The sequence below is a fragment of the Canis lupus genome, assembly GCF_048164855.1.
Source record: "Canis lupus baileyi chromosome 27 unlocalized genomic scaffold, mCanLup2.hap1 SUPER_27_unloc_3, whole genome shotgun sequence".
NCBI classification, from domain to species: Eukaryota; Metazoa; Chordata; class Mammalia; order Carnivora; family Canidae; genus Canis; species Canis lupus.
In genome coordinates, this window is record NW_027326444.1 from 1 (window position 1) to 138123 (window position 138123).

At 51.3% G+C, this 138123-nt stretch overlaps 9 protein-coding genes across 17 annotated transcripts in view; 4 read left to right on the top strand and 5 right to left on the bottom strand.

Moving 5' to 3' along the window:
- Window positions 1–89: 89 nt before the first annotated feature.
- SMARCB1 (SWI/SNF related BAF chromatin remodeling complex subunit B1) lies at window positions 90–32098 on the bottom strand. 2 transcript variants are annotated; one of them, XM_072819144.1, is made up of 7 exons: window positions 31829–32084; window positions 27357–27495; window positions 25620–25749; window positions 21384–21521; window positions 19303–19430; window positions 9306–9472; window positions 90–4508 (listed from the first exon to the last, which is right to left on the bottom strand). In XM_072819144.1, exons 1-7 carry the CDS (start codon window positions 31919–31921, stop codon window positions 4314–4316), a joined length of 990 nt encoding a protein of 329 aa, XP_072675245.1. In that variant the 5' UTR covers window positions 31922–32084; the 3' UTR covers window positions 90–4313. The 2 variants fall into 2 exon arrangements, with proteins under 2 accessions (XP_072675245.1, XP_072675244.1); XM_072819143.1 differs by having other exon boundaries at window positions 93–4508; window positions 27384–27495; window positions 31829–32098.
- A 1341-nt stretch (window positions 32099–33439) lies between these two features.
- On the bottom strand, window positions 33440–43547 carry MMP11 (matrix metallopeptidase 11). 3 transcript variants are annotated; one of them, XM_072819141.1, is made up of 8 exons: window positions 43421–43547; window positions 38175–38404; window positions 37158–37301; window positions 36945–37078; window positions 36564–36805; window positions 36261–36477; window positions 35241–35498; window positions 33440–34287 (listed from the first exon to the last, which is right to left on the bottom strand). In XM_072819141.1, exons 1-8 carry the CDS (start codon window positions 43529–43531, stop codon window positions 34154–34156), a joined length of 1470 nt encoding a protein of 489 aa, XP_072675242.1. In that variant the 5' UTR covers window positions 43532–43547; the 3' UTR covers window positions 33440–34153. The 3 variants fall into 3 exon arrangements, with proteins under 3 accessions (XP_072675242.1, XP_072675241.1, XP_072675243.1); XM_072819140.1 differs by having other exon boundaries at window positions 37158–37352; XM_072819142.1 differs by lacking the exon at window positions 43421–43547 and adding an exon at window positions 38941–43341 and having other exon boundaries at window positions 37158–37352.
- Window positions 43548–45760: 2213 nt separating this feature from the next.
- On the top strand, window positions 45761–47642 carry CHCHD10 (coiled-coil-helix-coiled-coil-helix domain containing 10). The gene is made up of 4 exons (XM_072819150.1): window positions 45761–45916; window positions 46128–46347; window positions 47185–47332; window positions 47433–47642. The coding sequence occupies exons 1-4, from the start codon at window positions 45876–45878 to the stop codon at window positions 47450–47452; spliced, it is 429 nt and encodes a 142-aa protein (XP_072675251.1). The 5' UTR covers window positions 45761–45875; the 3' UTR covers window positions 47453–47642.
- On the bottom strand, window positions 47613–50601 carry C27H22orf15 (chromosome 27 C22orf15 homolog). Of its 4 annotated transcripts, XM_072819147.1 has the most exons (7): window positions 50563–50600; window positions 49924–49950; window positions 49208–49294; window positions 48986–49120; window positions 48696–48770; window positions 48455–48615; window positions 47613–48119 (listed from the first exon to the last, which is right to left on the bottom strand). In XM_072819147.1, the coding sequence occupies exons 2-6, from the start codon at window positions 49946–49948 to the stop codon at window positions 48476–48478; spliced, it is 462 nt and encodes a 153-aa protein (XP_072675248.1). In that variant the 5' UTR covers window positions 49949–49950; window positions 50563–50600; the 3' UTR covers window positions 47613–48119; window positions 48455–48475. The 4 variants fall into 4 exon arrangements, with proteins under 4 accessions (XP_072675248.1, XP_072675247.1, XP_072675249.1 ...); XM_072819146.1 differs by having other exon boundaries at window positions 48986–49294; window positions 50563–50601; XM_072819148.1 differs by lacking the exon at window positions 49208–49294 and having other exon boundaries at window positions 50563–50586.
- An 85-nt stretch (window positions 50602–50686) lies between these two features.
- Window positions 50687–55155, top strand: VPREB3 (V-set pre-B cell surrogate light chain 3). The gene is made up of 2 exons (XM_072819151.1): window positions 50687–54024; window positions 54710–55155. Exons 1-2 carry the CDS (start codon window positions 53976–53978, stop codon window positions 55024–55026), a joined length of 366 nt encoding a protein of 121 aa, XP_072675252.1. The 5' UTR covers window positions 50687–53975; the 3' UTR covers window positions 55027–55155.
- A 1247-nt stretch (window positions 55156–56402) lies between these two features.
- ZNF70 (zinc finger protein 70) lies at window positions 56403–65101 on the top strand. 2 transcript variants are annotated; one of them, XM_072819153.1, is made up of 2 exons: window positions 56403–56459; window positions 60083–65101. In XM_072819153.1, exon 2 carries the CDS (start codon window positions 60162–60164, stop codon window positions 61509–61511), a length of 1350 nt encoding a protein of 449 aa, XP_072675254.1. In that variant the 5' UTR covers window positions 56403–56459; window positions 60083–60161; the 3' UTR covers window positions 61512–65101. The 2 variants fall into 2 exon arrangements, with proteins under 2 accessions (XP_072675254.1, XP_072675253.1); XM_072819152.1 differs by lacking the exon at window positions 56403–56459 and adding an exon at window positions 56517–56889.
- Window positions 65102–96198: 31097 nt separating this feature from the next.
- LOC140629633 (immunoglobulin lambda-like polypeptide 5) lies at window positions 96199–109062 on the bottom strand. Its single transcript, XM_072819138.1, has 3 exons — window positions 108848–109062; window positions 97953–98071; window positions 96199–96627 (listed from the first exon to the last, which is right to left on the bottom strand). Exons 1-3 carry the CDS (start codon window positions 109045–109047, stop codon window positions 96308–96310), a joined length of 639 nt encoding a protein of 212 aa, XP_072675239.1. The 5' UTR covers window positions 109048–109062; the 3' UTR covers window positions 96199–96307.
- Window positions 109063–131814: 22752 nt separating this feature from the next.
- On the bottom strand, window positions 131815–137891 carry LOC140629634 (immunoglobulin iota chain-like). 2 transcript variants are annotated; one of them, XM_072819139.1, is made up of 4 exons: window positions 137703–137891; window positions 137073–137163; window positions 133027–133386; window positions 131815–132935 (listed from the first exon to the last, which is right to left on the bottom strand). In XM_072819139.1, the coding sequence occupies exons 3-4, from the start codon at window positions 133070–133072 to the stop codon at window positions 132529–132531; spliced, it is 453 nt and encodes a 150-aa protein (XP_072675240.1). In that variant the 5' UTR covers window positions 133073–133386; window positions 137073–137163; window positions 137703–137891; the 3' UTR covers window positions 131815–132528. The 2 variants fall into 2 exon arrangements, 1 of the variants encoding a protein (XP_072675240.1); XR_012027458.1 differs by lacking the exon at window positions 133027–133386 and having other exon boundaries at window positions 132798–132935; window positions 137703–137885.
- A 138-nt stretch (window positions 137892–138029) lies between these two features.
- The window catches only part of LOC140629631 (melanoma antigen preferentially expressed in tumors-like), a 9397-nt gene continuing 9303 nt past the window's right edge, over window positions 138030–138123 (top strand). Inside the window, exon 1 of the mRNA XM_072819133.1 lies at window positions 138030–138102. The gene's annotated coding sequence lies outside the window, so the exon portion shown is untranslated. The remainder of the gene's footprint in view (window positions 138103–138123) is intronic.

The following is a 138123-nucleotide window of genomic DNA, read 5'->3' on the forward strand; positions in this document are numbered from 1 at the left end:
CAGCCTGGGGCATGATCCTGGAGACCCTGGATCGAGTCCCACATCGGGCTCCCTGCATGGAGCCTGCTTCTCCCTCTGCCTGTGTCTCTGCCTCTCTCTCCCTCTGTGTCTCTCTCATGAGTGGATAAATAAAACCTTTAAAAAAAGAAAAAAAAAAAAAAAAACAGGGGACCTGAGTAGCCATTTTTCCAAAGGTGATAGACAGGTGCCCAATGGCACCCAAGATGCTCAATGTCATTAGTCATCAGGGAGAAGCAAATCAAAACCACAAGATCCCACTCCTCCCTCCTCTAGGATGGCTAGAATCAAGAAGTCAGATAACAAATGCTGGCAAGAATGCAGAGGGACCAGAAGCCTGGCTCTGCTGGCAGGAAGTAAAATAGTGTGGCTCCTTTGGAAAGCAGTCGGGCAGTCCCTCCAAATGCTAAACATAGCTACCACCTGACCCAGCAACTCCACTCCTAGGTATCTACCCGCAGCATTGAAAACAGGTGTTCAAACAGAAACTTGTACACGAATGCTCACAGCACTACTGTTAACAGCCAAAAAGTGACAACGCAACTGTCCATCACCTGCTGGCTGGGTAAAATAAAATATGGTCCAACTGTATGATGGAATATTCCTCAGCCACAAAAAGGAATGAAACTCGGATACAGGCTCCCACGGGGAGACATGACACTAAGGAGCCAGCCACAAAAGACCATGTGCTCTATGATTTCTATTTATACTGAGTACCCAGAACAGGCAACTCGATGGAAAGCAGATCAGTAGTTGCCCAGGGCTGAGAGCCGTGGGGGCAGGGCGATGGCTGGTAAAGGGGGAGAAGCTTCCTTTGGGATGATGAAAATGCTCTCAAACTGTGAGGGCTGTGCCTCTGCAGATCCTATAAAGCACCGAACAGCTGGCGCTAGGTCAGAGGGCCGTACCAGATGCACATCACACCTCAAAGAAGCTGTTATAAAAAAGGACAAGCAGGCAAGCAAGCCCTGCTCTAGTCAGGTGGACAGAGTTCCAGGAGTAACCTCTGTGGCTCACAGTCAGCAAGTCCAAAATGACCCCGGTGTCTCCCCACACTGATCTGTGCCAGGGACACTACCTTTCTGTCCCCCATCAGGCCCAGGGGCCAGGTTCCCTGACCCTTTGCCTGTCTCCAGCTTCCTCCCAGCCTGCCTGGCCACCTCACCCCATGCTGCAGCCTCTGATAACCTTTGGCAGCCGCACACAAGTCCCCTCTCCTAGACAGGGTACTGTTTTTTCTCTGTCCCCAGCCACAGGCACAGAGCTGGCCTAGAGGAGGTGCCAGTAACTCTACTGATGTAACTCTCCTCAAGGTAGCAAGCAGCTCGCAGGGTGAATGTCTGACACCCTCACATGCTATGCTCAGCCCAGCCCTTCCTGTGGTGGAACCCTGTCCCCCTCCTACAACTCACTGTCTTTGCTCCATCCTGCTGGCCCCTGGACATCTCTATGTCGTCCAGCTCTCCTCTAGGAGCTTAAGGCCTTTAATCTATTTGCCACATGCCAGGGCCCCTCCTCACGCTTGTCCACATCAGTCTTGCCAGTCCCACAGCTGAAGGGAAGCAGCCTCTTCTCTGCCCTGCCTCTCCTGACTTGTTTGTGGGCGTTTTGCGTCTGCTCACACATATCCTGTGACTAGCAGCTCGCCTTGCTCCACTGTGGACACAACTCAATGCCACCATCGCCGAGGATGGCACTGGTTTGGTCCTCGGTCCAAGATGCTAGCTTGGTCTTTGGGGAGACAGACAGGACCAGTTTGTGGGAATTCACAATTTACATATAATTATATCACATGCATTTACAACACGGGCTGATGGAGGCCCAGGATTTAAAGCCCCTTTTAAGGAGTCATGTGACTTAGCAGTTGCCAAGCTGTTGTGCAGCAGAGACCAGGTGGGGGCTCCTGGTCCCGCCCTCCACGGACCAGTGGCCCTTGGCCCTGGGCACGTGCAGCTCACTCAACTTCCCCCGGGGAGTGGCCCAGAGAGAAGGGCTGACACTGGTCTCCCTGGGGAGAGTCAAGAGCGGTCTGAGCTCCTGGGATGGCGTGGTGCGGTGGCGATAATGTGGGGCAGGGTCAAGCTGCAATCCCCTCCCTTGCTTGCCTTAGAAGGCCACAGTTCTGTTCCCTGGACGATGAAGCGTGTAACAAGCCAGCCTCTGACCCTAAGCTCCCCTCCCTGTCTTGCAAGTTCTCTCTAGTGCATCTGGTTGCTCAGACCACACACAGTACACACAACAGGCCACGCTTAGTGTAAGGAGCTGATGAGGCCTGGTCAGCTGGGAAAACACAGGTAGCCATCCTGATGCAAAAAGGAGACGCTGGAGCTGCCTCCCCGATCCCAGGCTGGCTGTGTCCCTCCTGCCTGGTGGGCCTGGGCTGCTGGGGAGGGGATGCGTGCTTATCCCCATCCCCAGTAAGTGGCCCTGCCTGCCATCCTGAGGATGTGACACCTGAGCGCTCAGCACTCCAGACTGCAGTGAACAGAGCTCTGTGACACCCCCGTCCTCCCGACTGGAATGCCTGAGTGGCTTCTGAGACAGGGATGGGGGTGGGGGATCATCTGGAAGTCAGGACATGCTACCACCAGGCACTCCTGACAGGGGCCTGCTCTGGAGCTGTCTGGCACACTGCTGACACCCTGAAGCTTGACAAAGGCTTTAGGATGGCTCAGATCACCCCCGGATCAGAGCAGGAGGGATGCTGCCCCATGTGCCTACATCCTCCGGGTCCTGCTGCTTTGAGCTGCATAACCCTCCCCCACCCCCACCCCCACCCCCAGCATATGCCAATCAGAACATGGATTCTGACTCAATTGGCATCTAGGGGATGAGGTATCTGGGGTCGATGTCACTCTCATGACCTGTACCACATCACCACCTCCCAGGACAGGACCTCAGGGCATACTCCAGGAAGCAAGATCACCCAGACTGGTCTTCGGGCCCACTGGCCTTGCCTCAAGCTTAGCATGCCTGGACACACACAGCCAACCTCAAGCAGGATTTCACGAGAGCCAGACACCACCACACGGTGGCTCACTGATGCCTCCTCCCAAGGCCTGGACTCTGGGAAGCAGGACCACCTGGTCGGTAGGGCAGCTGAGGGGTTACATGAGGTGACACATGTGCTGTCTTAGCCGGATGTCGGGAGCACAGGCGGTGCTTGGACCCCCACAGAGCTCAGTGGTTTCCCAGGGCCATGATCTCAAGCCCTGAAAGTGTATGGTCATTCCTTCTCTCTTGCTCAGATTTACAGGAAGCAGTAAGAAAGCAGTCTCCTGGGATTTCTGGGAAAATCAGCTGAGACACAAACATACTCACGAGCTCCATCATCTGTCCTATCTTTCCAAAAAGACCTTCGTACTTGCTCCGTATGTGCCATTTTAAGCTGTGGTCCCTGAGTAATGATCGCCAAATGTAGACGATGACAGTTTGATGAGCAGCATAAATCCTAACATCCTGTTTTGATGCAGGGATACTCAGCACCACCCCCAGACTACACTTTCCCAAGTGGAAGAGGAGCTCAGGGAACAGGGCTGGTTATGGGGGAACAGTCCTGAGGCGGGCAAGCTCTACTATTAGTTAACACTTGCCAACTCCCACCTCCCACCAGGCCCACACTGCGCACTCTAGGGGCTACCATCAATGGGAAAGGCACATCTGCTTCTCCAGAAGCCCCCGTCCCATGGTCCACCCCCACCCCGGCACACAGGATCCTGGACTGGAATGTTCTGCTTCTACTTCCACCTTCACAGGCAGCCTGGATGTGGCTCTTTATCTTCCATGGCTGCCAATACAGGGTCCAGCCAACATGGGTGCTCAACTAGTCTCTGACTTACTGATTGCAAAACAGAATCATAAAAGAAAGTGCTGGAGATCCCTTGATTCTCACGAGCTGGAGTGGGCTGTTTGGAGCAGCCCTTGTTTGAGACAGAAGGCAAGTCCGTCAGATGACAAATCCTGGGGTGGGTGACCCATCCCTGACAGAGGCAAGAGTGCAGAGGCAGTGGGGCAGGAATACCGTGGAGGGGCTGCTGGCAGCAGCATGTGGCCCTGGCGGCAGGGGGAGGGGGCTGTGGGGTGCGGAGAAGGCAGATACATCACCCCTCCCCCCGCACCATGATGAGGATGGGGAGCCCTGCTACGGAGATACACGAGGCGGGAGGAGTGAGCCCACAAAGGGCCGCTGAGCTGGCCGAGGCTCCAAAGAGACCAAAGGCATCACCACGCACAGGGAGCTGTCTTTTCCCCAAAATGGGATTAGAGAAGAACGAGGGAGGGGCTCAGCTGGTCTCCTACCTGAAGGCGTAGGTCTTCTGATGCCAGCTCAGCTGGCCCCGGATGCTGTATGCAATGGTGGTGACGAACTCCCCACCCAGCCCCAGCTCTGAGCACAGCTTCAGGGCAAATTTCTCGGGTGAGTTCTCCTTCTCTGACATGTCCCACTCAAACTGGTCCACCAGCGAAATGTTCCCCACGTGGATGTTCAGCTGGGGCAAGAACCGAAGAACACAAGTGAGAAGGGACAGAACCATGCCAACCTCGGAGGCCTCCAGGAGGCGAGACAGTCCAGCGGGGGAGCCGCCAGGCCAGCCTGGACCCTGCCCACCACTCACTAGCTGAGACCGGGGCTACCTTTCGTCCTTCTGGCCACAGGTCCCCATCCAGAACAACAGATGACACCAACGCCTGCTGGGATTGCCACAACAGGCTCTGGCTTAAGACCTGGCACAGTCACCTATCTTCCTAGTAGGTGTGATTGCCCCACGTGAATAGCCCACAAGGGTGCAGGTGAAGCCTGGGTGGGCAGCAGAGGCCCACGGCCGGCCCGCCTACCACACTTCCAGCAGACATTCTGCTGACGTGCAACCTGCAGCCAGTCCAGGCCTTGCCTGTGCAGCACCCAGACCACAATGGAACATAGCCTGCGCCCCAGGAGCTCCCCATGACACCTGCATTCAGAACCACCATCTTTACTCCTCATCCAGCAGATGAGCAGGACTGCTCTGCAACTGGGCGTCAATGAGTCACACAGGAAGGACACTCCAGGGTCTGTCTGGCTGTGTTCACCGGGCACTGTGTCCACGAGGCTCCGCCAATGGCTACAAGGCTGGGACCACCCCTCACTGCTCCCCAAGTGAACAGGCCACAGTGCACCGGCCCTTTCACCTACTATTGCTGTGTGCTCAGGTTTTGAAGACAATGCTCAAGGTGGCCACTGCTCAGGGCCCACTCCATGCAGGGTGGGTCCTTCCCGCTGCCTTCAGGAAAGCGTGGGATCTCACTCCCTGTCCCCGTTCATGAAGCTCTGAACCTCTGGACCCTACACACCACTTTTCACTCGCTGTAAATGAGGCCCCTGTCCTTTCCCATTTCCGTGTTCTGCTCACACTGGGTGACCAATGACAGTTTGCAGAACGGAAGAGCTGCCCCTTCTTGCAGGAAACCAAGGCTCATGAGCCCTGAGGGCATGCTGGGACCAAGGAGACGTCAAGCAGCAGGCAGCCCACAGAAAAACATCAAGCGGGACCCAACAGGACCGACAAGTATAGTTGTTCACAGCCAGCCCCAGCAAGCCCTGCCCCGGGTACAAGAGCAGCAGTCCTCTCCGCCACCAGGCGGCGCCATGTGGCCTGGGCTGTCTGTCCCCTCCATTAATTGGGTCAAGAATGCTTGCATCTATTAAAAATTACAGAGTGTGGGCCTATCAAGAGAGGCACAGGGAACACAACGTGAGTCTCTCCGACAAAAAGCCATCTTCGTGGGTTGACATTCCAGTTGGGGGAGAGACACCCAAGCATGTCAAATATGTGAATGGGAGGTACATGGCCTATGTGGCCAGGGCCTAAAGGGAAAATGAGGGGACAGCTGGAAAGCACACAGGAGGCCATGTTAGCCAGGAGGCCCAAGATTGCCTCCTCAGGGAGACAGCATTTTAGGAAGAACAAAATGGGCAGACAGCAGGACATGCAGCTCCTTAGAGAGAAGGGTCCTGGGCAGAGTTAGGCCTGAGGCTGTCCTAAGGGCTCCAATTTCCACAAAGGGATCTGGGAGGTCTGTGGAGTGTTCTGAGCAGAGAAGAGACACTGGCTGCCACTGAGACCTCTGCTGGAGGGAGCCAAGAAACAGTGGGGATTCGGGGGGCGCTGAGGAGCTGGACTCTGAGTGGGCCCAGAGATGGGGCAGGGCCAGGACCCCTGAGGGGGTGTACTGCACTGGGGCCAGACTCCACCCCCTCCTCAACCACCACCCCTTATCACCACATACACCTGCACAGGCAGGGCCCGGTCAGCTATGAAGAGCCTGATCGCTTGACTTGTGAGAAGCACTGAACCCCCCAAACCCCTGAAACGAAACACAGCCAACCAGTGCTAAGTGCCCTGGTAAAGGCAGCCAGGTCTGGGCTATGGTCCCAGAGTCCCCCCAAAAAAATCTGTTTTAAGTGGTTGTTCCATTCTAAGGCACCACTTTGTGAAGACACTCCTCAGGTGCCACCACAGCAAAGATCCCTGTCCTCCACTATGTCCCAGGAGCCAGAGAACAAAGAATATCCTCAAGGAAGGACCCAGCTCTCCTTGAGTTCCCTTGACCCAAACCTTGGTGTGACCTTCAGTTTCCAGTGCCTACAAGGTGGGCACTGTCCCCGCGGCCATAAGCCCATGAGGGCTCTGACCTGATAAACACAGCAGCAGAGCTTCTCTGGGCCGTGTCCAGCCTTAGTGGCATGAAGCCCTCGTGTTAGAGCCGGGCAGGAAACGCACCTCGAGGGTGGGAATGACAGGCGGGATTGTAGAGCCTGAAAGGGCCTCACAAAGGTTGCCAACAAAGCCTCTGGTCAAGAGAGATGGTGCAAATCCTGGCAGATTTTCAACTGCCTGCTAACTTTCTATACAGCTTCCCACAAGCCCTATCAGGACTTAAAACAAAAACAAAACCAAAAAAAAAATTCTGAAAAAAGTATCAGGAAGCCAGCTGGTTAGACTCAGCAGGACCCTGGTCGTGGCCAAGCCCACCCATTTGGAAGCATGTTGTTGGGGGCAGCTGATCCGTGAGGCCGCAGTTACAGGACAAAGACAAGGCACAGAACCGAGTCCTCGGGGCAATCCTTCAGAGGTGAGAGGCTACACGTGAGAATGCAGGTGAGGGTCCCACTGCCCCTTTTCTTTCCTATGAAGTTCCCCTTCTTTCTCAGTCATACCCTTTGTCTGCTGGTTGGCAAGAATATGAAACTAAAATGGGTTAAGAAAAACAGATTCTCTCAAAAGAAATAACCACTGGGGCACCTGGCTGGCTCAGTCAGGAGAGCATGCAACTTTTTTTTAAGATTTTATTTATTTATTTATGGGAGACACAGAGAGAGAGACACAGGCAGAGGGAGAAGCAGGCTCCATGCAGGGGACCCGAATTGGAACTCGGTCCTGGAACTCCGGGATCACACCCTGAGCCAAAGGCAGAGGTTCAACCACTGAGCCACCCAGGCATCCCATAGAGAGCATGTAACTCTTGATCTTGGGTCACAAGTTCAAGATCCACGTTAAAAGAAATAATAATAAGGGCAGCCTGGGTGGGTGGCTCAGCGGTTTAGCGCTGCCTTCAGCCCAGGGCATGATCCTGGAGATCCGGGATCGAGTCCCATGTCGGGCTCCCTGCATGGAGCCTGCTTCTCCCTCTGCCTGTGTCTCTGCCTCTCTCTCTCTCTCTCTGTTTCTCATGAATAAATACATAAAATCGTAAAAAAAAAAAAAAATTTATAAAAATAAATAAATAAAATCTTTAAAAAATAATAATAATAAAATAAAAAATTTAACAAGTAAGGACACTGAATGAGTAAACAAAAACTTCCTCACAAAGAATAACCCTGGATCTGATGGCTTCCCTGGTGAATTCTACCGAACACTGAAAGAACTAGCACCAATCCTTTTCAAATTCTGCCAAAAAACTGAAGAGGAGAGAACGCTTCATAACTTGTTGCCCATATAACAAAGCCATATACTACCAGAAAGGAAAAACTACAGGCCAATCAATATTCCTTATAAACATCGATGTAAAAATCTTTAACAAAATACTAGAGGGATCCCTGGGTGGCGCAGCGGTTTGGCGCCTGCCTTTGGCCCAGGGCGCGATCCTGGAGACCCGGGATCGTGTCCCACGTCGGGCTCCCGGTGCATGAAGCCTGCTTCTCCCTCTGCCTGTGTCTCTGCCTCTCTGTCTCTCTCTGTGACTATCATAAATAAATAAACATTTAAAAAAAAAACAAAAAACAAAATACTAGAAAACTGGGGACGCCTGGGTGGCTCAGTGGTTGAGCCTTTGGCTCAGGTCGTGATCCCAGGGTCCTGGAATCGAATCCTGAAAACTATAAAGCTATTAAAAGAAAACAGAAAAATGTTTCATGACATTTTATTTAGCAGAGATTTCTTAAGTATGAGACCAACGGCACAGGGAACAAATGAAAAGACAACTTAGACTTCATCAAAGTAAAACATTTTATGCATCGAAGGACACTATCAAGAGTAAAAAGGCAATCTACGGAACGGGACAAAATATTTGCAAATCACATATCTGATAAGGTATTGATATCCACAATATATAAAGAACTTGTAAAACTCAACAACAAAAGAACAAAAAAACCTGATTAAAAAAAGGCAAAGAACTTGAACACACATTTCTCAAGATCTACAACTGACCAGAAGGCACATGACAGATATTCAGTGTCACTAATTAATGGAAATGCAAATCAAAGCCACAATGAGGTAACACATCACACTAAGCAGGCTCTGTAGCAGGCAGGCCTGGGCCCAAATCTCAGCACTATCACTTATCAGCTGGGCAGTCTGGGGCAGGTGATGTGACCTCTCCATGTGGCAACCTCTTTATCTGTAAGACAATGGCTAAGGCAGCAGCTTCGCCCAGAGTTGGGGCGGGTTACTAGACAGTGTGAAGTGTGGTTGGCCCAGCAAGCCCACAGGAAGAACGTGGCACTGCTGTTCAGCTCCCTGTGGGCTTCCCTGCTCTGCCTGGCAGCTGGCTTCATTCCTCTGTAGCACCTGTGCTCCCCTCAACACCTGAATACATCCAGAATACATCTCTTACTCAGAAAAATCAACCTACAACCCTCCCTGGGGTGAACAGCCACATACTGCCTTTAAGACAGCCTTCCAGAAGTCTAACCCCACAGCACAAACCCCAAAGCCAGGCTTTGGCCAAGGCCTCAGTATACCCTCAGCATGCTATGACCTGTCTGTCCAGGACTGGAAGGCCCTGGAGGAGGGTGAAGAGCTGCCTACCTTAATAATGACACGTTGGTCTGACTGGTCCTCCAGGATGCTGTCCGTGGGGTAGGACTCTATCTGCTGTCTGATGGCAGAGGCGATGGCTGGGACAAATGTCAGCGGGTTCAAATCCAGATCATCACAGAGGATTTCTGAAAACATCTCAGGAGTCATCAGCTTCTCTGAAATCAGGAGAAAGGGCAACAATTACCAGCTGATTGCAGGACCTAACTTTATCACGTTTGGCCCTGGCCGCCCCATCCCCTTCCTTCTGTACTAGACCTTCCCGACAATGTTGAGGATAAAGTTATGACAATTGAGGTGACCCTCCCAGACATGGGGATGGGAGGAAGCACAGGGCAAGCACCGCCTCCTTCTGGCCCTCATTCCACACATAATCCTTTGATACCTTGATCTGGGACTTCTAGAGTCGGGAACTGAGAGGAAAGAAATAGTTGTTCAAGCCACCCAGTCTGATACTTTGTTACAGAAGCCTGAGCAAAATAAGTCACTTTGTGGTCAGTGACCCACAGGCACACAGTCATCCACCACTTGCTCCCCAATAGAGAAATCCCTCCGACACATTAGGCTGCTTCTGGCTTTTTATGGTTCCCTCAGTTTCTTACTCTCTGGGTAGTACATGCACATAACAAGGTGACAGATAAGCAGGTATACATGGACCCTGGATCCTAGAAATGCAGCCATACCAGGTATAAACTTGTAGAAGCCATCTACAACTGGCCAGATTACAGCAAGGTCCCATGTGGTCAGATGTCTTCTCTCTGTTCTGCCCTGTTGCTATAATCCAAACTTTAATGACCATGCACCACTTCTGGGGTGAGCCACCAACAAGAAAGTCAAGGATGCATCCCCTTATTGGTACATGGCATAATTCCATCATCAAGAACCACATCTGCTCAACAACTGACCCTACTATTCCTCCACCAACCCAGAAGGGGTAGAGCCCAGCCATTCTAACAATACCATCAGAACAGACCCAGAACACTCAGTCAGCCTATGATCAGTAACTTATAGCAAGCAAGCGTAGTTAATTTTGGAGATTGTAGCATGAAGCCAAAGTACCCTATAAATACAATGTGCACATTTTCTTACATTAAACTTTAGTTTGAGGTAACTGTAAATTAATATGCAATCTTGATTACTGTAGCTATATACTGAGATGAGAATCGGGAGATTGATTCCTCCTACTTTATTCTTTTAAAGATTTTTTAGGGGGATCCCTGGATGGCTCAGCAATTTAGTACCTGCCTTCAGTCCAGGGCGTGGTTGTGGAGTCCCAGGATCAAGTCCCACATCAGGCTCCCTGCATGGAGCCTGCCTCTCTCTCTGCCTCTCTGTGTGTGTCTCTCATGAATAAATAAAATCTTTTTTTAAAAAATGGTTAAAGGTTTTTAAACATTTTATTTATTCATGAGAGACACACACACACAGAGAGGCAGAGGATAGGTGGAAGGAGAAGCAGGCTCCATGCAAGGAGCCCGACGTGGGACTTGATCCCGGGACTCCAGGATCATGCCCTGAGCTGAAGGTAGGTGCTTAATTGCTGAGCCACCCAGGCATCCCTATTCTTCCTTTCCAAAACTGCTTTAGCTATTCTAGTTCCTTTACCTTCCATATAAATTCTAGATAATTTTGTCTACATATACAAAAAGTCTTGCTGAAATTCTCATAGGAATTGCATTCAACTTACACAACAATTTAAAGAACTGACATCTTGGGTAGTCTAATCCATGAACATGGTATGTCTGTCCATTTATTTAGATCTTTAATTACTTTTATTGGTGATTTGTAGTTTTTGCTTTTGGCATACAAACCCTGTACACATTTTACACCAAAGTGGTTTTTTCTCTCTCTCGATTTTTTTAAAGGTTTATTTATTTTTAGAGAGGCAGAGAGCATGTAGGTAGTTATGTGGGGCAGAGGGAGGGGGAGACAGAATCTCAAGCAGACTGTGTGCTGAATGTGGAGCCCATTCCCACAACCGAAATCATGACCCAAGCCAAAACCAGGAGTTGGTTGCTGAACCAAGTGAACTGCCCAGGTAATCCCAAAGTATTCCTTTTTAAATTGAGTGAATGTAAATGGTAATGTATTGTTGTTCATCAATAGTACACAGAAATACAATTGATTTTTGCATGTTTATCTTATAATCCTGTGACCCTGCTAAACTCAATCATTAGTATTAGCAGGGTTTTTTGTAGATCTCTTGGGATTTTCTATGTAGGCAATCATGTCATCTACAAATAGGGACAATTACTTATTTTTTTTTTAAGATTTTATTTATTTATTCATGAGACACACACAGAGAGAGGCAGAGACACAGAGAGAGAAGCAGGCTCCATGCAGGGAGCCTGATGTGGGACTCCAGGATCACGCCCTGGGCCAAAGGGAGGTGCTCAACCACTGAGCCACCCAGGTGTCCCTTTACTTACTTTTTAAAGACTTGAAAGAGAGAGGAAGAGAGTGTGAGCAAGCAAGGGGAGGGGCACAGGTAGATAATCTCCAGTGAGTATGGACCCCAATGCAGGGCTCAATCCCAATCATGACCCAAGCCATGAAAGTTCGCCACTCAACTGACTGAGCCACTCCAGTACCCCCAAACAGGGACAGTTTAATTTTTCTTTCTGATCTGTATGTTTTTTTATTTAATTTTCTGGCCCTACTTGCACTGGCTAAGAAAGAACAAGAGTGATGAGAGCAGACATCTTTGCTTTGTTCCTGATCACAGCCAGAAAGTATTCAGTCTCTCACCACTAAATATGTTAGCAAAACAAAACAAAACAAAAACAAACAAACAAAAATATGTTAGCTATAGGATATTTTGTAATGTTCTTTATTGAAGTAGTTCCCCTTTATTTCCATTTTTCTTAACGTTTTTAATCAAGAATGAGTGTTTTGTTGTTTTTTTCTGCATCAATTGATATCACCTGGTTTTTCTTCTTTAGTCTGTTAATATGGTGGATTATGTTGATTGATTTTCAAATATTTCACTAGATTTGCAACCCAGGAATAGCAAACACTACTTGGGTCATGGTATATAATTCTTTTTATCTACATTTTGTTTCCTAGTGTCTTATTAAGGATTTGTGTGTCTAGGTGCCTGGGTGGCTCAGTCAGTTAAGTGATCTTAGCTCAGTTCCTGATCTTGAGGTTGTGAATTCAAGCCCTGCATTGGGCTTCATGCTGAGCAGGAAACCTATTTTTTAAAAAAGATTAACACATCCATAATATTGGCCTATCATTTACTTTTTCTGTACTGTCTTTAGTTTTGATATAAAGATAATACTAGCTTTGTAAAATGCATTGGGGTAAAAAAAGTAAAATGCATTGAGAAGTGTTCCTTCGTCTATTTTCTGGGACGAGATGGCAGAGAATTGATGTTAGTTCTTTAAATATTTGGTAAAATTCTTCAGTCACCATCTGTTCCTGGAAATTTCCTTTTGGGGAGTTTTTAAACTATGAGTCATATTTTTTAACAGTTATAGGACAAATCAAATTATCTGATACTGAGTGAATTGTGGTAGCTCACATTTTACAAGGATTTGCTCCATTTTGTCTAAATTGTCCAATTTATGTGTGTAGAGTTTTTGTGGTGCTCCTTTTGATATCTGTAGCATCTGTAGTGATAGCCCATTTCATTCCTGATTTTGATAATTTGTTTTCATCTTTTGTCGTCAGTTTTGTGAGGTTTGTCAATTTTACTGAGCTTTTCAAAATATCATATATATATTTCATTAATTTTCTCCATTGTTTTCCATTTCAATTCCATTGATTCCTGCTCTACTATGCCCTACCTCCTGCTTGCTTTGGTTTTATTTAGCTTTTCTTTTTCTCAATTCTTGAGGTGGGAGATTATAGATCTGAGACTTCTCTACTTTTCTTCTGTAAATATTGATACTACAAATTACCCTGTCAGTACTACTTTAACCATATACTACAAATTTTGGTATCTGATATTTTCACTCAGGTCCATGTATTTATTATTTCCCTTTAGATTTCCTTTTTTGAACCAGGAATTAATTAGAAACGTGTTGTTTAGTTTATAAGTATTTGAGTCCATTCTGGTTGAAGAACACATAATGTACAATTTCAATTCTTTTAAACTTGTTTAAATTTCTTTTTAGTTTGTTTTATAACCCATGACATGGTTTATGGGCTGTATGTCCCTTATGAAGTTAAAGAGAATATGTATTTTGTTGTAATAGACAGTGTTCTATACATGACGATTAGATTCTGTTGGCTTATGGTGTTGATGGGTTTCTTTCACCTTGTTCATTTTCTGTCTAGTTGTTCTATCAGTTGAGACAGAGAGATGTCAAAGACTCCAATATAACTGTGAATTTGTCTGTTTCTCCTTTCAGCTCTATCAGTTTTTGCTTCACATGTTTTCCAGCTCTGTTGTTTGGTGGATACATATTTAGGATTGCTAGGTCTTTTTGGTAGACTGACCTTTTTATCATTGTAGTACCTGTAATCTGTGGCTTATCTGTGGCTTTGCTTTCTCCAGTCTGTTACCTGTAGCCAACTTTGATCTGGAAGCAAATGATCTTCCTTCTGATGTATCATCAGAAGATTAACAGTAGGCTAATCCTACATCACAGTGCCTATGACATTCACTTCACTTGATCTCATGAAGTAGGCATTTTATCATCTCACAAGAAAAAGCGTGAATATGATACACTAAGATATTTTGAGACCACGTTCATACAACTTTTATTACAGTATTGTTATAATTGTCCTATTATTGTTAACCTCTTATTGTACCTAGTTCATAAACTAAACTTTACCATAAGTAGGCATGTATAAGAAAAAACATAGTATATATAGAATTTGGCACTATCTGCAGTTTCATGCATTCACTGGGGGTCTTGGAATATATTCCTTGTGGAGAAGGGGGAACTACTGTATTTAACTCTCTACCTGTGGTAATTTGCTTTGCTCTTAAATCAGCTTTATCTGATACTAATGCTACCATTTCTTTTTTTTTTTTTTTTTAAGATTTTATTTATTTATTCATGAAAGACACACACACAGAGAGAGGCAGAGACACAGGCAGAGGGAGAAGCAGGCTCCATGCAGGGAGCCCGACACGGGACTCGATCCCGTGTCTCCAGGATCACGCCCTAGGCTGAAGGCAGCGCTAAACCGCCAAGCCACCGGGGCTGCCCTAATGCTGCTTTCCTCTGATTAATGCCTGCATGATTTATCTTTTTCTATGACTTTATGTCCAACCCACCTATATCATTATATTTGAAGTAAGTTTCTTGTAGATAATGTATCATTGGATCATGCACTCTGCCAGGGGTATCTGGCTGGCTCAGGTGGTGGAGCATGCATTTCTTAATCTCCAGGTCATGAGTTGAAGCCCCATGTTGGGTGTAGAGGTTACTTTTAAAAATAAAGTGTTAGGGACGCCTGGGTGGCTCAGTGGTTGAGCGTCTGCCTTCGGCTCAGGGTGTGATCCCGGAGTTCTGAGATCGAGTCCCCCATCAGGTTCCCTGTGGGGAGCCTGCTTTCCCTCTGCCTATGTCTCTGCCTCTCTCTCTGTATCTCTCATGAATAAATAAATGAAATCTTAAAAAAAATAAATAAAGCATTAAAAAATGTACTCTGTGAATCTCTGTTTTTTTAAACGGGTAATTACTGACATATTAAGGCTTACATCTGCTACGTTTTTTTTGTTTTCTTTTCTTACCTTCCTGTGGGTTAAACATTTTTTAGGATTCCATTTTGAGTATATCTTTTCGCATAGAAATTTTAAGCCCTTCTACACGTAACATCATATATACATAATTTAATCAGTCTACCAGTTTCATTTTTACTAACTCAAGTGAAGTATAGAAATTTTACCTCATCATGTTTCTTTACACTCCCTCATTTATAATACAAGTATCTTTTTTTTTTTAATAATACAAGTGTCTTAAGATATTTCCTCTACATACATTTAGAACCACATTGGACAGCATTATCATGTTTGCCTCAACTGTCGAACATAATTTAGAAAACTCAAGAGGATAATGCAAGCTTATTTTATTTACCCATATCTTCAGTTATATTTTCTTCCTTCCTGATGTTCCTTTTTTCTTTTATCATCTCCCTCCTTCTTTTTTTTAAAGACTTTTTATTTGAGAGAGAGTGAACAAGTAAGCAAGAACACAAGCAGGAGAGGGGCAGAGGGAGATGAGACTGGATGGGGATATGGGGCTCAATCCCAGGACCCTGGGATCATGATCTGAGCCAAAGACAGAGGCTTAACGGACTGAGCCACCCAGGTGCCCTATCATCTCCCTTCTTTTAAGTTAGGTCTATAGGTGATAGTATTCCTCCATCTGAGGATTTCCCCTTCATTCCTTTTTTTTTTGTTTTTTTAAGATTTCATTTATTTATTCATGAGAGACACACAGAGAGAATCAGAGACACAGACAGAGGGAGAAGCAGGCTCCAAGCAGGGAGCCTGATGTGGGACTCGATCCCAGGACCCCGGGACCATGACCTGAACCAAAGAAAGACGCTCAACTGCTGAGCCACCCAGGCGTCCCTCCCCTTCATTACTGAAGGATATCTTTACTGGGTGTCCAATTCAAGACTGGTAGTCCTTTTCTTTCAGTGCTTGAAACACCATGTGCCATTTCCTCTAGCCTCCATAGTTTCGGATGAGAAATCTTTTGTCATTCCAGGTTTTCCCCTCTAAGTCAGCTGTTATTTTCCTCAGCTCTCAAGATCTTTTCTTTGTGTTTAGTTTTCAGAAGTTTAAATATGATGAGTCTCAGCATGGATTTCTTTGGGTTTATATTGCTGGGATCCACTTAGCTTCTTGAATTTATCATTTGAGGTTAAGTATCCAAAGTGAACATGTAGACACAAATCTCTAGAAACCGGGACACCTGGGTGGCGCAGCAGTTGAGTATCTGCCTGCGGGGAGCCTGTTTCTCCCTCTGCCTATGTCTCTGCCTCTCTTTGTGTGTCTCTCATGAATAAATAAATAAAATCTTAAAAAAATAAAATAAAATAAAATGTCTAAAAAACAAAAACAAATCTCTAGAAACTGCTTCTGGTAGCCATGCCTTACAGGGTCCCAATCACCCCTGGCCTGTGTGCAGGAGCAAATACCACACCTTTTCCTGAGGCAGCTTGTGGCCCTGCCTTGGGATTCCCTGATCCCTTGGTGGGGCCAACTACGTGTTCTTGTTCAGCAGCTCATCCTTTTTGGAAGATTTTAACATATCCCAAGGAGGCTGGCTATTGAGACAGATGATGGCATATTTCACCAGCAACTCACGTAAGCTCTCTTGCATGTCCTAAGAAAAGATAACCTTGAACACATTGTTAACAGATACCTACCAAAAGCCTGTTGGGAGACAAATCCTGGTTATGAAGAATGTCCCGGTTCTGAAGGACATGTAGTTCATTCATGCTGCTCAACATTTTTCAGTTCCTTTGTGATAGAGTCTCACACTTACCTTTAAGGTTACTTGAAATTTCAAAGTAAATTACGTATGACCACACACACACACACACAAAAAAAAAACAGTGGTTTTGAACATGCGATTTTAACTACCATGCATGGCTTACTAATCGCCAGTTAAGAACTATAGCTCTTAGACATGCTAAATATAAATACCACTAGGCTGAGGAAGAGTTCACAGAACAAAATTATTTTGTACCAAATACACCAAAAAGTTTGTACCAAATTACACTTAATGGGGGATATGGTGTGTTACAAGAGGACTCCTTTGAGGAATAACCTGGAAACTCATGGGAGAATTCCTGGGTCTTCCTGGACAGATCCACATCTCCAATGCATTATACAGTGTCCTCTTCCTGAGGTCCGGGCGGAGGGGAGGGGTTATAGGTTCTTTTGGATTCAAGTACTATGTGTGATTCTGTCCCTTCTGAGCCACAAGCAGCTGTTCACCTTGACCACACTGGTAACTGTAGAACGATCATCCTGTCTGTCTCTGCCTGGTTCTAAAGGGCTGAGCGTTATGGCCTCCCCTCGCAACGTACACCTACTGAACTGTGTGTATGAACCAGAGAACGGGCTTCATTTTGTTCTTCTCCTTTCATTTTCCATTTCGTCCAATTTTTCCTAACGACATCTTTTGCATTTGCTTTATTCTTTTGCACCAAATGTTCTCGTATAAGATGCCTTATCCCTTCTGGAATAGGGTGGGAGTATAAATAAATAGTCTGAGCCTTCTATATGTTATTGAAAGAAAAATAACATGATAATACACGACAGGGTCAATTTGAATGGCTAAGTTCCTATGCCATGGCCTATGGCCAGGTTCTATGCTAAATGTTGTAAGAAAAGCAGCAATAAAAAAAAAAAAAAAGAAAAGCAGCAATAAAAAACAAGCTCGTTGACCTCAAGGGGTTGAAATGGGGAGAGAGATGAATTAGCAACTAAAACATAGGCCAGCTGAGATAAGAAGGGAACGGTGTTAACAGGGGATGTGTAGCATTGGCCATGGTCTGGCACTCATCAGCTGTCCTGTCCTCATGTTGGAGTATCACCAATGCACCACACCTGCTCTGTCTACACTCATTACAATATCCCAGAACCCCTCACCACGTCTCCCCTTGGCAACATCTTCTCTCGCCAGCTAATCTGTGGGCCCTGGAGGACATGCACCCAGCTCTCAGGCCTTGTTCCCAGAGCCAGGCAGAGGCCCTTGGACTCATACCTGGCATATCAAGTGCCAGGAGATGACCAAAGGAAACAGCCTAATCCCTCTAGAAAGCTCAAGGCAACCACATATCAACAACTACACACGTTCCTCCTTGAGGAAATCCCCTCTGGGAGAAAAAAGTTGTAAACGATTATATTCTCTGCCATGGGAATGTCTAATAGCAGAAGGAGTTTTAGCAAAAGAAGGCACTACAACTCAACAGAAAATTGTGTGCCAATTATGAAGACCAAAGAAACCAGGAGGATACTTATAAGTGAAGAAAAATAAAATTATACTTGCACTATAATTACAACTCTGTTAAATATCTTTGCACGTGCCAAATGACTGGCAGGGAAACTATTATTAGGAACGCTGAGATTCTGGAGATTCTCAACTTCATTTAAAAATTATACTCACTGGGGCTTTTTTCATTGCTGTTCTTTGGTTTTGGTCTGAATATAAATAATCTGTTTTAAAAAGTCTGATTCAGGAAAACAATAAAGAAAAAATAAACACATATGCAATCCTCCTTCCTGAATGGGATAAGGACAAAACACTCTGAAAAATGTCTCCTGGGCAGCCCAGGTGGCCCAGCGGTTTAGTGCCACCTTCAGCCCAGTGTGTGATCCTAGAGACCCGGGATTGAGTCCCACATTGGGCTCCCTGCACGGAGCCTGCTTCTCCCTCTGCCTGTGTCTCTTCCCCTCTCTCTCTGTGTCTCTCACGAATAGACAAAATCTTTAGAAAAAAAATAAAAAAAGAAAATGTCTCCTACGCTTTCTCTTGCTCATGAAGAGTATGCTCTCTTGAGCATGAAGTCATGCTCAGGGTCTGGGAACCAGGAAGAGCAGGCATCTGACCCAGGACTTACAGAGTGAGAATGGGAAAAGGAAGAACAGACAAAGGGAGGGTAGACCTCACTGGGATGAGAGAGGTATGACACGTGCACACACGGCATCATGACAGATTAGAGGGTTGGACAGAGCTAATGCGAGGTGGGTAGAGGGCCATGCGTTGATCTGATCTGAGTAGCAGCAAAGTCATCGTGAGCTCATTGGATAGAGAGGCTGCATCCTGACTGGCCCCTGACCTGCCCAAGCTCGCTAGGAGAGGAAGGAATCTGAGGCTCACATGCCCAACCCACAGGAAATGGGGGCAGAAGCAGGATCTGAACCCAGAGTCCACACCCTAACAATCTATGCCACAAAGCTCTGAATGTCGTGTTCAGAGTCCAGGATCCCAACAGGCAGGAGGCAAGAAAAAGGACTGTTCACACTTCAGCTGGGCCTGGGCTGCGCAGACCCCAATCTCCCACATACCATTCATGTTCCATGTAAAGGCATCTCGCAGCTTCTGGCCATCGATCTCCATGTCCAGCCGGATGGGGACCAGCACCTCAGGCTGGGATGCATTTTCATGGATCACAGCTGGGTCGTGGTCATCAAAGCTGGAAGTGAAGTGGCAGCAAAGTCAGCAAGGGGTGCCATGGGTCTCCACGCTCAGGGCCTCCCTCCCTCTTTGCACTACTGTCACTGCTAACTCGGCCAGAGGGAGAAACCCACTTCTTATGGTGACTTGTTAACTAAGGGCTGAGCCAGCGGGGAGACCAGGCAAGCAGGGGTCCTGCAGCCACAGGAGCAGAGTTCCAGGCTTCAAGGACACTCAGGGAAGGAGAGGGAGCTACGGCCTTGGGCAGTGGGGTATGACCTAGACGTACCCCAGAGGAAGCGAGATTTAGGCCCCAAAGCAGGTAGAACTTTCACAGAAAACTGTAGGTAAGGAAGGGTATTTTCTTTTCTTTTTTTTCTTTTTTGGAAGAGTATTTTCAGAAGAGGAAATACTTAACCAAATCCAAGGGGCAGGAGTGGTGAGGAGCTGTTGGGGAGCAAGAGCCAGAGCACTGAGGGTGGGATGCAGGTTGGGAGGAGGGAAGGAGCACTGTCGGGGACACAGAGAAGCTACACGTGTCCAAGTACCCATGCTTCTCCATCTCAGGCTATGGAATCCAGCCTCTACCCCGAGGGAGCTCCAGGAGAACCCAGAGCAAGGCAGTTATGCAGTCATATCTGTATTTCAGGAAGACACAGAGGAAAGAGGCTGGGGTGGTGAGGGGGGCAGGGGTATGCAGGAGGGCACTGGGAACCTAAGGGTGTCTGCGGAATACGGAGGGCTGAGAATTGCTCGGCGGGGGTGGGGGTGGGAGTGGGGGGTGGGGTGGCAGAGATGACAAACATGAGGAAAACACACTGTATGCCAGACAGCAGTGCTCTGGGAAACATGACAGGGAAAGCGACAGGAGACAGAGACAGGAGTGGCCATTCTAAAGAGGGGTAGGCAGCTCTGAGAGGTGACATTCAAACACTGATGGGAAGGAAAGGGAGAAAGGGAAGGAAGAGGGAGAAGGGGTCAGCGGTGCAGGTGTTGGCAAGGAATGAGCTCTCGGCCGAGGGAACTACAGAAGCTTCTGGGTGGCTCTGAAGGCAGTGAGGAGGCTCATGTGCCTGACGCAGGGTGAGGGCGGTAAGAGAGGAAACCAGACGGGGGCGGCCACTATGAGGACTCCAGGCCTGGGCGAGGGAGCCCACATCTGAGGGGGAGCTGGCCAAAGGCGGTCCAATTCCGGACACTTGGAAGGCTAAGAAGGCAGGAGTGTGCAGGAGAAGAGTTCTGGGGTTTTGGCCTGAGGGCAGGAAGGAGGGAGGACTGTGTCCTAGACTCAAAAAGTTGGCAAGCAGTGTGTGACAGATACCTGAGGATAGTGTGTAGAGGTGAGGGCAGGCTGCAGAGATAAAAGTGGGGGTGAACTTGAAAATGCCCCCCAAAAGAAATTTAGTCCTAATCCCTGGAACCTGTGACCATTATATGGTGGTAGCGGTGGTGGGGGGGACTCTGCAAATATAATTAAGGATCTTAAGAGGAGAAGGTTATGCAAGTAGCCCTAAATCACATCATAAGCGTCCTTTTGGGAGAAGACCGGGCAATATTACACATAGAGGAAGCGGCCCTGTGACCCACTGAGGCACAAACTGGTGATGCAGCCACAAGCCAGGGAATGCTGGCAGCCACCAGAGGCCAGAAGAGGCAGGAAGAGCCTTCCCCCCCAGCCTCCAGAGGGAGCAGGGTCCGGCTGACACCTTGATTTTGCTGCACTGAACTCCTGTCCCCAGAACTGTGAGAACCTGGAGGCGTTGGGGAAACAGGCAAGAGCAGCGAGGCTGAAGCAGGCAGAGCAAGGCAGAGCAAGCTGGAGCAAGCCAGAGCAAAAGCCAGAGACTGGCTGTCCCCAAAGCCGACAGGGAACAGTCTCGAGAAGGCAGCATAGTGTTTGGGGGAACATAAAGTCAAGGCAGGGAAGAGGGTAAAATTAAGGCGGCATCAGCAGAGAGTGAGGCACGCTCACCACAGAGGGAAGGTTCTCTTCTTGTCCCGGCCCATGCGGTTCCTGTTGATGGTCGTGGAGCAGGGCACAGCATCCAGATGGTGGGAGCTATTGGGCAGGGTGGGCACCCACTGGCTGTTCCTCTTGGCTTTCTGTTCCCTGGGGAGATGCGAGAAATGTCCCTGCTCAGTCTTGGAGCCCAATACTGGCCATCAGATTCCAAGTCACGGTCTGTGGAAACCCACTGCACCCCTGGCAGGCTCCAGTGGTCCGTGGTGACCCCCCAGCACCCCAGATTCTGCACGTGTACTCCTCAGGCTCCCATGGCATCCATTCAGAGGCACCTGGCTTACAGGAAGGGTGCAGAGAGGCCGCAGTCACAGGAGTGCATGAGTCCCAGTATAACACGGAATGTGCTAGGCATGACTCCATGGAAGCCCTACCCTTTCTGTGAGGAATGCGAGTGAGGAGACTTCCCAGGGGAGCAAACCCTGGAGTGGAACCTTAAGTCCTGGGTTGGGGCTCACTGGGGGCGGGAGTAGGGGAAGAGCTGGAATGGGAAGGGCATTTCAGGAAGTGCACAGGTGGCAAGAGTGAGGAGGCAGGGCTGGGGCTGGAGAGGCAGGACATGGAGAGGGTTCCCACTGTGGCGGCTGGCATGTTCCTCAAGAACTGACTGCACTCGGCCGGTGGCTGGGGGATTTGAAGAAGGCAGAGAAAGATCAGATCACTCTTTTAGATACACAGGCCAGCTTGAGATGGACAAGGCAATACTTCTGGCTTCCAGGTTTCCAGAGCAGTACGGCTGATGAGAAACTGTATCAGTAAAAACTTTCTGGAAAGTGAGGCTCAGAGTAATTCAATTAACTCACATACCATAAAGGGTTCACTCTTCTCTGCAAATGAGAGGTTGCTTTCACTACTAGGAAAACACCAAAAGGCTATTTTAAACCAAGGATCCAGGGCCGGGTTTGAAAGACAAATGTTCAGGTTCCCACGACGCTCTGTGCATTACTTTATCATCTTCAGGGCCGCCTACCCTAGTTAAGTCTGAGCAACGTGAGGGCAACCACTGTGTGTCATTCACTTTTATATCCCCAACACCCGCACCTTCAATAACTGAGTGCTGCCGTTGAGAGAACATACCAGCAACTGCTCAATTTCCCTCCCCTCAGTGTCCTCAGAGGAGGGGTGGGGAGACATGGCTGGCAGCCCTTTCCAGGGGGTGGTGGGCAGGAGCAGTGGCCATGACCTGCCAGGCCCCAGGCCCTTTGACTCTTCTAAAGCTGGGGCCACTTGCACCTCCAATGCTGCAGTTCCAGAACACTCCTTAACTAAGGGTGTGGGCAGGGAGAGATGTACAGTACCAAACTCGGCTGGGACCCTACCAAGTCTCTCCCATCCTATCTTACTCTGGTCTAATGACCAGCCTTACCATATATACCAGAGGCCTGGGAAAAGGAGGAACGTGGAACTAATTTGGGCAGGGCTTAGAGCTGAAACAGCAAGACAAGTCCATCTGGGCCAGTGGTTTCAAATCCTGGCTACACAGACTCACTTAAGAGTACAAAGTTTCTGGCAGGAAGTCTCTGAGCCCCACTCACATCTAGGTACTTCCATCTCTGAGGAGGACCCAGGAATGCAGGTTCTTGACAATTCCCCTGGGCAACGCTGATGCAGCTGCACATGTATTTGGGAATCGCAGGCCGAGACCATCACCTCTTTCCTCCTTGAGCTGGCACTCTGGCTCTCCCTTGCCTGAAAAGTCCTTATCTCAGTTAGCAATCTCGTTCATTCCCAGGCCCGGGCTGCTCTGCCAAGCCCTTCCGTCAAGTAGCTATCTCCAGGAGCTCACAAGTGATGTCACAGACACAGCGAGTAAGCCATACACCGAGGCCGAGAAATCTGGGTCATGTAATTCAACCTTTCTTCTGCTACAAGTAGGTCTGCCCAAAAAGGGACATCCAGCCTCTGCCCAACCTCTCCAGCGATGAGGAGAAGTGCCAGGCCTCCCGTGGAGCTGACTGGGCAGTGGGAAGGCACTTCCTGAGCACAGCGCCCGATGAAGGCAGCTTCTCTCAAACCTCTACTCCCATCCCTCCCTGCAGTTGTTTTTTTTTTTTTTTTTTTTTTTTTTAATAGGCTACGCTCAGCTCCGTGGAGTTCAAGGTAGGGCTTGAACTCACGACCTGGAGATCAAGATCTGAGCTGAGATCAGGAGTCTGCTGCCTAAGCGACTGAGCCACCCAGACATCCCCCTTCCCAGCAGTTTTGACCTCTGGGCTATCTAGAGTCCTCTATTCCCTCAGCTGTTCCTCATATGACATGATCATCAAGAAGTGTTTACTGCCCCATAAGAGGCTCCTGGCTGACATGTGCTGACTTGAAAGCCCCAGCCATATGTACATAATTTCCTTCTGCCACTTCCCTAGGGAAGTCTAGCCATCCTTATGTTCTTACCACATCCCTCAGGGGAAAAGGAATCTGCAGAGCACACATCTGCAACACTGGCCAAGTGGGATGTGTGTCACCTTTAGGTGGGGGTGGGGGGAGGATTATAAAAATAACGCAATAGTAAAGTTGAAAGAAAATCTGGAAAGAAATGATTTTTCCATAACCACATCACTCAAAACAATAACCGCTCCTTCCCCCCTCCTCGGTGCTCCTGGGGGTTGTGTGCTTCTAAATGCATGTGTCCTTGAGGGTGGAGAGGCTAACATAGGTATCCTGCATGTGTCACTCATGGGAACCATGTTTCAGGTTGCCACAGAGTCTACTTAACTATGACCTAAACAGTTAACCTATATCCCAGTCTATCTGATTCTAGGGCATACACAGTCTGTCCTGACCCATATCCTAGTCTGTAATACCCTGGTCTACTCAGCTGGCTGCACATTCTCTCTCAGCCTCTCCCTAAGGCTGGATGCTCAAGTGGCTCCATATTGTCCGTTACTACAACGCTACCAGGTGCCTCTCGGTGCATATAATGGTTTCTGTTGGTGGTGCTGTTCTTTTAAATTATTTGTCTGGGACCCATTCCCAGGGATGAAATTAATGGGCCAGAGAACAAAAATGGGCCAGAGAATGAAAACAGGTTTGGTGTCGTCACCATGGCCTTAGACAAAGCCTCTACACGGTGCCTGAGTGTGCCAGCGCTATTGTACCTTCCTCGATTCTTTATGTTGCTAGTCATTTATTTATTTTACTTTGAATTCAAAACATTTACACAGGACAAACGTCATTTCCTCTATTTGTTTATTCCTTGTGCTTCCAGGGTGGCCCACTCTTTACCTATTTAGCTACTGGGGTATCCAGGTTTCTCTTATAAATCTGAATGAATAAAAACGAAATAAAACTACCTATGAAAATGAAAGATAAAAAAAAAAAACAGACAAAAAATTAAAAAATAAACATGAATGAACAGACTCTATTATGTAACCACCTTCCAACTACTTACCTAAGTAATACTGTAAATACTCTTTCAAAGATTCTAAGCTTATACGTTAAAACCTATTGTTCTATGGGCACCTGGGTGTTTTGAGCATCCAACTCTTGGTTTTGGCTTGGGTCAAGATCTCAGGGTCATGGGGTCAAGTCCTCACACTCCCTGCTTGAGATTCTCTCTCTTCCTCGCCCTCAACCCCTCTGCCTCTGCTTGCACACTCATGCACTCTGTCTCTCTAAAAAACAAAATAAATCTTAAAACCTACTACTCATTTCTTTTGCGAATTTATCCGGGCCACTCATTTTTCCAACAGATCAGTCCCACTTTCAAAGCATTCCTAATGACTTTCCAGAATCCAAGACTTGGCTTATGTTTCTTAGAAATGCCAAAGATACAAAAGATACTTGGAAACCTGGCTAAGACGATTTGTAAGCACAGTGGGTGAAGTGTTTAAAAGCATTTTGGTTCAGGAGTACTTGGGTGGTGCGGTCAGTTGAGCTTCTGACTCTTGGTTTCAGCTCAAGTCCTGACAGTCAGTTGTGAGATTGAACCCAGCATCGGCTCCACGCTCAGCAGGGAGTCTGCTTAAAAAAGACTCTCTCCTCTTTCCCTCTGCCCGCCTAAGCCATAGGTGTGTGTGTGTGCGCGCAGTCACATGCACATATGCACTTTCTCTCAAATAAATAAATCTTTAAAAGTACTTAAAAAAAAAAAAGTACTTCAGTTCAGTTTAACTGCAATCAGTTCTAGAATATGAGAAAAATATCTGTGGGTGTCATCCCGAGAGAATACCCTAGCCAGGGGTGCATCACCTGAGGTAGGTGGGGGGCTCTGTGCTGATGGACACCGCCTTGTACTTCTCGTCATTGCCGTCCAGAATCTCTTCCACCTCCGAAGCTTTTAACAGCGTCACGCTGGTGGCCAGGGTTGTGTATCCATGATCTGTAACCAGAGACCCCACTGCAGTCACCCTGCTGGCGGGGCAGCGAGGAGCAGCAGCCAGTAGATGCAGCACATTGAGGTCCTCACATGCACGAGGAGGGAAAAGCAGGTGTCAACCTTACTACTGCTAAATGCTGGCCTCTTCCAAAAGGGCAGTCTGGACTGAGTGCTTTAATGGTCCTACTGAGTAAATGCCCCCATAGGATTTACTCGCACTAATTTGTGCCACGGCACAGAGGAAGTACACAGGGCAGCAGCAGCTCCAGCGCAACACAGCCAATGGGTCCTCTTGGGGCGGGGGCGTGGGGGGGGGTGGAAGGGGGGAAGGGAAGCTCCAGATTATTATCACCAGTGGGAAGAGGTCTGACACCACTGCAATCCACGACACGAAGCAAAGTGGAGAGATGGAATGAGAGATGAAAGATACTTTTCTTTTAAAACAAGAGCCCAGAGAGTTAGAAAGAGCTGCTTCACACCAAACGTCAATTCCCGGCCCCGTGCCAGTCAACGCGTGCTGTCTGGGAGGCAGGACAGATTCTAGGCAACTCGACCCACAGCTCTTCTAGGGAACCTTGGTCAAGAGCTGCTACCTGTCTGCGCGTCCAGACTGGCTTCTCCTGGAGAAACAAATCAGTTATGGGGAGGGCGTCTCCAAAGCACAAGGCAGACGAGTCACTGAGACTTCGCTTGAGGCTTGCAGAGGTGAAAGCAAAGCTAGGAACTCACTGCGTTAGTGACTGGTGCGCCACTGGGGTGGGGGGGGGGGGCGGGGGGGGCAGAGGGAGGACAAAAAGGAGACTTTCTCAAGCGAGTGAGTGGCAATGTTATAGCAGCAGATAAAAAAAAAAAAGAAGCTCCGGCTCCTGCATTAAAAGAACCACTACTTTGCCCGCAGTGGACGAGACCACAGCAGTACCTACGGACACAGCCAAACAGGACAGACTGATGTGCGCGCACGGATGCACGCGCACTCACACGCACACGCACACACACAGCCTCAGGCAGGGTCTTCACTCAGGCCCGGGCAGTTCTCCAGGAAGGCGCCACCGCCACCTGCCAAACGTTGCGCTGCATCCCGACGGGGACGTGCAGCGAGGCGCTCCCGACGGAGCGCTCGGTGTCTGAAGGCCTCTCCCGGCCCCGCACGGAGCTGCCCCGGCCGGGCACACCCAGCTTTCGGCCAGGCGGCTCCCGCGGGCCCCAGGCGCACGGAGGCGCACCAAGCAGGCACATGCACAGGAGCACGAGCACGCCCACGCCGGCCGCCCGAATGAGGAGCTACGGATGGATGTGCTTGGGAAGCGAAGCGGTGAGAGCCCCAGAGGGGAGTGGGAGCTGGGGCCACCAGCCGCCACTCGGGCTGCATGGAGGGTGACTATGGCGACACGCCCACGGCAGATGGCACAGCATCACGGCATTCCTAAAACGTTTTGAGACCAGCATGTCTTCACAGCACCCGCTCCCGCCCCCGCCGCCCTCGCGCCCCCACCGGCCCTGCCCTCTGAGGCCGGGGCTGCGGTGAAGACGCTCTGGAGTGAAAACGTTTTATCTTCATGACAGAAGCGAGTGGTTTTGAAACAGGTTTACAAACCCTCGTGAAGACGCACCCTTAGTGTTAGGTTTTGTTTTTTTACCATGTGACGATGCAACTATTTTCTTCCTCTCTTCCACAGTGGCTAGTCGCCTCCAGAGCGAGGGGTATCTCTTGTACAGAGAACCTCGGAACATACGGAGGTAGTTTCCCACCTATGAGGTAAAGCGAGAAGGCTCATTATGAGGGTCGCGGCTGGACGCAGGCCGAGAGGGTCCTGGTGCGGGGCCCATCGAGTGACAGACCGAGGGCAAGCTGGCCTCCGGGCACCAGGCTTGCTGCAGCCACGAAAACACGTTCTGCTGACATGGAGGGTTCAGCAGCGGCGCACAGCTGGCCCCCATCCGGCCCCCATCCGCCCCTCCGGGCAGGGCCCGGCACAGCTGCACCCTGACACCAGGGCCGAGTTCCGAGAGGCCTGACCAGATGCTTCTGAGGCAGGCAGGCCCCCAGAGCTCACTGGAAAGCTCGCGCTGATTTTGATTTTAGACTAAGCATCCCGGGCACTTTGCAGAAATGTAAGGCCTCTTTGACTTTCTTTTATCTTAAGAACAAGACTTTGATATTTTTATGATGTAATAAACACCAAAAAGGTCTTTTTAATTTTAGTCAGATGCAGGATAATTTCCCCCATGGCCCCTGATGCTTTGTTTAGTAACAAAACTCAAACCAGGAACACCAAAGGAATTTTCCAAAGAGTTTAAAAAGCACTTACTGGCAATCACCAGATTGCTACATAAATCATGACCGCCCCAAACAACTGCTTCAGTTTGTCTGTACTGGATACTGGAAGTATGATTTCCTTCATGAAAAGACATCTAGTCTCCAAATTTTCATAAAGAAACTCGATTATTTCACCGACAGTGCAAAAATGACCAGATGAGGGGATCCCTGGGTGGCTCAGCGGTTTGGCGCCTGCCTTTGGCCCAGGGCGCAATCCTGGAGTCCCGGGATCGGGTCCCGCGTCCGGCTCCCTGCGTGGAGCCTGCTTCTCCCTCTGCCTGTGTCTCTGCCTCTCTCTCTATGTCTATCAAGAATAAATAAATAAAATCTTAAAAAAAAAAAAAAAAAAAAAGACCAGCTGAGTCCCATGGGAACTGCAGCCAAACGCCTGGCTCTACCTGTGGCCGAGATACAAGCATAGCCCTCTTCAGGGTCTCCTTACTCATCTGTCAAACGTGCAGCAACTCTGGACTCTGCCTCACGGAGGACCATTTCTATTATTTTTCCCGTTTACCTAGGCAGCAATGATGTATCTGTTAAACTAAAGTGTATTTCTCCCTTTTTCATGAGTCAAAGATTTTTATGATCGACAACCAGGGCTGCTGAACAGCCTGAGCAGCGAGTCATCAGGCTCCATACAGAAGGCACAGACTCCCCTCTGCATTATTTGGCTTGAGTATCATTACCATCCAAGGCCAAATGGATAGTTTCTACTAGGTTTTTGGAAAGAAATTGATAACAATACCCGCCACTATTACCTCGCAGGTCTTATAAAGCTCTGGGACACATTGATACTTCCCAAGACCCCTCTGGAACTTGGGAAAGCAAGACTTGTCTTCCTGGCTTTCTCATGAACCAGCCTTCACCCTCTCTGGACCCAAGTGTCCCAAATGTAAAATAAAGGTTGGGATGCCTGGGTGGCATCTGACTCCTGGTTTTGACTCAGTTCATCATCTCAGACTTGTGAGATTGAGCCCTGCATTGGGCTCCACGCTGAGCAGGAAGTCTGCTTGAAATTCTCTCTTCTTCTCCCTCTGCCCCTCCTGCTCCACTCGTGCTCTCTCTCTCCCACTAAAACAAATACATCGGGATTCCTGGGTGGCGCAGCGGTTTAGCGCCTGCCTTTGGCCCAGGGCGCGATCCTGGAGACCTGGGATCGAATCCCACGTCGGGCTCCCGGTGCATGGAGCCTGCGTCTCCCTCTGCCTGTGTCTCTGCCTCTCTGTGTGTGTGTGTGTGTGACTATCATAAATAAATAAAAATTAAAAAAAAACATTTAAAACAAATACATCTTTAAATAATAAAATAGATGTGAAGGTGTGAACCTGGGGATTTCTTAGGATCCTCTCAGCCCTGTGACTCTGGCTTGGTGAACACAACTGCCTGCAGATGGCACGAGAACAGTGACACACACACACTTGCTGCAACTGCAGATGCCCTTCCCAAAGCTGCTCCACAGATGTAGCATGGTGGCCCTGGGTGTGCTGCTATGGCCAACCCATCTCTCTGAACATGGTGTCTGTTTTCCCAAAGAAAGGGGCCTGGTGGCCATCCATCCAATGCTGTCACAGGAGCTACTGGTTATCAACAGTCAGCCTCCTGATCTTGAATCCTTCCCAGACCTCCAGATGTCTGACAGTTGTTCAGCCTGGCCCACGAGAGAAAATGTGTCTCTCCCCTCTCGGTCTCTACACACTGGGTCTCAGGACAATTCTCACTCAACAGGGCCGGAAGAGAAGACCACAATTACCCTTCTAGAACCTAAGATCTTAGAGATCATAGAGTCTAAGCATGTCTCACACACATGAGAAAAGTGACCTGGAGACAGAGCAGGGCTGGAACTGGGTCTCCTCCTTCTCATCTCTCCATATGCTCCCTCTCAATACTTTCCATCTAACAAACGGAAGCTTCCTTTTCAAAAGCAGCATCCACTCAGAGTCAAGGCCAAACATTGCTTTTCCAGGATTGCTTTTCCTGTCCATTAGATCAGGAAAAGGCTTCTTTAAACAATGTGCCCAGTATCATATGGAAACTCCTCAAATGCCCCATATCTTGCATTTAGGCTCTTTCTACTGGTCCGTGAGGACCATTCTGAGCTGTGGCACATGGAAAGGCAAGGACTCCGCTTCCCCAGTTACGTCGGAAGAGCAGCACTTATGTAATAGTATGAAAAATTAATTTATAAATCCTGCCCTTTTTGTTTTATGAAAGTTGATTTAAAAATGGACACTTAGGGATCCCTGGGTGGCGCAGCAGTTTGGCGCCTGTCTTTGGCCCAGGGCGCGATCCTGGAGACCCGGGATCGAATCCCACGTCGGGCTCCCGGTGCATGGAGCCTGCTTCTCCCTCTGCCTATGTCTCTGCCTGTCTCTCTCTCTCTCTCTCTCTCTCTGTGTGTGTGTGTGTGTGTGTGTGTGACTATCATAAATAAATAAAATTAAAAAAAAAAAAAAAAAATGGACACTTAAGTCCTGATGCGACTGGCAACACTGGTCTCCTAACTCCAGGAGTCACAGGGTGTCCTAAGAGCCTCAGCATGACCATCATGAGGCTTCATTCATTTATTCTATGTTTAATTGTGAAGGAAAAAAACCCCATATTTTAAAAACGGGAATGAGGGCAGCCCGGTGGCTCAGCGGTTTAGCACTGCCTTCTGCCCGGGGTGTGATCCTGGAGACCTGGGATCGAGCCCCACATCAGGCTCCCTGCATGGCGCCTGATTCTTCTCCCTCTGCCTGTGTCTCTGCCTCTCTTTCTCGGTCTCTCATGAATGAATAAAATCTTTAAAAAGAAAAATAAAAACCGGAATGAAATGCTGGCATGTGATAATGAACGCTGCTACAGGGAAAAACAACCCTGGGCGTCTTGTAGCTCTCCAGGATTGGCACTTCTCTCATTACACAGGAAAGACTCTACCGCCAGGTATCTGCACATCTGAACCGCATGTCCTCGACTAGAAAAGAAAAAAAAAAAAGGAACACACACTAGCTGGGGGATTACTCTTGACTCAAAGAGGGCTAGTTTGAGGCAATCTGGAAGAAAGCTTAGTTTTCAGTACAAACTCCCACGGAAGGAACAATTGCAGCGTTTTCCCAAAGTCAGCTGTCCAGCTGGTTCAACAAAATGCTGTCACTTCTGGTTCAGAATGGGAGATATTTACAATCTCTCCCTCAAAATTCGGCGTAACTTCAAGATAGTCAAAGTCGACTGCTTCTTGACCTGCTGATCTCTCTAGCTCAGGGACTGCAGCTTTATCCACGCAAAAGCAAGCATCCTCCTCCCTATTCCCTCACCGGTAAATAAAAGCAACCAACACAACGAGGGATGAGACATCAGTAAGCCCCGTTTCCGGCCTGCGACTTCAGGACCCCCGATGGACCAGTGGAGGAGGGATGCGTGAGAAGCTCCCGACATCTCTCCCCCGGAGCCCCAGGGGCTAACCGAAACACCCAGTTCCTCGGCGGCGGGCTGGGGTCTTCCCAACTCAGGGCGGACCCGGGGGCTCCTCCCGGGGCCCTACGGCCAGGCAGCAGCGAGCGCCCCCCACCACCCAGAAGAGGAGTAAGTAAACTCCACCCGCCGCGGGGCACGGGGCGGGGCCAAACAGACCACGCCCCGCCCCGCCCTCCCGGCCCCGCCCCCGGGCAGCTCCGTGCGCGCGCGCGCGCCCGCCGCGATGAATGGAGACGCGCGTTCCCGGCGCGCAGACCCGCCCCAAGGCTCCCGCCGGGCCGGAGCCGGAGGGCGAGGACGCGCCGCGGGTACCTCAGAGCCGATCATGTAGAACTCGCCGTCGTCCTCCAGCTGGAATTTGACGGGCTTCTGCCCGAAGGTCTTGCTCAACGCCATCATCATCATTGCGGCGGCGGGGGCGGGCGGCCGGGGCCGGGCTGCGAGGGTCGGGGGCACGGAGGAGGAGCCGGGGCGCGCCGAGCCGAGGAGAGCCGAGGCCGGGAGGCGACGGGCGGGCCGACCTGGTGCTCGTGCCACCGCCGGGCTCCTCAGCCGCCGCCGCCAACGACAACCAGGCCGCCTTCAGTGCGCAGGCGCGGAGCGTTGACGCTGACGCGCGCGCCGCCGCCGCCCAAACAAAAGGCCGGGGCGCGCCCCGTCGGGCCCCTTAAAGGAGCCGCGGACCCGTTTCTCTTCCAGGCTGCTCCCCTGGGGGAGGCACTGGCCAGAGCTGCTCACCGACAGAGATAGCACTCGGGGCGCCCTGACTCCGGCGGTGTTCTTCCCCAGCCTCACAACTAGGTAGAACTCAGCCCAGTGGAGGAGTGAAATGAGGCCTGAGGCCAGTAGGAGGCCAGAGCAGTTCGTGCCTCAGTTTCCCCACCCGGAAAACGCAGTGTAGTTGAGTAGGTAAGAGGGATCCTGGGAGCAGATACCCCATTTCCGGGCGCACAGCTGTTCCTGCGGTGGAGATGGGCACAATGACCACACTGGGTGGGGGAGTGGCCTTGGCCAAGGTTCCCCAGGCTTGGCAGGATCCCAAGGCCCCGGGTGGTATTTGGTTTGAGGCATCAGTGAGCTGGAAGGGAGGCCGGCCGCTCCGTTCCTTCCCTAACTCTGCACCTCGAGCCCTCAACAGGCGCAGCCGTGGGGGAGAAGGGGGCACGAACCTAGCCGGCCCTGCCCCGCGGAGCTCGCAGCTGGGAGCCGAGCATCAAAGCATCCGTGTGTCCGGCTGCACAATACAGCAGATCGAAGATGGTCCCCTGCTATCAATCTCACACGGTTCAGTCTAAGATGGTAGCTGTGATAGGTGCTACCATGAAGAAGATCCGCGGGGACTGGGCGGCAGGGCGAGGTGACAGGTGGGGTCGGCCGTGGTAACCATCTGTGTCCTGACAGCAGTGAGAAATAAAGTATTCCGATCAGGGGCTGGGGTGTGGCATGATCTGATAAAGTGACCACCACTTGGTGGAGGATCCCCTGAGGGGCCCGCAGGGAAGCCTTGGAATCAATCACAAAGCCCTCCAGGTGTCGGGCTGGCTGGACAGGATGGAGGCCTGGAGCCAGAGGAGTCCTAGGCATTGCGTCCAGCCCCAACCCGCAGAAGTGTGGATGGGTGGGTGGAGTAGGCTATGACCCTGGCTCCCAGGATGGAGCAGGTCCTGAGCCAGTTCCTACGTCTGTCCCCGTCCCCCTCCTCACCCCATAGTTTCAGAAAGAACCAGGCAGGGCGCCCTGGTGGCTCCGTGGTTGAGCATCTGCCTTCCAGGTCGTGATCCTGGAGACCCGGGTCGAGTCCCACATCGGGCTCCCTGCAGGAAGCCTGCTTCTCCCTCTGACTCTCTCTCTGTGCATCTCTCATGAATAAATAAAATCTTTTAAAAAAATAAAAAAAAAAGAACCAGGCAGAGGAAAGACAAGTAGAAAATAACCATATTTAATGATAGTACTCAGTAGAAAAAAAAGGCTTTGTACACACTGTATACACATTTACAGGACTTTGGAGGGTCCCAGTGCTGGGATGAGGGCTGGGAAGGATCTAGCCCAAGTCAGGATTGAGGTATGTTGGGGCTTCCAGGGCCCGGGGTCTCCAGCAGGAAACACTCCCCTCCCCAGCTGAATCTGGACCCTTTGGCCTGGATCCTGGGGAATACATCTCTAGGATCAGCCAGTTCCAAGCACCTACCCGGAGCTGACCTCTCAGGAAAAGGTAGAAGGCCACGGGGCCCCTGGCCCCCCGTGCCAGCACCCTGTAGGAACCTCACAGCAGGGATCGAATGAGGGCTTCAGCTCCCCCAGCCCTGCTGAGGGGCCAACCTGAGGGACAGGGCTGGAGACAGGGCAGCAGGGTTTGCCTGTGACCTGCACAGGTTGGGTGAGGCTGGCCTGAGACCGCCTCACCCTCAAGTAACACCAGAGTCTCCTAGCCCAGTTTGAGACCATTGCTGGCAGGTGACCACGACCTGCATGGCCCTCCCTGCAGTTGTCAAGGGGACAGCACCCCCTCCCCAACCCCCTGAGGAAACACAGGCTCTATCCTGTGCCTAGTACCCATAGCCACACAGATGCCCACTGGTCTCTATCCAGTGAGTGGTCTGGCAGGGGTCAGGTGCCCTGAGGGCATCGACATTGTGGTTAGCGGAAAGTGTTGGCAGGCTCGGTACAGCCGAAGAAGTCAGGGCCCACGAGGCGGGGGAAGCCCTCCAAGGCCTTCACCTTCACGGGGTCGAACTTCCAATAGAGGCGACCTCGCAGAAAGTAGGCATAGCCTGAGGAGAGAGGAAGGTCAAGCTGGGGTGAGTAGACAATGGGCCCTGCACCTGCCAGTCAGGCTGTGCCCAGGGACAAGCACAGGGGGAGGTCAGATTGCTAGGGCTTGACTACTGTTGTACTCGAAACTTGTAGGCCCCGGCGTGGCCATTGACTTTCCATCCTTCTGAATCCTACCTGTGCACTGTGGTCTGATCTGGGCTATTATCCAGCTTAACAGATGCCTGGAGTCTCAGAAACTCAATCCCCACCCCCCAGGAAAGCAAGTAGTCTTCCCCTTCCCCCATCAGTCTACTGCTGTACCTGCCAGCCAGACTACAGACAGACATCCCAAGGCAAGGTGGACGCACAGGTGACCAAGAGCCCCAGAGCCACCACAGCATTGCTCTGCTAGCAGGTCCCAATGTGGGAGAGCCCAGAAGCAAGGTTGAGGGTACAGGGGAGAAAGTACGGGACTGTAAATCAATCCCACTCTACTCCTTTGAGATTGTGGGAGGCCAGCCAGGTGGTTCGGTGGGGAGGAGCAGGGACTGCCTGGGTGGGAGGCCTGGCTCCCCACTGTGCACCTGATTGGCCCAGTTAGGGACTTCATCACCTGAACTGCTGTTAGCCCCTCTGGAAACTGGCTTCATGGCACGGGTGATGTCAAAGGGCTGTTCTGAGAACTGCATGAGACACTTAAGGAGCTTAGCGCTGTGCCTAGAACATCATCGGTCCTCGGTGTGTGGCAGTTACTATTTTACCAGCGATGATGGAGGGACCTGGGCAGGTCTCTGGCCCTCAGTCTTCCCATCTGTAGCACGGGGGCATAGCACTGCCCCGGCACAAGGGGGAGGGTGGATGGGGAAAGCACTGGACAGAGGACCTGCGACGAGGAGCTAATGCCCAACCACCACCAAATGAGAGATGTGGTTCTTGTACTGCTGGTACCAGCCACTCCACCCCGACGCACCATCAGCATCCCGGAAGGCGGCATCAATCTCAGAGGGCACCCCTCGCCAGTCAGTGGCCCGGCGGGGCACGGGGCTGTCTACACGGCGGGTGCTAAGGTGGAAGCGCCAGTAGTCTCTGCCTCCGAAGAAGTAGATCTTGTTCTTCTCGGGGCCCCAGGCCAAGGCGGCCTGGATGGGGGACCCTAGCAGGCCCAGCTCAGAGAGAGGTGCAGGGCCCAGGACTGGCTTCTCTCCATTGTACACCCAATACTGAGCACCTGCAGGAGAGGGGAGGCTGCAACGGGTGTGCCCAACTGTGGCACCCGGCCACCACCACAGACTTCTCAGCCTCAGTTTCCTTGTCCGTAAAACACTCGGGCCAGTAATCCTGCTCGGCACCCTTATCCCCAGAGGGAAGTTTTAGACCAGTGGGGATAAGCTGCAGAGACGCATGCTCTGGGAGGTACCATACGAGAGGTTTTTCTAAACAGGAAGGAGGCCTCCTGACCTCCCATTCCTTCCCCAGCACTTAGCTACCTGTGACAAGTGCTTCTGATCAGTCCCTGGGCCGCACCCAAGCTTGGGCCTCTGTTGATGAGGTCCCTGCCACCTAGAATGTTCCAGGCTCTTGTCTCTCCTAGTTGAAAGTTATAGCACAGGCTCTGGGGTTGCCAGAACTGGACCAAATTCCTGCTCTGCCTTTTCTAAACCCTCAGGCGAGTCACTTCACCACATCTTTAGAGACCTCCTCTCTAAAGCAGGCATACTGATCCCAAGTACACCCCCTAGGATGGCTTCGAGGGTTGAATGCACCGATGCATGGCCCACTGTGTAACACCCTCAATGCTATTCCCATCTTGAGAGCCACCTCCTCTGGGAGCCTCCCAGGTGCACCCAGAGAAGTAAGCCACACTCCCTTGGCCCTCCAGCTTCAGGGCACCCTCCCACTGCCCATTAGGTCTGTCTGACTGTCCCTATCCTTGGCCATGATGTTCCTGGCTCCTGGACGTCTCCTGAGCATGAAACCCAGTACCCCTCACCCTGAAAGAACCAGATGTGGCCCTGGGCATCTTCGAAGGCTGCATCCACGGGGCTGGGCAGTCCCTGCCAGTGACGAGAAGCTAGTGCAGGATAGCCAGGCTGCAGCCGGCCCCCACGCAGCCGCCACACGAAGCCCGCCTTGAAGAAGAAGAGCTCGCCACGGATGGTGGAGACTGCATCAAAGGTGATCTCACAGGCATCTGGTGGGGCTTCCGGCTGGCGTAGGAGAGAAGGGCTGAGAAAGAGCCCACATTGGAGCCACAGAAACCAGAGGGTGAAGGGAGCTGGGAGCAGGGTCTCACCTCCAGTGGGGCAATCTCGTTAGTGTCCACACCTGCCTGGGGGCCCACGGCTGGGGGCCTGGAGGTAGGGGCTGTCCGGGGTTGGCCATAGAGGTGCTGGATGCCTCTGCGGTCATCTGGGCTGAGGCTCAGTGGGTAGCGGAAGGTGTAGAAAGGGGACATGAGTGCCTTAGCAGCTGTCGTGTGCTGCAGCCCCAGCGTATGGCCAAACTCGTGGGCGGCCACCTGCAGGAGGTCTGTACCTGAAAAAGGGAGATAGCCCGGAAATTCCCAAGCTTCCTGCCGCAAGACACCCAAGCTCCAGAGCCCAGCTCAAGGACCTGTCCCCATTCGCTGTGATCTTCAGTGGTCCCATCTGGAAAATGGGTCCCCTGCCCATACCCTGGTTGTTCCCGATTGTCCAAGTCTCGTCATAGTCGAAGTGGACATCTCCTTCTCGATGGGTCTTGGGGAAAAAGGCATGAGCCAGGATGCCCCCAGGCCCGTCGAATGGCAGGTTGTCCCCATGCCAGTACCTGTGGGTAGGTGGGGCAGAGTCAGTGGCCACTGACAGGTGGGGCTAGTTCCTGGTGGGGTCTTAGGCCACTGGTTCACCTGGTGAAGTCGATCATGATGTCAGCACGACCCTCATGCACCTCGGTGAAGGTGAGTGGTGTCACCTCGCTCCACACCTGTAGGGCCTCTGCCACCGTCTGCCGCACCTGCTCCCGTACCAGCTGCCATGGGAACCGGAGGATCCTGGGGGGAGGAGGAGGGGCCTGGGCCTTGCTTGGGACAGCCCTCTGATGACTGTTGGGCCAGGAAATGCCCCTCAGTGTTCAGAGGGGATGCATGAATGTGGGACACAAGCCCGGTGTGCTCTGGGCTTCAGCTTCCACATGGGAACATCTTTGTGTGGGTTTGTATGTCCTTTGGTACCCACAGGTGTCTGCATTTGGTGGAAAGAATGCAGAATCAGGGGCCCCAAGACCCACCTTCTAGACCTGATTGTGCTACTTACTGTGGGGAGACCCTGGTCCCTTGACCCCATCTCGGTTTCGATTCCCCACCCAGGGCATTTCTGAGGTCCGATCTGTGTGACACATCATCCTTCACATGCCTTCTGTCCCGGGGCCAACTTCCCACCCGCAGGACAAGCCTCAGCTTCTGCATCACTCCCAATGTTACCTGTCCTGCTCGCTCACCACTGTTCCCACCCACGCGGATCCTGAGCTCTGGTGGTAGGTCTGAACAATGATCCTTCATTTACCAGAGTCCCAGGGCCCGGCACTTATTAGGTCCCCAATAGAGGTTGCCTGGGCAACCAAAGGCCATGCCCTATATGTCAATGGAGCCACCCAGTGTGTGCTGAGATTTTTCACATGTTAACAGAGCTACTGCCCCTCTGCTGTGGGCAGGCATAGCTGTGAGAGGGTGTTGTCTGTGTGTGCATCTAAGTTGGGGTTTAGGGAGTTGGTCCACAGATGGTTCGGGGGTCAGCGGACACACAAGTCTGTTAACCACAAAGATCTAGCTCCAAGACATGTCTCAAGAAGCAGAAGAGGGTGGCAGTTCACACACAAACACACAGGTAGAGGTCTAGAGCCTGCTCCCACAGCCGCTGGCCCCTACCTGTAGGTGAGGTCCGTTTTATCCCAGCGCCCGCCTGACAGCACGAAGCGCTTTTGTCGGTTGCGGGCACTCAGCCCATCAGGCGGGTCAGGCACACCGCAGCGGGGAGGCCTGGGGCTGCTGGCAGGCTGGGGAGTGTCCTGGGCAGTAGGGGCAGGTACCAGGCTGCTGGGACCAGCTTCATGCCAAGGCTGTGGCCCCCTCCTCACAGGGTGGCGGCGGTGTGCATCCTGGGCAGGAGAAAGGATCCAAAGGCTTCATCAGGCCCTGGGTCCTCATGGCCCATCAGCATATCCATGCTCAACCCCAGCCTACCTTGTGGATGGTCAGACTGAGGGTGAGGTGTGCAAGCCATCACACGGCAGGGCCCTTTGGCACGGACTGGCTCAGATTTCCTGAGGCCTTGTTCTGAGGCATCCTGCTGCCTTCCTGCCCCCTCCTGGAGTGTTTGGGCTGCCTATGCAGCCACTTGGGTCAGAAAGGTCTGGGTCAGGGGTGTAGCGTCTGACTACTCTCCGCACGCACCCAGGAATAGATCCTACAAAGCTTTCTAGGAAAGTTCAGGCAAGGTCCTGCTGCTCCCCTACTGGCCCTGAGCCCAGCCAACACCTTTTCTGCTTTCTTTCTTCCTGTCCCCCCTCCACCCATCCCCACCAACTCTGCCCTCTCCAATTAACCTCAGTGGGCTCTTACCCAGGATACCCACCACCACCGCTCCCCAGTGTAGAAGAGCTGTAGCCCCGCAGTGTAGCCTTGATTTGCTTACCTGACAAATGGGGATAATACCTCCCCAGTGTTGATCCATGCTTGGGCAGGGGGGAACAATTACCAGGTGCCCAGCCCCCACCTAGCCCTGCCCTGCTGGAACCCCAGCACTACAGATGGAGATCCTGACCTGGAGTCTCCACCCACTGCACAATCCAGGGCCGAGGTCGCAGTTCTCAAGCCTGAAACAAGCAGAAGCTTGGAGAGGTTGGGAAACCCTTTGAGGTCACTCAGCAAGGGCATGGCAGGGCCAGATGAGGACTCTGGTGTCCCAGGCAGGAGGCGAAGGCTAGGCTTGGGATACTAAGCAAAGCTGGAAAGGCACGGAGCCATGCCGTCTGTTAGAGACTAAGCACCCATCTGGTCTGGGACTGACTGGTTTGGGCGGCTGGGGCCTCCCCACAGCCATATTTGGGGTGGGAGCCAGGCCACCCAGGCTCCACCCTCACCCTTAGCCTCTGGCAGCTCTCCCAGGCCCTAGGCATCCCAGGGCTCTGATCGTCGTGCTAGCAGCCCCAGTCTCCCAATTCTGGAGCTACCAATTACTCAACCTCTCAGAGACACCCAGACTCAACCCCAAGGACACCCCACTTGGGGTCTTCTGAACATGTAGGGGCACAGCTACCTGGGGTACGAGAAAAAGCCTGGACCAACCTTTTACTTTCAGAGCTTGTTTACTGAATGGTTAGTTTGTTACTTGGCAAAGCCCAGCCTCCCTGCGTCGTAGGTTCCGGTGGATACTGGACTTACAGCCAGTTAAGTCCTTACCACTTGCCGTTCACCTGTATCTAGACTAGGGCCCCACCAACAGCTCCACAGACATGCTCTTAGCTTCTGATGGGATCTCTCTCTAACTCCACTCTCATCATCCCCCACTTCTCAGATGAGAAGACAGAGCCTAGAGAAGTTAAGCAACTTGCCCAGGTAACAGCTGGCAGGTGGTAGGCTTTCTGTGCTCACAACCCACTCCCTACCTGCTACCTCTGTTGTGCTCTTCAGGCTGGAGCCACCCTTCCCCTGACAGCTCTCACCAAGAGAAGGAACGGGAAATGATTACTTCCCAGGCACTCTCTCAGCTCATTGAACACCCACTCTCCCACACACTCCCCCAGTAAAGTGGGGGGTGATACATATGCGAGGTCTCACATTGAGGATGTGAACCCCAGGTCTGTGTGCCTAGCCATGAGAGCCTGCCTCTCTCCTCCCCACACTGCCCCTTTGACTTCCTGGATACACATTCCATCCCTCAGCCTTGGAAAGGGCAGGACAGGGTTGTCCCCGTGAGCCCCCAACAGCTCTATTCACACCTCTGGACAGAATTCTCTCATCTCCTCTGCCCTCCAGTGAGGCCTGGAGCAGCGGCCAACGATGGAGGGAGGGTACTGGACACACATTCCTTCCTCTCCTGCCCTCGCCAGAACTAGGTCCATGCCCAGAACCCTGGATCATGGCACTCTCAGCCCAACAGAAAGAGCCACAGTCTGAGATTCGGAGACTCAGCCCAGTCCTATGCCATGGTCACCTGGATGGAGTGACTCTGGGCAAGTCCCCTCCCTCTTTTAGCTTTGACTTCTCTGTCCAGTGGGGATGGCACCACAGCAGAGGGCTTTAAATAACCTCCTTCTCTAATGCCCACTGCGGCGTCTGCCCTGGCCCCGCTTCTTGCCCCCGTGGGCCCTCCCCTCCCACACCTAGAAACCTGCTCTTGCCACATGTGCTACAGCTCCCACCACCCATCTGGGCTCCAGCTCCCCCAGAGTTCCCGGACTAAATCCGAAACAGGAATTACAGCTAGCAGAAGGGAGCTTGCAGGCCCAGAGAAGAGTGACTGAGACAGAGTCTTCCCCACAGCCAGAGGCTCATGCTCATTGTCCATGTCACATTCACTGGTCTTGCAGTGGGTAAGTGGAAGGCACTAGAATCAAGGTCTCCTGTCAGATATTTGTATTTTGGAACCAATCACTTAATGGCTTTTAGCCTCAGTCTTCCCATTACTGGGATGGGACACATGCCCCCTGCCCTTGAGACCTCCCACACTTAACCTCTTTGAGTCTTTTCTGGCCTGAGGTCAGGAACCCTAAGTGCAAGGCCTGGCACAGAGCCCCTTGCAGATTCCTAAGATGGGTGTGCTTCGTCTTCCCAAGGCTGCTGGGATTCAGTGAGGTGAGATGGTGAGCATAGGCCATACCTGGCCTCATCCACAGCCCTGGGAGGGTTGGGAAGCAGGCATCACCACATTTCTCAGAGAAAGAAACAGAGCCCAGAGAGGTCGAGGACTTTGCCCAGGGTCACACAGCAAGTCAAAGAAGAGCTGGGCCTAGACCTGGGGCTCGTGCCTCCCCCACCTCTTCAATTCTTGGCCTGTCTCCAAAACCCACATTCCTGAGAAGTGTTTCTTTTTCCGATGACTTCCCTCCTCCTCCTCCTCAGTCAGGAGCCTCCCTAGGTCTGCCCTGTGGTGGGCACTGAGCTCACTTACCCCTCCTTCCTCTTGGGGGCACCAAACCACAGCCCCAAACATACTTGAGGAACTTCTCAGCTGACTCCATCTCGAGCTAGAGGCTTGGGGTCAGCACTTGGGTCAATTTCCAATCTAGAAAATGGGAGGCACCCTGTAGAGGGGGTATAAAGGACCCCAAACCAGAAAACTGCTGGGTAACTCCAGGCGAGTTTCACCCCTCTCTGAGCCTCAGTTTGCTATAGGTCCAACGGGGATAATTAATAACAGCTCTGCCTTCCACAGTCAGCTGGAGGTGATCCTGTTAGGAGGGTCCTTTGTTAGGCTGTGAGCAAGAATGAGGAGCATCACATCATTCTCGGTAGCAGCACGCCACTCTGAGGCTCCGAGAGGCCAAGCAACCTGCCTATTATGCACCAGGCAACAGGCAGGTCCATCTACTGCCCCGCACTGCCCCCAATCTTCTTGGGGGGGCCCCTCTTCCCCTGCCGGCTCCAGGAGGGAATGCAGCATCCGTCGCACCACTGGGCTGCAGGGTTTTTTCATCAACCCTGAAAGCTGTGAACTGGGGTGGATAAATATTTACAGAGCTTTCCTGGCCCTGCTGATGGCAGCCTGGGGACAAACACGGGGAAGGCGACCCCAAATGCTCCCTGCATATCTACAGAGTGACAGCCAACAGCCCAGCTCAGACCCGGCCCCAAGTGACCCTGCACGAGCATCAAAGTGGCAGCCACAGGTGACAGTGTGTGTCCAGCGTGACTGCCTGTGCCCTCTCCTCCCATTACCTCACTTAATCCTCAGTGCCCAGCAGTGGGCACCGTTATCTCCTACCCACTGAGACAGAGGGGGTGACCCAGAAGGACTCACCTAGGGCACATGGTTCAAACCCACATCTCTCCAATTCCTGAACCCGGAGGTCAACTGGCTACCCAGGGTGATTCTGGACTCTGCCCCAAGTTCAAGGCACTGGGAGGAGTTGGTAAGAGGCAGAGCCTCCAGACTGAGATGCCCCCTTCCCTAACCCACCCATGCGATCTTCTTCTGCTCCCATAACCAGGATGAGGCAAGGCTGGGCAGGGCAGAGCCGGTGGGACTGGGCAAAGGGGGCCCAGCTGGTCAGCCCTTCCTCCCTCGTCTCCTGCCTGTCACACATCCTAATGCTCCCATCCCTGCCTGAGCTGTCTGGATGCCGCAGCTGGGGTCCGAGGGGCCTGTGGGCTCCGCGTGGCCACCCTTGTGAGGGGCCCCTTGAGGCCCCCGGTGGGCACACACAGGCGGTCACACAACACCCGGTGACTGCCCTTCCGCTAGTCACTCTGCTGCCCTCTCGCAGACTGCCTTCTCTCCTGATCACACATTCTTCTCTCTTCCCTTTCCCTCCCCACCCCCTTCCTTTCTGAGGGTCTCAGCTGGCCACTCCGGGCTCTTCTTACTTTCTCTGTCTCACACACACACACACACACACACACACACACACACAGCTCTCTCACTCATGCTGTCCTGGCTTCACACCTCCCAAACTTGCCACTTGGAGGTGCCCAGGTGGTGCCACCTCTTCCGGCTTGCACCCCATTTGCCCCAGAGCAGTGCTGCCCTCCAGCTCTTCCTTAATCCTCCAGCCACGGGCACCCTGGAGGTGTGCTCACCGAGGCCACACACCTGGAGGCTGACACCAGCCCGCGGCTTTGTCTCCGCGATGAATAGGAGGCCCTGTAACCACTCCCTCTGCTACCTGGCCCAGCATCTGCGGAGCAGGTCCCCACGCTGGGAGGGGGCGTGCGTCTAGCGCCGAGTCCCGCCTCACCAGCCTGAGCGATCCCCGCGCAGGCTCCACTTGCACACCTCCAGGGACGGGAAGCTCACTATCTTTCACGTCCACAGGGACTCAGAAAGCGTTTCGGGTAACGGGCCACTGCGGGCCACCCCGGGCGCCCCCGTGGGTCCAGCCTGGCCACCGGGCCCAGCCCGCGTGCCCGGCACCCCCTCGGCGAGGAGCGGCTGGCCGGCGGCGGGCACTCACCGGGGGCCGCGGGGCCCAGGCCAGCAGCGGCGGTGGCGGGAGCAGCAGCAGCAGCAGCGGGAGGAGGAGGGCGCGCAGGGCCGCGCCGCGGAGCCGGGGGGCCCGAGCCATCCGCCCCGGGGCTGCTGGGCCTGCTGGGCCGCGCCGGGCCGCCGCCCCTTATAGCCTCCGCCCCGCCCCCGGCCCGCCCCGGCCCCGCCCCTCTCGCCTTTTGTTCTAAACTCTCCCCGCGGCTGCCGCGGCCTGGGTGGGGGAGGTGGACGGGGAGGGGCTGGCCCGGCTGGGGCAGGGGGCCGAGACCCAGTCCTTCCCAGGGTCAGGCCTAGCCTGAGATCTCAGAGGCGACCCAGTCCAGCTGGTGCTACTCCGGGCCTCAGTTTCCCCGCTGTGCTGTGGGCTTCACTCTTCCTGGGCCCTATCCCCACCTAGACTCCCCGGTGGCCTGACCTTTGACCTACTGCTAGCCTTTGACAGGTGGTTGTTCCCCCAGGCAAGTTCTCCCACCATTTAGAGCCTTAGCTGATCCACCTGGAAGATGGCACAATAGCCCTTGTGAGACCAGGGATGTGTGCCAGGGGAAACTGAGGCAGAAGGAGGCGGCTGGCCAGCCCCCCAGCTTAGAACAGAACTCTAGACAATTTATAAACCGAAAAACTGAGGGCCCAAGAGGAAAGGACCAGGTCAGGCTTTCCCATCCCAGCAGGCAAGTGGGGGGGTTGGGAGGGAGGGTGCTATTAGTAGGTTGAGGCAGGTGGGGGGCCAGTGTCTGAGTGGCACTCTGGAGGCCCAACACACTAACATGCTCCATGGCCCTAGGGGCCAGCCTCCTGAGACTTGACAGAGAGGAGGTGAAAGTCAAAGGAGATGGTGGTGTCCTATTCTGTAAGGGATCCTCCACTTTCATGACCTGGGGCCCCACTTCTTCACTAAGGCAATCTGCTCCATCGTGGGCAACTCTGCAGAGCCCAACCTGGGACAGTGGCTCCCATCCTGGCAGGCAGAGTCCTGAGAGGCTGCAAGGTGAGGCTGTGGGTACCCAGCCTGGGCCTAAGAAGGGAAGGAGGTGAAGAGGACAATCAGGCCCACTCATCCCCTCCCTCCAGGTTCCAGCCCAGGGAGGCCTCATAGCCTCTCCAAGGAAGGTCCACAGAGACTCCTAGAGGCTCAGAAGAGGAGAGACAAGACAGCAGCGATCTTTATTACCTAAAGTGTTAGCAATCTGTTCCTTTAAAGTTACTCACTTTTGCTTGGGGTGATTTCCTCCTGCCTACGATCCCGATCCCGGTGCCACCAGGCCTCCTATGGGCACATGGGACAGTGATAGGGGAGGGTAAAGAAATCAGAGCTCCTCCTTAGGCAATAATATGATCACTCAAAAAAAATAATAAATAAACTTCAAGTTCCTGAAGGGCTGGGAAGCGTCCTAAATCCGCGCCTCCGCCCTTCCCTTGGCCTGGAACCAAGGTGGTAAAATCGCGAGGCCACAGATTCAAACCCGCACAAACGCCTCCGGGCGCCCGGATCAGAGCCTTTGGGATGGGCATTTTTTGCCCTCGATGTCCGCCGCTGCGTCCGTGCTGCAAAGCAGGGTGTCAGGCGGGGCGCGGGGCCGCATGGGGGGCTCCATCCCACCGCAGGAGGGTGATGCGCGAGACTGCCCAGGGTTGCCGCGCATTCGGGCCGGAATGGAGTCGGAGAAAGGCTTCGGACGCCCCCTGGCGGAGGTTCTGGGTTCAGGTGGCCCAGGGCTTTCCTCGGGCTTGTTTCTTCTCCGCTCTATCCCTCCCCGGGTCCCCCCCTCGCCCCCCACCCCCGAGGCCGCAGGAGGGGGTCCGGAGCCTGGCCTGGCCCCTCGTGCCCCTCCCGTGCTGGCTTCGTCCGATCCCCTCCCTATTTCTCCCCTGGCTCTGGGACAGCAACAAACTCCGCTCCCCGCCTTCGGTGGTGGGTTGTTTGCTTTTTTTGAAGGTTTTTAAATTCACTTATTCATGAGAGACACAGAGACGCAGAGACAGGCAGAGGGAGAAGCAGGCTCCTTGCTGGGAGCCCGATGCGGGACTCCATCCCACGACTCTGGGATCAAGACCTGAGCCCAAGGCAGACGCTCAACCGCTGAGCCACCCAGGCGCCCCTCCGTGGTGGTTTTGGAAGGGACTCGGGCCGTCGCCCCGTGTCGCCCCCGAGTCAGCCCTGGGCATTTGCAGCACTGGCCGGTCCCCGGGAGCACACCGCCGGCCGGGCGCAGGCAGGGCGCGCAGGCCGGGCGACCCAGGGCGCTCGAGGAGGAGCAGGCGCCCGCGCTCGGCCCCGCCCCGGGGCGTGTCTCCCAGGCCCCGCCCCTCGCGCCCGCGGGTCAGCCGAGCCGGTGCGTCCCCGGGACGGAGCCGCTGGGGCTGTCGCCGTCTCCGGCTGTCGCCGTCTCCGCCTGCGCTAGGCAGATCTCGCCGCCGCCACCATGCCCCGGGGGAGCCGCAGCGCGGCCGCCCGGCCTGCCAGGTGCGCGCGGGACCGAGGGGTGGCGGAGCGCGGGGACTCCCGCCCGGGCGCCGCGGCGTGACCTTGGCGGCGGCTGCGCCATCTTGGGGGGAGGGGCGGGGCCGCAGCCGCGCCGGGGTCGGTGGTCGCGCGTCCTCGGGGGAGGGGGACGGGGACGGGCTGGGTGGCCGGGGCCGGGGCCGGCGGGGACTAACCCTACCCTCGCCCGCAGCCGCGCCGCCGCGCCCTCTGCGGCCCCGCCCGCGCCCCCGCCGCCCTCGGCCGCCGCCGCCGCCGCCGCCCCGTCGGGCCAGCCCGGCCTGATGGCGCAGATGGCGTCCACGGCCGCGGGGGTGGCGGTGGGCTCGGCCGTGGGGCACGTCGTGGGCAGCGCCCTGACCGGAGCCTTCAGCGGGGGCAGCTCGGAGCCCGCCCAGCCCGCCGCTCAGCAGGTGAGCTCGGGAGAAACCGAGGCCGACTTCTGCCCAGGGCCGCGTGGGCGGCGCTGCCTGGGCCTCGACTTCTCCCAGGAAGGGTCGTCCTCCTCCCCCTGCTTTTGGCCGCCTGTCACTCACGGCAGGCTCCCCCTGCCCCTTACCTGAGGCCACGGGCCCTGGACAACCAGGGATCAAACGGCCCTTTAAGAATGGGGAAACCAAAGCCCCGAGCGGTGCGAGACTGGCCCAAGGGAACCCAGTCCTAGTGGAGGTGAGAGCTGTTGAAGTTCGGAGTCCCTGCCTCCCTATTCCCGGGTTATGCCCTGTAGTCCGGACATCCAAGGGCAAGGGATAGCCAGCAGCTCTGGGCCTTTTTCTGCTCACCTGTCCCCTACTGGGCACCCGACAGGCCCTGAGCCAAATGTGGCTTAGTGGCAGGGTCAGGGGTCAAAAGGATCGTTAATGGCTGAGCCTGGAATTGGCTACAATTTGCGGAGGTGGGGCTTATATTCCAAGAGTACAAGCACAACACTTGGCTTTTCTAGAGCCTTCTCTCACCTCTCAGGCCCTCCTACCTGCTCAGGGAGCCCGTATTGAAGCAGTTGAGAAATGCTGTCCATACTGGCACTAGCATCAGCTCAGGGGGTTTGACAGGGCTGTGGGCTCCTTCTGTTACACAGATGGAGCAGCCGAGGCTAGACGGGGCAGGCTGGCCCTGAGTCACTCAGCCTGCCAGGGATCCCGGGGGCACCTGGGCTGGGGGTGTGGGGAGGGGCAGGCAGCCCCCAGCTGGAACCCACTTCTGGGTGCCAACCTGGAGCTGACCTTGCTGCCTCTTGTGCCATACGCTAGGCCCCCACCCGCACTGGGCCCCAGCCCCTGCAGATGGGGCCCTGCGCCTACGAGATCAGGCAGTTCCTGGACTGCTCCACCACTCAGAGTGACCTGTCCCTGTGTGAGGGCTTCAGCGAGGCCCTGAAGCAGTGCAAGTACAACCACGGTGAGCAAGCAGCCCCTGACCCAGGCAGGAGCGGGAGGGGCAGTCCCTCTTCCTGCACCTGCAGGCTGACCACCAGCCTGTGCCACCCCTCTCTTTGCAGGTCTGAGCTCCCTGCCCTGAAGAGACAGGTACGGACTGGTGCAGATCCCTGAGCCAACCCTGCACCCACCTTCACCCCTTCACCGACAGCCGGACCATGACCTCAGATTGTACCCATGTAGCTGGGATTGGGAATGAGGAGGGGGGTTTCTCACCTCACAGATGACCGGAGACGCAAATGTGCAATTAAAAGAGTTTATTTTAGACCATAGCCTACTGTGTGCCCTCTCACTAGCCTGTCTGCTGGGGTGGGGTCAAAGGAGCATGGATGGATGTCCCTACCTGAAGCTGGCATCCAGGGTGGGGAAGGGGGAGGAGCCCTGTTGTAATCTGATGACCTTGGACAGTCCAAATAGGAGTGAGGTATTAGCAGAGACCCCAAGGGCATGACTCTGGGGACTGGAAGCCCTGGAGGAACCTGTTGTCTCCCACGCTCAGAGATACTTGCCCCCTTCACCCTCCTTGTCCCTTCTGCCTCTGGATCCCTTTGTCTGCACCCAAAGGGGCCCCTTTGGTCTGTGACCTTGTCCCTCCAGCTGATGTAACTTCTCAGTAAGTCTAGATTTTGCAAGAAGAATGCCCCTGGGCTGCTCTTTGGGCCTGATCACACACGGCAGAGGTCACAGCCAACCCCCTTGGATCAGAGTCCAGCTCAGCCGCTTGGCCGTGATGTGCCAGGTCACGGGACCTGCCGGAACAGAGGACAGATTTCACTATCACATGCTCTGTGCTGCCACCTTCGTTGAGTTCATCAACTGTGCATTGAGCACCTACTGCATGCCAGGCTCTACTCAATATCTCCAGGGCACCGAGGACGCTCCTGCCCTTGGGTACTTAGAGTCCAGTGGAGTGGTGGGATGTCTCTTGGTGCAGTGTGTTCCACCTTGTGGGTATTAGTGTGTGTGTGTTTGCGGGGGTAGGGGGGATCTCGGTGTTTGGGGTCTATGTCTCAGCACACATAAGCCTGTCCCATGGGACTTTGGGGTGTGATCATCCCCCCAGGTGCCTATGTCTCCTCCTTACCTGGCTGGCTCCTGGCCCCCACTAGCGTGTCCTGGATGGCAGGGAGCCCATCCTGCGTGATCTTGAAAGGGGGCCTTGCTCCTGATGGCCACGCCGTGTGCTTGTGCGCCTCCTCCGACCATCACTCGTGGGGTGTAGGCCTGACAGGCAGTGAAGCTCCTCTGGAAGGCCCAGGAAGCCTTACCTATGGGTGCTAGGGAGAAGGTGCACCTTCCCCCTGGGGCTCAACTGTGACACTCACCTGCTAGCTCTGGATACTGGTCATCCAGGTTCTCCAGTAGGGACTCATAGCGGGTGGGGGTCCCACCTTCCCCCTCTGTGGAGGGAGTAAGACCCAATTCCTGACTGGCCTGGTGGTCCCCACCTCCACCTTTCACTCTGGGCCTGGCTGAGGTCAATAAGGCATTTGATGGGAAGGGTCAGGGCTAGGTCCTTGCCAAAGTGGGGGGCTGGCCAGGGCCTTGAGTGGTCTCTGGACTGCTGCCCCCGCATCCCATCAGAACTCCAGGGGGAATCTTGGGCCCCACTTACTGATGATCTTCACAAGGACATAGGTCCCACGCTCCTGCAGCCGGGGGCTGCCCATGGAAGGGGCCTGGGAAGCCCCCTCCAGTCTCTCATCCAGGCTTACCAGATGCCCATCCTCAGCCAGGAGGGCAATGGTTGCTGGGAAGATAGGGAGGCAAGGCCAGGCTGGCACCTCTGCCTGGAGGCCCTTGGCCCCTCCTCCAGCACCCTTCCCTGCCGCCTCACCATCTGGAGGCACCTGCCCTCTCTGCCTCAAGTGGGTTGTGAGGGTCACCAGGCTGCACCAGGTGTTCACCAGCTCCCAGCAGCCAGCTGTAGGGGCGGGGCAGAGGTGAGTGAATGGGCCCCTCTGCTTCCCCCAATCTGGGACCATCTGTCTCCCTTTCATCTCTTTTTTAACTAAAGCAGGGAATAGGGCTCCAGGATTAAGATTGTACCCTTTTCCATCCATCTCTTGAGATGTTGGTGACCAGGGCACACAGCTCCTGCCTCCTACACTGGATGCCCCCCCTCCTGCTCCAGGGCTGCCTCTGCACAGGACCTCCCTCCAGCACCAGACCCCCCACCTCCCACCAGAAATCCAGGAATCTGCAACTGTGGCTAGAGCTTTAGGTGCCTGATGTGCCTGCCCTGAAGCTTGAGGACCACCGACCGAATTAGAGATTGCATAATTTAAAAACACACCCCAGGGTGATGTGGATGCTCTCCTAGAGGAACCCATAGGAATTTCCCAGGATGCAGCCATCGGGGTTGCCTCTCAAGGGACTCCAAGCATTCACTCTGCCTCCTCATTGAGCTGTTTCCCTAAATTGCCCCATCCTCTTACCCAAGTGGATCCCCTTTCCCCATATTGCCTCCCCAATCCCCCCCAGAGCAGAGGGAAGCAAACCTCTGAATGTGCCATCCCCTACCCACCTGTAGGGACAGGGGACCCCACTTACCTCCAAACATCACTTTGATAAACATGGCTGCAGGGGAGAGGAGACAGATGTGGGGGCTTTGATCCCCTAACCCTCGACTTCCTGAGTAAGGAAGGATCTGGGGCTGAGATCTATTCTGGGAGGGAGGCCTGCCAGGAAATGTGTATGTGTGTGGGGATCGGTGGGTGGATCCAGGCTTGGGTCCTTGCTTGGCCACTCTTGGGGCTGGACACCAGTGTAGAGGGGTCCCTGCAGCTAGTCTAGGACCCTTGGCCTCCTCTTCCCCCCACCTGCTCAGTCCAAGCAGCCAGAGGAGACTGAGGCCCTCACAGCTTCCAAGCTGGTCTCCATGGCAGTGGCAGCTGCCAAGTCATCTAGGCAGGAAATGCCTTCCCCCACAGTATCCCAGTAACAAGATCTGGGGCGGGAGTATGGGCACTCCCTAAGGCAGGGCTACAGTGGGGCCTCAAGCCTTGTGGTCCAGGGTTGGCCCAAGACCACACCTTCCCCCCTCCCCCAAGTAGAGACCAAGCTCCCAGGCTGAAAGAGGGGGAGATTCCTGGATGGGGGTCCCTGGCCCTGGCAAAAACCCCACTAGGAGCTGGTAGGGCTGTGGCCAGGGCAGAAGCGAGGGATCCTCACCAACCTGTGGTTCCCTACCTTCTCCAGGCCTGCTTCCTTGTGCTGGCTGTTTTTCTCTCCCCCCCTGCCCTCCCCCTCACCTCCGGCCTCCCCTCTCTTTCCTTCTCTGTTTCGCTCCTTGTTTGGTCAAGTTTATTGAGGTATGATGCACATACAGTAAGATTCACCCTTCTCCAAGTTTTGACAAACCTCATAAAGCCACCACCACAGTCGGGAGGCAGATCACTTCCCTCACCCACCAAAATTCCTTTAGGCTCCCTTTATAGTTGGTGCCAGCCCCTAGCAACTGCTGCTCTGTGTTCAGCCCCTGCCTTTTCCAGAATTGTATAAAGGGAATCACACAGCATGGAGCCTTTGGAGTCTGGTTTCTTTCACTTCGCATGAGACTCACTCAATAGCTCGTTCCTTCTTACTGCTCAGGAGGGTCCTGTTGCCTGCATGTGCCAGTTTGTTGATCCACTCACTTGCTGTTGTTTGGATTGTCTCCAGCTTTTTGCAATTATAAATAAAGCCAGAAGAGACATTGGCAGACAGGATATTGTGTTCCTCTCCTCTCCATCCATGCCCATCCTTTCTTTGACTTTCTCTCCCTTTCTCTCCATCTTCTTTCCTTCCTCCCCCTAGTGGCCCCTCTGTCTCTATCTCTGTCTCCTGCCCCCCTCTCCATGAGCCCCTACCAGACCCCTTCAGCCAGGGTGCCAGGTAGGTGTCTGGAGCAGGCTCCCAACCTTCGCCAGCTCCTTTTCCCCCAAGATTTTAGAAATGCACCCTCTCCCATGATGATTAGGCTATTTGTCCTGCCCTCTGGGCCGCTGAGTCAGGCTTGTAGCTCACCCAGCATTAGTCTGCCTCTGGATAAGCAGCTCAGTGCTTCCACCGGTACAAAGGGGGGAGTAAGAACACCGCTCAGCAAAGTTCTTGTGAGGATTAAACATGGTAACACTTTTTAAATTTATTTTTAAGTAGACTCCACACCCAGTGTGGGGTTTGAACCCTGAGATTAAGAGTTGCATGCTGTACAGACTGAGCCAGCCAGGCGCCCCTTAAACATGATAACGCTTTAAAATGCTACCTCCGTGCTCAGTATGTAGCAAGTGCTCAGAATCAATACTGTGCAAAAACAAGTAGTGTTTCCCAGATTTATTTAAACACTGGACACTTTCTTCCTGGCACACTGCTGTCACTGGGCACCTGGGTCTGCAGAACACAGCTCAGGTGGGGTTGCAACCAAATTCCAGAAGGGTTCACGCCGAGCCCTGGAATGTCAGCTCCAACAACCATCACTGTTGTCCCAAGGCAATGTCAGTGCTGACATGAAGTAGTCTTTGATCTTGAGTGTCTGGGACATGCCCTAAGGAGGTGCTAGAAATGGGACTCATTGGAGAAGGGCTTTGTAACCTCCCCCGAGGGAGCTTTCAAGGCTTTGAGTTAATGAGAGCACACTGTTTTAATTACTTTTATTATTATTTAGGTATGCTAAGACCAGCGGACCAGGAGATTGCCACCCAGAGGCAGTTTGTTCCCCTCAGACCTCTAGAGGAGGGGGCAGGCCACACCACAGAGGGCTGCATGGGGAAGCACCTGGTAGATTAGAAGGCAGAGGGCGAGAGGGAGCCACGTGGTTTCTGAGGGAAAGAAGAGGTAGAGTAAGCAGGCTCTAGTTTGAATCATTTTAGGGCTCTGGGGCCTCCGGGCTGTCCCTGTTCATCAGGTACCTGGCGCTGGGTAAGGCAGGAGGACAGGGGCCCAGAGTATGAGAGCCATAGAGGAAGTGGTTGGGGGTGTGGGCTCTGGATTGGTTTACATTTGCTAAGTGTCTGCTCAGGGGGGTTATTTACCATTTCTAGGAATTGGCTAGCCCTGGGAGAGTCAGTCCCTCCAAGGTCAGCAAGGCCCCAGATATCAAAGCATCAGAAAACAGAAAATGTGAGGCATGATTAATATATGCACAGTGCCTGGCACTGAGCAAATAAATCCCATCTGCTTCTTCACATCCCTTGGGCTGGCACTATGATCATCTTCATTTTCCAGACAAGGGACCAAACTTGGCTGAAGTCATGTAGTTAAGGAGGATCTGAGGGGCTTCTGGGTGGCTCAGTCAGTTAAGCATCTGCCTTTAGCTCAGGTCGTGATCCTGGGGTCCTGGGGTGGAGCCTCACATCAATCTCTCTGCTCTGCAGGGAGCCTGCTTCTCTCTCTCCCTTTGCAGCTTCCCCTGCTTGTGCTCCCTCTCAAATAAATGAATAAAATCCTTAAAAGAAAAGAAGAGGAGGATCTGAGATTCAAGTTTGAACCTTAATTTGGAAAGTCAGCTCCCTTCTGGCGAATTTAAAGGGATTGACCAATGTCAAGTGCCAGCGAGGATGTCTCTGGAACTCTCCTATCGGTTTGTGGCAGGGCAAATGGGTACAATCATGTTGGGAACACTGGTAGTATCTACTAAAGCTAAATGTACATGTTCCCTACTGCCCAGTGACTCCAGCCCCAGGTGTCTGCTGGAAGAAATAACACCGGTACACCAAAGACATTGTCAGGGTATTTACAGCAGTTTTCTTTTTAATGGCTAAAGACTGGAAAGCTCTCAAATGTCTAATAGGAGAATGGATAAACTATGAATACGCTGTAGCTTATCCACACACAATTATGAGAATGAATTAGGCATTGCTGCACACTATGGATAACTCATGAAGAAGCTGGAACAAAAGGAACACACTATCATTCCATTTAGAGTTGGTGCTCTAGAGCAAGCAAAACCGATCTAAGTGCTTTAAGTCAGAATGATGGTTACTCTTGGGGTTGGAAAGGCTGTTTACTGTTGGGGAAGGCACAGGAGGGAGCCTTCTGGGGAGATGGAAACATTCTAAATCGGTCCCGCCTGGGTGGCTCAGCAGTTGAGCGGCTGTCTTTGGCTCAGGGCGTGATCCTGGGGTTCTAGGATCGAGTTCTGCATCGGGTTCCTGGTGAGGAGCCTGCTTCTTCTCCCTCTGCCTATGTCTCTGCCTCTCCCTCATGAATAAATCTTTTTTTTTTTTTTTTTTTTTAAAGAAACATTCTAAATCTTCATCTGGGTAGAGATTGCGGGGGTGGAGATATTTAAAATCATCAAGCCATACACTTAAAATCTGTGCACTTCACCCTACATGAGTCACACCTCAATAAAAAAAGTATCTACCTGCCTTAACTACATGTGTATAAATGTGTGGATTTCTGGGCTCCTGTTCTCAGAAGATCCTGTGGGGACCAGGACCCCGACATTTGGGAAGATAGGACCCAGCTAATGGGCCCTAGCCACTGTGCCCCCATGCCCCCACCCCTAGCAATGGGCTGATTTGCATGCCTTGTCATGGTCCAGGGGCTTCCCCTGCCTGTGCTCTGAAGCACCTGGAGTGCTCCCAACAGAACGACTCCTGTCTGCCTCTCTGCCTCTGGCCATGGCCTGCTGGCATCTGGCCCTCCTTCTGACTGGGGCCCTCCTGTCAGGTGAGCTTCCCCTAGGCCTGGCTCACCTGAGTGGGGTGGGGGATGGCACTGGCACCAGAGGGCCCCTGCAAGGAAGGAAATCGATGTGGGCAGTGGGAGGGTTTTAGAAGGGGCATTAAGGTGGAGGGGACATGGGGCTCCGTGTGGGCCTCAGTTTTCCCATTTGCAAAGGACCAGATTGTTAGGATCATTTCAGATTCTGATTCTTTGGGGTCTCAGAAGAGACTGGAAGTGGTCGGTCACCTTTTTTAGTTTTTCACGTGGGAAGCTACCCCAAGGGCCTCAGGGACAACTTATCCTTGAGAAGATTCCCAGCAGCCAGTTGTCTGAAGTTGAGCTGATGGGTGGGATAGCCCAGGAGGCCTCCCTGGTGGTGGTAGTCAGAATATGGAAGAGCCAGTGTTACTGAGGGGTAAGAGTCTGCAGGACAAGGAATGGGGGCAGGCAGAGAAGGGCCCAGAGGCCACCAGTCCCACACTCTGAACTCTAGGTGCTCAACTGAACACATTCTTGGTAATGTAGCACAAATGAGGACTTGGGGGTTGCCAACTTTGTGCCCCATCTAATCTCAATTCCATGGCACCGGGCTATGAGCCTTTTGGGAGTCAGAGTCTCCTTTGAGTCTGACCAAGCCTTCACGGGGTAGGGACAGGAAGAAAGGAGCCCATGGGTCTTTCTCTCTCAGTCTTTCAGCCAGGCTTGGCCCAGCCAGATGCACTGCTGTTCTTCCCAGGCCAAGTGGCCCAACTCTCCTGCATGCTCAGCCCTCGCCATGCCACCATCGGGGAGTACGGTGTGTCTTGGTATCAGCAACGGGCAGGCAGTGCCCCCCGCTACCTCCTCTACTACCGCTCAGAGAAGGACTACCATCGGTCCCCTGACATCCCTGACCGCTTCTCGGCAGCCACAGATGCTGCCCACAATGCCTGCATCCTGACCATCAGCCCTGTGCAGCCTGAGGACGACGCAGATTATTACTGTTCTGTGGGCTACACATCCTAAGGGTGGAGTGTGGGACAAGTGCTTCATATCTGCTTCTCATTTCTGCACCCTGATCTTGGGTTCCCCCCTCTCTCTGAATCTTGATTTTCCTCCTCTGTAAAATGGGTTAATAATATTAAACATGTGAACAATAACCATTCTGAGGGCCATGAAATTCCTGCTGCAAAAGTGACTGGGAGTGTGGGGGTAGGGATTCTGGGGATTGTTATAGAAGAGGAAGCATCTGAGACCCCTGGGGCGGGCCTGGCCTCTCCACTGGCCCCCAGGGGCTCAGACTGGTAGCCTGGGCTTCCTGTGACCTGAGGAGCTGGAGGAAGAGAAAAAGGAACCAGTTCTTGCTGCTCCTAGCTCTGCATGGCTGGTTGTGGTTCAACGCTCAAGGGGTGACTGGACTGGGTCCTCATGGAGCCCAGGGTGCTAGCTTGGGGGGCGAGGGGAGCTCCTGCCTACTTCTTGATGGGGCAGGGAGGCAGGAGTGAGTATGTGGAGGAGGGTGGAGGCACTCAGAGGCACCTGAGGGCCTGGGGAGGGTGCTGAATGCAGGTGGGCAGCATCTCTCCCGTTAGGAATGTGTGTCCTACTGGTTTCCAGTGTCAGGGCTGTGCCCCTCTCCCGCACCGGCTGTCCCACAGGCAGGGAAGGCTGAGCAACTGGATCGAGTGGGGAGACTGGGTGGAGGGGCAAGTCTTATCAGAAGCAGAGCTGAGCGACTGGGGGTTGGGGGGGATGTTCAAGAACACACTCCTCTTCCTTCCTGGGTCCCCAAGAGACACCTCATGTCTGGCGGTCATCCCTCACGCGCACTGGAGTTGGGGGGTCTCCAGGGTGCAGCCTACACTCCCAGCCGTCTCCTGGGCCCTCCCTGGGCCCCTTCTCATCTCCGACTCTGCAGGCAGGACCAGGGCTACCCAGGAGGGGGATCACACAGGCCCCTGGGCCTGCGCGGGGTGACGGGCTCCACAGCTCGGGGAACCCCTTCCCTTCCCCCGAAGACCCCAGCCGCCGCGGGGGCCTCGGGCTCGGCCCTGCCCCAGGAGGTCGCAGCGGGAGCTGGGCGGCCCGCCCCGCGCGGCCTCAGTCGCCTCTTATGCACCCCCGCCGACGGCCGACGAGCCGTTTCCGCCACGCCCAGGGACGCCCAGGGGACCGCCCGGGGAGCGGCTCCCGCCGCGCGGCACCAGCCGCTCCGCGCGGACTCCCGGCGCCGCAGGACCACCGAGACGCGGGGACCTCCGCGCGGCCTAGAGCGGTCCCGGAAGTGCCCGCGGGCGGGGGGCGGGGCTCCGGGCGTTCGGGCCGCCGCGGGCTCCGCGTCAGCAGCCGCCGCGGAGCGAGGCCGGGTCGGCCGCGGGTTGGAGCGGCTCAGGTGCGGCCCCGCCCCGCCCGCCCGCGGCCCCGCCCCGGCCCAGGTGAGCGGCCCCGCCCCGGCCCAGGTGAGTGGCTCGGCGTCAGCCCTCGTGACCACCTGTCCCCCGGTGGCCCCGGGTGTGGGCGGCCCCATCGGTGGGAGGCGTGGAGGGCGCCCGCTGCGGCGCTCGGGCGGCGCGTGCGTGTCCGCGGCCCCTCGCGGGCCTCCAGCCAGGAAACCCTGAGCGGACCGAGGGTGTCCTGGGTGCCCAGGCCCGGGGGCTCCCCGAAGCACAAGGTGACCTGTGCAGGAGGAGCCGGGGAAGGCCCCGAGAGAGATGGGAAGATGGGGCTCCAGACCTTTGGATCTTCGGTCCTAAAACACTTAAAACATTGTTGAGGACAGATACAGGATTGCCAACTTCCCAGAGTGGAGACTTCAGCATGTAGGTGGCCCATAGTGGGAATGGAAAACCCCTAAGGAGGGAACTTTGGAGAAACACCACGACTTAACAGGTGGGTGGAGGAAGAGTTGCGATCACGGATACCCAGAGAAGGGGATCAGAGAGCATGAAAACTGTGGGGAAAAGTTTCAGAAACGAAGGGAATAAAGCAGGGAGTGGGAGGGAGGTGGGGGGGGTTCAAAACCTCGAGGTGTTCAGACAGGCAGGGTGGGTTTAACGCAGGGGTGGGCCTGTCGTGTCACACCTTCCAGGTTTTCAAGAGAAAGCCTGAAACCTACTGAGCTTCCAGTGTTGGCAGCTAAGTCAAACAAAAAGAAAAAGTTCCAACTCTTTTCAAGCCAAACAAAACGTGTCTGTGGCAGGATCCCCAGGCTGCCAATTTGTGACTTCTGAAATGAAGGGTTTTGAGAAGGGAGCTATTGGTGAGCACGGCCAAAAGGGGTGGGCAAGTGAGGTCTGAGAAGAGAGGGATTGGCCATAAGGAGGTCACTGGATGCCAGAGCTGAAGATGCTGAAGTCCCAGCTGAAATTGGAAACTTTAAATTTTGTCTCCGGGCAGTACACAGTCCTGTGATTTTTCTCTGGCAACATTTAACGTCTTAGAGGGAATTGACAGAGAACGTTGGTACTTGGCAGCTGGTTGCTGCAGGGCAAGGAGGTAAGGAATGCGATGCTGGCCAGAGTCTATAGTTTGAGCCACGGTAAGAGTCTAAGCTAGACAGGGAAGGGTGTGGACTGGCAGAGGAGAACGTGGGCGAAATTGGTGGGTTGTTAGACCTGATGAGATCAATCTAGAGAACCCGAATGACTGGAGGTTGTGCTTGCTGCACAGGAGAGAAACAGGAGTTAAGTGGTCTAAGAATTTTTGAGAATACTTCAGTTCTGTACTTCTTTTCACACGTGGCCTTTTTTTACTACCTGATAATTCATTTAAAAAATCATTTCCAAATCGGAATGAGTTCCATCAGGACTATGCTGATTAATTTAGTGTGTTTTTTGAGCCTAACTGTCTATGCTTCAGTGTGCTGCCAATAGTACCTTTGTATAGAGTGGTGAGGATTAAATGCGAATGTGTTTATAGAAGGTCTAGTAGTGCCTAGGACATAGTAGATGCTCAATGAACACGAGCTGTTATTATTATCATGGCACCTGGGGTTTCCTTTCAGCTTGCACAGCAATTACTGAATGGGAGGTTCCTGGGGGGCTTCCTCAGAGACCACCACAGTGGGATGGGAGGTGTTCTAGGATCCGTCCTTGTCCCCATGAAAACAACCCCTGTCAACTGGATTCAGCTCTGTTTTTGTCTTTTATTTTTTAAAAGATGATTTATTTGAATAAAGAGTTCTGGGGGACCCCTGGGTGGCTCAGTGGTTGAGCGTCTGCCTGCGGCCTAGGGCATGATCCTGGAGTCCTGGGATCAAGTCCCATGTTGGGCTCCCTGCATGGAGCCTGCTTCTCCATCTGCCTGTGTGTCTGCCTCTTTCTGTATGTCTTTCATGAATAAATAAATAAAAATTTAAAAACTGATAAAAAGAGTTCTGTGCCCCCCTCCCCCCAAAAAAAAGTGTGACCATCCATTCTAACACAAAAACAAATAGCTTTTCCTCCATTCAGTCAAGTATATTTTTTACTGTTTTTTTTCTAAAGATTTTTATTCATGAGAGGCATAGAGAGAGAGGCAGAGACACAGGCAGAGGGAGAAGCAGGCTCCCTCTGGGCAGCCTGATGCGAGACTCTATCTCAGGACCCAAGGATCACGAGCAAAGCCAAAGGCACATGCTCAACCATTGAGCCACCCAGGTGCCCCTCAGTCATGTATTCATGCAACAAATGTATGTGGAGATTGTCCTGTTGTGCTGGGGGCTGGGGGTGGGGTATTCCAAAGTGAAGGAGCACAGTACTTACCCTCAGGGGCCTCTCAGGCAGTGGTGGCAAGAGTTCTGCCAGCTGATGTTTGCCATCTGGGGTGGTAAGTGCTGTGATGGACGTGTGCACCGAGCTCTGCAGGTCACTGAGGGGGTGTGCCTGAGATCATCAGTCTTAGGGTACAGAAAAGGGGACATTAGGACTGAGTCTGTGGAGATGAGCCAGTGGTAGTCTGAGAAGGGAGCAGGACCTGTTAGGAGGAAGCAGCAGATAGGGGTATATGGAAGGAGAGGCTGAAGATGGGGCTGGAGGGGCCAATGTGAAGGAAGGGCTTTGTGAAGGATTTGGGCTGGCACAAGATACTGAGACATAGAATCAGGCCTGTTTTTAGGGTATTTGATACTGGTGTCAATGTAGACAACTGACCAGAAGGAGCAGTAGTAGAAGCTGGGAAGTTGGTGGTCGGTCATTTGGGAGGTGAATATTGAATTAATCCTGGTGAGTTACACTGAAGCCTGAGCTGGAGACTGACAGGGAGGAAGAGACCTCTTTTTTTTTTTTTTTTTTAATTAAAGATTTTATTTAGGGACAGCTGGGTGGGTCAGTTAGTTAAGCGTCTGCCTTTGGCTCGTCATGATTCCGGAGTCCTGAGATCGAGCCCCACGTTGGGCTCCCTGCTCAGCAGGGAGTCTGCTTCTCCTTCTCCCTCTGCCCCCCTACCCCCGCTCATGCTTCCTCTCTCTCTCTCTAAATAAATAAGATCTTTTAAAGAAGATTTTGAGAGAGGGTGAGCAAGATTTGAGAGAGAGTGAGTAAGAGAGAGAAAAAGAGCAGGAAGAGGGGGAGAGGGAGAAGCAGACTCCCCACTGAGCAGGGAGCCTGGTGGGGGACTTGATTCCAGGACTCTGGGATCATGACCTGAGCTGAAGGCAGACACTTAACTGACTGAGCCACCCTAGCCCTAAGCAGGGTTGTGGCTTGGGCACCTGGCTGGAGGCGGTCCAGCTAACTGATATAGGAGGGAAGTTTGCATTCTTTCTTTCTCAAAAATGCCCATTCCCAGCATCCTCCACCCTCCATGCGAGAATCTTGCCCCTTTTCCGCAGTGGCTCCACTTTCTGCTCTAGTCCACCTTTCTGAACACCTTCAGCCTTTAGATTCTAGACACCACGGTGTGGCACTTGATTCTACCTGTCTGTCTTTTTTGTAGTTGTTTCCGATATATCAAACTTATCTTTAACTCAGTGGGGATCATCTCAAGGGCAAGCGTGGATCTTATACGTTTTTTGTTATGTCCAACATAGATTCTGGCACAGGAAGGAGGCCTGCACTAGGTGCTTGATTTTCAGACTTGACAGTGTCTCTTGTTTTTTTTTCAGATTGCAAGAACAGTAAATGTGTCCGTAAGAAGACCATCTTTCAAGAAATACAGTCTTTGGGGGTGATTATAGATTCACAATGGAGGTTCCTCCAGCAGCTAAGTTTGGTGAGACCTTTGTATTTGAGGATGGGTTAGAGATGCAGCAAGAACTTTTCCCGGAGGAGGACCTGGGAGACCCTTTTCTTCAGGAAAGAGGTTTAGAGCAAATGGCTGTTATTTATAAGGAGATCCCTCTTGGGGAGCAAGGTGTGGAACATGATGAGTATGAGGGCAATTTCAGTCTGTGCTCAAGCCCTGTTCAGCATCAAAGTACCCCCCTGGTAAACAGACCCCAGGATGATGAGATCTTCAGCCAAACCTTCTTCCAGAAATCAGACCTTAGTATGTGCCAGATAATTCACAGTGGAGAAGAACCCAGTAAACACAATACTTGTGAGAAGGCGAGCAGGGCGCACTCAGGACCTAAAGAACCTCACAGAACTGCACCACCAGCAAAACCCTACGCGTGTCGGGAATGTGGGAAGGCTTTCAGCCAGAGTTCACACCTTCTCAGGCACCTGGTAATTCACACTGGGGAGAAGCCCTATGAGTGCTGTGAGTGTGGGAAGGCCTTCAGCCAGAGCTCACACCTCCTCAGACATCAGATAATCCACACTGGGGAGAAGCCCTACGAATGCCGGGAATGCGGAAAAGCCTTTCGCCAGAGTTCAGCCCTCACACAACACCAGAAAACCCACACTGGGAAGAGACCATATGAGTGTCGGGAATGTGGGAAAGATTTCAGCCGGAGCTCAAGTCTCAGAAAACACGAGAGAATTCATACAGGAGAGAAGCCTTATCAGTGTAAGGAATGTGGGAAATCCTTCAATCAGAGTTCTGGCCTGAGCCAGCATCGGAAAATCCACACCCTGAAGAAACCTCACGAATGTGATCTCTGTGGGAAAGCCTTTTGTCACAGGTCCCACCTCATTCGGCACCAGAGGATTCACACTGGGAAGAAACCGTACAAATGTGAAGAGTGTGGGAAGGCCTTCAGTCAGAGCTCCAACCTCATTGAACATCGTAAGACCCACACTGGTGAGAAACCCTACAAATGCCACAAGTGCGGGAAAGCCTTCAGCCAGAGCTCGTCCCTCATTGAACACCAGCGCATCCACACTGGGGAGAAGCCCTATGAGTGTGGCCAGTGCGGGAAGGCTTTTTGCCACAGCTCTGCTCTGATTCAGCACCAGAGGATCCACACTGGGAAGAAACCCTATGCATGCAACGAGTGTGGCAAAGCCTTCCGGCACAGGTCGGCCCTTATTGAGCACTATAAAACCCACACCAGAGAGAAGCCGTATGAGTGTAACAGATGTGGCAAGTCCTTCAGGGGAAGCTCACACCTTATTCGGCATCAGAAAATCCATGCCGGGGAGAAGCTCTAGAAGGAGGAGCTCACACCAAAGCTCCAAACCCTTTCCCAGGTGGAGCCCACACCCCATCGCCTTGTCTGTAAAACCCCACCCACCTTCCTGATCCCAGGGCGGAATGGAAACATGCCAACCCCAGTGCTCCTGGCCCCCCACGCTCGTACCTGGCCAGGTGCTCCACACCTGAGTTTACTGAGTGGGTGGGAGGGTGGAATAATGGGGAGGCCACTGAAACAGAGGCGTGCCCACAAAGAGAGCTGGCCTTCAATTGTTCACATTTGACTCCCAAGCCTGTGAGATTGAATTTTGCTGTTTCTTCACCTTTGTCAAAATCCAGAAGAATAAATACCCAAGGGAGAAAGTTGAGTTAAACACACAAAGATGTCAGATGAACTCTTTAACATCAGCTGCAGTCTGGCACTTTTAGAAGATAGACCTGTGCTCAAAAGTCCAAATCTGCTAAAGAAAAATGAGTCCAAAAGTAGATGCATTAACAGGAAAATGGAATCTTTCACCTGGCTTGGCACTGGTGGGGACAACCAAAACAGGTTACAGAATAAAAGGAGGGTCTGGAAGGATTCATTCTGGGGTTGGGGAACAGGGTGGGGAGCCCCTGGCATGGTCTCTTAATCCCTATTCTGGGTTAGAGTAAGGGTAGTTTCTGGCAGATGGCTCTTTCACAGGATGGTAGAAGTTTGGTCCTGTAGGCCACAGGACATTTGACACTGGCTTTGACTCAGCCTGGCCCAAGGCATTAGCGCCCTCCGGTTATAACCCCTCCACAAGTCTTAGGGCTCCTAAGACCACAGTGTGCCTTGGTCAGCAGCAGGGCCCCCTCTCTGCCCTCCAGTGCTGGGGGGACAGAGGAAGCAGGGTGATTCAGTCATAGGTCCCAGTTCAAATCCCAGTTCTGCCCCTCCTGCTTGGTGATCTTGAGGAAGCTCCAAGGCTCCTGTTTCCCTATCTGTGAGATGGGGATAGTGGGACCTGGCCACATACCTCTGAGGGTGCAAGACTCTTGTTCAGAATGAAACCACCCATGCAAGTGCTTTGGCGACTGGCAGTTGAGGATAGAGACCCAGAGGGACCCTTGTGCCACCCAGAGAGATATTTCCTAAAGACCAGAGAGGCATCCCTGCTGGTTCCCCAGAGGCAGGGCTTGCAGCCCATCCTTTCGTTGAATGAGGGCTTAGGCTTTCCTTTACTCCCTCCAGCCTGCACCCTGGGCTGTGGATGCCCTGTGGGGCCATGTCCCAGCTAGGGACTCTTTCCACATGCCATCCTGAATCTCTCCCCAGCAGCTGTGTGGTCTGAGTAGCCCACGTCCCCATACTTCTCTCTGTCCTCTCCCAGACATTGTTCAGAAAGTACCATTGCCTGTGTCCCGCCTAGACTGGTTCAGTCGGCATCCCCAGAGGTGGGACTCAGATGGTGATGTGTATTTAAAGCTCCCCGGGTGATTAGAACATTCCAGTATGTAGCCAGGGTGTGAGCCCTATGCTAGGCATCCATTTAGCCCCAGCATCTTACAGATGTCAGGCCTGCTTGCCATGAGCAGAGTTTGAAGGTGGCCGTTCTATCTCAGTCCCCGTATTTCCCACCCCCTAAGAATGGGCTCAGGCAGTGCCGTGTCTGGCTGGTTGAGAAGTGCTTGTCTCAGGTCCTCAGGCCTTCGTGTGGCCCCCAGGATTTCTATGGTACTGCCTTCCCTTAGGCTCCTCAGAGGCAGTCTGAGCGATTTTGAAATTTTCCAAAAGTTTACAACTGGAATCCCGACTCCATCTTGGTAATACAGGCTATTTCAGCTAATCAGAAGCTCAGCTTGGCAGTCATGTATAGTTTTGATGAGTAAAAATGGACAAGTTACTTAGTAAGTGGGGCTCGGCAGCCTGGAGATTTTAAGAGGCCAGGTCTCTACCTGGGGGGATCACAGTGGGAGTCCCAGTATAAGAACAGCAGCTGCTCCTGTCCAGCTCGTGTCTGTGTTGTGTGAGTGAGACCTTGAGCCAGCACCCTGGGTCTCCTAGAACCTACTGTACCACTGGCTAGACTGGCCTGCCTGGCTGGCCCCTGGGTATTGTCTGCAGGTGGCCTGCACTGACAGTCTTCAGTCACTTACCAAGAATGCAGAGAGAATCGCGAGCCCCTGCTCAGCGTGGGTGGACAGCAGCCCCCTGCCCAAGATCTACCTCCTTGGCACCCCCAATTCGGCCCTGCCTTGGCCATGTCTGTCCTTATCGGGCAGTCATCAGTTTCCTACCTTTGATGTCTCTCTCCATGTGCTTTCTGCACACCCCAGCCAAATTGATTTTCTTTCTTTTTTTTTCTTTTCAAATTGATTTTCTTAAAGCATCTCTTTGCACATGCCACCACTCTCCTTAAAACCAACCCTCAGGGGCTTGCCTGCCCATATGGCCCCATTTCAGCCAATCTGGTTTGCTCCTTCTGAACAGACCACAGAGAGTTCATGCCACCCTCCCCAGACACTCCCTCCTCTCCCAGCTTCTCTCAGCTTATTTTATGCTGTTCTTCATTCTGGAATATGCACTTTCTCCTCTTCCTTGACCCCACACCCTCCTTCTCTTGATAGTTTATGTAACATGGGGATTGAGATCCCTTTTCTTAAGGGTTGACGGATTCTTACATAACCATGGTAGGACCAGGTACTTCTCAAAGTGTGAGCAGAACCTAGTCCCTTCTGTTCACATTCCTCCACCATTTTATGTATTTTTAAATCCTTCAATTTATTTAGGTTTTTGAACAGTGTAATATTACAAGAGAACAGCCTGGTAATATTTTAATTGTCCTTGGATTTAGTTGTCATTTGTTTTTGTTTGGTTGTCTTACATTATTTTCCTTCTTATGGCAGATGTTGAGTGTTGTAAAGCTCCAATCTTGGTCTTGTTTACTAATCGAATGGTTTTGTCAAAGTGTATGTATGCCGTCTGTTTTCTTTCTTTTTTTTTTTTAATTTTACTTACTATTTTACATTTCCAAGATTATTTAGATGTAGCTGATCATATTTTTAACGTTTCTAGTAAATGCAGGTACTCCGGTCTACGACTTTTTTTCTTAGAGCTTTTTCTGCACTCTGTCAGTTTGACATGTGCAAATTTTTGATACCATATTAGGAATTTCCTTTTGGCCCAAGTGCTGTTATTTTATTTTTTATTTCCAAGTGATGAATGCATAGGTCATTGCTGTTCTTTCTTATTGTACTGTGGTGTCAACATTTCTAAGTGTCCATAGAACTACTCTGGGCCTGAAGATATGATCAATTTCTATAAAGCGTTTGTGTACTTTCCACAAATGTGTTTGTACTCCATCAGTTCTATTTGTTAACTTGTTTTTAAATTACTTTTATTCAAATTCATACTTTTTCTGTTGTTTACAGTTCTTAACCTGGGGGCTGCAGACTGCCTAGGTGCCCATGGGTGTGCAGATCTATTTTAGAAGCAGCATAGAGGGATTGAACAAAGCTATGTGGTTATGTATATGAATGAATTGTTCGGGGCCAGAGGGTGGGGGGCCTGTAGCATTCACCACAGTTTGGAAAGACTCTGTGACCCCCAAAATAGTTAAGAACAGTCATTGACATGGTCAAATCATGGTCTGATTTTGTGTTTTTTACTTTTTGTATTTCTGTTTCACTTAAATTTGTTTCTATTTTATGTTCGTTGTTGCAATGTTAGATCCGCAGTGTTTTCAAATCCTTTTTGAGAAATAGGGTATCACTAAGTACCATGATATTTGGAGCATATATATTTAATAGTAATATATTGAAAAATCGTGCCTTTAGTGCCCTCTTTGCCTCTTTTAATGCTTCTAGCTTAAGTTTTTCTTTTCCAGATGCCATAATTGAAGCCCCTTGCTTTTTTCAATTTGCATTTGCATGCAAGTTGATTTAGCTCTGCATTTCCTTTTCAAAATTTGTGCATATATTTTGCTGTATATTGTATAAACAGCAAAGTGTCAGATTTTATTCTGATTCTTTCTGTAATTTTTTCTTTTTATACATAAGAAACTCTCATATGATTGTTTAGAGTAAGGCATAATTTATCTTCATATTTATATTTTAACATAGATTAACTCATTTAACCCAAAAAGGCTATGCTCATTTAAGCCCCAATCTCTGTGAGTTATCAGCCACATGTGAAGTATTATTTCTGGGTAGGCTTAGGGTCTGCTGTTGGGCACATCTACTCCTCCCTTTGTCAGTGCCAGGCTCTGTCCTGAGCCCAGTCTTAAAGTCAGCCCCTGGCTCAGTGTTCTTGGCTGTAACATGGAGGAATGATGCCACCTCACACCCCTGTGGAGCTCAGAAGAGTTAGAAATACAAACATGGCAAACTGGGGGTATAGAGGATTATTACACTATTAGTGTTTTGAAATGTTTCTTTAATTTTCTGTTCTTATTCCCAAAGTTCTTTCAATGTAACTTGGAAGAGTACATCGTGCTTTACTTTTTAGAAAACACTGCCAGATATAGCAAAGAATTAGACATCACAGATCAGTCCCACACTCCCTGAGTGAACCTTTTTGGTAATTTGAATGAGAAGTGGGAGCCTCGATCTCATAACCCCCATCCCCATGACCTGTCTGTCCCAGGTGGGTCCCCTTGTCAGCCTTCCCTTTCCCCCCTCTCCTGTGGCAGGGGCGAGTGGGGGAAGCACTGTCACAATTGCAAAGGCTCAAGAGTATGATCAGTCACTCTGGCCACTCCTGTTGCAGGTGGGAAATGGAGGCCATGACTTAGTGAAAGTGAGGTGCTTTAGTGTCAGATCTCCCAGCAGATGTGGGCAACTGCGGGTGTTATGCTGCAGCCTTAGGCGCTTGTTGCCAGGACTTTACAGAGGTGGTAGGTGGTTTAGTCACTGTAAGCCAAAGTGAAAACCAGGTACTCAGTCTACTCAGAGTTGCTCCCCCCTTGGGAACAAATGGACATCTACCAACATTATACAAAGTAGATATATATATTTGCCAGAATGCCAATGCACACATTTCCTGGGGGTGGGGAATGAGAACCCTTTGTGGGAGCATCCCATCATCAGTATCTAATAACCCAGGACATGGCATCAGAAAGTTGCCTGGTGAGTGTGGAAGTGGGGTGTCATGACATGGACCATCTCTCCTGTGCCACAGGCCATACACTTGGACAGCACTTAGAATGCTGGGGCGCTCATGCTGAAGACCCTCCCAGTGCCTGGCCTCCTCCCTGTTGGGTGTCTGCCTTCTGAGGTCCAGAGCGCCTTCTGGTGGCAACCTGCAAACATGCAAAAAGGCTCTCGTGAGAGCTCCCCAAGTGAAGTGTCTTTTAATCCTTGCTTCCTTTTGCCACCACTCTTAGCCAGGCTAACTCTTCTTCTCCCTAGAGATAATCAGAAGCACCATGGTTTCTGCCCTCTGGACCTCACTTAGATGTTCCAGGTCCTGGAACCCCTGCAGCGAGAGAGGGAATCAGAAGCAGCCAAGTAATAATTGCTCCTTTTGTAACTCTCACATTGCCTCATCTTTTGAAAGAGGAAGTGACACTTAGCATGGTTCTGGATGGGTCCTCTCCCAGGATCACAGGCATGCTCAAAAGTGAAGAGCTGTCCTGGGCTCTTAGTGGGAGTGGAAGGGGGCACAGTTGCCTCCTGGAGGCTGGTGGGGATTTATTTGGGTCTTACAAATAAAGCCCAAGTCCTCTCCTTTCTTATGATGACTTTTCTGGAGTTCCCCATAGGGGCCTCCCTCTCTGCCCATCTTCCTTTTTACCTGACTGAGCCCTGGAGGGGAGGGACCTGCCACTATGTCCCACAGTGGGCTGCAGACTGCAGCATGTGCTCTGTGAACAAGACACTTATTCCTGCCCGTTCTGCATATCAAGGATGTCTTTCAGCCCTCTCTCACCTGTTCTTTTCTCCAGACTTGCTGATTTCAAGCCAGGAGTAAGACACCACGTCCTCCTTGGCCTTCTCATTCATTAATCCCTACTCCAAAAGTCCAGCCCTTAATATCTCTCGATGCCGCTTCCTCCTGTCACTTGACTGCTACCCAGGGCTGCCACCATCCACTGGTGGCCCACTGCACTGCCCCCTCCCTGGCCTTCCATGACTAGCATGACTTCTCCTCTAGCCTTTCTCCCTCAGCAGCCAGAGTGATCATTCTCTCAGTCTGCTGGGGTCACTCCCTTCCTCAACCCCCCATTTGTTTCTATGTAAACCTGTGTTGAGGCCAGCCTGTAGGCCCTTCCTGATGTGACCGTGCCCTCCTCATCCAGCCCTCCATGCTCTAGCCACACTCAACCCCTGTGCTTCCTCTGGTGGGAAGAGAGGGAGGGTGGCTCTCAGGGGATAGCTGTCTCCCACCCACAGAAAGAACATGGGCTGAAGATGGGGCATCTTTCTCCATGGTTAGCTATCCTGAGAAGGGCATGTTCCCCCACCATGCTCTTCCCAGCCCTGGGCTGTATTCTAGGTTTCAGGTGCAGCTGAACCAGGGAAGAAAGCCAAGTTCAGGGTGAGGGTCAACACTTTGATTAGTGGAGAATGAAAAGATAGAGCAGTTTCAAAATAGGGTGACTGTGGTCCTCTATGTCTGACTGACACTTTCACATCATCTTGATGTAGGAAAAGACATTAGGGTTCGAAGCTGATGACCAAGAAAGAATTCTTGAAATGTCTTTGGTGCAAAAAGATGATTTTATTAAAGCACATGGACAGGACCCATGGGCAGGAAGAGCTGCACTGGGGTCATGAGGGGTGGCCCATTATACACTCTCAAGCTGGGAGGGGGTTAGGGAGAGCATGAGTCTTTAAGAGATTTCGGAAGCAAGGTTCCCAGGACCTTGAGGAGGCTAGCTATTGTTGGGAAAAGGTCATTTATTACTGTCTGGTAAAACAGTCATGAGACCCTTCAATGGGCCATATGCTTGGGGGATGATTGCTAACAAGTGTCTTGGGGCGGTGGGGAGGGTGGCTCAGAGATCAAGGAAGTTTCTTTTTTTTTTTTTTTAAATTTTTTTTTTTAGGTATTTATTTATTTATTTATGATAGTCACAGAGAGAGAGGCAGAGACACAGGCAGAGGGAGAAGCAGGCCCCATGCACCGGGAGCCCGACGTGGGACTCGATCCCGGGTCTCCAGGATCGCGCCCTGGGCCAAAGGCAGGCGCCAAACCGCTGCGCCATCCAGGGATCCCTCAAGGAAGTTTCTAAAGGAATTTTTATATGGTAAAGTAGACTTACAGGATCCTGGAGGTCGGGCTAAGGTTGCCTTTTGCCCTTAGCAAAGTATTGACATCGAGGCAGTTGAGTCGGTAGAGGAAGGTCACTCTGCCTGTTTCAAGGACTTGTCAGTGGGCTGAAGGTAGTAAGGAAATTTAATAATTTTTCTTCTGCCTTTGTTTCCCACATCATTAAGACCCGGCAAATTTACATATATCCTAAAAATAACTTTGCAAGCACCTGAAGCAACCCCAACTACGGTTGTGCCTGAGCCCTTGCCCTTCACAGCCTAGCTCCTGCCCAGGCTAGCCAGGCCTCTCAGATCCTCGCAGTGACAGAAGCTCACCTTGTCCTCGGTTTCTTCCCAGTGTGATGGAGCCAGGGCCCAGCAGGGATTTTGAAGAAAAGCTGGCTCATTGCAAAGTGAAGTGGAGAAGAGCCTGGGGTCAGTTTCAAGATTGTAACAGGAGACCTTGGTGTTTTGTATTCTCAGGAAGTGATGCAGAGAATGCCGCAGGAGCCTATTTACCCATAGTAACTGGAGCAGGGGATAGAAAAGGAGACCCGCCAATCCTTGGGGGCTGACGGATCTCCTTGTCTGACACCTCAGTGCATTCGAGGCTAAATATCTGACATGAAGCAAGAGGCCACCAGGGGACACCATGAGCCTGTGCCTAGAGCAACCTGGAGCAGGACCCCGTCCCCCTGCCTAGTGCTCAGCAGCCTATGGGATGCCCAGGAGCTGCCTCCCCTCGGCCTCTCTACAGCAGATCCAGCATCTCCTCCTGGGCTTCAGCCATGCCACTGGTCTGAAGCCAGACCTGCCTGGGGAAGCCCACCTCCAGCTGTGGGGGTCACTGGAAGCCAAGCCTGGGGACTCCCACTAGATGCATGGGTGATACCAGATTTTTACACGTCTCTGCTAGCATCTAACAGAACAAGAGGGCTGTGAATGAAAAAAGCTAGGACAGCTAACCTCATAGCCATCCATGGGGCAGAGTGTGCCAAGTGCAGAGCACACCTTCTTTCCAAGGACACATGGCACAGCAGGGGCACACATGCCGAGCTATAATGAAAGTCTCAGCAGAAGACAAAGGGTTAAAGTAGAAATTATGTTCTTGGAATACAGTACAATGATGCCAGAAACAGAAAAATGCAACAGAGTAAGTGGTGCCACTTCTCCCCCTAGCCAGCATTCACAGGCTGGGACACCAGCAGCAAAAATGTGTTTCCCATCCACACAACTCCAGGCTCTGCTAGTTTAGAGGTTTTCTTCCCAAGAGAAGTATGCTTCTTCCAAGGACACGGTGAGAGTCAGCCTCCTTGACCACTGTGGGCATCTCATGCCAGTGAACAAAGGCCTGGGCGATGAGCCTATTGGTATTGGTATGAGTCAGGAGGACTGTGACTGGAACTCTTAAGGCTTCAGGGCACTTTCATCCTGTGATGACAGTTCACGCCAGCTCCTCCTGAATCCTTCAGTCAGAAGTGGTCATGTCCTATATCCTCAGGGATGGAGATTTGGGTAATCCTGACCAGCTGCGGGGCTCCCTGAGGGCAAAGGGAACACAGAATGGGCAGTGGAAGCAATAAACACCAGCTCCAGCCAGGTGAACAGGTGTAGAAAGGAGTTAGTAGTTCCCAGTATTTCTATGTGAATATACATGCATTTATTTACTTATTTACTTTTAAGCTTGTATTTATTTAGTTATTTTTTTTAGAGAGAGCATGGGCACATGTGCGTGCAAGAAAGAGGGGGATGGGGTGGGGAGAGGGGCAGAGGGAGAGGGGGAGAGAGGATCTCAACCAGGCTCTATGCTGAACATGGAGCCCAACACCAGGCTTGCTCCCACAACCCTGAGATCATGATCTGAGCTGAAATCGAGTCTGATACTTAACCCACGGAGCCACCCAGCTCTCCCTACTGTTAAGATTTTAAATAATCTCTACACCCAACATAGGGCTCAAACTCACCATCCAAAGATCAAGAGTCTCATGCTTGTCCAACAGAGCCAGCCAGGTGCCCCTGCATGCATTTAAAACAGATGCCATACCGTGTCCCTACAATCTAACACTAGTTGTGTAAAGAGTGAGTAAACTTCTCTTTTGATATCTAAGTTACAGGATATCAAGGGTGTGTGTGTGTGTGCATGTGTGTGTGTGTGTGTGTGTGTGTGTGTGTTGACAAAGATTCTTTCCTTGACCAAACTGTAGTCAGGCTCCTGGACCTTCTCCTAGGCCCATCTGTTCACTTCCTTCTAAAAATCTGTTCTCATTTTTAAAAAAGATTTTATATATTTATTCATGAGAGACACAGAGAGAGAGAGGCAGAGACACAGGCAGAGGGAGAAGCAGACTCCATGCAGGGAACCTGACGTGGGACTCGATCCCGGGTCTCCAGGATCACACCCTGGGCTGCAGGCGGCGCTAAAGCGCTGAGCCACCCAGGCTGCCCTCATTATTGTTTTTTTAAGTAGGCACCACATCTAGTATGGAGCCCAACACGGGGCTCGATCCCACGACCCCGAGACCATGACCTGAGCTGAAATTAAAAGTCAGACGTGTAACTGAGTCACCCAGGCACCCCATCTAAAATCTGTTTTTTAAAGCAAGAACTCTCTGAAGTCAGTTTTACCAGAATCCCTCACCTTTGATATTGATTGGGTTCCCCATCCTCCACCATCCCCCAGGTGAGGTCTGATCATCCTGGCCTGTCTTCAGCGAAGAATCCTGTTAGGTCAGGTTAGCCAGGAACCCCTTACCCATGATATCCTTTCTTAGAAACCTTCCGTTCACTGCCCCTCCCCCTGCCCGCTTGCCCATGCTGTACTTGAATGGAGCCTGGCTCTATACCTGAAAGCGTTCCTCTCTGTTGCAATAGTTCTTGGATAAAACCTGTTTTTGCCACTTTAATTTGCTGACCTTTTTTTTTTTTTTTTTTTTTTTAAATTTTTATTTATTTATGATAGTCACAGAGAGAGAGAGAGAGAGAGGCGCAGAGACACAGGCAGAGGGAGAAGCAGGCTCCATGCACCGGGAGCCCGACGTGGGATTCGATCCCGGGTCTCCAGGATCGCGCCCTGGGCCAAAGGCAGGCGCCAAACCGCTGCGCCACCCAGGGATCCCTAATTTGCTGACCTTAAAAATAAGGCAGTGACAGTTATTTTACCAGCAAAAATGGCATTACGTGTAGCAGAGAATTGCAATTTGGGACAAGTAAGCTATGGCAAAAATCATAGGCTAGTCTAGCAAACAAAATAGAGGAACATTATTTAATGGAAAAGAAAGAAAAAGTTGGGAGGGATTGTTTTAAATGAAAGTCCATTGGAGAAAGGCAAGAGTTCAGGGTGATGGCCATTTTCACTGCCCGAGTTGCTGGGGTGGTCGATTTTTTTTTTTTTTTTTTCGTAGGAAATGCAATGTATGTCTTTTTCCTGTGGGTCTGTAATTACAGATTCTTTTTTATTGGGGATTCTTCTTTGGGGCAAGTCTGTAATTGACAACTCTGGAGTCTGGTGGTTTGGCAGGAGAGCTTCCCTCTTCTGGCTTCCAGACTCCATCTCCGTGAGGTTTTTCCTATGTTAATTTTCACATTTCCTTCTTTTTTGATCAAGATCTTTCTCTGAAAGCATTCCTGATCAAGAGTCAGGTTTTCTTAAATTCAGTGGCCTTTTGTCCCTCGTTGCCAGGAAGGACCTTTCCAGGGTGTCATGTGTCAGAGTGGAGAGAAATTGTACCAACTGGAAACCTACTGAGATCATGTTCGAATAACAGGGACGGGGGGAGCAGGAGAACTCTCAGGCACCTCCCATCGATAGGCCATACTCGTCAAGATCATAAGCACTGGAGGTCATTTCCTCCTTGGGTACATCGTTTTTACAAAGGTTTGACAGCCAACAAGTACAGAATCAAAAGTCACAGGACAATTCCAAATTGCATGATGATCCTAATGTTTCAGAGCTCGGAGCCCTAGGTCTGAAAGCAGCCAACTGAAAATATTTATTGGCACTTATTCCGACTTAGAGGAGAAGAGTTCCACTTGTAGAGGCAAACTCGGAGTCAATATGCCTCCTGGAAGTCCCCGCTTAAAGCAACCATGAAAGCAGAATAATGAATACTGCCAGAGCACGCTTACTTGGAATTACCCAAGTGCATTTGAGATGATGTGGTGAGGCATAATTGTGAAGCAATAGCTGATGAATTTTTTTGCAAAACAAGGAAACTTCAAAGACACTTTAAAACAGTATTGTGGGATCCCTGGGTGGCGCAGCGGTTTAGCGCCTGCCTTTGGCCCGGGGCGTGATCCTGGAGACCCGGGATCGAATCCCACGTCGGGCTCCCGGTGCATGGAGCCTGCTTCTCCCTCTGCCTGTGTCTCTGCCTCTCTCTCTCTCTCCCTCTCTCTCTCTCTCTCTCTCTCTCTCTCTCTCTCTGTGTGACTATCATAAATATGTAAAAATTAAAAAAAAAAAAAGAAAAAGAGAAACTTCTGTGAATCTTGAATCTTCTAACACATCTGGTCTGGACATCTCAGCAAAGTGGTCTCATCAGATGTCCTCTTCAATTCCAGGTCACCAGATGCTATGCAGGTCCAGTGAGGGTTTGATGCTTTCTTTACACATGTTGTGTGAATCCTAGATTCTGTTCTCTGGAGTTTCGTGGCACAAGCGTTGGTTAGCAGTACCTGACAAGAACCTTTCCAGGAAGGTTGAAGAGTCTTTCTGGAGGTGTCTTTTCCAACAGACAAAGTCTCCAGGTTGCAAGGCATGATGCTTAAGATCTTCATCTCCTGGGAGTGCACAGTGAAAAGATTGCTCTATTGAAGCATGGTTATTTTTAATAGAAGCAACTACAATATTGAAATATTGAAATCTCTCTCTTTTTATCAATTGTGTGCCAAAGGGGACAGGGATCAAGTGCATCTAATGTCTTGTGACTATCTCAAAGGGTGAGAGTCTATGAGTTCCAAAGGGGGACCAATAGCAATGCTTTAAGCCATGTATTTGTGGGGTCTCTACAAATTTTGCCAGTCATGTCTTAATAGTGCCATTATTGTATTCAACTAACTAAGATTGAGGATGACATGCATCATGGAAATGTTGTAAAATGGCCAAACACACTTTTTGAAGCACCTGATCGGTAAAATGGGTTCCCTGATCACCATGAATTTCTATAGGGATTCCCCCTATAGAAATAATCTTTTCCAACAGAATTTTACCTGCAAAAGCACCAGTGGGCTGTCTACAAGGAAAAGCTATGGTCCAGTGAGAATTCATACAAACCATAACTAAAACATGTTCATATCCATGTGATTGCACAAGCTGTATGTAATCCATTTGCCAAGTCTCAAATGGTTCAGTGGATAGTTTGAAGTGTCTGGGAGCAATTTATTTTTATTTATGTATTTATTTATTTATTTATTTAGTTATTTATTTATTTTTAAAGATTTTATTTATTTATTCATGAGAGACACAGAGAGAGAGGCAGAGACACAGGCAGAGGGAGAAGCAGGCTCCATGCAGGGAGCCTGATGTGGGACTCAATCCTGAGACTCCAGGATCATGCCCTGGGCGGAAGACAGGTGCTAAACCACTGAACCACCCAGGGATCCCCATCTGGGAGCAATTTAAACAGGGTTCTCCGGACTGTACTTTGAACAGTTGGACAAGTGACAGTTGGACAAGTGAAGTAGGCATTCTTTGCAGCCTTATTAGTATTTCCCGACCAGTATTGGTTCATGAATGCCATAATTTTGTCACTACACCAATGGTTTAATGTATGTACAGTGGTAGGTAGTGAGAAATTAAGCATTTCTGATCAGGCCAGATTGTTATTTCATCCAAATCAGAGTTCTCACTTAAAAAAAAAAAGATTTTATTTATTTATTCATGAGAGAGAGAGAGAGAGAGAGAGAGAGAGAGGCAGAGACACAGGCAGAGGGAGAAGCAGGCTCCATGCAGGGAGCCTGACATGGGACTTGATCCTGGGTCTCCAGGATCAGGCCCTGGGGTGAAGGCAGTGCTAAACCGCTGAGCCACGGGCTGCCCCAGAGTTCTCACTTTTTATTAAATGAAGAACTATTAGGTATTCAATATTGTTTTTTCCTTTTTGGGGGCCAATTGTTGGATATCAATTTTTCCAGATTTATCATTTGGGAGAACATCTCTTTGGACCATGACAGAGGTTTGACTGTTGCTTTTCTTTTCTTTCTTTCTTTCTTTTGAGAGAGAAAGTATTCATGCAGGGCACGGGGAGGGGCAGAGGGAGAGGGAGAGAGAGAATCCCAAGCAGGCTCCCTGCTAAGCACTGAGCCCAACACAGGGCTGGATCCCATGACCCCAAGATCATGACCTGATCCTAAATCAAGAGTCAGATGTCCAACCAACTCCACCCAGGTGCCCCAGGAAAGAGAATCTTAAGCAGGCTCCGTGCCCAGTGTGGAACCCTATGTGGGGCTCGACCTCACGACCCTGAGTGGAAATCAAGAGTCAGATGCTCAACTGACTGAGCCACCCACGCACCCCTTGGCTGGCTTTTTTGATTACCATTGTCAAATTGTAGAATCATTTCTCCCTTTTGGTATTTCTTGGCCCCCAAAATGATTAGGAGCTAAGGAACTAAGGAGAAATGGGTGGTCAACTCTCAAAGGACCTAAGCAAAGGGGATAGGTTTTGAGACAGGAACCTTTCAAGGTTTATTAGAGCCCCCCACTATTTGAACTGCTTTAGTGCTCTGAGGCAGGGGCTGCTTTCCAGCAGTGGGTCGAATGCCAAGAGTGTAGCTCCAGCGTCAATAATGACAGAGATTTATTGCCAATTTGGAGCATTGTTTCTCTGAGCCAACTAAGAGAGAGCACTGGGGAGAGCCCTGTGGTTAGGAATTAGGAGGATATTGGAGAAGCTGGCTAGAGAGCCGGTGCACTTAAGTTTATAACAACCTTTTTCCGTATGTCCTGGCTGTTTTCAGTAATAGCATAGACCTTGAGGTTTTGGGTTTTGTCTAGGGGCCTCCATTTGTTAGAGTTGAAAATGAAGAACTTTAGCAGTGTTTCTTCTAGGTGTCTCATCTGGGGGCCATGAATGAGCTGGCTTGTCAAATTAACTATCTGGAGTGGACATAGTTTCCCTTTCTATCCTGGTCCTTTTAAGTAAAAGAGAAAGATCCCAGTTCAGCCCCTTAATAAACATGGAGTTAAGGTTCTCCGAGGGTTTTCAACATGTACAAGAAGACCAGGATTTTCTTTGAAAACAAACCCACATTTATTACAATAGTCACAAACAGGTGAATCAGATTTTTTTTAATTAAAGATTTTATTTATTTGTTTGTTTGAGAGACCACAGAAGCCGGGGAAGAGGCAGAGGAAGGAGAAAATGACTCCCCCCTGAGCAGGGAGCCAGCTATGGGGCTTCATCCTGGGAACCTGAGATCATGACCTGAGCTGAAGGCAGACGCTTAACCAACTGAGCCACCCAGGCACCCCAGGTTCACCAGATTTTTGTGTACAAGCCTGAATTTCATTCCATCAACAGGCTTACGAAAAGCTACTGCAATAGCTCAGTGGAGGTTGTCAGTGAGCGTTCTAACATTTTTGCCAAAAATTGGCTTTGTTTTTCTCTCTCAGGGTGTTCCCTTCAGGCAAGTTTCCTCCCCCAGTGTTTGTCCTGGCCCTTACCAACTAGCATTGGACCAATTCTTCTAAATCTGAGAAATCAGGTTGGTAAGTTTGAATAACTCCATTACATCCCTTGGCAAACCTATGGGGGCCCTCCAACACCTCAGGAAGCTCTTTGATTATGGCTCCAAATTCAGCCTTAGTCCAGAGAACAGAAGATATCTGTGATTTATCCAGATGCTCAGAAGATTTAGCTTTAAAGGGGCCGGTTCTGATAGGTTCAAAGGAGGATGAAGAGGTTCAGGGAATTTTGACAGGCTAATTGGGGAAACAAGGACATCGAGGAGGTGCAGACAGGGAGGAGGATGGTGGCCAGACAGGAGGAGGAGGCCTCAGTGGGCCCTGAGCCTAAGGTGGCTGCTGTGTGTTTGGAGACAAAACAGGGAAAAGAGGCCTCAGAAGCCTTTTTGTCTTCGTTTGCCTCAGTCTAGACACTGTATCTTGCAGAGAGGCAATTTTAGATTCCTGATAATATTGGGAAGCTTCAAAATATCAATCAAAATAGGCTCCCCATGCAGTTCTGACACTTTTAGATGCATGGCTGCCTAATTCAGCTTTGAGTAAAGGGCTTGGGAAGACTGAAAATTCCCCGGAATGGGCCACAGTGGCCCCAAATTTCCCATAAGGGCCATGGCTGTTCTAAATGACTTTGGGTTAAGTCAGTCCATTTAGTTGGAAACGTGCAAGAGGAAGGACCACAGTATTTAAACATAATACTGGCCTCAGTCCCGGAAAGGGAGGGCCCTCCTAAAGCATTTTGAGAATTGGGATCCCATTTCTTAGAGGCTTTTTTCCCTAGAGCAGAAAAAAAAATCATCAATAGCACAGTTCCAACAGGAACAGCCTGGTTCCAAAGGGAATCAGATCAAGGGCTAGGACAGTTTCAATAGAAGCAGTTGGGTTCTAAAAAGGAGTTAGACGAAAGGCCAAATGAGTACACTCAGAAAGGAGGAAGCTCTAAGATCCCAAATGAGGCATGGAGAGCTCAAAACGCAGAAGGCAGGGCTCGAAATCCAGGCGAGACTTACCCTCAAACTCCAAGGTCAACAAGAAAGCAGTGAGCTCTGTGGGTACCAGCCCCTGTCTGCTTGCTGGCCTCCAGGTCCTTGAGGGGTCTACTCTGGATCCCACTTCTAATCTCCAAGTATCGATGACCTGAAAAATAGAGCAAGCACTTTATTTTACCGGCAAAAATGGGTTTGTTAGGGAATAGCAGAGAACTGCAACTCAAGACAAGCAAGCTAGGGCAAAAACCATAGGTGAGTCCTGCAAACAAGGCAGAGGAATATTCTTATAAGGAGAAGGAGGAGAAAGTTGGAGGGTCGTTTTGAAGGCAAGTGCAGCTGAGAAAGGCGAGCGTTCAGGGTGATGATGGTTTCTCATGGGCTGAGTGACTGGGGTGGTCAGTTTCTTGTAAGAGATGCGCTGTACTGCTTCCTCCGCTGGGGCCTGTAAATGACGATTCTTTCCTGTCGATGCTTCTTTTATTTTATTTTATTATTATTATTTTTTATAAATCTATTTATTTTTTGGTGTTCAATTTGCCAACATATAGAATAACACCCAGTGCTCATCCCATCAAGTGCCCACCTCACTGCCCATCACCCAGTCACCCCCACCCTCCGCCCACCTCGCCTTCCACCCCTGTTGATGCTTCTATTGCGAATCTGTACTTGACAACCCTTGAGTGCAGGGGTGAGTCATGAGAGCTCCTGCCACTGCATTTCAGCAAAGTTCCTCTTTATCAGTTTTTACAAACTTCTGTTCAGCTCCATTTCTGTGTGTGTGTGAGGGGTGTGTGTGTGTGTGTCAGTTAGGAGAGGAATGAACATCTCCTACATACATTCTCACTTGCTCACACCTACACAGACACCTACACACACTCTCACACCCTCAGGCTGCCACTTCCTCTACCCCTCACACTCCTGTCCAAGCCTCATACTCTTTTACTCTCATTCATTGGTCCTCCGGAGCCAAGGGAGGATCTCCAGACAGGACGGGAACCTGATGGGAGGGTGGGACCTGACGGGAGGGCGCGCGGGGCCGGCGATGATCCGCGGCTTGATGGGAGGAGAGGTTCCTTCTCCGGGACCTTCTGCCTTCAACCCCAGAAGCCGGGCTGCCTTGCCCACAACTGAGAGGCGACCTGGAGAGGTCCCCCCCTCTGCGCACACCGCTGGCCCGGCTTCTGCCCAGAGCGTGGGTCCCAGCGAGGGGCTCGGGGGCTCCCCGCGCTCCGGGCGCCGCGCCCCATCCCGCTCCAGCCTCCCCCAATCTCGCCCGGGCTCCCGGCATCCCCGCCCCCGCGGCCACCAGGGGGCGCTGTCCCCTCCTAGAAGCGCAGGGAGGGGCTCCGGCGCGCGGACCCCAACTAGCGGAGCAGGGCGCTGGGGAGGGGGCGCGTGGGACCCGGAGCGCCCGGGACGCCCCGAGCGGGCAGCATGGGCCCCCGGGCGGCGGCCTCCGCGGCTGGGCTCGGCCGGACAGTGCGCACGGACGCCGCGTCCCCGCCGCCGCAGCAGGACAGTCCCCCGCGCGCCTGCGGCTCCAGGCCTGGGGCGTGCGCACCGCGCGTGTGGGTGAGGAGGGGCCGGATCCGCCCCGGGGTCCGCGCACCCCCCGGGAGGGCCAGGCCCCCTGTGGATTCGCACGCGAGCCAGGATTCCGCGGCGGGATCCAGCCGTTATGCGCGCGGGAAGCTAGAAGGAGCAAGCTCTGTCCGCGCGATGTTCGCGCGCGTCTGACAACTTGGAGCAAAGGGCAAGGCGCTCAGCGCGGGCGGCGAGGCCCCAGGGACGCACTGGCCCCTGGCCCGCCTCCTTGCCCTTCCTGGGTGGGGCCGCACTGGCCGCCTCGCTGCTCCTGCGACTTGTCAGGGTCATCCCTTCCCAGGGCCTTTGCACTTCCTGTGCTTCCTGCAGCGGGCGCCCTGCCCCAAGCACCCTCCAGGGCTGGTCCTCTCCCTTCCTTCAGGGGTGGCCTCTCCTGACCATCCATCTAAACCCACAGTTGTCACCCCCTCCCCCTTAACCCCTTCCTTCCCCGGAGGAACTCATCACACCACATATCACAGCATAAGGTGTCTGTTCTGGCCTTGGTGACCCACTGGAACTTTGCTCCGGACTTGGCCTCTGAGGCCACAGTCCTGTCCCCAGGTCCTATAGCGATGTGGGTGTCGGAGCTGATCAGTGGCTATGTGTGGAATGAATGACCCTGGGTTTCTTTCCAGAAAATAGGGAGTACATGGGACTGGGGGGAAGGGCAGGAACGAGGAGAGACCAGTTGTTTTTCTTCTCCTAGTGAAGGATCTGAGCTAGTTGACCACGGGTTAGGATTTGCTGCTTCCGTCTGGTCTGTGTGCCATATCTCTGCCAGCATTCTTGGTATTTTTGTGTGTCCCACCCTCCTCCCATCCAGCATGGAGGAGACCCCTAGAAGGGACCCTCTGGTCTGGAAATTTCTCTTCCTCAAGGGACCTTCTTCCCTCATGGCGGGGTGGGGGGATGCTGTGCACCCTCTGTGTGAGGGAGGTGAGGGAGAAGAGACCCCCAGCTCCTCTGCCCCAGCCCCTGCCCGGACGAAGGCCCAGCTTCCGGTTCTGGCAGGATCCTGAGAAGTGGATTGTGTGTGTGTGTGTGTGTGTGCGCGCACAACAGGGCACGCTCAGGATATACTGGCCAGGAATGTAGCTGGGACACTATGAGGCCCATGGAGGGCAGTCCGGTGAGGTGGTGACACCTCTGCACTCTGCATGGTGACCTCCTGGCTGGGCTCCTGACCACGTGGTCATCACTCCCGATAGGCCCAAGCTCTTCTCCTCAGGCATGGACCTGAGGCCCCTGGGCTGGGGACATGCTAGGAGGGTAGGCCTGGCCGTCAGAGGGGACCTGGGATGTGGGATGTGGGGTAGTGGGCTCATCTGCTCCCCCAGGCTTGGAACGGGGGGTGGCAGGAGGACAAGGTGAGGATGGTTTCTTATTGGCCAAGCTGCAGAGCTGGATTCTAGGTACATCTTGTCCTTTTGGGGCCTATAATTCATTGTTCTTTTCTATTGACGATTCTTCTGTTGGGGTCTGTAAGTGACCATTCTTCCTGTAATCGACGTTGAGTGGTAGGGCTCCCCTTTCCAGCCTCCCCTTCTATCCTCTGCAGTCTGTATTAATGAGGTTTCCCTTTATTGATTTACATGACAAGTGCCAACTGAGCCAGGATGTGGTTAAATGTGCGTGGTCGGTTGGTTCCACAGCCCAGAAGCAGTGCGGAGTCTTACTGGGCTGGAGCCCAGTGGAAAGGGGGCCCCCTGAGGGCCAAGGGCATGTGGCTGCCATGTGGAGGAGAGCCCTGGCCTTGAGGCTGGTAGCCGGGCTCACAGTGACCGGGGCAAGCCCTTTGCCCCCCTGCGGGCCTCAGTTTCTCCTGTGAAAGCTGAGTGGGTGGAGCCCCATCTCTAAGGTCCCTGCTCCTGCCCAGTGACCTCCACCCCCCACTCCTCTCTGGCTCCTGGGGCAGCCAGGACCCCTCATGGGCCTGGCACCCAGGCTCTGAGACCACCCCCTCCCAGGGAGAGGGCTGTAGGCTCTGCTGCAGGAGGTGCTGGGGCCGGAGGTCCCCCCTCAACCTCCACACCAAGGGCAGCCGCCCCGGGGAGCCCAGATGGGTCTCTGGCCTCAGAAACTGATTGCCATGTGGTATCCGGGGCAGAGGGGGCCAGATCCCCTCCTCGGGCCCTGACTGTGGGGACCGCCGGCAGGGCCTCTCGTGCCTTCCCGCAGCCGCACACATGTGGGCCCACAGCCCCCCATTCCAGCACTCACACCCTCCCAGCGCCCCCAGAGCAGCCGGAGGCCGAGCTCACAGCCCTGAGCCTTCCCCTCCCACCTGGGGCCCGGTGCTGCCAGGGGGACACAGGTCGGCGCTGGGGAGAGGGGTCCGAGACCTCCTGAGGAGGGGCCCCCGGGGTGGGTGCCCTCGGAGCTGGGGGGAGGCCTCAGAGCAGAGCCGAGGTCAGGGTGGGGCGGGTGGGGGTGCCCTCGGGTGCCCCTCTGTCCGCCCCAGGCCGCCCTTCCTCGGGAGCCAGGTGGGACTTCGGGGCCCAGAGGGGGGTGTGCCGCCTGCCGGAGGCCGGTCTGGGCCGGGCTTCCAGGGCCTCAGGCGGCCGCAGCCCGAGGGCCCCGTGGGACCCGCACAGGCTGGAGGCGGGGGCGGCCGCGTGTCCGTGGAGCAGTGGCCTGCGGGCCCGGGCCGGCCGCAAGTGCCACTAACCGCGGGCCCGCCCTGGTGGCCGTGCTGTCCGGTGACAAAGCACCGCGCCCCGTCACCGCCACCCGTCATCGATCCGTCGTCTGCGTGAAAAGCAGCCGAGCCCGGAAGGCCACACGTCGGCTGCGACCAGAACCATCTCCAGGCTGTGCTGGCAACGTCTTCACGCTTTTCTTCTGTTTTATTTTATTTTATTATTTATTTATTTTTATTTTATTTATTTTATTTTTTTAAATTTATGATAGTCACACAGAGACAGAGAGAGGCAGAGACACAGGCAGAGGGAGAAGCAGGCTCCATGCACCGGGAGCCCGACGTGGGATTCGATCCCGGGTCTCTAGGATCGCGCCCTGGGCCAAAGGCAGGCGCCAAACCGATGTGCCACCCAGGGATCCCTGTTTTGTTTTATTTTATTTTATTTTATTTTATTTTATTTTTTTTAAAGATTTTTATTTATTTATTCATGATAGTCACAGAGAAAGAGAGAGAGAGAGGCAGAGACACAGGCAGAGGGAGAAGCAGGCTCCATGCACCGGGGGCCCGATGTGGGATTCGATCCCGGGTCTCCAGGATCGCGCCCTGGGCCCAAGGCAGGAGCCAAACCGCTGCGCCACCCAGGGATCCCTGTTTTATTTTATTTTATTAAAGATTTTATTAATTCAGCTGAGAGACAGAGAGGAACGAGCGGCGGGGAGGGCGGAGGGAGAGGAACCAGCAGCCTCCCTGGCGAGCAGGGAGCCCGACGGGGCTCGATCCCAGGGCCCGGGTCACGGCCTGAGCCGGAGGCAGACACTTAACGGCCTGAGCCGCCCACGGCCCCTCTTCTGTTTTATTGTAAAAGAATCTTTGAATCTCTTTTTGTAATCGGGGGAAAGACTAAGCTGAGTCCATTTTGAAAGAGAACGGATCAGGGATCCCTGGGTGGCGCAGCGGTTTGGCGCCTGCCTTTGGCCCAGGGCGCGATCCTGGAGACCCGGGATCGAATCCCACGTCGGGCTCCCGGTGCATGGAGCCTGCTTCTCCCTCTGCCTGTGTCTCTGCCTCTCTCTCTCTGTCTCTGTCTCTGTGACTATCATAAATAAAAAAAAAAAAAAAGAGAACGGATCAGAACAGCGTGTTGCACGCACGGCGACGGCCCCGGGGAGCCTCCCTCCGGCTCTGGCGGCGTCAGTGGCCCGCTTGGGGACACACCTGCCCAGTGTCGCCCAGGGCCTCCTCCGCACCAGCCCAGCTCGGGAGCTCCGTCCCGTCGGGTCCGCGGCCCGAGAGCAAAGGCGCCGTATTGAGAGGCGACGCGGAGACCTCGTTGGATCAAGGGCACAGAGGCCATAAGCTACGGGAAAGGGTGAAGGGACAGTTGGCCCGGGGGCCCCTGAGGGCCCGGTCACGTTCTGATTTGTACGTGGTACATGACAGTGATTTTGTTACTACTTTTTAAACTTTACAGATACATTTTCCGTATCCTTGTCACGGTCCTTGTAGTTTATGGTTAGAATAGAGAAGTACATCGAAACATCCACAGTGGCTCTTCTGGGTGAAGTTATGAGCCGTGAATTTTTTCCTCCTATTTGTTTTTCTGTACTTTTTACATTATTTGACTGAGCTGTTGTTATTTTTAAATTAAAGGCTGAGATGAATACACTGTATTTTAAAAGGAACTCAGAAAACAAATAAGGCAATTGATTCTCCCTTATGTTGAACTGAGGTCATCACACTCGGTTGGTTCCACCTGGGCCTGAAGTGCGGGGGCCCCAGAGGCACCCCGAGCCTTTCTGCAGCGATGGCCCCGAGATCGGAGAGAAACATCTCTCCCCAGGCCTGGCTCTTTCTTCCCAAGCGTTGCCCCTCCAGGTCCTTTGGCTGACTCCCAAAACTTTGAAGGCACACCACCAAAAGTGAGAATAAGGCCACATGAGTGCAGGTCCATCGGCTGTGACACGTGCACCCCTGTGGAGGGGAGACTGGTCCTGGGGGAGGCCGTGCCTGGGGGAGGGGGCATATGGGAAATTTCTGCACCTTCTTCTCAGCTTTGCTGTGAACCTAAAACTGCTCTAAAAAAACGAAATGTTTGAAAAAATCAGTTGGTCACAGGTGTATAGTTTTCTTTCTGGACTCCCAGTTCCATCGCGTGGATCCCTGTGTCCATCCTTGTGCTCGTACTGTGTTGTTTTGGTTATTGTAGCTTTTAGTAAGCTCCGAAATTGGAAAGTGTGAGCACCCCAACTTTGTTCTGTTTTGAGATTTTTTCCTTTTGGCTTTTCAGGGTCCTTGCATTTCCATATGCGTTTCAGGATCAGCTTTTCCATTTCTTTTTCTTTTTCTTTTTTTTTAAGATTTTATTTATCTATTCATGAGAGACACACAGAGAGAGGCCGAGACACAGGCAGGGGGAGAAGCAGGCTCTTTTTTTTTAAGATTTTATTTATCTATTCATGAGAGACACACAGAGAGAGGCCGAGACACAGGCAGGGGGAGAAGCAGGCTCCATGCAGGGAGCCTGACGTGGGACTCAGTTCCAGGACCCCGGGGTCATGACCTGAGCTGAAGGCAGATGCTCAACTGCTGAGCATTTTTTAAGATTTTATTTATTTATTCATGAGACACACACACACACAGAGAGAGAGAGGCAGAGACACAGGCAGAGGGAGAAGCAGGCTCCACACAGGGAGCCGGATGTGGGACCTGATCCCAGGACTCCAGGATCACGACCTGAGCCGAAGGCAGGCGCCAAACCACTGAGCCACTCAGGGGTCCCATCTTTTCCATTTCTATAATGGAAAAGGCCACCGAGATTTGGGTAGGGATTGTGTTACACCCGCAGATCGCTTTGGGAAGTATTGCCATCTTGACCATAGCAAGTCGCCAATCCATGGACAGATGGGGTGAAGTATCTTTCCGTTTGTTTAGGTCTTTTCAGAGAAAAAAAAAAGAATTCAGCAACGTTTCATAGTTTTTGGTAGGTTAAATGTATTCCTAAGTATTTTATTCTTTCTGGTGTTATTGTAAATAGAATAATTGTTTTGGGGGGTTTTTATAAAGATTTTATTTATTTATTCATGAGAAACACAAAGGGAGAGCAAGAGAGGCAGAGACACAGGCAGAGGGAGAAGCAGGCTCCATGCAGGAAGCCTGACGTGGGACTCGATCCTGGGTCTCCAGGATCAAACCCCGGGCTGCAGGCAGCGCTAAACTGCTGCGCCACTGGGGCTGCCCTCAATATATAATATTTTTATTTGTCTCTTGTAATAATTTTTGTCCCAAAGTCTATTTTGTTTGGTAGTAGTATGTGGTCTCGGTCACCTGCCCAAGGTTACGCACTTGGGAAGCGGTGGAGTCAGGGCTAGGACCCAGGTCTGTCTAGGCTCCAAGCTCACCTGGATCACGGCCTACAAGCTGTGATCCAACTCTGGGGGGAGTCAGCTCGATGACCCACAAGGACCTTCTGCAGCAACAGCACACCAGGAAAGCCCTCTAGAGTTCCTAAAGCACCTCCATGCCTGTCTATCCTTTCAGTTGGCTTCCCAGCAGCTGGGCTGGTGAGGTGGACAGGGCAGGTGCTGACCGACATCCTTGCTTCCTGTGAGGGGACAAGGCTTAGAGACATTGAGGTAATGACAGCCCCAAGGTCACACTCAAGTCAGCTTCAGCATCAGAACCTAAGCGTTGGGTTCCGTCACTTTGCACAGAACTGCGAGGCGCTGAGGGTCTGTGTTTCTCATGGTTGGGATCTACCCACCTGCCCAACTGTCTGTCCATCCAGTCACACGTCCAATTACTAACTTATTATGAACCCACCAATCCACCCACTCCTCTAGCTCTCCATTAGTCACCCATCCATCCATCCATCCATCCATCCATCCACCCCGTCTACTCACCCATCTCTTCCTTCCCTCCCTTACTCACACTCTTTATTGGGAGCCTTGCAGTTTCCAGCTGAGGATGACATAAAGGGTCTGCAGACCCAGGAAGGGGCTGCACCCCGTGGGTGAGGGTCCTAGAAGGTGCAGGTGAGAGTCCCTGAGGTCTGGCTCTCCAGGATTCCAGGATTCAGAGCAGAGCTCAGGGAGGCAGCCAGGGGGCAGCACAGGCCCTGGAGGGGTGAGGGAGGGGGCTGGCTGTAGGGGGAGGGCTCTGCTGCTACCTCCTGTGAGCCTCACGTTCCAGCTATAGCCCTGAGTCTGCCCTGTCCCCTTCCTGGGCGGCACCTGGCTCTGTCTGTCACCTGTCCCACGCGCCGCTGACCGTGGGCTCGGTTTCTCTTCCGCTTACTTCTCCCCATTTATCACCCTTCTGGTTTAGGTCAAAGCTAGGATTAGCTTTAGCCCGGGGGTTCCCAGGGGTGGCCAGCAAGGACGCCGGGGCCGGGAAGGCAACTCCGCCAGCCCCCTTCTGCTTCAGGCCTCAGGGTCCCTGCAGGCCCACGGCCTCCACGCCCCATGCCTTCATTTAGAAATCCTACAACTTCCTGGTAGGCTGGCCCTTAGGACCTCTCACCCAGCTCTCCCTGAGCAGGTAGCAGGGGCCCAGAGAGGGGGAGGCAAATGCCCAGGGTCACACAGCATGTCAGAGGTGTCCCTTGGGCAAGAGCCCGGGAGATGACAGGAACAGCTGGGGGTTGCTGAGGGTCCCCATGGGTCAGGCACATCACAGGCATCGTCCTGAATCCCCATACCTACCCTGCCGGGGAGAGACTAGTTATCTCCCCCTTGTACAGAAGAGGAGACTGAGGCCACAGAGGGGACGCGAATCAGCCAAGGTCAAGGGCAGAGAGTGGGTGCGTGGGGGTGAGGACGCCTGCCCGCCTGACCCTGGGGTCAGGGCCCCCACAGCAGAGTGTCCCCGAGGCCCTTTGCCTGCTGGCCCTCCCTCCTCTGCCGTGGGGTAGAGGAACCATCCCTGGGGTCGGCCTGGCTCAGCCTGATGTCCCCTCTGGGGGCTCCTTCCTGCACCTCTGAAAGGGAGCCGGGGCCGCAGAATGGCAGAGGGAGGTCACCGCCCGTGGGCACGGCTGGAGCCCCGCCGGGTGAGTGCGGGCGGCTCCGTCCTCTGCCGGCCTCAGTCTCTCCATCCGTCGGGCGGGAGTCAGGAGATGCAGGAGCTGCTCCCACTCACTCTGCACGTTAACCACGTCGAGTCTCAGTTTTCCGACCCGTGAAATGGGACGATGATCCCGGCTGTCAGCCTCACAGAATCCCTGAGCGGCTCAGCTGAACACCACGTGTCCCCATGTTTTGTAAGTCCTCCAGGGACAATAGGCCACTCAGTAGGGTCTTGGGGATCAGTTGCCTTCTGGAACCAAAGATCTAGTCAGTGCTGAAGCCCTCAGGGCCTGGCCTCTGCCCCTCTGCTAGGCTCCAGGGCTCCGGACACTCCAGGCTGCTGGCTGGGCTCAGCGTGTGCACTCATGCCCTTGCCTTGCCCCTGCCTGCAGTGTTGACGACCGGTCCACCCCAGGGAACTCAGGCCCTACCCTGGCCTGCCTCCCAGCATCCTCTGCGCGTCCCCTCTCCTCTGCCCGGTGCTCACTATCTATGTCCGATTCTCCTTCCTCCACGGGGCAAGACCCAGCCCTTTCTGGGTGGTGAGCAGGATGGCGGGCCAGGCGGCATGGGAGACAGGAGTCTGAGGCCTTCAAGCTGGAGGGGTCCCGGGGCTTCAGTGGGGCTGGAAAGCACCAGCTCAGGGGTGCTACTGTCCCCCTCTGTGCCTCTGCTCATGCTGCCCCCCCCCCCCCGGATGTCCTCCCTACCTCTGTCCTTCCAGCCTCGGGGGTCTAGCTCCCAGGCCCTATTTTGTGGTTACCAAAGTTGCTGGTGTCACTAGCACCTTTGCTGACTACTCGGGACGCCCAGAACCCCACCCCTTGTCTGTCTTACAGGGGTCTCAGTGATGTCATGAGTTCCAGGATGTGCATGGAAAAGCCTCCCCCGGGCACGCCGGCACCACAGCCCCCTCCTTCCGTGGTAAACGAGCACATTCCTCAGTTGGGCCAGTCCCACCTTGCCGGGGAGCCCCACGCGGGCCGGGCCCCAGGAGGGTTCAGGGAGGGTTCATGGGTGGAGGGGTGGATGGCCGGATGCGAGCTTGGCCAGGCTCCTGGGGGACAGCTCTGTCTCTGGGGTCCCAGGGTGGAGATCAGGAGGGGCCACGTTCCTCACCCAGAGTTCCAGGCCTGGGAGCAGTAGGTCAGGGGTGACCCAGTGTCCCGTATCCAGCCCCAGCCAGCCGGGCCCACTCAGGGCCCCTATGAGCCCCAAGTGTCGGCCTGTGCCCCATGATCAGCCTAGAGTTTAAAGTGATTCTAAGGGGGCCCCTCGGAGGTGGGGCAGGATCCATCTGAACACAAGATTCTGGAACAGAAGACGCCACATCTGCCTGTTGATTGATTATGATCTGGAACCCTGCCTGGCCTGGGCACAGGGGCTCGGGCAGCCTTAGTGCTGGGATGCAGGCCCCTCCTCCAGCCGGGCTTGTGGAATCTTCTGGAACTGGACCCCTTCCCACTACGGGAGCTGGAGGTGCCTCCTGCTGGAGCTGTTTTGGGCAACAGGGACTCTTGGTTTCGCCAGGCCAGCTGTACTGGGGTGAGGGTGCCAGGCCTGTGGGGAGCCCAGCCGTGGGCCCGGGGGCTGGCCCGAGGCTGGCTGGGGTTGGAACAGCTCAACGATAACGACAACAATCAGCCACGGACACAGGCAAACACCCATTTTCCATCTGAGTGTCACTCCCTTCCCTCCGGGGGGTTGAAGTCTCACTGTTGTCACCAGGCTATGCAGACGGGAACTGAGGCCCCCAGGAGCCAGCTCCAGCTACAGGGGACCTGGCCCCCCCGTCAGGGCTCCTCCTGACCTCCTCTCCAGCTGCTGGGGTGGGAGACCCCGGCCACATGCGGCCTGGTGCTTCACCCCACTTTATTTTCTCCAAGGCGCGAACCCCATCTCCCGTACCCCCCGGCTCACGGATCTGTTAGGCTCACTTCCGTCCCCCCAGACGGGAGCACTCCGAGCAGGGCTGCGCCTGCCCTGCCCCCCTGGGGTCCCCCACATAGTAGGTGCCCAGGGAAGGGAGGCCTGGCGGCGACTCGACTCTGGGTCGTGTCCACACTGAGGCCTCCTCCGTGCTGCGCCTCGGACCACACTGGCCCTAAGTCTGCCTGGGGAGCCTGAGGCCGGGGCTCCCTGGCTGCGCCGGGGTCCCTCCTCCCCCGGCCTGCTCCGGCCTGCGCCCGGGCCAGCGCCCCTTCTCTCGGAGTCGGGCAGGGTCTGGGCCCCTTTCCACCCCCAGGGCGCTCAGGAGACCCTGACATGTCCCCACGAAGGACATGGGGACACGTGGGTGGTCCAGGCTCCAGATCAGCTGAGCTCGGGGCCAGCGGATGCTTGGGGGACGCTCGGTGGCCGTCAGCCCTGATGTGAGATGTCCCTGGGCTGGATGCTGAAGAGCAGGGGGACCTGGGGATGTGTCAAGGGTGTTGATGTGGCCACAGGAAGAGAGTGTGACCACAGGGGGTGCCCCGGTGGGTCATGCTGACTGTCCGCCGCTCTGTCCCCAGAGTGGACCCTGGGGCGTCTGATGACCCCAGCTCTGTGACGCTGGCCACCGAAGTCCCCCGGCCCTAGTCCCCATCCTAGTTTCCCCAAGACATTGTCCCTGATACCTGCTGGATTCCTGGGGACAAGGGCTGCCAGAGGACCCATCCCTTGCTGGTCCTGTCATCGGGTGGGAAATAGAGGCAGGGTCACACCTGAGTCTCTCACAGCCTGGGCTGGGGGCAGCTCACACCCGGGGGCTCTGAGTGGGGCCCACAGAGACCAGGAACCCCATAGTGACCATGTGTGTGGCCCCTGCTGAGGTCCTCCTGGCCACCGCGGGTCCCATCGCGCACCCCACTCGGTGGTGCTGCGCCGCAGGGTGTCCGGCCCGGCTGACCGCAGGGCCTTGGCCCCTCCCCGACTGTAACTCATAAGGGACATCATTCAGTCAGCAAGCGGTCATGAGCTCGGAGCTTCAAAGCTATCATCCTGGGGATCCCTGCGTGGCTCAGCGGTTCAGCGCCTGCCTTCGGCCCAGGGCGTGATCCTGGGGTCCCAGGATCGAGTCCCACATCAGGTTCCCCACATGGAGCCTGCTTCTCCCTCTGCCTGTGTCTCTGCCTCTCTCTGTGTATCTCTCATGAATAAATAAATAATCTTTAAAAAAATAAATATTTTATTCATTCATTCATGAGAGACACAGGCAGAGGGAGAAGCAGGCTCCATGCAGGGAGCCCGACGACGTGGGCCTCGATCCTGGGTCTCCAGGATCGTGCTCTGGGCTGAAGGTGGCGCTAAACCGCTGAGCCACCTGAGCTGCCCAAATAAAATATTTAAAAACAAAAAACCCTTATCATCCAAACTGGGACATTTCTGGGAGTGGAAGGGGTGCTATTAATAAGCACACTGGGACACAGGCCCGAACTGGGAATGTCCAGGGACATCTAGGATACAGGTCCCGCCACCCTGTCATCCACCCTGGGCACAGGTGCTCTGTTCTTGGGGTGACTGTCACTTGGGTTCCTGGCCAGATAGGTCAACTGCGGCCCCAGGTACCAACTGGCTTTTTGGAAAAACTGATCCAGAGACCCTGGCCCTGTCCCAAACCTGCTACCTTCAGTCACAGGTGAGGCCATCTGTACTTCCTGGCAGTGACCACAGAAGAGCCTCCCTCTCATCCCCTCCCCCAGCCTCCTTCCCTTCCCCTCAGGTGCCTCTGTCCTCCCCTGCCTGAGGCTGTTCTGGGCTCTGGCTTTTGGGGTGAGAAGGAAGCCACAGCCTCCCTCCCCCATCTGACTCAGTCCTGTCCTTCTGCCCAGGCCTCCAGCCTGAAGGAGGCCCCCCGAAGCCAGGGGGCCACCTTGGATCCTACTGCTAGGACCCCCCAGACCAGCTACTCTCCTCCATCCGGCGGGGACCTGCCTGCCTGGGGTCACCCCCACTGGGGCGGCCCTCCTGGTCAGTGACCTTCAGCGACAGGAGCTCTGACAGCCCTAACGGGGACGCCAAGGGCATCTGCTGATGTTTCTGTTGGTTCAATCTTATCCCAAGTGAGTGAGAAGCAGCGTGGGCTTCCCAGGGGTTCCCTGGCTGGAGAGCTGCTCTGGGGTGAGCCGTGGTGGGCCACCCTGCCCGCTCCTTGCTCCCGCCGCCGCCCGCAGCAGGGCTCACTGAGGGCCTGGAAGGAAGGAGCGGGACGGGGGTGCTGACAACCACCCCGGAGCTCGCCTTGCGACCCGGGCAGCGCTGTCGGAGCCTTAGCCGACCCGTCTGTGAAATGGGCGCCCAGCACCCACCCCGGCTCTTCAGGAGTCTGCGGCCCTGGCGGGCCTGCTGGGACCCCCTGGCGGAGGCACAGGCGCGGGGCCCGCACTGGGAACGGGAGAGTCCGAGAGAGGGGCGCCCGGGTGGCCCTGCGGTGGAGCGTCGGCCCTCGGCTCGGGACGTGATCCTGGGTCCCGGGTCGAGTCCCACGTCGGGCTCTCTGTTGGTCTGGGCACCACATGCGGTAAGGCACAGCCCTCAAGCAGCCCTCAGCCGGGGGTCGCCATCAACCTGGCCGTGGCCACCACCCACAGTGACACACCTGACCTACCCCCTCCAGCCCCCCAGAGTGCAGGGGAGGAGCGGGAGCCCAGGGTTCCCGAAGGGCAGAGGGTGCTGGGACTGGGTCCTCTCTCCCCACTCGAGTCAGAAAGCAGCCAGGATCCCAGATGCCCAGAGGCCCCTGGAGGCCCACAGTGCCACAGAGAAAGTCCCCAGATGGACCTTGGTGTTCTCAGTGATGTCCAGGATTGAATGGAGCTAGTTTTTTAAAAAAAGATTTTATTTATTTATTCATAAGAGACACACACACAGAGAGAGAGAGAGAGATGGAGGGAGGCAGAGACACAGGCAGAGGGAGAAGCAGGCTCCATGCAGGGAGCCCGACTCGGGACTCGATCCCAGGTCTCCAGGATCACGCCCTGGGTTGAAGGCGGTGCTAAACCGCTGAGCCACCCAGGCTGCCCAAATGGAGCTAATTCTTTTTTTTTTCTTATAGTCAACCATTTATTTATTTATTTATTTATTTATTTATTTATTTATTTAATAATAAATTTCTTTTTTATTGGTGTTCAATTTACCAACATACAGAATAACACCCAGTGCTCATCCCGTCGAGTACCCCCCTCAGTGCCCGTCACCCATTCACCCCCACCCCCGCCCTCCTCCCCTTCCACCACCCCTAGTTCGTTTCCCAGAGTTAGGAGTCTTTATGTTCTGTCTCCCTTTCTGATATTTCCCACACATTTCTTTTCCCTTCCCTCATATTCCCTTTCACTATTATTTATTCCCCAAATAAATGAGACCATATAATGTTTGTCCTTCTCCGATGGACTTACTTCACTCAGCATAATACCCTCCAGTTCCATCAACGTTGAAGCAAATGGTGGGTATTTGTCGTTTCTAATGGCTGAGGAATATTCCAAATGGAGCTAATTCTGAATAAATAATACCCTCCTCTCCCCCAGAAGATGGCAGGTGACTTTCTGAGCCACACACCTGAGACAGAACCCCATCTTTCTTTGGCAGAGCTGGGGCATGAGTCGGGGAGTGGCTCATAGGCCCGGAATACCCGAGGGGCCATCAGGTAGAGTGGGCATGGGCTCTGGGTGCAAGGAGCTGTGACTTGGCGCCAGGGGTCCATTCTGGATCGGAGGGCAGGAGCTTGCCTGCCTGGGCCACACTGGGCCAAATCGGGGGACTGTGACTATGTGACCAGCCATGGTGACCTGGTGGTAATGGAGACAGGAACACGGGGGGGTCCCCAGGGAGGAGCAGCGGTAGCAATCCTCATGGTCATTGCCATATCCCGAGGTTGCCAGGTAGTCATCTGTGTGCGTGTCAGAGCCTGAGTCCCATTAGTGGGGAGGCCTCTGGTAAAACACATCCCACCTTTTATTATGGTACAAGATGCCTGGCCTCAGCATTGAGACACCAGGGGCCCTCCAGCAAAGGCTTTGTTTCTTCTCAGAGAAATTGTGAGGCACCTATTTCCCTCCTTGCGCTGGTTCCTGGGGAGCTCAGAGCTTATTTTGGCAAGTATCTGAGCCTTCAGACAGGGCTTTTGTGCGAGTTTCCTTCCTGGCTTCCTCCTATTCCTCTTACATCTCCAAATCTGCCATCGGCTGAGGAATTGAAGTGGTTCCCAGATTTAAGAGCCCGTGAAGCCGAGCTGCTGGAATGTCCTGGGCCCCATGGGTGGTCCAGCCTGAGGGAACGACGGCGAGGGGGTAAAGGTGGGCAGAAGCTGAGCTGGGCTGTGGGGGAAGAGGGCATACAGGGGGCGAGGGCCAGGAGCAGAGGTGTCCAGGCCCGAGCAGGGCTTCCAGGCTGAGGGTAGAGAGGACACCGGGATGTAGAGGTTCTCCACAAGGTCAGGGAGGGAGGGCTTTTTTAAAAAAATTTTTTATTTATTTATGATAGTCACACAGAGAGAGAGAGAGAGAGAGAGAGAGAGAGAGAGGCAGAGACACAGGCAGAGGGAGGAGCAGGCCCCATGCAAGGAGCCCGACGTGGGATTCGATCCCAGGTCTCCAGGATCGCGCCCTGGGCCAAAGGCAGGCGCTAAACCGCTGCGCCACCCAGGGATCCCAGGAGGGAGGGCTTATCTGGAGGTCACCAGCCATGGGCAGCTCCAAGCAGAGAGAGCAGGAGGTGGGCTTGGTTCTGTGCTAGAGGAAGAATGGTAGAAGGAGAGGACAGAGGGACTGAGGTCCTAGTGACCAGATTTCCCATGTCCAGGCCAGTTTCCCGGGAGGCACCACCAGAGAGACTGTGAGCCTCTCCTCTTGGGCTACTTTCCTAGCGGGTGCCAAGGATCCCATACACCTCACTCTAGAATCCTGGAGAGGTTGCAAATTAAATATGAGACCCCCCAAAATTAGAGGGCATGATTTCTGATTGACAAAAGGACAGTTTATTGAGAGCTGATTTGGCACCGGGAACAGGGCTGGGGATGTGGGCGTGGGGCCTGGCAGGAGCCCCCCAACACTGTCGGGAGCACCCTGATGCCTGGCTCAGGGGATCCCTGCACCCTCTCTTTGGCCTCGGGCCCTCTGCAGATTCACCTGTCCTCCTAACTCGCCACCCCATCCCTGAGCTCCCCATTCCTGGCTAGCATCAGCCTCGAGATCCTAGAGCTCTGTGAGAAATCTGTCTGTCCTACAGCCTCAATCTGTCTGAGATCTTTCCCTGGCAGCTCTCCTTAGTGTCTTCATATAGGGCTTCTGTCGGTCTGTCTTCAACATGGTTTCTGTTTTTCAGGCTCTTGTCCCTTCCAAGGAGACCCAGGATTCCACGGAGGAGCTTACACATTAGCCAGGAGGCCCTGGGGAACCATGGGCAGTGGGCCCCAAGACCGTTGGGGGTGGATGTGGTCTACACAAGAGTGGTAAATATAGGGAAGGTGCTGAGGGTGGGCTGTCCTGTCCTGCTGGCCTATCTTCTATTCTGGAACATTCTCTGGGCTATTCTGAGTAAGAATGCAACTACCCCATAAGGAAAAATGAGGATTCCTTCTACCCCAGAGGCCAGAGGAGATGGTCAACTGGAGGAGCAGCTCTGAGCCACAGGGAGGAGGGACAGGACGGGGTCACTGGAACTGGCCCATCCTGTCCACACCAGGTGCTTCAGAGCAGGAATAGGCTACAGGGGGTGAGATAGCCAGACAAAAAGGTGAAGTTTCCAGAATGCCAGAATGATTCAAATCCCAGTCCTAGACTGAATGGAAAGCAGAGACATTCAAATCCAAATTTCACTCTGGTCCCCAAAGAGAGAGAAAGCAGTCACCTGAATCCTTTCACTGAACACATAACACGGTGACACAGCCTCAAACCCAACCTTCTGTCATCCCTGCCACCCTCCCCACCAAAGCCAGGTCCACCTGCAGCTGCTTGGGAGGCTTGAAGTCCAGGCTCCTCTTTGTGGGGGCTGGTCTGGCCCATGAGAGCTTGAGAGGGGGGCCCTCTCCCCACCGTCCCTTCACTTCTTGGAGGGGTGAACTTCCTCCCATCCCCAGACATGGAGGGTAGGAGGGATGTCTGAGTGACATATCCCATCTTAGGTAACTTCCTGGACGGAGCTCTGTCTGTGGCCCAGCTTGCTTGGGGAATGCCACCTGGAAGACGTGACAGTCTTGTTTCCAGACACAGTGAGGCCTGTGCTTCCTGCAGAGTTGAGGCCTATGGAGGGTTCTGGATGCCACCACACAGTCTAGACACACGTGCAACATGACCATGTGTGCAATAGCAGGTGTGTGAGTGTGTGCTAGTGTGTGGATTTGAGTTTATTGTGCCTGTGAGTGTGCATGTTGTGCATGCACGCATGTCCAGTCTGTCTGTGGGACCCTGAGCCTACATCCACCATGCTGAGCCAGCTCCTAGCACAGCAGTCCACCTGGTTCTCAGGGCCCATTCCCAACATCTAAGAAGGTGAGTCAGTCCACAACCCACAGTTGTCCAGGGCACAATCCAGAATGTAATCTTGATATTGAACCCCTGGCCCCAGTGACTACCCATGGGCATTTTGGTTTAGTGCTTGTAATGGGGTCAGTGATAGATTGGATTCTAAGGGGCTCCTGCCTTCCAGGCTTTGAATACAGCTGGGATCCCCCATCGCAGATGTGGGAGGAGGGGCCCCCAGTTGGGGTATGCAATTGAGTGAATAGGGTGCAGGGACTGTAGTGAGTGTGACAGAGTCCTGTGTAAGAGGGGCACAGGGTGGTATCAATGGGGAGGCAAGGGCAGGGACTGCTAAGAAAGGGGGGATGCTCTAGGCTATGACAATGGGAAAGGTCCAGATGGGGTAGGAGACCATAGAAAACATGGTGTTGAATGGGGCCATAAAGGAAAGGAGAGGGGACATCTCTGAGGGAGCTTGTCCCCAACGGTGAGGCCCCAGGTCCAGGGAAGAGCTCAGACCTTATCCAGGAGTCCACAGGGAACCAAAGGCAGTGGGCTTCAGGGTGCTGATGACTGATGAGGTGCACGCAAGCGTAAGCACAGAGACGTGGCAGAGGATGGTCTTCTATCTTGGTTCTTTTTTTTTTTTTTTAAGATTTTATTATTTATTCATGAGAGACACAGAGGAGAGAGAGAGAGAGAGAGAGAGAGAGAGAGAGAGAGAGAGAGGCAGAGACACAGGCAGAGGGAGAAGCAGGCTCCATGCAGGGAGCCTGACGTGGGACTCGATCCCAGGTCTCCAGGATCAGGCCCTGGGCCGAAGGTGGAGCTAAACCACTGGGCCACCTGGGCATCCCATTCTATCTTGGTTCTGCTGTTGGTATTTCCTGTTCTGGAATATTCTTGGGAAATTCTGGGTAAGAGTAAAACCACCCCTCAAAAAAATGTGACAATCCTTCTGCAGACTCCCTTCCCACAGCGGGGGAAAGAATCATGTTCACATTTGAGGATGGTTGAGTTCAGGACACTAAGTGTTGAACCCAAATGAGCGGAGAGCGCGATTTCTGATTGAAGGAAGGACACTTTATTGAGTGCTGCCTGGGTGCGGGGAGAAGGGCTGGGATGACCCAGATGGGAGGCAAGATCCTCCTGGAGGTCCTGAGGCTCCGGGCCCCCTTAGGTGGGCGGGGGCGTCGGGACCTACAAGCACTCTGCGGGGGCCACCTTCTTCTCCACGGTGCTCCCCTCGTGCGTGACCAGGCAGCTGAAGCTGCTGTGAGATTTCCACTTGTCAGGCGTCAGGCTCAGGTAGCTGCTGGCCGCGTACTTGTTGTTGCTCTGCCTGGAGGGCTTGGTGGTCTCCACGCCCTGGGTGACGGGGCTGCCGTCTGCCTTCCAGGCCACCGTCACGCCGCTGGGGTAGAAGTCGCTGATGAGGCACACCAGGGTGGCCTTGTCGGCGCCGAGCTCCCCCGAAAGTGGCAGGAAGAGCGTGACCGAGGGGGAGGCCTTGGGCTGACCTGTGGGGCCCGAGGAGAGGGCAAGGGCTGCAGGGAGAGTCCGGGTGTTGGGCGCCCTTCCCCATCCACAGCCTCTGTGGCCGTTCCCACGGTGGCCACGCTTGGTCACCCAAGGGCCCTCCTTTCCTCCCCAACCCTGGACAGCAGGCAGCCCCCGTGCTCCCGGCAGCCCTTCCAGGTCACCTCTCTCCGATGTGTGAGAAGCACATCTGCAGCCTCAGTTTCCTCCTCAGCCCAGCATCTGGCCCCTGTTTTACCTCATTCTTCTGGCTCCCGGTGTTTACCCTATGACCTGGAGTCCCCTACCCAGCTTGTCAGGACCACCGACGGCACGTGTGGAGGCCTCGTGCCCGGTGGGCATGGAGCCCCCTGTCCCCCTCAAGGGGGACTCTGACCCTGCCTCCTGGGAAGACTGAACACCCCAAGGCCCTGCCATCTTCCCTATCCCTCCTGCCTCGACCACAGAACCCTTCACCTCTGCTGCCCTCTTGGGGCTACTCCCCTCAGATGACAGACATGGTGGCCCCATGGCCACCTGAGCACCTCTGATGACTCCTGACTTTAAGCGGCAGCTGTGTAGCTCTGAGCCCCCAGCCACTCCCTACTTTGGTCATCTCCTGAGTTTAAAATACCCTCTGAGGAAGGTGGGACACCTGGGGCCTGGCGGTATGGGGCACCAGGGACAGATAAGATTCTGACCCACGGGAACTGCTCCTTTTGATCCTGGGAGGGCTGTGCTTCTGGTCATCTTGTCCTGCATCACTCGTGTCTCTGTCCCTGTGTCCTCATAGCCTAGCAAAGGCCGTGAGCACTCAAGCCTAGAGCAAACCATATTGCCCTGTGTCTCTCCATGACCTCCTCTGAGGCTGCCCCTCTGTGTGTCCAAAGGCTGAGGTCACAGCCCCAGCCATGACCCCATCCTCCCGTGTGGCCCTGGCCTGGGTGGACATCAAGCCCTCAGCCAAGACCCCAAGGGACTCTCTCTAAGGCTGCCCCAGTGCCCCTAGTCAGAACCAGCCTTAGACCCCACACAGGTGTCTGCCCTAGAAGGTAAGGAGTTCCCATTTTTGGATCACTCCCCCCAGCCTAGGCCTCAGGAATCTGGACACATTCAACGATCAGATTCTAAAGGTAAATGCTTGTACCATTGGGATCTTTCTTGCTGTTTTCCGAGACCATTCTACTTTCCCCAGATCCCACAAATCTGCTAGGGGTCAGTCCTTAAGGCTGGGAGGGCAGACAAGAAGGAGCCCCCAAATAAAAATAACTTTCCTGAGACAACAAAGGGGTGGGACAGGTTGAGAAACATGGTGAGAACCACTTACCTAGGACGGTGAGCTCGATTCCTTCACTGAACACAAACCAGGGTGACTGAGTTTCGGGCCAAAACCCACCGGGCCAGCACCTGGGGCCTGCCCCATGGGGGCCAGGCCAGAACAGGAACCTGTGATGGGCAGAGGATTGTAGCAGGTGGGGCTGGGCAGCCAGGCTCCTAGAGGCTGTGGCACACCTGGATTAGCCCACAGCCCAGAGGTGTCCCCAGACCCAGCCCCCTGATTGAGGCAGACTCCACTCATGTCTAGTATGTTTCTCCCTTTTCCAAGGCTACCGTGGTCACCTCTTATTCCTCAGTGCTGACAGTGACACTGCATGGAGTAGGTGTTCAGTAAATCCCTTGGTGCCTCATCCTGTCATGTGGGTGGCACAGCAAGTCCTGAACTTGCTCAGACCTGCCTGATGTCTCCTTATTTAGGGCTTCTGAGGATCCCTCTCCTACAATGTCCCATGGTCCAGCCAGGTGGCTTCCTCCCTGGACTTACTGGTCTGGGACTGGGTCATTCCTAACTCATAGTGCTTTCGTGTGAAGACCTCCCACTTGTTCTCTACACATCAAGACACAGTTCAGTCCTACCTCTTTGATGAAGCTTCCTTTGATCTCTCAGACCACTGTTTTTCTGTCCACCTGCCTATCCAACTGTCCATGCGTTCATCCATCCATCCACCCACCCACCCGTCTATCCATCCAACAGTAGCTCCAGACACTGTTTCACATGCTGGCACATGGTGGGCCTCCCTGGTTTGCATCTCCATCTCTCTCTGAAAGCTCTCAGATCAGAGCCAACAGGGTCCTCTTCCTAGGCAATTCCCCAGTTCCTGTTGTACATTATGTCTTTATAGGATGCAACATAGAGTCAGCTTCTCTTTTTCGTGACTCTCTTCCTGTTGGCATCTGAGACCCTCCATTATCCTCCTCTGACTTCCCTTTCGCCCCTGCCCATGCGTGGCAGCTGACTCCCAGACTCGCACCCTGGGTCCTTCTTTGCCATCTTCCTACATTGTGAATTCCCACTACTGCCCATTTGGTGAGGCTCGAGTCTATTCCAGCTCCAAACCCGCTCCTTGGCTCTCCCTAAATTGCCTATTGACCATTTTCAGTTGCGTGTCCAATAGGAATCTCAAATTCACCATGTCCAAATTAGACTGACCACCTTTCCCCCAATCCAGCCCTTTTCCTTTTTTTTTTTTATTTTTATTTTTATTTATTTTTATTTTTTATTTTTTTTGTTTCTTTTTTTTTTTTATTGGTGTTCAATTTACTAACATACAGAATAATACCCAGTGCCCGTCACCCATTCACTCCCACCCCCCGCCCTCCTCCCCTTCTACCACCCCTAGTTCGTTTCCCAGAGTTAGCAGTCTTTACGTTCTGTCTCCCTTTCTGATATTTCCCACACATTTCTTCTCCCTTCCCTTATTTTCCCTTTCACTATTATTTATATTCCCCAAATGAATGAGAACATATAATGTTTGTCCTTCTCCGACTGACTTACTTCACTCAGCATAATACCCTCCAGTTCCATCCACGTTGAAGCAAATGGTCCAGCCCTTTTCCTTATCATATCTTGTCACACGCAACCGTGAGTGCTCTTACCATCCAACCCTCAGGCCAGATCTATAGGTTCAATGCATCCCAAAGTCCCAGCAAAGTGTTTTGTGGATATTGGCAAACTGATTCTAAAGTTTATATAGAGGAGCAAAGAACTCAGAATAGCTAACACAATATTGAAAAGAAAGAACAAAGTTGGAGGAATGACACTACAAGGCTTCGAAACTTACTATAAAGCTACAATAATTAAGACAGTAAGGTATCAGCATAAATACAGACCAATGGAATAGAAAAGAGAGCCCAGAAATAAATTCTTACACATATAATCAAATGATTTTTGACAAGGGTGCCAAGACCATTCAGTGGGGAAAGGACAGTCTTTTCAACAAATGGTGCTGGGAAATGTGGATGTTCATATGCAGAAGAATGAGGTTGGGCTCTTACCTAGCATCATATACAAAAGTTAATTCAAAATGGACGTAAGATGTAAATATATGAGTTAAAACGATGAAACTCTTAGAAGAAACATAGGACAAAAGCTTTAACTGGGGCACCTGGGTGACTCAGTTAAGTGTCTGCTTTCGGCTCAGGTCATGATCTCAGGATCCTGGGATCAAGCCCCACATCCAGCTCCTGATTGGCAGGAAGCCTGGTTCTCCCTCTCTCTTTGCCTGCAGCTCTCCCTGCTTGTGCGCTTGCTCTCTCTCTCTCTCTTAAATAAATAAATAAATAAATAAATAAATAAATAAATAAATAAATAAACTTTATAACTTTGGATTGATAATGATTTCTTGGATATGAGGCTGAAGGCACAGGCAACAAAAGAAAAACTAGACAAGATGGATTTCATGAAAATTTCAAAATGTTGTATATCAAGAAGATGCTATCCACAGGGTAAAAAGGCAACCCACAGAATGAAAAAAAATATTTGTGAATTACGCATGTAATAAAAGGTTAATATCCAGAATATATATGAGCTCCTAAACTCAACAAAAAACCCCCCAAACAATCCAATTGAAAGAGGGGTGCCTGGGTGGCTTAGTTGGTTAAGCATCTGCCTTTAGCTCAGGACACAATCCCAGAGTCTTGGGATCAAGCCAAGCATTAGGCAGAGCAGGGAGCCTAATTCTCCCTCTCCCTCTGCCTGACACCTCCTCCCCTTGTTTGTTCTCTCTCTCTCTCCCTGTCAAATAAATAAATAAATAAATAAATAATCTTTTAAAAAATGGGCAAAGAACTTGAATAGGCATTTTTCTAAAGAAGATATACAAATGGCCGATAAGCACATGAAAGATGCTCAATATTACGAATCATTAAGTAAATGCGAATTAAGACCATTAAGGTACCATGGGATACCACTTCCCACTCATCGGGATGGCTACCATTAAAAAAACAAACTAGAAAACAAGTGTTGGTAAGGATGTGAAGAAATTGGAACCCTTGTGTACTGTTGGTTCACAAATACCGCATGATTCCACTTACATGGGGTATTTAGAGGAGTCAAAGTCATAAAAACAGGAAGTAGAATCGTGTTTTCCAGGGCTTGGGAGAGAAGAGAATGGGGCTACAATGGATAGCAACCCAAAGCTGTATGAAGAATAAAGAACACTGATAAGAGCAACTAAATGAATATATATAAAATCCAGAATTGTTATATTTTTGGGTTTTATTTTTTATTTTTATTTATTTATTTTTAAATATTTTATTTATTTATTCATGAGAGACACACAGAGAGAGAGAGAGAGGCAGAGACACAGGCAGAGGGAGAAGCAGGCTCCATGCCGGAAGCCCTATGTGGGACTTGATTGCAGGACTCTGAGATCATGCCCTGAGCCAAAGGCAGACGCTCAACCACTGAGCTACCCAGGCGTCCCTATTTTTGGGTTTTAACTACTTTTCCCCCATGTGACTTGAAAGACATATGCATACAACAATTATAAAATCTATGTTAATAGACACACAATGAGATAGCATTTATAACAATAACAAGGTAAAGAGGGAGGAACAGAGAGGTATGGGAGCACAGTGTTTACATATTATCGACAGAAAGTTGATTAATTCAAACTAGTTTGTTGTTATGGGCTGAGTTGAATGCTCCCCAAATGCATATGTTGAAGTCCTAATATATTCATATGTTGAAGTCACAATATGACTATTTGGATATAGAGTTTTAAAGAGGTAATTAACTTAAAATAAGCTTATAAGAGTAGGCCCTAATTCAACATAACTGGTATCCTTATAAGAAGAGGTGACTGGGACACAGATACACACTGAGGGATGATCATGTGAAGACACAAGGAGAAGGTGGCCATCCACAAGAAAGAAACCCAAGTGAGACCTTAATAGCAGACTTCTAGCTTCCATAATTGTGAAAAAATGAATTTCTGTTGTTTAAACCTGCCAGGCTGTGGCTACTTGATTATAGCAGCCCTAGCAAACTAACACAGTTGTTATAAATTGAAGGTGTTAGTTGTAGTCTTCAAGGTAGCCACTTGGAAAATACCAAAAGCATATACTGGAAAGGAAATGACAAGGGAATAAAAAATTGATTAAAAAAAGAAGGCTGTAACAGGAAAATTGAGAAAAAAAAGATGTCAGACAGAAAACACATAGCAAAATGGCAAAAGTCAGTCTTTCAATATTAGTAATTACATGTAAAGGATTAAACTCCAATTAAAAGGCATAACCTGGGGATCCCTGGGTGGCTCAGTGGTTTAGCGCCTGCCTTGGGCCCAGGGCATGATCCTGGAGTCTGAGGATCGAGTCCCGCATCAGGCTCTCTGCCTGGAGCCTGCTTCTGTCTCTGCCTCTCTCTCTCTCTCTCTCTGTGTGTGTGTGTCTCTCATAAATAAATAAAATTAAAAAAAATAAATAAAAGGCATAACCTGTCAAAATGGATAAAAAGAACTCGACAAGATCCAACTATATGTTGTCTGCAGGAGAGTCACTTTCAATCCAAAGGTATATAAAGATTGAAAGGGAAAGGATGGAAAAAGAGATTCCATGCAGATAGATAGCAACCAAAAGAGAGCTGGGTGGCTCTACTAATACGAGACAAAATAGATTTTCAGTGAAAAATTATTACCAGAGTCCAAAAAAATATTATGTATTGATGAAAGGGTTAATCCATTAAGAATATATAGCAATCATAAATGGAAAGACCCTAACAACAGTCTTAAGATATGTAAGCAAACATTGGCAGAATTGGAGGGAGAGAGAAGTCCTAATATAATATTTGGAGACTTCAATACCCCACTTTCAATAATATGTGGAAAAATTACACCAAAGCTCAATGAGGAAATAGAGGACTTAATTTTTTAATATTTTATTTTGCTCATAATAACACTATAAAACAAGTAGACCAACAGGCATATATAGGATACTCCACCCAACAACAGCGAAACAAAAATTCTTTTCAAGAGCCCATGAAACATTCTTCAAGATAGACCATTTGTTAAGTCACAAAACAAGGCTCCAGGCACCTGGCTGGCTCAGTCCATGGGGCGTGCGACTCTTGGTCTTGGGGTTGTGAGCTCGAGCACCATGCTGGGTGCAGAGATTACTTTTTAAAAATCTTATTTAAAAAGTCACAAAACAAGGCTCAAATTAAAATATACTGAAATTTTGCAATCTTCTCTGACCATGTGGGATGAAACTACCAGTCAACAACAGGAGAAGACTGGAAAATTAAACAATATGTAGAAATTAAACAATACAGTCTTAAGTCATCAATGGATCAAAGAAGAAACTACTGGTGAAATGAAAAGATACTTTGAGATGAATGAAAATGAAAACCCAACACACTGAAACCTATGGATTCAGTGACACAGGTGCTCTAAGGAAAAGTTATAACTATAAAAATGCTTCTATTAAAAAAGAAGAGGGATCCCTGGGTGGCGCAGCGGTTTGGCGCCTGCCTTTGACCCAGGGCGCGATCCTGGAGACCCGGGATCGAATCCCACGTCGGGCTCCTGGTGCATGGAGCCTGCTTCTCCCTCTGCCTGTGTCTCTGCCTCTCTCTCTGTGTGACTATCATAAATAAATAAAGAAAAAAAATATTTAAAAAAATAAATAAAAAAAAATAAAAAAGAAGAAAAATTTCAAACCCATAACTGAACTCTAAGGAAATAGAAAATGAACAATTCCAAAGCTAGCAGAAATAAGGAAATAATAGAGATTAGGGTAGAAACAAATGAATTAGAGATAGGGAGAACCAGTAAACCCAAAAACTGATTCTGTGAAATTTAGCAGCTTCGAGAAACCATTACCAGACCAACAAATACAAAACAGAGAGAGAAGATTCCAATTACTAAAGTCAGGACTGAAAGTTGGGACATTACTACACACCATGTAAAAATGAAAAGGATTGTAAGGAAATAACATGAACAACTGAATACCAACAAATCAGATAACCTAGATGAAATGAACAAATTCCCAGAAAGACACAAACAACCCAAACTGACTAAAAAAAAAAAAAAAAAAAACCTGAATAGGCCTATAACAACTAAAGAAATCAAAATCCATTCCCACAAAGAAAAGTCCAGGACCAGATGGCTTCACCAGAAAACCAAATATTTTTTTTGTACGCCTGTAGGTATGTACCAAATAGTTACTTACTTACTTATTTATTTATTGAGCCTGCACATGAGCAGGAGGAGGGTCAGAGGGAAAGGGAGAGAGAGATAATCTTTTTATTTTATTTTATTTATTCATAAGAGACACAGAAAGAGAGACAGAGACACAGGCAGAGGGAGAAGCAGGCTCCATGCAGGGAGCCTGACATGGGACTCGATCCCAGGACTCCAGGATCACGCCCTGGGCCAAAGGCAGTGCTAAACCTCTGAGCCATCCAGGGATTCCCAAGAGAGAATCTCAAGCTGACTCTGTGCTAAGCCCCCAGCCTGACATGGAGCTTGATCCCATGACCCTGAGATCATGACCTGAGCTGAAACTAAGAGTCAAATGCTTAACCAACTGAGTTGCCCAGGCACCCCTAAACTAAATATTTAGAGAAAATTTAACACCAATCCTTCACAAGTTATTCTGAAAAATAGAAAAGAAAGGAACACTCCCTAGCTCATTCTTTGAGGGCCAGAATTACCCTGATATCAAAGGCAAACAAAGACATCATAAGAAAACTACAAACTACTAACCCTTATGAATACAAATGCAAAAATGCTCAACAAAACACTAGAAAAGTGAATCCAACAGCATATTAAAAGAATCACACAGTAAGAGGGATTTATCCCAGGAATGCAAGGGTGGTTCAACTTAAGAAAATCAATAATAGAATGAGGGATGATAGCCACGTGACCATCTCAATCGATGCAGAAAAATATTTGACAAAATCCAGCACAATCTCATGACAAAAAAACTTTAAAAAACATGGAGTAGAAGGGAACTTCTTCCACTTTATAAAGACCATCTATGAAAACTCCACAGTGAACAGCATATTCACTGGTGGAATGTGGAACGATTTCCCCTCAAGGTCAGGAACAAGACATGGGTGCCTATTTTTGCCTCTTCCGTTCAACACCATACTGGTGAACAGCTAAACAAAATATCACACTTTGAAGCATGGAGCCTTCTCAGCAACGAGAGGGAACAAGCTACTGATAAACGGGATAACCTGGGTGAACTGCAAAGGTGTTATGTTGAACTAAAGAAGGCAGATTCAAAAGATCCTGTTCACCCAGAAAATTATGCTGGCTGAAAAACTCTAAACACCAAATGTCACGCACCATGTAATCCCATTTATAGACCAATCTTGAAATGACAAAATTAGAAATGAAGATCAAATTAGTCGTCACCAGGTGGTAAGGAAGGGGCCTGGAAAGGAGGGAAGTGGGGGTGGCATGACCGGGGCAAGACGAGGAATCTGCGGTGGGGGAAGTGTTCTGTACCTTAACGATTTCGAAGTCAGTGTCCTGGTTGTGATATTTTATCATAGTTTTACAAGACATTACCATTGGGGGAAACCAGGTGAAGGGCACAGGTGACTTTTTTTTTTAATTTTTATTTTATTTTTTATTTATGATAGGCACACAGTGAGAGAGAGAGAGAGAGGCAGAGACACAGGCAGAGGGAGAAGCAGGCTCCATGCACTGGGAGCCCGACGTGGGATTCGATCCTGGGTCTCCAGGATCGCGCCCTGGGCCAAAGGCAGGCGCTAAACCGCTGCGCCACCCAGGGATCCCCTTTTATTCTTTTTTTTAAGAGTTTATTTATTTGAGCAACACAGAGAGGAGAGAGAGAAAGAGGCAGAGACACAGGCAAAGGGAGAAGCAGGCTCCATGCAGGGAGCCCAACGTGGGACTCGATCCAGGGTCTCCAGGATCACACCCTGGGCTGAGGGCGGCACTACACCCCTGAGCCACCCAGGTTGCCCCACAGGTGACTTTTAACTACATGTGAATCTACAGTGATTTCAAAATAAGGGGCGCCTGGGGGGGTTCAGTCTGTTAAGCATCTGCCTTCAGTTCAGGTCATGATCTCAGGGTCCCAGGATTGAGCCCCGCATGGGGCTCCCCGTTCAGTGGGGAGTATGCTTCTCCCTCTCCTTCTGTCTGCCACTCCCCCCCCACTTGTGAACACACTCTCTCTCAAATTAAAAAAAAAAAATCTTAAAAAAAACCCCAAAAGTTTAACTTCCAAAAAGGTTACACACTGCGCTATTCCATTTATATGATATTCTGAAAAAGGCAAAAGTATAGGGCAGCGAGATCAGTAGTTGCCATGGTTGGGGCAGAGAAAGGGAATAATTACAAAAGGGACACAGAAACTGGGATGGGGATAGAAAGATTCTCTATCTTGATTGTGGTGATCGTTACATGACTCAACGACTTTATTAAAATTTATACAACTACTATACTAAAAGAGGGACTTTTATTCTGAATAAATTCAAGTAAAATAAAAATAGAAATCTTTATTAGTTATTACAGTCACCAAATATATATATATGTAAAATGAGTTTATTATACCCTTCCATGGATATATCATAGTTTATTTCACCTTCTCTTATTGTTGGACATTGAGGGTGTTTCCCACATTTTCTTCTGAACACAAAATCTTTAGCTCAAGTGCTGATTATTTGGAGATAAATTTCTAGAAGTGGAATTCCTTGGTTAAAAGGAAGGCAGATTTTTATGAATTTTTAAAAAGATTTTTATTTATTTATTCACGAAAGACAGAGAGAGAGAGAGAGGCAGAGACACAGGCAGAGGGAGAAGCAGGCCCCATGCAGGGAGCCCGATGCGGGACTCGATTCCGGGTCTCCAGGATCACGCCCTGGGCCGAAGGCAGGTGCTAAACCGCTGAGCCACCCAGGGACCCCCCTAGATTTTTTTTTAAAGATTTATTTATTTATTTATGATAGACACACACGGGGGGCGGGGGGGGGAGAGAAGCAGGCTCCATGCCAGGAGCCCGATGCGGGACTCGATCCCGGGTCTCCAGGATTGCGCCCTGGGCCAAAGGCAGGCGCCAAACCGCTGAGCCACCCAGGGATCCCCAGGGACCCCCCCCTAGATTTTTATGAATCTTGACAGATGGTGTTATTTGTTCCAAGAATTTCGCCTCACACTGACCATCCATGAGAGTGCCTGGTCCTCCTCCATCAACCCTCTGGTACCATGACCTTAAATTCACTTGCCACTTTCACAGGTGATCTTGGTCGCTGTGTGGACAGACCCCTCTCTGCAGCTCTAATCCTCCATCAAAAAATCCGAAGCCATTTTCCCAAGATGCAATTCTGACTCTGAGAGTCCCTTACTTAAGTCCCTCAAGCACCTGGGGCGTGGGGGCGGGAGGGGGGAGCACAGGTGCAGAAAGCCTCCACGGTCTGCCGCCCCCTTCCCATCCCGGCCCCAATCCCTGCTGCTCCTGTGCCCCTCACTCTCCACACAGCCTCCTGCTCCCTGTGCCCGGAGACACCCCATCACCAGCCAGCACCCCTCTATCTGTAAGACCAGCTTGGTCATGTCCCCCCCACCCCCACCTTGCTGCTCCAGAAATGGTCTTAGGATCTGTCCTCAAGACTGCACGTGACCCCCGTGGTTCACGCCCACCCTCTACACCCGCTGGCCCTGCGTGGGGGGGGACGGGAGAGCAGGGCCTCAGCGGGGCAAAGCAGCAGTGAGAATAGGGACGCGCATAAGTGGCAACAGCTCCATGCGTGGGGCAAAAGCCAATTTTTCCTGCCATCGGCGGGTGCTGGAAACAGCACAAGCGGACAACAGCGATGCTGGTGGCTGGATGGCCAGGCCGGCTGGGGTCGGCCCTCCCATCGCCCGCAGCGCCCGCACCCCCGGCCCCCCCTTAATGCTCCTCTCACAGCCGCAGTTCCCTGCTGCCACTCACGTGACTGTTTTTTTTTCTTTTTTCTTTTTTTAAAGACTTTATTTGTTTATTCATGAGACACACAGAGAGAGGCAGAGGCAGAGGGAGAAGCAGGCTCCATGCAGGGGGCCCCATGCGGGACTCGATCCCAGGACCCCGAGGTCATGACCTGAGCCGAAGGCAGGCGCTCAGCCGCTGAGCCACCGGGGCGCCCTGTGATCGGTTTCCTGAGTGGTTTTTCCTTCCTTGTTTTCACAAACGATAACATTCTCTGGGCTTCGCCTGGAGACAGCACCCGCCCGTCTTGGGGGGCCGGAGGGCACAGCCCCTTGCGGCCTCTCTTTGTTCCAAGACCTAGGGCTCTGATCCTCAGCTCTCAGGACCTCTATCCTCATCTCTAACCTGGGGACCACGCGGGCCGCTGAGGGAGGTCCCGCCCCTACAGTGATTGGCTGTCCTCATTATCATAAGGGGACCCAGATGTCCAGGGACTTCACAGAGAGGAGCGGGCTGGGGTCACCCAGCCAGTGGGGACAGACTGTGGCCGCCTAGACCCTCACAGGAGCCTCTCCCACAGAGGCGCTTGCACCCTGGGTGGGCTCAGTCATAGGAAGAGGCTTGGCTGGGGGTCCCGGGACCCTGGGACAGCAGGGAAGTCCCCCCCCACCCCTCCGCAGTCTGCACTCTCGGCTCCCAGGAGGAGGCGGCTGGGCCCAGGGCGAGCTCCGCACCCACAACCCACCCTCGCCTCATCCTGCCCCTGCCTCCTGTTTCTTCCCTCCCGGGGGGACCAGGCTGGGGAGTGAGGTGCTAGGCCTGGGTGCCAAAAAACTCAGTAATCGCGATAAATAGCATTTTAATACAATACTGCAAAAACTTAACACAAACCGATGCACCCTGGACGAAATGTCAGCGCTTTGAAGGAAGCCAGTGTCTGTCGCGGCTGCCCCTCCTCGCTGCCAGCCTCCCCCCTTCCCCCGGGCCTCGGTCCCTTACCTGTCCCACAGGCTCCGAGAGCTGCTTCCTCCTGGGGCTCTAGGGCCTGGGGCGCTGCCCGGTGGCGCTGCTGTCGTGGGGGGCAGCCGGCCGTGGGCACCCACAGCCAGGCCCAGCAGCAGCAGGGGCCAGCCGGGCTTGGGACCCGGGCTCTGCCCCCAGGGCGCCTGAGCGCCCACCTGACCTGTCCCCGGCCTCATTCGCCCTCGGGGGCTCAGGACCCGCAGGCTTGCGCCCCCTGGAAGAGTCAGTAGGGACCCTGGGCCTTCTTGCCGGCAGTGGCTCCCCCAGTGTCCCCTGGCCTAAGTGGCCCCTCTGCAAGGGTGCCCCCTCTCTCCAAGGCTGTCACTCCTGGGGGCCCTCCCAGCGGGCCATTGGCCAACTGCCCTGCGGTGGTCGGCATCCAGGGCTCAACCGTCTCCCCCCACAGCTGCAAGCCCGGTCTTGTCCCTGGGGCCCCGGGTGGGCACACCTGCTCCTGCCTTCCTTCTCGGGGTGTGTGGAGCATCTCCCCTGGGACGGGAGAGGCCATGGAGGGCAGTGAAATGCCAGTGGAGCAGAAGCCGCCTGCGTTTAGTGGGCTGGGGCTGGGGCTGGGGCTCCCACCAGCCTGGGGCAGAGGCGGTGACAGGGGAGGAAACAGGTGTAGTTTAGCAGGAAGCCGATGTTCAAGTTCAGGAATCATGATACAATTGTAAAAATAGTGTTTAATGCACCATGTTCAGTATGTTAGGGGTGTCATCTCTCTCTCTCTTTCTCTCTCTGTCTCTCACTCTCTCTCTCTCACACACACACACTCACCCTCATAGGTTTTATCCAGAGGTCATGATCATGAGCATAGTGTTGGCACAATGCACAATCATGGCTTCCATGAGTCCCCTTTCCCTCTCCCCCAATGCCCATGAACTGTCTGCCCGGGAACCTCATGCTTTGCTGTGGGGTGGGCAGTGGTGGTGCAGGGGGGGGTGGGCACCTGCACAGGGTGGCGAGGGCCTGGCTCTGTGGGGTGATGCTGCTGGCAGCAAGGCTGCTCTGCTCACTTTGGCCCATGGTGAGGTCCAAGTTGGGAGATGGCGGATGTGAAAGTGCTTTTTTGTCCACATTTTTTTAAAAAATCGTGGTAAAATATACATAAAATGACATTTGCATCTTAGCCATTTCAGAGGTGTTAAGCACATTCACACTGTTGTGCAAACCTCACCAGCATCCCCCTCCAGAACTTGTTCATCTTCCCAGACTGAAACTTTGTCCCCTTGAAACACTATAACTCCCCATTCCTCCTCCCCCAGCTCCCGGCACCCCCGTCCCACCTCCCGGCTCAGTGAATCTTACTACTCTAGGGACCTCATATACGTGGAATCATATAGCATTTGTCCTTTGAACATGCTTTTTACAGATTTTATTTTATTTCTTTATTTTTCTGGGGTTGGAGGGGCAGAGAGAGAGAGAATCTGAAGCAGACTCCCTGCTGAATGTGGAACCTGACATGGGCTCGATCTCATCACCAGGGGATCACGACCTGAGCGCCACCCAGGGGTCCCTGAATATGCTCTTTTTTTTTTTTAAGATTTATTTATTTATTTATGATAGACAGAGAGAGAGAGAGAGGCAGAGACACAGGAGGAGGGAGAAGCAGGCTCCATGCCGGGAGCCTGACGTGGGACTCGATCCCGGGACTCCAGGATCGCGCCCTGGGCCAAAGGCAGGCGCTAAACCGCTGAGCCACCCAGGGATCCCCCCTGAATGTGCTCTTGAAACGGAGAAGTACTGCAAGCACAGCACATATGGAGGGTGGCTGTGATGATCCCATTTCTTATTGCTATTGTTAGTGTTTTCCCCAGCTGGTCCGTCTGGTGTGGCTGAGGAAAAATCACCGGCTATCAAAAAATAAATGAAACCCTAGTTATATATCACCTGTCACTTTTCAACGTTTGTGTTGTAGCTCAGAGGGTTGTGACAGCGGTTCAGTGGGTTGCAACTAGCATTTTGCAAAAGCGGGGTAGCCTAGAGCAGACGGGAGAAAGGAGAGCGTCCTGTGCAAGGGGCAGGGTGGTGACGGTTCATGGGATTTTGCTTCAGTTATTGAAATACATAGATGTGCTTGGATGACGATGGGACATGCCTTTCTTACAGTGAGTTTTGATGGGAAAACTTGGGGAAAATGCGATCTAGCAGCACACTGGTTTGGCTGCGCACCAGCAGAAGCTCGTTGTCAAATCCACCCTGCCCTTCACGGTTACTGACCTGGAGTTCATGTTTGAAACCACCCTTTGTTTTAGGCTCTCTGTATCCGTGTGTCCTGGAGCTGCGGTCCTGGTAGTCCTGGTGGCTGGTCAGGCAGGGGACAGGGGCAGCCCTTGGGAGGCCCCTGATTCAGTCCAGCTTTTCCTATTGTAATGCTTGGCCCACTGCTGCCTCTGACCCTGGGCTTCCTGCACCTTTGGAGCTGGGCCAGGGTCTGTCTCAGGGGTCCAAGTGGAAGGTGTCCCCCGCCCCCAGGTCCCCATGTGGGTGTGACACTCACGCCCTGCCCCGGGTTGGCTTCACCTGGGATAGGCTCAGGTCTCAGGGAGAAGGAGGGGCTGTACTGAAGCTCAGTGACCCTAGCTGCCCTGCCACAGCCTGTGGGCAGCCGCTGCCACAGACTACATCCTCCCTTGGTGGCCGAGTTTGAAAATCCAGGTGTGACTGCATCCTGGGGACTCTTGAGGACTGGGCTGGGTTTTCTCAGCTGGTGCAGTGGCAGCTCTGGCCCACCCAGGTCTGCCCCCACCCCTTCCCTGGACTGGATCCAGGCATTCCAGGTATTTAAGCCTTGCTTGAAACAGACTCACAGGAGACAAAGCCAGTCCTGCTTACCCACCTGTCCTGGCCATTTTAATGGACAAAGGACGGCCACCAGTGATGTCAAATGCCTGTCTGTTTCCCCACCCAGCAAAGCTCAGAGAGGTAGTTCCTGGGTCCAGGAAACTAAGAGAGGACAGCGACAGCCTGGCCCCGGGGAGAGGACTTTGGGTCCTGCTGGGTAAGGTTGAACCAGATGATGAGGCCTAAGGACTTGCTTTCTCGGACTTCGATGTGTGAAGAATGCCAGGGACCTTGTGAAAATGTGGACTCAACATCCAGCAGGTCTGGGGTGGCCCTGGAAACGTGGCTTTTTATTTTTTATTTTTATTTTATTTACAGGCTTCCAGGTGGTGGGGTGGGGGCGGCAGCCAGCCCTGGGGCCACACTTGGAGTAACAAGATGGGACTCTACCGCTGGCAGCCTTGTTGAATGGTGCTTGCGCTTGCCCAATAGGTGTTGGAAGTCAGCGGTGGTCACCTGTGGCCAGAGGGAGGACTCTGGGGGACAGATCTGACGTCTGTTGAGCTGAAGCGGAGAACGATCTGGATGGTCGGAGGACAGAACATTGGGAAGCCGACGCCTCTTGGTGTGCTCGCCTACTGAGATGGCAGAAAATGAGAAGTCAGTGCTCATTTGAGGGGTATTTCCACACTTCCCAGTTGGAACGTAGGCCCTGAGTGGAGGGAAGGGCTGTGGTTGGCCTGTAAGGACAATCACCCTTCCAGCTCCATCGCTTCAGCTGCATTCCAGAGAGTCCAGCTAGAACCCCTGCTCACCCACTTCGGACGTCCAGACTGTGATGCCTTAGCCCTGTGGTGAGGGGGGAAGCCTCAGGGAGCCGGGACAAGAGGCTTGCAGAGGACAGTAGTATTTTCCTTAGATTTTAACTCTTTTTCATATTTTTCATTTTGAGCAAGTGATGTAAGGTACACTAACGTCATCCTGAACTTATCCTCCTTTTTTTTTTTTTCCCCTTTGGGAGGGTGAACTATTTGCCTCTCGTGCTCCCTCCCCACCCACTCTTGATCTGATCCCAAGTATCAGAAACCATATTCAGGATTTGTTCAGATTCCTCCATTCAGTAATAGTGGTTGGAGACTCTGATACTCCAGTTTGGTTCTTTCTTTCTTTTTTCTTATCTGGCTGTTTATCGAAAGTTTTCATTCTGGATTCATTGGTGATCTTTTGTTTTGTTAATTTTACTAAATTTTTAAGTTTTATTTTTTTTTAATTTTTTTTATTTTTTAAATTTTTTAAATTTTTATTTATTTATGATAGTCACAGAGAGAGAGAGAGAGAGAGAGAGAGGCAGAGACACAGGCAGAGGGAGAAGCAGGCTCCATGCACCGGGAGCCCGATGTGGGATTCGATCCCGGGTCTCCAGGATCGCGCCCTGGGCCAAAGGCAGGCGCCAAACCGCTGCGCCACCCAGGGATCCCAATTTTTAAGTGTTAATTCCAGTGCATAGCATACAGTGTTATATTAGTCTCAGCTTCCAATACTCCACTTTCAATAGTACATGGGAAAACTAGAAAGAAGATCAACAAGGAAATAGAGGATCTGAACAATGTTGTAAGCCAACAAAAGGCAGCAGACATTTCTGGAACAGTCCATCCACCCAACAATAGTGGTGCACACATTCTTCTCAAGTGCACATGGACCATTCCCCAGAATAGACTCTGTGGTAGGTGATAAAAACAAGTCTTACTAAATTTAAAAGGACTGAAATAATACAAAGTATATTCTCTAACCACAAAGGACTGAAATAAAAAAGCAATCATAATGGGCACCTAGGCGGCTCAGCCAGTTAAGCAGCTGCCTTTGGCTCAGGTCATGATAGTAGGGTCCTGGGATGGAGCCCCATGTCAGGTCCCTGCTCAGCGGGGAGCCTGTTTCTTCCTCTCCCTCTGCCCCTCTCCCTGCTTGTGCTCTCTCTCTCAAATAAATAAATAAATAAAATCTTAGAAAAAAAGGGAAACAATTATAGAAGCAAATTTGAGGAATTCACAAATATGTGGAAATTGGACATGCTCCTAAATAGTCAATGGGGCAAAAGAAGAAATCACAAAAGAAATTAGAAAATATTTAAGATGAATAGAAATAAAAACACAACATACCAAAACTTGTGGGCAATGATGCCTTGGATATTATACCAAAGGCACAGATAACAAAAGATAGACAAATAAGACTACATCAAATGTAAACCTTATATGAGTCAAAAGACACAATTGCAAGTGAAAAGGCAATACACAGAATGGAAGAAAATATTTGCAAATCAAATATATGATACAGAAATCGTATCCAGAATGTAGAAAGAATTTTGACAACTCAAAATAAAAAACCCAACCCGGGGGCGCCTGAGTGGCACAATCGGTTGAGCATCCAACTCTTGATTCTACTCAGTTCATGATCTCAGGGTCCTGGGATCAAGCCTCGTGTGGGGCTCTGCAATCAGTGGGGAGTCTGCTTGAGAGTCTCTCTCTCTCTCTGCCCCTCCCTCCACTCATGCACATGCTCTTGCTCTCTCTCTCTAAAATAAATAAATAAGGGATCCCTGGGTGGCGCAGCGGTTTGGCGCCTGCCTTTGGCCCAGGGCGCGATCCTGGAGACCCGGGATCGAATCCCACATCGGGCTCCCGGTGCATGGAGCCTGCTTCTCCCTCTGCCTGTGTCTCTGCCTCTCTCTCTCTCTCTCTCTGTGACTACCATAAATAAATAAAAATTAAAAAAAAAATTAAAAAAAATAATAAAATAAAATAAATAAATAAAATTTACTTAAAAAAAAAAAACCCAACCCATTTAAAAAGTGAGTTAAGGATTTAAACAGCCATTTCCCCAAAGATATACAAATGACAAACTCCTACATGAAAAAAAATGTTCAAAATCACTCACTATTAGTGAAAAAAAAAAAAACCAAAACCAAAATGAGAAGCCACTTCACACCCACTGTGATGATTATTATTAAAAGAACAGAAAAGTACAAATGTGGGTGACAATGTGGAGAAATCAGAACTCTCGTGCACTTGGTGGGAAGGTAAAATGGTGCAGCTGCTCTGGAACACGGTATGGAGGATCCTCAAAAAAAATTAAAGATAGAATTACCATATAATCAAGTAACCCCACTTCTGGGTGTATAACCAAAAGAATGGAAACTAAGATCTCAAGGACATATTTGTGTACTTATGTTTATAGCTGCAGTATTTTCAATAGTCAAAAGGTAGAAATAACCAAAGTGTCCATCGACGTATGAATAAACAATGGGGCATTATTCAGCCGTAAAAAGGTAAGAAACCCTGACACCTGCTACAACATAGACAGACCTTGAGAACTTTATGCTAATGAGGCAAGCCAGACACAAAAGGACAAATGCAACTCCGGTTATGTGAGGTCCCTAGAATAGGCAAATCCACAGAGACAGAGAGTAGAATCAAAGCTGCCAGGGGCTGGGGACGGGGAACAAAGAGTTGTTGTCAGATGGGGACAGAGTTTCAGTCTGGGAAAGTGAAAACATTCTGGAGATGGATGGTGTCAACAGCTGCACAATAGTGTGAATGTGCTTAATGCCACTGAAATGTTCGCTTTTTTTTTTTTTAAAGATTTATTCATGAGAGACACAGAAAGAGAGAAAGAGGCAGAGACACAGGCAGAGGGAGAAGCAGGCTCTATGCAGGGAGCCCGACGCGGGACTCGATCCTGGGACTCTAGGATCACGCCCTGGGCTGAAGGCAGGTGCTCAACCGCTGAGCCACCCAGGGATCCCCTGAAATGTTCACTTTTAAAAATGATTAAAATTGTAGATTTTATTCCACATGTATTTTACCACAGTAAAAAATATTTAAGAATACTTAAGAAATTACATTTAACTGCACAAGAGTATTTACTTTCTACTCTGTCCTAGATTTACCATCGCCTGAATGAGAATGGAGACATCCCCCGAAGATGGCTGCTAGATGACTCCATTCATTTTGTTTCTTTTTTAAAGATTTCATTTATTTTATTTATTCGTGAGAGAGAGACAGAGAGGCAGAGGGAGAAGCAGACTCCATGCAGGCAGCCCGATGTGGGACTTGATCCCGGAGTTTCTAGGATCAGATGCCTCCATTAGTAAAAGAGAAAGAGCAAAGGAAAGCATGATGGTTCATTTTATGTGTCAACTTCCCTGGGCCTTGATATACCCAGATATCAGATTTCAACATTTTTTCTGGATGTGTCTATGTGTCTATGAAAATGTTTCTTTTTTTTTTTTTTTAGGATTTTATTTATTCATGAGAGACACATAGAAATAGGCAGAAACACAGGCAAAGGGAGAAGCAGGCTCCCCGCCAGGAGCCCACCCTTGATCCCAGGACCTTGGGATCCTGACTTGAGCCAAAGGCAGACGCTCAACCACTGAGCCACCCAGGCATGCCTATGAAGGTGTTTCTTAAAGAGGTTAGCATATGAATTGGTCAGCTGAGTAAAGCAGATGGCCAGTGTCCACGTCTTGTCCTCCTTGTGGGTGGGCAATGTGAACGGTGTCATCCAATCCAGCGAGGGGCTGAATAGAACAAAAAGGCAGAATAATGTTGGAACTGCTGTCCCCCATCCTGCCTGCTTGAGCTGGGACATTGATCTTCCTCTGCCCTGGGTGCTCCTGGTCCCCAAGCCTTCAGATTTGGACTAGAATCTACACCATCCACCTCCCACCCAATCCAGCTCTTGGGCCTTCGAACTACACGACCAGTCTGTGGGGCTTCCAGCCTGCAGATAGCAGATGGTAGGACTTCTCAGCCTCCATGATCATATGAGCCAATACCTTATAATCAATCTCTAGATATTGCTCTGTCTATCCAACCGTCTCTATCTCTTACTGGTTTTGTTTTTCTGGAGAATCCTGAGTAATATAAAGGTCAAGGTCAAGAAGAACATAAGAGTCAGGGATGGGATAAAATTTTGTCTGAATGCAATTTTCCATTAATAATTATAAAGTATAAAAGAAGATCTATAATTTCACTATCTAAATTTTCCACTTGTACATATGAAAATCCACCATAAACAAATTTTATGGCTGAGTTGAGGCACACAGAGAATATAATTTAATATTAAGAGGGGAGGGAGAAGGATCTGGGGGTATTTCCAAGAGACAGGAAGGAAGGAGGGCTGGGGCATCAGGCCGAGCATGTGAGGATGATGACATGGAAGATAAGAAGGGGAGAGACTCAGGGGATGGCCCAGACGTCTCAGCCCCAGGAGGTGGAGCCGTAGTTGCTCACCAGGCTCCTGTGTGTCCAGCCAGAAGGTCAGCCCCTGGGAAGTGGGGCTGGTTGTTTTGGATGAGTGCTACAGTTTGAAGTGATGGTCACTTATTCACCCAAAATGTGAATGCCAGGCATTGTTTCCAGAAGCTTAAGATGAGCAGACCAAACCAAGGTGCAGGCCTTTCCTTTGTCCTGTCCTGTGCCTCACCACTGCACCCTCCACTCCCTTGAAGGAGCCTTTCTGAGCTCCTGCCTTGGCTTGCTCAACTCTGTAGGGGTCTGTGCTCCCTTTAATCCTCACCTGTGGTGGCCCTGCGACAGCTCTTTCAGGCCGAGCATGAGCTGACTCCCCCAGAGGCTGCCTGGGGTCATAGGAGTGGCTCCAGGGGACCCACAGTGACCAGGGTAGAGTCAGCAAGACCAGCCCTAGTCAGCAGACCAAGCCCTAGGCCGTCACTCTCGGCCCTCCCAGCACCACTGGGAAGATGAGACCCCAGCTTACTGCCTACCCAGCGGCCCTGAATAGAGGTCAACCATGGCCAAGCCTTGGTTTGACTTGTAAATAACCCAAACACAATACCCAAGGGAAAGCCTTAGAAAAACACATCTGTGTTACGGTGGGAAGTAAGATTTTTCCAAGATACAGAGGCTGAGCAAAGCTCTTAAAAATATTTATATCAGAAACCACTAGAACACACAAGCCTAACACATGCATGTTGTATAGGGAGGTATCTCAGGTTGTGCCGACCCCTCTGTCTGACTCCTGCCCTTTCTTGCACCCCAGAGGTTCTCTCCTAGGTTTGACCACCACCTGATTCATATAGGTAGTACCTTCAACTGAAGCACAATCTCTCTTTTATTTTATTTTATTTTATTTTTTTTAAATTTTTTTTATTTATTTATGATAGTCACACAGAGAGAGAGAGAGGCAGAGACACAGGCAGAGGGAGAAGCAGGCTCCATGCACCGGGAGCCCGATGTGGGACTCGATCCCGGGTCTCCAGGATCACGCCCTGGGCCAAAGGCAGGCGCCAAACCGCTGCGCCACCCAGGGGTCCCTTATTTTATTTTTTAAAGATTTATTTATTCATTCAAGAGAGATACAGAGAGAGAGAGACCGAGACCGGCAGAGGGAGAAGTGGGCTCCTTACAGGGAGCCCAATGTGGGACTTGATCCCCAGACTTGGGATCACACCCTGAGCCGAAGCCAGATGCTCAAATGCTGAGCCACCCAGGCATCCCACAATCTCAATTTTTTAAAAAAATTTTTTATTTATGATAGTCACACAGAGAGAGTGAGAGAGAAAGAGAGAGAGGCAGAGACACAGGCAGAGGGAGAAGCAGGCTCCATGCACCGGGAGCCCGACGTGGGACTCGATCCCGGGTCTCCAGGATCGTGCCCTGGGCCAAAGGCAGGCGCCAAACCGCTGCGCACCCAGGGATCCCCCCACAATCTCAATTTAAAAAAGAAATAGAATTTGAGCGTTAAAAATAAAACCAACCAAATCAAATTCCCTTGTGGCAACCTTCCCATTCATTCAGGGAAAAGGCCAAAATCTTTACAATGGCTTCTGAGCCTTCAGCCTGCCCCTCGGGCACCTCGTTCCTCCCATCCCCAGTACTCCTGGTCTGGCTGTCCGGGGAACATTCACAGAACATCCAGAGTGCCCTTCCACCCGAGATCACCTGCACCGGATGCCTCCACTGCCCGGTCTGGTCGACCCCTTGGCTCACACCCTCCCCCACAACAGCTACCGCTAAGGTGTCACCCCCAGAAAGGCCTGTCCTGCCCCTGACCAGGACAGCACTCCCACAACCCTCTGTCCCAACCTTACGGTTGAGGTATTTGCTTAGTTGTTCAGATTTTGTCTCCTTCCACCAAAATGTGAGATCCCCGAGGGAAGAAGTACTGCTTACTGTGTCCCCAGTGCTGGATGTGCCTATCGGCTGACACTCCCTCAGTGTTTGTTAAATGAAGAAATAAAGTTCTTGTCCATCCATTAAGGGAAAATAAAGGGGTGGGGCTGGCCAAGATGGATGAAGGTGGTCAAAAGGTACAAACTTCCAGTCATAAGAGAAAGAAATCCTGGGGATGTAACGTACAACATGGGAACTCTAGTTAACAATAGTGTATTATATATATTTGAAAGTTAAGAGAGTAGATCTTAAAAGTTCTCATGAGAAGCAAAAGAACTGTAACTATGTGTGGTGATGGTAGTCAACCAAACTTAGAGTGGTAATTATTTTGCAATAGGTACATATAATCATATTCCACACCTAAAATGAATGTTATATGTCAATTAGGTCTCAATTAAAAATACATTTTGATGTATGAAGTGCATCCAAAAAGAAGTGGGATGATATTTCAAATATTAAATGAAATTCAAGATTCCATTTATTTGGGGGTATTTATATTTTTCTGGATGTACAATCTTCTGGATTATAGATACAGAGTTGACTTTCCCTTTGCTGTGGTAACGTTTTGCCATTTAATTAAACTCTAAGAAGCTAATACAGTCTACTCTTCTTCAAAGCAAAAATAACTTGAAGATTTAAGTATTATTTACCTGAGCCGATGAGAGGCGCACATTAGATTGAACACCAATGATATATTTGCTTGTTCTCTGAACAAATAAGAGCCGGAAAGAGTCACCAATCCCTTAAAAAGTGAAATTTGAGGCACAATCTAAACATGTATTTAAATCTTTTGTTTTTAAGCCTTACCAGAACTTGCTACATTAAAAAAAAATACAACTACCTATCTTCTCTGTATGCAAAGATATATTTCAGATATATTAAATAGCTAGAAGCAAAGCAAAACAGAAAAAAGTGCGTTAATTTTTTTTTTTAAGTAAGTAAGCTCTACACCACTGTGGGGCTTGAACTCAGGACCCAACATCAAGAGCCACAGGCTCCACCGACTGAGCCAGCCCGGCGCCCCAAGTTAGTGCATTACTAAACCTAGACTTAGGAAGGGTTATGTAACTGGACGAAGCAGCCAAGAAAGAAAAGATGGAAACGTCAGGCTCCTAGAAATCCATGTTGGCCAGCCCGTCTCCCAGAGCAGCGTTGGTGGCTCCAGGACTCTAATCACTGTCTGTCCTCACTGTCTGTCGATGCTGGGGTCTTGCATCTAAGAAACCCCTGGGGAAAATACTGAAATTTGACCTGTGGCCAGCAGCGGGCGCTGTGGGCTTGTCCCAGGTTGTCCGCACGCTCCGGGGAGGGCTTCAGGCTCACTGATGGGGACTCCGTGGCAAAGTCCGCTGCACCTGAACTTGGGCACTGACTGCCCCAGCAGCTGCTTCCTGCCTGCCCCGTCGTGGGGAAAACAAGCCCCAACCATCCCAGGCTCGCAGATCAGGGCTGATTTTGAAGGGGGCTCCTCTGCTGCCCCCCTCCTCGCCCTACAGCTGTGGCCACCACCTAAGTGCAAACAACCAGACCATCACTGTGGGCAGTGTTCACATTCTTTGCCGTGTTATTTTCCCATTTCTGTTGACTTGCTTCTATGCTCCACGATCTTAAGAACCATTAACCAAAATAAATGCATTATCAGGTTTCTCTAGAGCGGCTTTCTTCCAGAGCACTTTGGTGGCTTTGTACTGTTTTGAGCTCAGATAAACCACATTAACAGGATTCTCTTCCCTGTATGGCCTGGCTAGGGTGAAGCGCGGGGAACATTTTTTTTTTAAGGTTAAACAAAATTTTTAAAAAAAGTTTTAAATTTATTATTATTTTTTTTTATTGGAGTTCAATTTGCCAACATATAGCATAACACCCAGTGCTCATCCCATCAAGTGCCCTGCTCAGTGCCCATCACCCAGTCACCCCCACCCCCCACCCACCTCCCTTTCCACCACCCCTTGTTCGTTTCCCAGAGTTAGGAGTCTCTCATGTTCTGTCTCCCTTTCTGATATTTCCCACTCATTTTTTCTCCTTTCGCGGGGAACATTTATGTAAGACCTGGAAGTTGAATGCGATGCTGTGAATCTGTCCCCCTGCCAGCAGCTTCCATTGGTTACTGCCAGCACCAAGGTTAATGTGGGCGAGGAGATGAGTGTCCGGTTGCCGGTGTTGGGGTCCACAGCTGGCTTTCCTTCCCAACCTGAAGATCTAGATGACCTAGAGCGAGCACAGGCTCAACACGAGAAGAGAGGCAGTAGCCTGCAAAAGTGGCTCCACTGGCTCACACCATAGCATAAAGTGTCATAATAATCCCTTGTTCTGCATGCCTCACAGTGATTCTGCTTCTCTAGTCAACCCTGACTGACACGTACCTAGACCAGGACCCTCAGTCTACACATCAGGACTTTCATCTCCCTACATCTTTCAAATTAACATATTCCCCTTGGTCTCCACTGCTAGTACCTTCATTCAGCCTCTGGATACTGTAGTGGATCCCATCAGGGACCTGCTTGTATCCTCTCAACACTTGCATTTCTGTTTGACTTTTAGTTGCTATCACCCAGGCACCTCTGGCCACCAGCACCCTCTGGGCCCGTGTACAGGGGAGGACAGGGGTGCAAGAAATTAGCTCTTCCCAGGAGCAGCTCTCACCCAATGACCAATGAGAGTTGATACACAGACACTTCAGCTCTCTTCCCCTTCCACAGTGATATTCTGAGGCGTGTGTTCTAAAATGTTTCCCAGATCTCCCCAGTGAGGTCAAACTCCCGTTGCCCAAGAGTGGTAACTTGTTTTCCTGCCATCCTTTTCTTCCTTGTCTATGTTTTGTAGGATCGCCTCCTAAGTAAGCTACTTGCACTTGATTCAGGATCTGATTCCTGCGAAACCCTAAGTAGCTGGTCCTGTGATAGGTCGTCATAGGAAGCCCATCTTCAGAACGAGAACAGAATTGAATAGGTCACCAGCCAAATAGATGTAAGGACCTTATTAGGGACCCTAAGGCTGGGTTCCCCAAGTAGTAAGATATTTACCAAACAAGACCCGCACATGTGGTAGACCTGCAGGTTCAGATGGAAAGGGTTGCACTGACTAATGCAATATCTCCAACATTTCAGGAATAGGGAAGAAATGGTCATCATAAAACTGTGGGGTGGGTTAGTTGTTGCTAAATGCCAGCAGAGCACTAGGAGAAAATGGTGGGCGCAGGACAGCCAACAGATGTGGGAGCCAGATGGCTTCTATGGCAGTGCTTAGAGAACTTTGCAACCTGTGGCCAGAGGGAAGACCAAGATCTGTGGCTGGAGTGTAATGGAAAAACAAGGTGATGGATATTACAACCCCCGCATCTCTGACACCAAAGTCAGGCTGTGACAGGGAAGGCATGAGACCTGCAACTTGGCATGTCTAGCTGAATGCACTTGAGAACTTATAACTCCGATTCCCTAAAACTCTGGGCCAAGGGGCTTCCTCCTTCCTATAGGTCTGGAGCTTCCAGCTTCACCTGGAGACATTGCAGAGACCGCACCCAAAGGCTGGTTCAGGATTATGCGTGCCTTACTCAAGAAATGTCCCAGATCCCATCATTTCTTTTGGACTAATAACCAATGTTAAGTATCAAAGTGTCCTGACTAATGGCTATTGTCTCTGGATGACAGGAAGGATAACTAAAAGGACCTAGGCAGTCATGCCTAGACGTGTCTTGAGGTGTTGGATCAAGAAGAGGATAAAAGGCTGGATGGGGAGAATTTATCAATCCTGGTGCAGTCCCCCATGATTCAGACCAACTTAGAGTTGGTCCTGATGGGATAGTATCTGAAACTTGGATAAATGGGATCCCAGTGTCAAAAAGATGGGGATGCTGGAACAGAGTCAAAATGGTGAGAAAGAAGTGTTCATGCTACAATGGATTTAGTACAAAAGACCAGAGAAACACCAGTGGACTATTTTCCAGGTGGCTCAGATGACAGCCCCTTCATGAAATGAAGCTAATGGGAGGTGCTGCCCCTCTGGAGACGCTCAGTGGTGGCTATGTATCCTCCACAGGCAGGCGCTCATGATGGGGATGCTGCATGGAATTGGACGAGTCTATATGAATGAGTATGGCAGGAGTCCCAGTGGCAGCACCAAGCCACAGAGACCAGGTGGAGGTACTTCCCATGAAGGCAGTGTGGTGGCCTCATGCGAGTGCCCCTCTTGAACTTCCTTCCAGAGCACCTGGCAGGAGGGCTGAGAGAAGACAATTAAATGACCGCCCTCAGTTGCTTCATCCAGCTGCTCCCATGGCTTTACTGACTGGGTTACAGGTGATGGACCACTCCTACCCACATGGACACCCCTAATGGGCAACTTTTGCTTGTGGACTCTCCATCCCTGTGGATAAGATTTTCCTAGAACTTCAACTTGAGACTTTTCTTACCAATCCTTCTTTCCCTTTCTCCCTTCCTAGGTCTCAGACCAGTAGTATGATCTGAAGGCTGTCCCCACTGATTCCCACTCCTTTCCCCTTACAGCTATTTGCTCTAAAACCTCTCATGCATATCTAATTCCATCTTGGTGTTTAATTCTCAGAAGATTCAAACTGACACAGGAAGAAAGGTTGAAATGGCAACAAAGAGAGTCTGGTCCACAGGGACATGTGGAAATGATTAATAGGCCATGGTGCACCTAGGTGTCAGATGTAGGGGCAGTCACATATGGCTTGACTAATGATCGCAGGTGGGGGAGCCACACCAATGATCCAGCCACACCAATGGAGAGTCGCGAACCCTTCCCAGTGTTGAGATATAAGCTGTTCCCAGATCCAGAACAAATCAATAGGAAAACCAGGTGTACCTGAGGGAGGACCTTGCAATATTTCAGAAATCCTTCACCAAGAGGATCCTCCCATTATTTACCCAAATAACTGCACCAGGAAATGAGAATATCCAGACACTTTTGAGGGCTGTTGACACAACTTCTGAGGTGACACGGAAGGCAGGGCAACAAAATGCCATCCTATTTATTTGCAGGAAACTACAATACAGAGGACCGGTGATGAACAGATTCCTCCCCAGTGTCAGTTTCACACTGTGTCCAGTGGATCTGCAAAACTGGCTGGTGATCATTTCCTGTTTCTAGACATATAGTTGATATGGACATACTTGGCTAGTAGTATCCTAGTGAACATCCTCATGTTCACTCATGACCTGTGGAGTAGGAGCCATTATGATGGAAAAGGCCAAATGCAAGCTCCTCAAATCATGCCCCACCCTCACAAAGCCACTATAGGTCATCAAAAGCCAATATGGAGTCACCCAGGTGGCTCAGTCAGTTGGGTGTCTGACTCTTGGTTTCGGCTTGGGTCGTGATGTTGGGGTTGTGGGGTTGAGCCCTGTGTAGGGCTCTGCACTTGGTGCAGAGGCCGCTTGAGATTCTCTGCCTCTCCCTCTCCATTTGCGTTCCCCCTGCTCTCTCTCTCTCTCTGTCCCTCAAATAAACAAATTAAAGTAAAATCTTTCTCAAAACAAATAACAACAAAAACTAATATGGCGCCCTAAGTAGAATGGCAGAATGGATTCCCACCCCCAAAACTTGAAGTAGATGCAGTGATCCCCATCTTTTATATCACTCATCTGGTCCCTGAAAATTCTACTTAGATCAGGGCTGAGAATGGTGGTAAACTTAATCAAGCGGCAGCCCTAATTGTTCCAGATGTGGTATTATTACTAGGACAGCTCAACATAGCACTTACTGTGTGAATTTTTTTTCACATCTGGTGTACTGAGAAGTAATTTAGATATATGAAAATGTGTCTTCTTTAGTGTACAGTTCGGAGTTTGAACTCCGAACAAATGCATTCAGTCTGGTAGCCACCACTGCAATCAAAATATAGAATAGTTCCATCACCCCTAAGAACACATCATGCTCTTTTGTCACCACCCCCATCCCTCCACCTGCAACCCCTAACAGTCAACTGGTCTCTCTTTTTTTTAAACCCTATAATTTTGCATTTTTAGAGGGTCATGTAAATGCAATCATGCAACATGTAGCCTTTTTGAAATTGTCTTCTTTCACGGTCCCTACTGCACTAGCGACAAGCCATATCTTGCATGCGTCAGTGGTCATTCAGTCCTTTATGTGGCAGAGTTATTATTCCATTGTATGAATGTTCCAGTTCGTTTGTCCATTCACCAATCAGAGGACAATTCAGTTAGCAGTTTTTGGTGATTATGAATAAAGCCACTATAAACATTTGTGTGAAAATATGTCTTCATTTCCCTTGGGTAAATGCCTAAGAGTGAGTTTGTTGAGCAGTAAGTAAATGTAACGTTTAACTTTATATGAAACTGTCAAACTGTTTTCCAAAATAACTATCATCATGCAATGCCTTTAGTAATGTGTGAATGTTCTAGTTGCTCCACGTCCTTTTAAGCACTTCGCATTGTTAGATTTTTTATTTTAGCTATTCTAATAGATGTGTTGTGTTATCTTGTTGTGGTTTTAATTTGTGGGTTTCTGTTTTGTTTTTAAAAGATTTTATTAAAAAATATTTTATTTATTTATTTGAGAGAGAGAGAGGTAGCAAGAGCAGGGGGGAAGGGCAGAGGGAGAGGGAGAAGCTGACTCCCTGCTGAGCAGGGTGCCTGATGCCGGGTTCCATCCCAGGACCCTGAGATCGTGACCTGAGCCGAAGGCAGATACTTAACCAACTGAGCAACCCTGGAGCCCCTGTTTTTGTTATTTTAACTGGGCTCCACACCCTACATGGAACCCAACATGAGGCTTGAACTCACGATCCTGAGATCAAGACCTAAGTTGAGATCCAGAGTCAGACACTTAACTGAATGAGCCAGCCAGGTACCTCTAATTTGTGGTTTTAATTCTCTAATGATTGATGATGTTGAGCATCTTTTTATGTATTTGTTTGCCTTCTCTATGTCTTCTTAATGAAGTATCTATTCAAAAATTTTCTCGTATTAAAACTGAATGGATTGTTTTCTTATTAATGGGTTTTGAGACTTCCTTATATAGTCTAGATACAAGCCCTTTATCAGGTATGTGTTTTGCAAATATTTTCTCCCAGTCTGTGTATTTGAAATTTTTAAAAGATAATTTATTCATTTATTTGAGAGAGAGTAAGCATAAATGGGGGGGGCAGAGGGAGAGAAAGAAGCAGACTCCTTGCTGAGCCGGGAGCCCAATGTGGGGCTCCATCCCGAGACCCTAAGATCATGTCCTGAGCTGAAGGCAGACATTTAACCAACTGAACCACTGAGGCTCCCCTGTATTTGGATTTTCTTAAGAGTATCTTTTGAAGAGCAGACATTTATTTTATTTTATTTTTTTATTTTTTTTATTTTTTATTTTTTATTTTTTATTTTTCATTTTTTTTATTTTTATGAAGTTATCAACTTGTTATTTTATGGACAGATAGTACTTTTTGCTGTATCTTTAAGAAATCTTTGCCTAACCCAAGGTCACAAAGATTTTCTCCTGGAAGTTTTATAGTTTTAAAGTTTCTATTTAGAGCTGTGGGTTGTTTTGAAATAGTTTTTGGATATGATGCTACACAAGTATTTGTCAAAGAGAGGATGGTTATACAAATGTGGTAATCCGGGGATCCCTGGGTGGCACAGCGGTTTAGCATCTGCCTTTGGCCCAGGGCGCGATCCTGGAGACCCTGGATCGAATCCCACGTCGGGCTCCCTGCATGGAGCCTGCTTCTCCCTCTGCCTATGTCTCTGCCTCTCTCTCTTTCTTTCTCTCTCTCTCTGTGACTATCATAAATAAATAAAATAAAAAAAACAAATGTGGTAATCCATTCCATGGAATATTATGCAGCCATAAACAAGAATGGATTATTGCTACATGCAACAAATTGGCTGAACTTCAAGGGAATTATGCTGAATGGAAAAAAGTCAGTCTCCAAAGGTTACCATTATACAATTCTGTTTCAATGACATTCTCCAAAGGACAAAATTAAAGAGATAGAGAACAGATTAGTGTTTACAGGGGTTGGGGATGGGAGGGATGAGGGGATGGGTGTGGTTATAAGGGCGCAATGTGAAGGAGCCTTGTGGTGAAGGTAGAGCCAAAATTATTTTGATTGGTGGTGATCGTGCAAATATACACACTTGATAACATTGGCACACACATGCAACACACACACATACACAAATGAGTGCTGGTAGAACTGGGGAAAGTGGAATAAGCACTGGATTATAGCAGTGCCAATTTCCTGGTATCGATACTGTACTACAACTATGCAAGATGCAACATTGCATAATTGCAATGGAGGAGGATGGGAGAAATGTGCATGGAACATCCCTATATATTCCTGTGCAACATCATGTAAATCTATAATTTTTTCAAAATTAAAAGTTTGGAAATATTCAGTTGCAGGTATTTTGACACATTCTCCTAAAATGCCATGATATCATGATCCTATCTACGAAAATTATTATAATCCCATAATAGCTAATATCTGCTACACAGTTAAATTTCCACAATGACCCACAAGATGATTTTTATGTATAGTTTACTATTTTATTTTATTTTATGATAGTCACAGAGAGAGAGAGAGAGGCAGAGACATAGGCAGAGGGAGAAGCAGGCTCCATGCACCGGGAGCCCGACGTGGGATTCGATCCCGGGTCTCCAGGATCGTGCCCTGGGCCAAAGGTAGGCGCTAAACCGCTGTGCCACCCAGGGATCCTCTACTATTTTTTGTTTGTTTGGTTTGGTCTTTAGAGGAGTTCTAATCTCAGTTCATACCTCCTTGTTACTTGTTAGATCTCTTTAGACTCTTTTCATCTAAAAGTATCTACATTTTTTCTTTCTTGATATTCACTTTTCAAAGACTCCAAGTCCATTTTCCTTTTTCCAGCGTTCCACAGTCTGGGTTTGTCCGGCTGTTTTCCTAGGGCCCCTGTATTTCCTGAGAAGTGAGAGTAAAGGCTGGAAGCTTGATTTTCTTCAGGGGCAATGTTTTCAGCTTCATGGGCATAGAGTGCTTTCCCATTATACCCTCCAGAAGGGACCCATGTTGGGTCGTCCCATTAAGAGAGAAGCCAGGGTTGAGTGCCACATTAGGGGTGACAGCCAAATATCTCCAATGAAAATATCCTTGTTCCCTTTGTGACTAGAGTATGTGGGGTGACACTTGGGCACCTTGCACATACTCTTAACCAAGCACCCACTGGTTCCAGCACCCGTTTATGATCCTTGTCTTAATCATTACTATGATCACATTAAGGGTTGCAAAAGAATGATTTTCTCATCACTGGGGTCTTTATCCGTGTGAGACCCATTTCCCCATTCAGTGTGTTCTAAATCATCATCCCTTTGAGAAGTAGTTGGAATGAAAATTTGCCCACATTTTTTATTTTATTTTATTTATCTATTTTTTTTGCCCACATTTTTTAAATACCGAAAACAAAATTAAGTCTACCGTTTTTGACACATCCACACGTTCCTGATTGGAGACCAATCTAAATGGGCTTGTACTGATCAAAGACAGAAAAACTTCTAATACCTGAAGTGGATTTAAACCCCTCAAATGTGCTTATACCCATGGGTGTATCACACACTAACAAATCAAAGTTGGATGAAGCTGGCACACTGACTTGTTATTTTGATAGGTGGTAAATAAAAAGAACAAAGATGAAACATTTATCTTGCCTTTACCATATACATAGTTGCTCAGGGGACTAAATCACTGGTGAGGGGAAGTTTTCTTACCAACGTGAAGGAGGAATGCAGGAATGAGGACATCCCCAGCTTGCATCCAGTAATGACTGAACAGATTTGGACATTGTGTTTACATCAACAAAAACACAACTTAGAGGGCAGCCCGGGGGGTTCAGCGGTTTAGCACCACCTTCGGCCCAGGGCCTGATCCTGGGGACCTGGGATCGAGTCCCGCATTGGGCTCCCTGCATGGAGCCTGCTTCTCCCTCTGCCTGTGTCTCTGCCTCTCTCTCTCTGTCTCTCATGAATAAATAAATAAAATCTTAAAAAAAAAAAACCTCACAACTTAGAATGAAACACAAGGACTCCCCATGTCCTAGAGGGTCTCTGCATGTGAATTCCATGCCTGCTTGTTATGTGGGGCCACCTTCCCCAGCTCATCCTGCCAAACCATGCTGGCCTTCTATATGCTCCAAGGGCCCCTTGCATTTTTCACTCTGATTGGTGCACTCGATTCCCCCAAGACCCCTGAGTCTTCATCAGATTTTAAGGGTTTCAGGATCTAACTCAGGTCAAACTATTGAGGCCTCCATCTTCAGGACCACTGGTGCCATATCCAAGCCTATTGGGTCCTGTATTTCTGTGTCAAATTTGGAATTGGTGTCAAGTGTTTCTGCACACAGACCACAATTGTTAGCACCCCATGCTCTTATTCCTTTCTTTTCTTTTTTCTCTTTTTCTTTTTAAAATTTTTATTTATTTTTATTTAATTTCAATTTACCAATATATAGTATAACACCCAATGCTCATCCCATCAGGTGCCCTCCTCAGTGCCCATCACCCCACACTCTTGTTCTGTATCACAGCTGGGAGCGCTGAAGATGCTTGGTGGGTTGAGGGGATTGGGGGGCCCCATAGCTCTTTCGGTACCAGGCACCAGATCCCAACAGTCTGGGAACCCCACCCTCTCTGACATCTCTCTCCTCTGTTACTGATTCAGGAAGTTCCCCAAATGTTGCCTTCCCTGTATTGGCCTATTTTGACCATTTCCTTCCCACACCACTCCCAGGTACTGTATATGATCACCAGCTTCACATGTGAGGCATCAGAGGTGTGTGTGTGTGAGAAAGAGAGAGAGACACAGACAGCTGGACAGAATGTGGCCAGTCACTGATGTGACTTAGTTTCCCTTCTTAGGGAATCACAAGATCCCAGCCATCTCAGAGATCCTAGAATGGCAGGGTCTTTGGAACTCAAGAATTCACTCAGTCATGCAATCAATTACTCATTCATCCATTCACTCAACTCTGTCAGCACCTCACATATATCAGACACATTCACTAGTAGAACAGATCTTGCCCACCAAGAATTTGTGGATTAGTAAAGGAGAGAGACTTACAAAGTAAATTTAGATCTGTGTGGTAGGCACTAAAGGAAAACAAAATGTTCACATATGGCAGGAAGCTGGTAACTTCATAAAGAGGTGAGGGAAATCTTGTGCAAGGAGTGAGATTTGAGATTATTGTGGAACTCTGAGTTGGGAAGCTGGCTGGAGGACACTGTAAAGGGACAGGATGTCCTGTCCACAAATGAATGGCTTGGAAGAAAGGTTGGAGACAACCAAGAGAATGAGGTGTCAGATCAATTGCAGATGGCTTAATGTGGCAGAAACACTTAGAGGGGTGTGTAAGACATGGGATTTGGGACCAAATCTGGACCAGACTCCACAGGCTATGTTATGATAAGGAGTCTGAATTTTATCCTTTCAATCTGTACTGTCCTGCCCAAGCCATAGACAGCTGTTGATCACTCAGAATGGGCCTGGTCCAAATTGGGATGAGCCATGAGTGTAAAATACACACTGGAGTTTGAAGATTTTGTATGAAAGAAGAGTTTGAGACATATCATAGCTAATTTTTATATTGGTTGCATGCTGAACTGATAAATATTTGGGATGTATTGGCTTAAATAAATTGCACTATTAAAAATAGTTTCATCTCTTTCTTCTTACCTTTTAAAAAATACAACCAACTGGGCAGCCCCGGTGGCTTACCGGTTTAGCACCGCCTTCAGCCCAGGGTGTGATCCTGGAGACCCGGGATCGAGTCCCACATCAGGCTCCCAGCATGGAGCCTGCTTCTCTCTCTATGTATCTCTAATAAATAAATAAATAAATAAATAGACTTATAAAAAATGTAAAAAATACAGCCAACAGACAATTAAAAATTATAGATGTGGCTTGCGTATGTGACCTCAAAGGTGGGAGATAATCAAAGGTTAGAGAGGAGTTGTGCAGGCAAGGCTGGATCTAGGAGTAACGGGGAGGAGGATTGGAGGGTATAGACTGTAGCGGTGGGGACGGTCAAGGTGAGGAATGACCCAGGCTAAAGGAAAGGACTTGACAAGGAGGAAGGCCAGGCCTGGTGACTGATGAGGAAAAGTATAAGAAGTATAAGAAGAAGAACACAGTGCATTTGAGGAAGTAGAAGCCCAGAGGGCACCTGGAACATGGCATGAGCTGAGAACATTGTTTTACGCATGTGGGGAAGGGCCAGTACTGACATGTGCCCAGCTCTCTGGGGGGAACCCCTTGGTAAATGGACGTTCTCAGCCAAGTTTGGGATCACAAGACAGATTGTTTGCCTGGCACCTCTCTGAGTATGAGGCATGTCCCCCCTAGGTACCTACGTATGAGGCCACTTTCTGCAGGACATGTCCTGTCCTGCCACCCAGGGGCTCAGGGTGCTGCCTGATGGGTCAGGGCTGCAGGCAGACCCACTGTTTCCTCTTCACCCAGTAAGCTAATTGGCAAGGTCACGCTGCTCACTTCCAGGTTTTTCCATGGGTCCAGAGATTTCCATGGAGTTATCAAGCAGGAGGAATTGAGATTGACCTTAATTGCCCGACCAAGCATGGCTCGATTGAACCCCAGTGGGAGGACTGTTCTTCTGGAGTAGAAGTTAACAAGCTCTGGGGCATATCTGGTGTGGCCCTGTTTCTTTAAGTAAAGTTAAAGAGGAACACAGCCATGCCCATCTATATATGTATTCTCTGTGACCACTGTGACGTTATAAGGACAGAACTGGGCAGCCCTGGTGGCGCAGCGGTTTAGCGCCGCCTGCAGCCCGGGGTGTGATCCTGGAGCCTCGAGATTGAGTCCCGCATCGGGCTTCCTGCATGGAGCCTGCTTCTCCCTCTGCCTGTGTCTCTGCCTCTCTGTCTCTGTCTCTGTGAATGAATAAATAAAATCTTAAAAAAAAAAGAAAGCCCAAATTATTTACTATTTGGCTCTTTATAGAAAATAGTTGCCAACTGCTGCCACTCTCTCGGAAAGAGGAATCCATGCATTTCTCTTGCCTAGATCAATGGTGTTTAATCAAAGTAATTTTGCCATCTGGGGGACATTTGGCAACGCTTGGAGACATTTTTGGTTGTCATAATTAGGGGCAGGAAGGCGCAGGTACTGGCATCTGCTGGGTAGTGGCTAGGGATGCCTCAAACATCTGACAGCGCATGGGACAGCCCCACAACAAAGAACTGGGTTCGAATGTCAGTAGTACCGAGGTAGTACTCAACCTACCACTAAGCACCCACTGTCCTCCCCAGAGGCTGGTTTACCCTGTAACTCCTGCGCCACACAGCATCCTGTCCTCAACAGGGATGTCCTCCAAGGTGCAGCCCCTGTGCCCAGCGTGACCCACCAGAGCAGGGGCTTGGGCCGAGCAGACTGTGATGAGCCAGGCTCCTTGGACCTTCACCCTTTGTGGGTTTTGGGTGTGTTCCACTCCCTCGGACCTTTCCCAGAAGAGCTGGGGCCTCCTCAGTACAGCTCAGGACACCAGGCACACCAGACTCAGCAAGCCGACTTCCCAAAACACAAGCGACTTTAATGCCCCAATCTGGCCTCCATTGGGGTCTAAACTGTGTTGCCAGACAAGAAGAAGGTGAGCCCCAACTCTTCTCTGAGCCCTTCCCTCCTCACCCACACCCGCCCTTCCCTGAGGACACATGGCCTCTGTGTCACTTCAAGGCGAGTGTGTCCGGGGGAGCCTGGGACCCTGGGCCAGCAGCCTCCTTCTCTTCCCTCCTCATCTCCTTCTCCCTCTCCAAGCTCTGGGCCCCCACAGCACAGAAATATGTAGCCTCATCCTCAGGCTGCAGCTCCGAGATGCTCAAATACCCGGTGTTCTTGGCCACATCTTTGGATCCAGAGAAGCGAGGGGAGATCTTAAAGCCCTGGTGGTTGTCCAAGTGGGAGAAATATCTCAGCAAGAATCTGGGAGGCTGGCCGGGCTTCTGCTGGTACCAGAAGATGTTGTAAACGCTGACATCGTGGTCCCTGCTCAAGGTGCAAGGCAGGTGGATTGTGGTTCCGAGGGATGAGGACATGGATGGTGGCTGGTTCAGCACCGGCTGGGGGCCACCACCTGGGGACACAGAAACATATGGGCATGGTGGGGGGCATGCAGAGGAAGGCCGGGGATGGGGCCGGGGTAGTGAACTCCGGGGTGTTCTCACCTATGCAGTGTGCCAGAAGTGCCAGCAGGACAGGGATCCAGGACATGGTGTGGACGTGCTGGGCTGTTAGCTTTGCGCTGGTTCTGGGGCCTTCTCGGGGCTGGGCCAGCACCTTCCTGTGCCCTCCCAGGGGCGGGGCCGTTGCATGCCTGCTTCCTGGCTGCCACCATCCTGAACTTTCTTGAGTTGGCGGTTGGGGAACGGTCCCATGGCAGCCTCTGTGGCTCTTGCCTTGGCCCCAGGGAAGTGTCTGGGGAGGATGCACCTGCTGCGAGCTCACGGGCCAGTGCCCAGGAGGCCGGCCTGCAAGGTGGGGTCCCTGAGGTAGGGGAACCTCAACGTCCTCCTAAGGGAGCCGAACTGCACAGTAACATGGTTCTTGTCCAGATTTACATGTCTGGTGAACCAGTAGAGACAATATATCCTCAGGGTGGTGAAAACCCCTGCTTTGTGCAGAGAAAATGCTGGGGCCCTGGGGTAAGGAGGATACTCTGTCCCCTTCCATGCTCCTGCCACTCCCTCCCACCAAACCCAGTCCTCTTCCCTCCTAGACTGGAGCAGCAGTGACTCACAGCTTCTGAGAAAGAAACACCAATAGGGACTTGGGGACCCCCCCATGTGGGGCCCAGGACAGGTGGGGGAAGAGGTAGAGAAGCCTTTGCCCCCATCAGGTCCCCCCCGGGGCTTGGCCTCAGCCTTCCTAATCTCTCTCCTCTTCACAATAGTCTCCCCAGGGAAAGCAATAATCCCCGGGGTCCTGCGCCCTCTCCTTGGCCAGTCCCTGCACCTGCAGAAGTTCTGTGTGTCCCATCCCTGCCTCACCTGAGTTTGACCCCATCACCAAGCACTTCTAGAAGGCCTGAGGCCTGCTCTCTGCGTCCATGCTGCCCACAAAACTATGCAGGTTGTGCAGCTGGAGGCTGTCCGGATGCTCAGATAGAGACTTACGTCCCTATTAATCAAGTTTCTTCAGAGAAACAGAACCAATGGGACATATGCAAAGGAAGAGATCTATTATGAGAAATCACCTCAATCAGGTATGGAGATTGAGAAGTCCCAGGATGTGTGTCTTCGAGTCGTAGACCGTGTGTGTGTGTGTTTGTGTGTGTGTGTAACACAGTGGGGGTAATTCAGTCTGAGTCCAAAGGCTCAGGGGAGTTCAAAGAACCAGGGGAGCCCATAGAGTAAATCCCAGTCCAAGGACAGGAGAAGGCAAATGTCCTTGCTCAGGAGACAGGCAGGAAGCAGAAAGGGACAAAGTCCCCTTCCTCCCCGTGTCTGTTCTATTCAGGCCCTCCTGGACAGGAAGATGCCCACCCACCTTGGCGAGGGCCACGGCCTTTAATGAGTGCACTGGTTCAAATGCTAATTTAACTTAGAGACACCTTCACAGACACACCTAGAAGTTACATTGAATCTGAGCATCCTTTGGAGGAGTCAAACTGACACATGAAATCAACTATCACACAGTCTTACTCTGTGCACATTCATCAGTGAATCTAGCAGAGGCACTACGTACAAAATGTTTTTATTCTAGGAAGATACATGAACGGGATCTTGGGAATGGGATCAGGGTCTTGGAATGAAAAATATACAAGGATATCCTTATGAAGACTATTAAATTAAAAAGAATGTTCCAGAAGGAGAAAACTATATGGGTCAGACAGAAAATGAAGGGTGTGTGCAGAACCCTCCAGCAAGATTCTTAGGAGGACAAAAGGTAGTACATAAAGCCCTTGTCAGGGTGCCTGGCACAGGAGAGACTTCCATTAAGAAGTAGTTACTTCATCAGCTACCTGATGCCATTAGGAGAGAAGGTTGAGAACCTGCTCTCTCCACAAAACACGGTTCAGAGCATGCCTCTGCAGACCTCTGGGGACCCTTTTGGTGCACCAAAACCCAAGGTAAAGGGTGGGGGGGGGTCGTCAAGCTGATCACTGGGGCAGGGCTGCCTTGCAGCCCCTAATCCTTACACCAAGTGCTGGGACTTCTGCGTGCAAGGATCCCTCCCTCGGGTTCAGAAGCTCTTTCTGCCCAATTCCCAGAGGGACCCTCCCAGGGTCTAGCTGCCTCTGGGGTCCTCCAGGGTCACCCCCTCCTCCGTCTCCTCGTCACACCAGGCTGGCTACAAGCCAGTCCCAGAGTCTGGGCGCCCAGTCCACGGCCCGATCTCAGTCCTCAAGGTTTCCAGGCCCATGCTGGTGCTCCTCCCTCCTGCCCAGCACGCTGGCCACCCGCAACACGGGGGTGAGCAGACAAGTGATCCCAGGCCCTGCCCACAGTCCTGCCCAGGTGACCAGTGTGATGCCATCAGGCCCCATCCGGCCGCCCGAGAGGACTTCAGGGAGCAGGCCCTGGTTCACTTCCCATGCTCCGGCTCCGGCTACCTAAGAAGCACACGTTTAATGCAATCCCATTCAAAATACCATGGACTTTCTTCACAGAGTTGGAACAAATTATTTTAAGATTTGTGTGGAATCAGAAAAGACTCTGAATAGCCAGGGGAATATTAATTTTTTTTTAAAATTTTTATTTATTTATGATAGTCACAGAGAGAGAGAGAGAGAGAGGCAGAGACATAGGCAGAGGGAGAAGCAGGCTCCATGCACCGGGAGCCCGACGTGGGATTCGATCCCGGTTCTCCAGGATCGTGCCCTGGGCCAAAGGCAGGCGCCAAACCGCTGTGCCACCCAGGGATCCCCTAGCCAGGGGAATATTAAAAAAGAAAACCAGAGCTGGGGGCAACACAATGCCAGATTTCAGGTTGTACTACAAACCTGTGGTCATCAAGACAGTGTGGTCCTGGCACAAAAACAGACACAAAGATCAATGGAACAGAATAGAGAACCCAGAAGTGGACCCTGCGCTTCATGGTCAACTAATATTCGACAAAGGAGGAAAGACTATCCACTGGAAAAAAGACAGTCTCTTCAATAAATGGTGCTGGGAAAAGTGGACATCCACATGCAGAAGAATGAAACTAGACCACTCCCTTGCACCATACACAAAGATAAACTCAAAATGGATGAAAGATCTAAATGTGAGATAAGATTCCACCAAAATCCTAGAGGAGAACACAGGCAACACCCTTTTTGAACTCGGCCACAGTAACTGCTTGCAAGATACGTCCACGAAGGCAAAAGAAACAAAAGCAAAAATGAACTATCGGGACTTCATCAAGATAAGAAGCTTCTGCAGGCAAAAGAAACAACAGAACTAAAAGACAACCTGCGGAGTGGGAGAAGATATTTGCAAATGACGTATCAGATAAAGGGCTAGTATCCTAGATCTATAAGGAACTTATTAAACTCAACACCAAAGAAACAAACAATCCAATCATGAAATGGGCAAAAGACATGAAGAGAAATCTCACAGAGGAAGACATAGACATGGCCAACACGCACATGAGAAAATGCTCCGCATCACTTGCCATCAGGGAAATACAAATCAAAACCACAATGAGATACCACCTCACACCAGTGAGAATGGGGAAAATTAACAAGGCAGGAAACCACAAATGTTGGAGAGGATGTGGAGAAAGGGGAACCCTCTTACACTGTTGGTGGGAATGGGAACTGGTGCAGACGCTCTGGAAAACTGTGTGGAGGTTCCTCAAAGAGGTAAAAATAGACCTGCCCTACGACCCAGCAATTGCACTGCTGGGGATTTACCCCAATGATACAGATGCAGTGAAACGCCGGGACACCTGCACCCCGATGTTTCTAGCAGCAATGGCTACGATAGCCAAACTGTGGAAGGAGCCTCCGGTCAAGAAGCTGTGGTCTACGTATACAATGGAATAGGGATCCCTGGGTGGCGCAGCGGTTTGGCGCCTGCCTTTGACCCAGGGCGCGATCCTGGAGACCCGGGATCGAGTCCCACGTCGGGCTCCCGGTGCATGGAGCCTGCTTCTCCCTCTGCCTATGTCTCTGCTTCTCTCTCTCTCTCTCTCTCTGTGACTATCATAAATAAATAAAAATTAAAAAAAAAAGTTTAAAAAAAAACAATGGAATATTCCTCAGCCATTAGAAACGACAAATACCCACCGTTTGCTTCAACGTGGATGGACCTGGAGGGTATTATGCTGAGTGAAGTAAGTCAGTCGGAGGAGGACAGACAGTGTATGTTCTCATTCATCTGGGGAATATAAATAATAGTGAAAGGGAATATGAGGGAAGGGAGAAGAAACGTGTGGGAAACGTCAGAAAGGGAGACAGAACATGAAGACTCCTAACTCCGGGAAACGAGCTAGGGGAGGTGGAAGGGGAGGAGGGCGGGGGTGGGGGTGACTGGGCGACGGGCCCTGAGGGGGCACTTGACGGGATGAGCACTGGGCGTTACGCTCTATGATGGCTAATTGGCCACCAAACAACCCACAAGCGCAGGCCCTCCCCGCAGGTGACCCACGGAAGGGGCGCGGCTGTGCCCGCTGCCGACCGCGTGACCCGGGGAGGGGCGCAGGCTCTTCCCTCCCACACCCCACGTGACTCAGGGAGAAGCCGCCCCTCCCGGCGCCGCCGTGGGAGCCAGAGGCAGCTTCGCGGCGCCGCGGTCAGGCTCTGAGCCTTCCGTTCCGGGCTCTTGGGACGACTCGGGTCCCCACGTCGCCATTGTCAGCGGCGGGGGGCTCCGGGGTCACCGGGCCTCGCCACGTGGAGCAGGAGCCCCGAGCCCACCTGCGAGGCCGCGGGACGGCGGGGTGTGCCGCAGCCTGGCCCAGGCTCCCCGCGCCCCCGGGTGTGACGGGACGGCGGACGGTCGGCCCCGGGGGTGCGGGCGGCGGCACCACGGGCCGGGCCGGCGGAGCCGTTCTCTCGGGCTCGAGCCGCCTGCGCCACCTGCGCGGCCTGGTCGCCTCGACCCGAGGCCCGAGGGCACGTGCTAGGCCCGGTCGCAGCCGCCCCCGCCCCCGCCCCGCCCCGCCCCCCGCGGGGCCTCGCCTCGGGCTGCGGATGCGCAGGCCCCACGGTCAGGGTCAGGGCGTCAGCGGCGCTGAATCGCTGACTCGGGAGGGCGGCCCGCGGACGGAGGGCACGAGCCCGCGCACACCACGCGCTCTGGGGAGCGTCCTGACGAGTAAGTGGTTAGCGAGGGGGA

Bases quoted from the DNA above. Each gene is read 5' to 3' on its own strand.
- SMARCB1 (XM_072819144.1), bottom strand. From the start codon at position 31,921: ATGATGATGATGGCGTTGAGCAAGACCTTCGGGCAGAAGCCCGTCAAA. The intron at 27,496-31,828 runs GTACCCGCGGCG...TTTACCTCATAG, and splicing joins TCTACATGATCGGCTCTGAG to GTGGGAAACTACCTCCGTAT. The intron at 21,522-25,619 runs GTGATGCACCCC...GCATCTCCCCAG, and splicing joins GAGCCCCCCACCTACCTCAG to GGAACAGAAAGCCAAGAGGA.
- MMP11 (XM_072819140.1), bottom strand. From the start codon at position 43,531: ATGGCTCGGGCCCCCCGGCTCCGCGGCGCGGCCCTGCGCGCCCTCCTC. The intron at 36,478-36,563 runs GTGAGACCCTGC...CTCCTACGCCAG, and splicing joins ACGAGATTGCCCCACTGGAG to CCGGAAGCCCCACCAGATGC. The intron at 34,288-35,240 runs GTGCGTCGGGGT...CTCTCTCCTCAG, and splicing joins CGCCTTCCGGGATGCTGATG to GCTATGCCTACTTTCTGCGA.
- CHCHD10 (XM_072819150.1), top strand. From the start codon at position 45,876: ATGCCCCGGGGGAGCCGCAGCGCGGCCGCCCGGCCTGCCAG. The intron at 46,348-47,184 runs GTGAGCTCGGGA...GCCATACGCTAG, and splicing joins CCCAGCCCGCCGCTCAGCAG to GCCCCCACCCGCACTGGGCC. The intron at 47,333-47,432 runs GTGAGCAAGCAG...CTCTCTTTGCAG, and splicing joins GCAGTGCAAGTACAACCACG to GTCTGAGCTCCCTGCCCTGA.
- C27H22orf15 (XM_072819146.1), bottom strand. From the start codon at position 49,948: ATGTTTATCAAAGTGATGTTTGGAG. The intron at 49,295-49,923 runs GTAAGTGGGGTC...CCGCCCCTACAG, and splicing joins TATCAAAGTGATGTTTGGAG to CTGGCTGCTGGGAGCTGGTG. The intron at 48,616-48,695 runs GTGAGTGTCACA...TGGGCCTTCCAG, and splicing joins CCAGTATCCAGAGCTAGCAG to AGGAGCTTCACTGCCTGTCA.
- VPREB3 (XM_072819151.1), top strand. From the start codon at position 53,976: ATGGCCTGCTGGCATCTGGCCCTCCTTCTGACTGGGGCCCTCCTGTCA. The intron at 54,025-54,709 runs GTGAGCTTCCCC...TTTCTCTCTCAG, and splicing joins GACTGGGGCCCTCCTGTCAG to TCTTTCAGCCAGGCTTGGCC.
- ZNF70 (XM_072819153.1), top strand. From the start codon at position 60,162: ATGGAGGTTCCTCCAGCAGCTAAGTTTGGTGAGACCTTTGTATTTGAG.
- LOC140629633 (XM_072819138.1), bottom strand. From the start codon at position 109,047: ATGAGGCCGGGGACAGGTCAGGTGGGCGCTCAGGCGCCCTGGGGGCAG. The intron at 98,072-108,847 runs GTAAGGGACCGA...TGCCCATCACAG, and splicing joins TCTCGGAGCCTGTGGGACAG to GTTCCTGTTCTGGCCTGGCC. The intron at 96,628-97,952 runs GTAAGTGGTTCT...CGGGCCCCACAG, and splicing joins AATCGAGCTCACCGTCCTAG to GTCAGCCCAAGGCCTCCCCC.
- LOC140629634 (XM_072819139.1), bottom strand. From the start codon at position 133,072: ATGTCCTGGATCCCTGTCCTGCTGGCACTTCTGGCACACTGCATAG. The intron at 132,936-133,026 runs GTGAGAACACCC...CTGTGTCCCCAG, and splicing joins ACTTCTGGCACACTGCATAG to GTGGTGGCCCCCAGCCGGTG.